We start from the raw sequence: 117,177 nt of genomic DNA, 5'->3' as shown, positions 1-117,177 counted from the left end.
AAAAGGTAGGTGATTCCACTGTATATCCCTATTATTTAGAGAGTTATCAACATCCGCAGCACAAAACACACACATGAGCCCAATTAACATGCACACTTTACACTGTCACCAGCTGGTCATTATCTGCCTCATTCAAGGTACTGCTGGTACACTAGATATCCTGCCTGGTCTGAGATCACTGGTGCATTGTTCATTGAGCTGAGCCTGCATATCGCTGATTAATTCTTTTGACCCAATTCTGACACCGTAGTAGATATATTAGTAGATATATTTTTGATCATCACTCGTAGTTGAATCAGGCTGCATAACAGCTACAAAGGCTGTTGCCCTGACAGAATTAAATGCAGAATTAAAGCTGAATAAATGTGATGATCAGATGCTCAACTTTGTGTATGTAAACTCTGACACAGAGTAGCCTGCTCCCGGCTTGATGCTACTTGTCCTGCCTCACGTTACAAGCCTTGTTTGACCACACGTTTATTTTTACATTAAATTATTATTACGTCTTTTAATATAGTCAGCATTTAGTGTTTCATGTAATTACTTAAACAACTGCTACAAGTTATGGCTCACATTTCAATAAATTCTATTTGCACATACACTGCTGACGGTATGTAATAATTAATCATGAATCATAATCACTGTCGCATGGGGCCACGTCTCCCTGAGTAGCAAAACATGGTGAAATGGACCAGTAAATATAGTAAGACCTGGGGAAAAAATGGATTATAAGATCAATACGGACTAGTATGGTTTTGGAAAAGTGGATTAGCCTTAGTTTCAGTTAAAGTTAGTTTTAGGTCATTTCAGTTATGATAAATGTAATTAAAAAGATGCTAACACAGATATTAATAAAGTGAATAAAGTGATCACGAATATTCCGTTTATTGTTTTATTGTTTTTTATTGTTCGAACTGAAATAGTTACTGTCGACCGTAACTATGCCAAAACAACAACATCGACAGACTTATCGGACAGCCCCACAGAACCTAATTTTAAAAGAAACTTAAGGTATGTTATGACTTCTACGGAAGCCCTAAAGGGTCATACATACATATTATTTCCTCCGTTTTCTCGTGATAACGAGATAATTCATTTTGCGTGCAGCGTGTCTGCTCCTGTCACTCAGGAGAAACTGGACACAAATAACCATCCAATAAGTCTCCCACGTTTAGCTTAATTACCGTTGTTGTAACCATGGAGACGCCGCTGAAAAATTCTCTGACCACGTGACTACTCTTGAAGTCGTTGCCTAGCAACCGATTGATGTCCTTTCCTTGTTGTGGGTGGAGCCTAAGTTGACCCAGTTGCTAAGCAACAACTTCAAAGGCAAATCCTGTCATCAATGCCTTTAAAGACCTCTAAATGCTCTCAAACACGACTCGTTTTTGAACAGGTATATTTCAAATTAGAGAAAGATTTGCAGCATAGACGAATAGACAGGACGGATCAACAGATCATCTGATTTATTTACATTTTATTAATTTCCATAGCATTTAATTCTATCAAGACAATGGATGGTTTAGAGACGAATGTGGCAACAGCTAGCCAAGTTCAGGAAACCATGGATGACACTGAAAGAAAAAGGCACATTGCTTTCAAAGTACTAGTTAAAAAGTTGGTTTCTGTGATGGTGGCTAAATGTAGTAGAAAGTTTACCAGAGCACAACTACAGGAACTAGAGGAAATAGTGGAGAAAAGAACCCAGAGAATGTGGGCTGAGGTAAAGGATATTGATTTTGAAATTTCAACAGGCATGTTTATTCATGTGGAAGGAGTTCTTTTGAAGGATCTGGCACGAAAAATTGGCACTTCAGACTTGGTACTGGCTCATTTCATACTTGACTCCCCTGCAGAGTACAAGGAAACGGTCAAGATTATCAGGACTTACCTGCTTCATCCAAAGCCCAGAACATTCATGGATAGTGTGAAGCAATGTGTATCAAATAAGTGGTTCTGGGTTACAGTAGGGTCAGTTTGTGCAATTTTGGGTTCAGCTTGTGTTGTCACTGGAAAGGCTTCATAAGCAGTCAAGGGTCACTTCACTGCATTAGAATGGTTTTTATTGCAGTGTGAATAGCAAATGGTGTAGTGGTTAGCACTGATGCCTCACATTGGCCAACCGGGGTCTTTCAGTGCGGAGTTTGCATGTTTCTCCTGTGTCTGTGTGGGTTTTCTCCGGGTACTCCGGTTTGCTCCCACCATCCAAAGACATGCTTGTTGGGTTAGCTTGTTAGGAAGTTTCAATTTGTTATTTCAAATGTCTCAAATAAATCCATGTGTTTCATAAGTAGGATTTCATGGAAGAGGGAATGGAGGTGGGTGATTCTTTTACGCTCCCAAGTGCTAAGATGAAGAGGACGTTATTTACCAAGTCAGGGTTGTGCCAGATTAGGGAGAGCCTACAGGGTTCCAGTTGGAAACCTGTAGGCTCTAGACTTTTCCACCAAGCAGAAAGGGTGGAGGCAATAATGGGGTTTTTAGATATTGTTAGATAGATAGAAGTAGATATGACGCTTGAGGATGATTGTAATGAAGGGCAGGTCCGAGATGCATATGTTGTGGCAGTCCGCCAAGTTCAAGCGACAAGTTGTAATCTGCCTCTGGGTTTCTCCATTTAGTGATGTATTGCAGCTGATTTGCCAGGATGTAATTCACAAAGTTAAGTGCATCCAGTCCTCCTTCTGATTTTTCTTTTTTTCTTTTTTTTCTTGAAGGATAGCAAAGCTAACTTGCTAAAGCTCTCCCTGTGTCTGTGTGGGTTTTCCCCGGGTACTCCGGTTTCCTCCCACTTCCAAAGACACGCTCTTTAAGCATATTGTAATTTTTGATGAAGTTATACCTTAAGTTACTTCTTAAGTTTTCAGTTCCAACAATAAATAACAATAAAACAATAAATGGAATATTTGTTATCGTCATCCTTTTAATGTCACAACATTGTATGACTAACGTTACTAAAGCTTTTAGTGTTCGCATCTTGAATTTAGCTATATTTATCATAACTGAAATGACCTTAAACTAACTGAAACTGAGGGTAATCCTCTTTTCCAAATCCGTACTAGTTCGTATGGATCATTGTCGAGTGCAATTGTCCTTAATTTGATTGGATAATCCACATCTTCCCCAGTCTCGCTGTATTTGCTCATACATTTCACCGTGTTTTTGTCACCTGGGCCGTTCTTTAGCATCAATTACCAGCATCAAGTGAAAATCTCGCTTGGCGAGATCTCTCTCAAGCTGTTAAACCTCCGATGATGTTCTCCCAAGTGGCTCCATGTGTCTGCATGCGTGAGTCGTGTTTTGATCCTGGATAACAGCAACCTAGCACAGATAAGAGAGAAAATAAAAAGGTAGGTGATTCCACTGTATATCCCTATTATTTAGAGAGTTATCAACATCCGCAGCACAAAACACACACATGAGCCCAATTAACATGCACACTTTACACTGTCACCAGCTGGTCATTATCTGCCTCATTCAAGGTACTGCTGGTACACTAGATATCCTGCCTGGTCTGAGATCACTGGTGCATTGTTCATTGAGCTGAGCCTGCATATCGCTGATTAATTCTTTTGACCCAATTCTGACACCGTAGTAGATATATTAGTAGATATATTTTTGATCATCACTCGTAGTTGAATCAGGCTGCATAACAGCTACAAAGGCTGTTGCCCTGACAGAATTAAATGCAGAATTAAAGCTGAATAAATGTGATGATCAGATGCTCAACTTTGTGTATGTAAACTCTGACACAGAGTAGCCTGCTCCCGGTTTGATGCTACTTGTCCTGCCTCACGTTACAAGCCTTGTTTGACCACACGTTTATTTTTACATTAAATTATTATTACGTCTTTTAATATAGTCAGCATTTAGTGTTTCATGTAATTACTTAAACAACTGCTACAAGTTATGGCTCACATTTCAATAAATTCTATTTGCACATACACTGCTGACGGTATGTAATAATTAATCATGAATCATAATCACTGTCGCATGGGGCCACGTCTCCCTGAGTAGCAAAACATGGTGAAATGGACCAGTAAATATGGTAAGACCTGGGGAAAAAAATGGATTATAAGATCAATACGGACTAGTATGGTTTTGGAAAAGTGGATTAGCCTTAGTTTCAGTTAAAGTTAGTTTTAGGTCATTTCAGTTATGATAAATGTAATTAAAAAGATGCTAACACGAATATTAATAAAGTGAATAAAGTGATCACGAATATTCCGTTTATTGTTTTATTGTTTTTTATTGTTCGAACTGAAATAGTTACTGTCGACCGTAACTATGCCAAAACAACAACATCGACAGACTTATCGGACAGCCCCACAGAACCTAATTTTAAAAGAAACTTAAGGTATGTTATGACTTCTACGGAAGCCCTAAAGGGTCATACATACATATTATTTCCTCCGTTTTCTCGTGATAACGAGATAATTCATTTTGCGTGCAGCGTGTCTGCTCCTGTCACTCAGGAGAAACTGGACACAAATAACCATCCAATAAGTCTCCCACGTTTAGCTTAATTACCGTTGTTGTAACCATGGAGACGCCGCTGAAAAATTCTCTGACCACGTGACTACTCTTGAAGTCGTTGCCTAGCAACCGATTGATGTCCTTTCCTTGTTGTGGGTGGAGCCTAAGTTGACCCAGTTGCTAAGCAACAACTTCAAAGGCAAATCCTGTCATCAATGCCTTTAAAGACCTCTAAATGCTCTCAAACACGACTCGTTTTTGAACAGGTATATTTCAAATTAGAGAAAGATTTGCAGCATAGACGAATAGACAGGACGGATCAACAGATCATCTGATTTATTTACATTTTATTAATTTCCATAGCATTTAATTCTATCAAGACAATGGATGGTTTAGAGACGAATGTGGCAACAGCTAGCCAAGTTCAGGAAACCATGGATGACACTGAAAGAAAAAGGCACATTGCTTTCAAAGTACTAGTTAAAAAGTTGGTTTCTGTGATGGTGGCTAAATGTAGTAGAAAGTTTACCAGAGCACAACTACAGGAACTAGAGGAAATAGTGGAGAAAAGAACCCAGAGAATGTGGGCTGAGGTAAAGGATATTGATTTTGAAATTTCAACAGGCATGTTTATTCATGTGGAAGGAGTTCTTTTGAAGGATCTGGCACGAAAAATTGGCACTTCGGACTTGGTACTGGCTCATTTCATACTTGACTCCCCTGCAGAGTACAAGGAAATGGTCAAGATTATCAGGACTTACCTGCTTCATCCAAAGCCCAGAACATTCATGGATAGTGTGAAGCAATGTGTATCAAATAAGTGGTTCTGGGTTACAGTAGGGTCAGTTTGTGCAATTTTGGGTTCAGCTTGTGTTGTCACTGGAAAGGCTTCATAAGCAGTCAAGGGTCACTTCACTGCATTAGAATGGTTTTTATTGCAGTGTGAATAGCAAATGGTGTAGTGGTTAGCACTGATGCCTCACATTGGCCAACCGGGGTCTTTCAGTGTGGAGTTTGCATGTTCTTCCTGTGTCTGTGTGGGTTTTCTCCGGGTACTCCGGTTTGCTCCCACCATCCAAAGACATGCTTGTTGGGTTAGCTTGTTAGGAAGTTTCAATTTGTTATTTCAAATGTCTCAAATAAATCCATGTGTTTCATAAGTAGGATTTCATGGAAGAGGGAATGGAGGTGGGTGATTCTTTTACGCTCCCAAGTGCTAAGATGAAGAGGACGTTATTTACCAAGTCAGGGTTGTGCCAGATTGGGGAGAGCCTACAGGCTTCCAGTTGGAAACCTGTAGGCTCTAGACTTTTCCACCAAGCAGAAAGGGTGGAGGCAATAATGGGGTTTTTAGATATTGTTAGATAGATAGAAGTAGATATGACGCTTGAGGATGATTGTAATGAAGGGCAGGTCCGAGATGCATATGTTGTGGCAGTCCGCCAAGTTCAAGCGACAAGTTGTAATCTGCCTCTGGGTTTCTCCATTTAGTGATGTATTGCAGCTGATTTGCCAGGATGTAATTCACAAAGTTAAGTGCATCCAGTCCTCCTTCTGATTTTTCTTTTTTTCTTTTTTTTCTTGAAGGATAGCAAAGCTAACTTGCTAAAGCTCTCCCTGTGTCTGTGTGGGTTTTCCCCGGGTACTCCGGTTTCCTCCCACTTCCAAAGACACGCTCTTTAGGCATATTGTAATTTTTGATGAAGTTATACCTTAAGTTACTTCTTAAGTTTTCAGTTCCAACAATAAATAACAATAAAACAATAAATGGAATATTTGTTATCGTCATCCTTTTAATGTCACAACATTGTATGACTAACGTTACTAAAGCTTTTAGTGTTCGCATCTTGAATTTAGCTATATTTATCATAACTGAAATGACCTTAAACTAACTGAAACTGAGGGTAATCCTCTTTTCCAAATCCGTACTAGTTCGTATGGATCATTGTCGAGTGCAATTGTCCTTAATTTGATTGGATAATCCACATCTTCCCCAGTCTCGCTGTATTTACTCATACATTTCACCGTGTATTTGTCACCTGGGCTGTTCTTTAGCATCAATTACCAGCATCAAGTGAAAATCTCGCTTGGCGAGATCTCTCTCAAGCTGTTAAACCTCCGATGATGTTCTCCCAAGTGGCTCCATGTGTCTGCATGCGTGAGTCGTGTTTTGATCCTGGATAACAGCAACCTAGCACAGATAAGAGAGAAAATAAAAAGGTAGGTGATTCCACGGTATATCCATATTATTTAGAGAGGCATCGACATCTTCTGCAGAAATACAGTGATCAAGCCGGTCTGCAAACCTCTTACCAGAGAGAAACAGATAAAATAGATAAAATAAGTCTGAAGTCACATTGGTAAGACTCATAAAGTGCATCACAAAGTTTCTATTTTCTTTTCTTTCTTTTTTTTTTTTTTTGGAAAAAAGGGCCTGAAAGAGTGCCTGCATGTCGCCAGTAGCTCCATGATGTTTACCCTTTTAGCTGGGCTACTTTCGTTTATTCATTCATAATGCTAATTCTGTAATTTGTTTTTGATTGCATTGTATTTTCCTAGATAATACTTTTATTTTACTTTAATCTCATTTTATCTTTCTTGTCGTTTTTAAGAGTGTTTACTTTTATGTCCAACAAAGCTATCGTGACAAAATAATTTCCCTCATGGATCATTAAAGTCTGTCTAAGTCTGAGTCTAAGTAACATATAACCATGACCTCTAGAGAGTCTAGGGCGCTGTTAGCAATCTACCACAGGGCTAATGCATGAAGACAAACTACTCACCTCCACAGCTACAGCCAATTTCAAATCGCCAATTAACCTGATGAGCCTGTCTTTTGGAAAGAGGGAGAAATCCACTCAGAGAGAAATGATTCACACAGACAGGCCCAACTGACAGGCACTTTCAAACCAGGAAACTTCTTGATATAAGGTCACACACATATTAGCCCAATGAACCTGGTCAGATTACCGGTGCATTACCCAGCACCATGTGTTTTATCTGCTTCACTGTGGCCTGCTATGGGATCTATAGCTCACTGGTCCCCGTTGTGTTTTTCTTTTCTATTCTATTTGCTCTTACATTGCTGACTGTGCATGTAATTAATCATGAATCATAATAATTTTAATAGAGTACATAAAAATATACTCATAATATATGCGTGATATAAACATACACCTTCACATATGTGCGGTACGTACACCCATACACATACAAAGAAACATATAATAAATAAATTAAAAATGTAACTTAGTTGAAGTAGTGCTTAGATTATTAGTAGTAGATCCCAGCCTGATTCCTTTAGATTTAACATTTTTAAACAAAAATTTTAGCTGAAAATATTAAAGATATGCAGAAGCATTCAGGCCAAAGTGCATTTTAATCTCTCCAAACGGTTTGTTATCACCATCCCTTACAATGTGCCCCAGGTGAGTAATATTGTGTGGTTGCCAGTTACTCTGAGTCAGTGTTCTGCCACCTGCTGTTAATAGTGGGTTATTTTAGATAGGGCAAGATTATATATATATATACATATATGTGAATTATTTATTTTGGGATGGTTCTTGTCACACCAGATAAAACTTGAGAATAATTTTCCATATCTGTGAAACCATTGCTGTGGAAACTTAAATGATATGGCTGATATACTGTAACAAAAGATAATCTATGTAAGATGCTAATTTTTAGAATTTCAGCTCTGCCCCGTGGTGATAAAGGCAAGACTGACGGTTAAGAGGGATGGCCTCTTAATTTTGTTCAACAGTAGTTCTAATGCTAAGATAAAAATGGATGGGGAGGCTGGACAGGCTTGCCAGGTGGATCTGAAAAGTTGGAAGGGATGAGATATTACACCATTTGTTTTAACTGGTTCATGATATAATGCGTTGATCCACTGTGTACACTTTGGTCCAAAACACAACTTAGACAGTGTATGAAATAAAAAGGGCCGCTACATTCTGTCAAAAGAGTCCAGGAGTAGATGCTCCTGCCATGACATGGAAGATTCTCCTGATGTTGTCAGAAGAAAGGCGACTCCGACTGAAGCCAACCTGGTCTAAATGCACTAATGATGATATTACCTATCTTGGCAAACAATTTATAATTGTTATTTAAAAGGCTTAACAGTCTGTAATTACTCATTTGCATATGGGATAGACATTGCCATTGATTATTTGGAAATAATATCATTGAAAATCATGGTGAGAAATGGGATTAATATGTCCTGGAAACTTTTATAATATAATAATATGATACATCTCAGTAACTCACATGTCGGCACTAAGAGTAGCCACAACATCAGCTGACCTCCGCCCCCACAAAGCTGTACCGGGAGATGCTACAGGATGGCAGTTCAGACAGCACTAACAACAGAGCATCACCTTCTGATGCACAAACTTGGACACATCACTGCTGTCGGCTCCTGGAGACACTGGGTCTTACAACCCCGTCGTCCAGACAACCCCACCGAGGTCTGGTCTGTGTCCATGATGTGACATGTGGAGTCTTATTGCGCCTCCACATGTCACTACTACGGACTGTCCGTAGTTTTACATCACAAAGCCCACATTCACAGAGTCACAGATCGAAGCTGATAGGATGTAGCAGTGGGTAAACAATCGCACACAAGCACGTACACACAGCTACAACATCCACTATGCAAAGTGAACGCAGCTTGCTGTCCTCTCGTTATGGTCTTTTGTGGCTTCACAAAGACAACCTCTGTGTGCTATCGGAGACTCAGCGAGTACCAGCGTGTCTAAGAGAGAGTATTTGTTCCCTGGTGTCTGCTTTAAGCATGAGTTTCTGCATATGTGTCGTGGTATATGAACCTTGTTTATGAGCTGCTCTCCCCAGTGTGCTGGATAATATCCCACCAGTCATTTCAATGAGGAGACATTTGGAAGCAAAGAGCCACATTTACTGATGTGAAAGATCTTGTGAGAATAAATATTTTAACTTCAGGTGATGGTAGTAGATACGGACGGGAAAAGATGTGAATAGGGGCAACGTGACAGACGGCCAGAACTGCAATGTAGTGTAAAAAATCAAGGACTGATAGGGCCACCAGACAAGAGAAGTGATGCTGAAATTGTGAATGATGTGATTTTGACAGCGTGGGAAAGTGAATGTGACAAAGACAATGTACAAAAACAACAAAGTTTACCTCTCAGACGACTCCAAGCTCAGTTCCTGGAAAGCTTACTTCATCCCTCGTTTCTTTATCAGAAAAATTAAGACAGCACAGAAAAATACCATAATATATCAAAGACAATTGGTTCTTGACAATTGGTTCTCCTCCATTTTCCTGCAACACGCTGTATTTATCACACCATGGGTGATGCCCACAAGGAACAATTTAATGAGCTTTTACAGTCATTTAACATTTCATCTGACTTTCAAATATTAATTCACAACAATTCAAAAATGACGCACAAGACGTAGGTCTCAATTGCCCTCCTTCCAGTAACACAAAATGATTTGTGAAGCGGTGCAGTATTTTTGACATATTTTGTCTGAGACAAGCAGTTTAATGACAGTTTAAGGAGGAGAAAGAGCTACTTTAATTGGAGTCACATTTCCCCATCAAGAGGTTGTTTTTCTTATTCTAATAGCAACCAAACACACACACACACACACACACACGCTGGGTCTAAATCTACACTCTGTAATTAATCAGTTCACATCTTAGTAGAGGGCTCTGTTATTAATCTGCAGAACCTCTGTGCACTAAGACCGACAACTCTATTTAAAATGATTATTATTTGTGTTTATTAGAAGTGGCTGTCCAAAAGGGAAACATGTGAGCTTTGTAGGCAGCCATGAAAATGTTCATGTTCGTCTCTTTGTGTCCTCCTTTAGTTTGCGTCCAGTGAAGCATGTCTTGCTGTAGTGCATAACCTCAGAACGACTCAGTTTTTTTTTTTTAAATGTTCAGTCTTTTTTTTTATTAGCAGTGCATGCAAGGTGGAAATCGAGCAATCAGCAGATTGAAAATCCTAACTATATATTTTCTCAAACCTTCTTGTAGGGTCACGGTCAATAACATCATACACAGGCTTAGTCTCCTCTGTGAAGTTTTTAAAACACGTTTAGCAAGTGGAGTAATATCCAGTAAGTTACAAGGTCCTTCATGTTAGGAACAGCTGTTGAAAACAGTCACAAAGATGTATCTTGTGCCGACCAAAGTTTCCTTACCGCCGTTCTTTGAGTTCAAGAGAAGACACGGTCAGGACATACTTGAATACAAGTCTTGATATTATAACAAAAATAAATACATTTTCTCATATATAACTCCATTCTGCTTCCTTTGATTTGAGTTCTCACACAGACTCAACGCCACATAAAGTCTTCAGTGACCTGACCAAAACAAAAAAAAGAAAAAGGTCTGCAGATTGTTAACCTAGTTTGCATATACAGACGAGAGACATATTTAGGACAATAAAGATAAAGTTATAAATTAAAGTTGGGAACCTTAGCAGCCAAAATTTGGGAGAGTGAATACTCATCAGGGACAGCAAACAGTTGCTATTGTCAGTTCACTGGGTACACCATTGAAAACCAATGTGTTCAGATGTGACACTGCACTACATCTCAGCTTCAAGACGTTTATGGTATTCAGCATTTGTTGGAAATAACAGAGAAAGGTGTTGATTCAACCGTGTTTTCTTTTTCGCCTGTCGTTTGCAGTGCTGTTGAAATGTATTGCGTTTGCAGCGCTACATGTTTCGCAGTTAAATAACGCAAACTTCATACCGCAAAATTATGATGCAGTTGAATTAGCCCCTCTTCCTTAAGCAGCTTCAACCTAAACTGAACATCATATCAGTCACGAAGCTAAGATTCAGTGCAGGACTGCTGAATTAAAATGTATTTTGTTTTCTATCCCTTAACCAGTAGAGGGCAGTAGAACAAACAGTATGAGGCAGGTACAGGAAGATATATATAGGTGTGCGTTAGTAAAAGCAGCTTTTTCACAGAATGAAAATCGGGTAACAATTATCTCATATCAGGTAAGATAAAACAAATCTATCTTACATTGAATGAAACATGTTGCAGTTTGGTTCCAGTTACCTAATGCATTACATGGGGCAGATTAATATCACACTATAATAATGGACATCTGTTCAGCTCCTCTCTTCTTCAAACTGCTCCGTAAGTGATTTTGTGAAGTTGCCTCTTTACATTCACACATGTTTTGTTTTTTGTAATGTTCCTGTATTGGCTGATCATACAAGTACACTTTAAGAGTAGAGTAGATATAACTAAACATGCTTAAAAATCTCTTTCCTTAATAATAAAAAATAAATAAAAACTGTTTAGGTAACACACAAAAAAACTTTAGAATGTGATTTTTAACACTGAATTAAACTACTGCAATTAGTGTTTGTTCAGTCTTCCTGTATTAGTTACGACTCTTTTTGACAGAAAAACAAGAAGCCTCTAACTTTAGCAAGATATTTTTAATGACGTTCCTATAGTGTCCCTGCACTGGTTTTCAAACTGACAGTTACCCTATTTGCCATCTAACCATTTAGAGTCACAAGTTTATATTTCTTCCATTGAACCGATTCACAACAGAGGAGACAGAGGCCACCGCAATAAACACGTTTCAGCTCGTATCCGTCAGTTATGGTGCAGCGGTTAGCAGCAGTCCAATCGTTTCTCTTCGAGAGATGACCCATTCCTGTGCTTACGTTCAGAGTCCACAGTCAAATAATATCTAAAATCCTCTTCAGAATACCTTTGATTGAGCCGTGCAAAGTGCCTGGTGATTAGAACGCACAGCGCAAGACCAATCAGTCTCAGGTTAAGCCAAGTATTCTTATGGATTTCATATAGTATTTGTCTCCAGTGAGTTATTAAGCCTCAGTTTTTACTGCTCTCTGTTGGAGCAGGCAGCGACTGTGTTTTTTCCTTCACCTCCTCCTTGCCCTCTTTCTTCTTCTTCTCGTCCTCGTCCTTGAAGAAGAGAAGAGGAAACATGCCGAGGATGCAGCCGATGCCCACGCCGATGGCTTTACCCTGCACGCAAGAGAATAAAAGAAAAAAGAAAAAGAAAATCATAATGTGATCAATATTCAATAAAAGTCCATAAAAGTCACAGGTCATTTTGGCCATGCAGCGCCGGCATTCAGAATAAATATTTTTAAATACCATCCATACGGTGTACAACACATATTTGACTTACAAGAGACTAATCATAGTGCTGTTACTTGCTGACCAGCTTGGTTTGAATTAATCAATTAATAATGGAATTTCATCATTCTTTTATTGGGGCTTAGTCTTTTCGTGCTCACTTTATGGCTCAGACGCAACAAACTGATGTCAAAGAACTAGTGACGACAAAGGTCGACTGTAGTATTGCCGCAAATCACCCCACAACAGCAGGTGTCCTCGAACGCACCTCAAAGACTGCAGCCAACGGCCAACTACTATAAACAGTAGGTATAAAAAATGTCAACACCGCTGTTAAATCAGCAGTTTTTGCGATGCACGTCGGGGGGTTTTACGCCACACATTCTGCAGTGAAAGAGGAACCTTAAAGGAAATAACTCTCCAGGCCAGCAGGTGTCAGCAGTTGGTCAGCTAGGACTGCACATGTAAAAATCAAGGATGGTCGTACGGGATGCAAATACTCTTATACTGGAATGTTAAAATGAAATGAGGAAAAACGACTGTCGAGTTGGTGTGTAATGAGTGAATAATACTGTATATTTCTGTTTGCAATACAATAAAATTAAATGCAAATGGTAAAAGTATTTCCAAATGTGCTGGAAGAAATGGCCTGACCTTTTAATAATGAGCTGGTGCCTTTTAGTGGCAGACTAATGACTGAAACTAATTACATTTCACACTTCAACAGTCAGCGCTTTATTAACAATCATTTGGGTTTAATTTTCTCTCACAATGAACGAGTTGACGGGAAGAAGACATCACAGAGACTTGTATTCGTGTTGTCAGCATACAAAGGCCTGACACAGTTTGATGTTTGCGTTTCAATTACACAGAGAATAGAAACCCACGAAGAATGCTCTCTGTAGTAGCTTCATTAATATCTGCTCTGAAATTCTGTTGTGTTGGAATTGCATCACGAACCCCTCGGACTAGAAGAGAGGCACAGACAGTACGAAGTTAGCAGCTGTGTCGGCTTTTTCGTACGAACCGTGTGAGAGCTGACTCTGGTCTGCCACATATCAGCCTGCTTCGGGCTCAGGTCAGGAATCTGCATCCCCAGCCGAGACGCCAAGGCCTCCACGTAACCTGCCAGCCTAAAGACAGGAGAGATGAGTACAGGAAGAGACAATAAAGATCAATAAGCATGTCACTCTTTCTTCTTTAATTGTAATATTTTCAGTTTGTGAGCTAATGTGTTCACATCCATTCATTCAAATGTCATTTGACAGGAAAAAAAAAGTTTCAATGACACTGTGCAAGATAAAACGCATCCCTCAGACACATGTGGCACACATGCTAAATGAGAACTGTTTATTTGTTAAGGCTTCAGGCTAGCTCTAGTTCACAAAACAGACTCCTGTCCGTGATCCATCAGCACACCCACAGAATAACGCTTTCCCACTCTCTGCAGAGCGAAGTCATTGATTATAATGGCAAAATAAATTGATCCCATTCTTCTCCTTATTGCTGCCATCTATCATGAACCCAGCATGCTGTCAAATCCTAGCTCTGAAATCATTTCTAGCCCTACTGGTGCTGCTTTATACAGATGACAGAGCAATGGCACCAAATAAACACTGAGACCCTATTTATTCTAGGCCCTACTCTGTTTTCATTATACATGCTACCACTTGGGTCAATTGTAGCCTGGGACAATTTATCTTTTTATTGTTACGCAGATGATCACTTTATTTGACTGCATTGCTGATACTAAGCAGTGGTTCGCCCCAAGTTCCATAAAATTTGATAAATTTAATAAATTGACAATGTTGCCAAGACTAGATTTTTTCAGCCATATCTTCTGGCCAAAGCCGAAACTTTTTTGAGCCGTCACGACCTCCAGAAACCTATCCACGCTCTAATTAGTTCAAAACTGGACTACTGCAGTGCTCTGCGTCTCCCGGTCTTCTCTTAGCTGCCTTCAGCTCGTGCAAAATGCAGCTGCTCGATTTTTAACCGGCATCAAGAGAAGAGAGCGCATCACTCCTGTCCATTATTCTCTCAATTGCCTTCCAGTCCATTTTGTTGTGGGAGTGATTGTGGCAGGGCTTTGAGGTATTCTAACCAACTCTTACGAGAAGTTCCAAGGTCAATATTTAAACTCTGCGACGGAGCCTTTTCAGTGGCTACACCCAGTCTCGAGGATAAGCTCTCCACGTGACATGCGTCACATCATTGACCTGAACCTCTTCAAACCTAAACTTAAAAATTACTTAATTAGAATGGCTTTTAATACCCAGTAGTGTGGTGACACTTTTTTTTCTTCTATCATACTTTTTTATCCTATTATTTATTGTCAATCTAACTGTTACTCACATACTTGTTTTATGGTGTTTTTAATCATTTTTTGATCTCTTTGGTTCACTTTGGTTGTGGGTTTACACCTATCATTAAATAAAGTCGCACAATGTTAAATGACCCCATGGCCCACTGGTGTATAACAATATTTATAGTTTTGTATCATTATTATTATTATGAACTGGGCACTGCTAATCTCTACTGACATAACACAACTGATATAATAGTCACGGGAAATACCATGCGTTTGTCAGTGAGCCTGGAAGTATTGCTATCATTCGTCAAAAATGCATAAATTGCATCCACAAAAATCAGTTTGAAATACTGCAGGGGAGGAATCGGACGAGAAGAAGCAGCATCTGCAGTGAGCTGTTTGATGGAGAGCTGCAGGCGACGGGCTGCACACCTCCAGCTTCTCACAGCTGACTCTCTCAACTGGTAACATTAAACTCCTGTTATCAGCGGGAAATACAGATATTTCTGACAAATCTGACAACGACACACGCGATGGAGCAGCTTAGCAAAGCTACTTTTGTGCAAAAGGCCCATGAGCCCTGCTTAGAGGTATCCAGATGGCACTTAAAGGGAAAAATAAGTTTTCTCTATTCTGGCTAGTGTGTAAGGACACTAAATTAATTGTGACAACAAACACAGTGACGCGATTACGAGTAAACGAACAGACAGCTGTCACATGGTATTATATGTGGGCACACTTCAAGCTGCCACAGCTTATAAATATAGTGCTGGTCAAACAGTTTGAACACGAGAGAAGACATGCAAGTGAATATTTTCGACCCAGGCCTGATTCAGCCACTAATGGATCTTCTGTTCACTGCGCACACAAATAAGCTGCAGCTGGAACCGGCAAATTAGGGGAGTGGTAAGTGGCAGCATGTACAGTGTATGAAGGGGATAGGCGATCAGAGCCTATCTTTATTACTGTATAGCAGGGTTAGAATTAGAAACTTTAGCAATGTTCTTACACATAATGATCTATTATGAAAATGAATCTAAACCAATCCAATATGACAGTCACGTATATTAGATTTTTACAACATCTGCTCCGATTTCACTGTGGCTAGTTTTATGATCACGGAAACGCAAAAGCATTCTCATAAAAATGATCATTAAATTTAAGTAACTGTGACCCATATGATGGAGCTCAGCATGAAACGTTGCTGCATTGTTTGGTTTTTCCTCCATTTCTATTAAATGCGCACCCATCACTAACCCCAAGTACTAACTCTAGTCTTCATCCAAATATTTTAGAGGTTCCTGAGCGGAGTGGAGTAGATGGGCTCAGCCTTGACAGACAGGGTGAGGGCCGAGGGACATCCGGAGCCAGTGGGGTTGGTTTGCGCATCTCGTAATGATGCTTTCTGGGCGCCTGGAGGAAATTCACCTGATCCTCATCCGTGAATAACTACAAAACACCACTCAGCATGTTGCCGCCATGACTTGGCTAAGTTCAAATAAGCAGAACGGAATGCACAGCTTTTAGATTTAACTTGTAAACAGACTGCGCACCGTGTCAAACTCAGTTCAAAAGATTTCACACATCTGCCAAAAAAAAACAACTTGAATAAATGTAATGCTGCAATTTACAGAAAGCACAGTGATCCTTGGTCCCGGTATCAACGCTCAACATGAGGGAGAGAGCTCACAGTGTGAGAAGCAGATAGCTGGATGAAACATGAACCGGCTGCATCACAGGCAATAAAAAGAAAAAAACAAAAAGAAAAAAAACTCCACTGAAACATTTTATCGTCTGGAAAATTACATTTGCAGACACTGAAACCGCACGCATTCATCTGGATTCATGGTTTTCTTTCTGGGAAAAAACCTCAGAATCTGTTTTCTTAGATGTGGACCCTAACAAAACTTGAGCGCGGGGCTGGTTCATGTAAAAATGTGCATCAATATTATGAAAACAATCAGTTGAGGAACAAAATGTGCTATGAAGAGACATGCCCACCTACAGTAAACTGGTAGATAGCAATATTACTAATCCAAATAAACCTTATCACAAAAAAGTCCTCCATTCATTCATCTATTGACATTGTTTTACTTGTTTTTATCAGGTGCTTCGTCTGACCCAGAAACTCACTGATGCATTGCGTCCACAAGACATGCAAACAAGAGGCTAAACTGGATCAACAGTAACAACCAGATGAGCGGCCAGAGTGACTCATCAACTAAAGTATGGGCTTCACAAACACTTCCACAACAGGAAAATTCCCCCCGCGCGATAAAATATGCACACACCGTCGCACGGGCAGATAAGGCTGCGCAGATCGCTCAACGCGGCGCAACAGCACACACCAGACCAGCAGTCACTGTCCCTTTAATGACTGTTCGGTAGGGTTTACAAACAATCGCTGACGTGTAATTACTGCATTATTGACCAGAAGACCCCCCCGAGGAACATGCTGCCGTGACAGGTGCATCTATCAGGGATGTTCGATTACAGGACTGAGGAGAAAAGTCGGGTTTACAGAAAGCCGATCACCAGCTTAGGATGTATACAGTAGCCTCCTTGTTGCTACCGTTCTCTCTTCCCTTTAAATCTGAAATTAAACTAAATGTTCTGTAGCAATTAGTAGCAATTGGCTTTAATTTATTACACCTTTAATTCGATGTCCAAAATGTTTAAAGTACAAATTACAATATTAGTGTGTCTGTTGAAATGCTGGTTTACATATACTGTAATAGATAGAATACAGGTAAAAAAAATACCTGTATTTTTGTAATCCAAGCATTACACAGATGAAGCACTTAAGCCTATTTGCATAACAACTCAATTTACACCAACAAATTCATGTGTACAGCACCCTGGTCTTTACTCCACTCCATTAAATGTGATGCTAAATGCTTGAATGGCTTTTTGACAGACAGAAAATTAATATCTTTAAGCTTTCAGGAAACACTAAGCCACGTTCACGCTGGGCTTATTAGTAGCCCACTTTAATCAAACATTAGAGCCTTTCATTTGTTCGATTTCTAGCAGGTGGAGACAACAACTGAGCATCATTACATCCCGCCTGAAGTAGGGAAACTTGATATTAATCCAAGTTAACCGCAGCCATCCATTAACCTGCGACGCCGCACATTTACTGGCAGGGAAAGATTACTAATGTGTTTATTGGCATAGGGTGCAGTCGCTTTGAGCAAGTTCCCCCCTCATGACAATCAAACGGAGAAATCAGACGCCAGATATCAAGTGCTAAAGGATTGGGCCAGATGAGAAATTCAGTTTGTGAAATATAAAGGGAGCTGTGAAGTGTTGAGAAAAATATGAAAATAAAGAATTAATAAACACATTAATAAACAGGGGGATGTCTGAGTGAAATCAGATCTGTCTTGACCGTGATCTGTATCTTATGGAAGAAGTTAACAGGAGCGAACCAAACTGTTAAACTGAAAGCACATTCACAGTAAAGAGTCATCTGGGATCTCCTCACCGTCTGAGTTTAACGACAACCTCAGCGAGGAGTCCACTGAGCCTCGCGCTCAGCTCTCAGCTGCCACTGAAGTGCCATTGACTTGCGGAGTAATTTAAAGTAAGTACACAGTTTATAAGAGTTTCCTGTTTGAAACAAACATAAGCTGCGATGTAAACGCTGCACTGAAGGACACTCCAGCGAGGCTCTGAGGCACACGAATAACCTTGATGCAGGATTAAATCTGTCAAGATGAAAAAAGAAAAAAAAAACTCCTGTCGTCTGGTTCCATCCAGTCTCACCTTGACAGAGTGGCCACACAGGCTCTATTTTCCTGAAGAATGAGAGGCGGTCGCAAACACAGACACACGTACACACAGAAGCAAAAACTGTCCACGGAGAGTGTTTACAGGGATCACGATGACCGGACCGATCCATCACAATGAAGCTCTGTAGAGGAAACAGCATGTTCCACTGTCTCTTCAATCTGTATGAGTTGTACGTCAAAGAGAAAGACTAATAATCTGTCGATGGCTATAGTTTAGAGGCCTCATCTATTAAAAGCGTCAAGCTAGGAAGTGGACGTTGGTCCTCTTGGCCACTAGGGGGCTCTGTAGTGGATAATGAAGCAGCTGACTGAGCCTTAGCCACATTATCCTTTGCTAGCCTTTGACTGATCACACATGTCTGTCACTGCTTAGAGTCACTTTCACTCACTTTATTTACCCTCTTTGAATTATGTAAAGAAAAGAAAGAGTGAAAGAAAATGCTTGCATGGTTTTGTGTCTGTTTGTGAACACTAATTTGAAATTAAGGAAGCGAAAGGAGGAACTCTACAATGAATCCAACATGTATTGGTTCCTTCCTTAGCTCCCTTCTCTGAGGGTCAGTCCCAGAGAACAGGACTGCAAACAAATAAACAATAATGTATAAAGTCTCTGGTACATCCCTGTTTAAATCTGACTGTCTGACTTAATCAAACCGCATTAATAAGGTTCAATTAGGCTTTTCGTATTCATGGCAATATCCATTTCTAATGGATTTTCTTTCCCTTGCTGCTCCTGCTTAGTCTCGTATGGGCTAATTCTTTAATTACCGTTTAACACAAGAGCAATTTAATGAGTTGACCATCACTAAGAGAGGAGTGGAAATGTGTTGGGAATGCTTTAACATCATAACGTCCCCTATAAGGATGTGTTACATTTGTTACATTAACAGCTGTGTGATGAAAACGCATGTACATTTTAAACCCGATTTATCCCTCCCATAAAAGAAGGTGCCGGTTGTAAATTCTTCCTGAATTACGGTCCTCCTACAACCTCTCGTGATTTGCGGACACTTTAATGATACTGGCCACTGTGTATGCCGTGTGCTTGTCTGCGCGTTTCAGAGCCTTACCCCAGTCCTGCCAGATCAGATACCAGGTTGCCGAGGGCAGCAGCTGCGGACAGATGGATGAGAAAGAGGCATGGTTACAAACTGAGTTGGGAAACAGAGGTTTGTGTTGATGGCAGCCAGAAGGCACAAGAATGTGAGCAGACTGCCGGCTGCGATGCACGTAGGGCGTAATTCCTGACAACAAAGATAAAAGCCCTAATTCTCCATGCCTGCGTCGTGACTGTACCGAAGAATAACTGGTGGAAAACACAAGATCTGAGAAGAAGTGTGGGTGAAGTGTAGTTACAGTGCATCAGTAACCCTAGGTGGTGATGGCGTGTGTCCTAATACCTCTCGTCTTCTGACTGCGGCAACACAACTTCATTAAAGAACCCATCTCTAACAGAGGGTTGGGTGGAAACCAGCATGTCCATTATCCTCACACATCTTCCTCTGTTTCCCTTTATTTCACCAGGACATGCGGTGCTAGAGAGGTTACTTGCAATAGATTAGGACAGAGTCTGCCTGGACCAGTAAGAATAATGTTTAGTCTTATAATCAACCATAAATCCAAAAAGTTGTGCATGTATATATATAAAAAAAACACACAGAGGAAATATAGGTCAGTACTTTTTCCATGGGATGTTATGGATTACCACAGTGCATAACCGCAGTGCATCCGGGACTCATTACAGAGGCAGATGTGGACTCCTGAGCATTAATAACTTCACATGAATAATCAGAGCAATAGAGCAGCGCTCAAGAGAAGAGGATAACAGCAGGCAGGCTGACACAACTAATGAAATAAGAGCGTGGAGTTGACATGTGCGCCATCATCGCTGTAGGTCTTCTGTACGTCTTTTTGCATGTTTTCACCGCCGCGGCATTAATGGAAACAGAAAAAGTCTGCGATTTGCTCGCGTTCTCTCATGGCTGTGGCCGCGGGGCGTTGCTGCAGCTTCCACAGCGGCGCACAACAACCTTCATCTAGCTCTGACAGAAATCTGATCTCTGAGCTAAATCACACAATATACCCACACAAGCTTCCAGTGTAGTCGTATATATATATGAACAACATTAATCGGCACCGACTTCAGAGCCGCAGGCTCATTAGAGAAGTCGGCGTGCGCATCACTCTGGGAGCGCGTTGTTTACTCTGCGTCTCGGCGGACCTGTGACCCCTGACCTCGCTGCCACCTGCCGGAGCAAAGCGTCGGTGTTAATAAGCTGCTGCTTTGCATCTACTTCAAAGGGAGCTTGTTAGCGCTGTCTGAAGCTCTTGTGACTACATTAAAACTTTGAAGAGGAAGGGTGGAAAAGCGGGGCGAACGCGCAAGTTTCCAACTCTTGGTACAAAAGCTGGTGAAAAACATCAGTCTCAGTGCGACTGTAAGACTCAAAACTGATACGTGAGTCATGTCTTACTGTTCATTATTTGACGATTTAAGAGCTACTAGGCATTTTTTAAAACAATGCAAATTTGTCTTGAAATCTTAGCAACTGATTTGTCTTGCAAATCCATGTTGACTGGAAAGGTAAATCTGTGGCTGCAGCAAACAACAAATGAGATATTTTAATTTTTTTTCCACAATTCTCTTCTCTTTCTCTCTGAAATATAAACAACGACACTGAGGAGGGATTTGTTATTGCCAGACTATCTGTGCTGGCAGCTCTTCAAAAAGAAGAACAAGCGGTCAGATCTCAGGCTAATTAAGCTATGGCCTGATTAAAGCGGGTCACGATGTAGAGCAGCGGCGGGCGCTTTTATTACGACATCACGCCTCTGTATACGGCCCTGAGGAGAGAGACCTAATGGAGAGCGCTGCAGGCTTCATTATTTGGCCAAGCTGCTCAAATGAAATTACAAGGCAAGGTCAGCCGTGCCGCTTTAACTCTCTGTCGCCGTGTGTCCTCCGCACCAGAGTCCGTGCTCTTCTACAGGTGGCTGAGATTTTTTGAGCAGTTCCACAGATGTCGACTACCATGTCATGTTTTCACAGCGTTTATTGAGCAGTAAAAGCTTTCAAAGTGACGCATTATATTTGAGGAAGGAGAGCGAGCCAAACAGAGGCTCCTGTCTGGAGTTCTCACCCTACATGGACTTTCACTTTAGGGCAAAACCTTCGCATTAAAATATTAAAGCATTCAGCTACAAAGCGGCTCTTACTGCAGCTTACATCATGATAGAATATGCCATTTTTCTCAGGAACTTCCTAAAACTTTCTAGACCTGGAGCAACACCAGAGACGCTGTCTGCATCATACGCTGACGGCTAATGTCGCACAAATGGGCCGTGAAACTACATGAAACAACAAATGGGACACAATGGGAGCTTTTTATTGCGGGACACTTAAAGGCTCCATACTGTAGGACATAATGTTATTGCGCAATAGATGTGCAATAAGTAAAAGATTCTTAATTTATGTCAATAATGTGTCAAATCGGGTCACAGATCAAACTGGTGAACCATAGATCGGGAGAAAGATGTGAGGAAAAGCAGCTCATTTATTCAGTCTAATGTGGCAAAGATATTACTAAGCATCTGAGTTGAGAATTTGCAGTTTGCAGGGAGACAGGAAGGGATTTTTACGACATGTCTCAGAAGAATAATAATTTTGTGGCTTAATCAACTTAGCTGAGATGTTTAATGGATTTAAATTCAATTAGTTTTTTCTCTAAATGAAGCAATTATGTCGAACCTGTGAACCACTTACGAGGCCGCTTCCATCTGTGTGAAGCTAGCCGAGGCACATTCGTAAAGACCCGACACTGTCCCGAATGTCCTCAATCTAGCAGGGACGAGTAAATGGATTCTGGGTAATGGAAGTTGGGTTAAGGCTGTGCTTGAGGAGAGATGGTTTCTCAGGTCTCTTGTGGCTAGGTGGGATACCTGGCAGCCGTACGTTATTCCACACCTCTAATTGAAAGAGCGTACCAGCAGATACAGCTCACTGTGAAACCTGGATGAGGAAATCTTGACATGGAAAGATACTGAGCTCTGCCCGTCAATCTGGCGGTAGCGTGTCTGAAGACGCAATTTACACTTTCAGCCTGAGTTTTACACCTGATAAGATGCTCCGTATAAAACCCTACCATGCTTGAAATTGATCCTTGGGCTTAATCAAAATCTCAATCATCCATTCATAGCAAAGTTCCCAAAGAAAATAAGCAAATGCATAGTGTAAATTTGAAAAAAACTGATATGTCATTGGAATCTACAGGAGACGATATGGCACATAAGGAGCTTCAAAGTGCAAATTCAAATGACCCTTCTCTACAGTACAGCCTAAATTTAATTTTCTCCTTGCTTTTGTCGGAAATGTTCAAGCCTTTTACACTTCGATATGGGAACATTGCAGCCCTTATACTCTTTATTTCTTCTCTGTTCCTGGACAAAAGCACTAAATGCTAACGTGGAACCAGGGATGATGGGGATTATGGCCACAGGATTGGAGAAAACAAATATGTTCTCGCTCCCGTTAAACACGTGAATAACGAACATTTTCACGCCTCACCTTACAGAGGCTAAGGTTAGCGAGCTCCATCATGAATTCACATTTAATCAAAGTGACACTATAAGTGTCTCTACCAGGCACGCTGAATATCAACAAGTGATTACATTAAAATGCTAATGTACCCCTTCGAGCTGGGGGGATATTATTACACCAATTCAGTCTGCTGGCGAACGTCATTATCATAATTATAAAATTTCCATTATCTAGGGCACTGCTCCTTCTCTACTGTGACCTCGCTTTCTTCGTCTTATTATTGTTTAAATTAGTGTCACAGCGCTCGGCATGTTGTGAGTTTATCATGAAATATTCCTCCTGAGGCCGTGCACGGTGTCAACAGTGTTAAAGAAGGTTTTCTATCTTGGGAGCAGGGAGGTCTCTGGGATTTTGACTCTCTGATTAGGATGTAGACAGGAAGCTACTGGGTCCACAAAAATGCACCTCTGAACTGAAACTTAGTCTGTGAGTTCATTTTTTACTTAACTTTGTATAACTTATAAATAACTAAATTGTACGCTTTTGAAAATAAGTCAAGTCTATGTAATACTTTCCACATTAATTTTCCACATAAATCACAATTAATGCACTAATAATTTACATACACAGCCTGAAAAACACATTTTCTCTAGTCGCAATTTTTTAATTTGATAGTTGAAGTAGACACAAGGACAAATGGAAAAAACACATGTTTATGTTGCAGCAAGCAACAGGGATGTGTCTGTTTCTTTTAATATTATTCAAAAATCCTTCACAGAGCTGATAAAATAATAAAATACCCTTAGTGAATATAAAAAGAACAATTTCAAAGTAGATTCTCTGACCTGCCATGGTTGAAATGCCGAGGATCACACCGATGGATAACTCAATCTGCGTGCCCTGAGAAAAACACAGATCACAAAAGTTAGTCTGACATTGTGTTTATTGAGAACCATCAGGGTTATAAAATAAATAAACTAAATAAAATTTATAGTTGGAACTTTGAAATCATATTCATTATATTAATCAAATTTATACAAATGCTAAAATATCAATATATGAACATAACTGTGTTATACAGTATATAACCTTAATACATATATAAATATATGCTTTATACTATTCTGATTTAACGGAAGCTTTGAGTGCATTACTCTACAGTGTAGACATCTCATCTCATATGACAGAAAGAGCAACCTGGAAAAGCCATTCAAAGCCATTCAACATATTTCAAAATAAACGGAACAGATTCTTCATGTACAGTAAAGCCCTATAACCATGGAGCTGCACGAGCATCGACACTTACGGCAACAATCATGATGCAGTTGTCCAGGAATCCGAATCCAACGAAAGGAAGAGCATTGTGCAGCAAAACTGTAAAGTGAACAAATACAAATAATGGCCATGAGACAAGAGAGACGATATATACGGATTGCAAAGGTTGTTGGAGAAAGAAATGTTAGTTAATAATTAACATTGGCCCAAATCATTCTTATCTTAGATATCCATATAAATCAGGTTGATAAGAAGAGCACAGTTGAAGTTAGTGGATATCAGTACATCTGTTTCAGGCGGTAAAATGTGAAGCATGCGTTAAATTTATACTAAAGGAGGTAAGGTGAGTAAGGTAGAATCGGGTTTGTCTTTAAAATACAAAAGTAAATAACAGCATAAATATCAAGCGGATCCATTTCCATTAGAGCAACGTGTTTGTCCCTCTTCATGCATGGGTGGGCATCGGTAATACAGACAGTTTGATTTACTGGTACTGCCCTGAAAGTGAATATTTTAAAATGTCAACCCACCGTCCCTGGAAAGTTTATTCTAGTTAAAGTTCAAGCGAAGTTCAGTTTGGTTGAAGTCAGTGATCTGCAGAAAAGTGCCTTCTTAAAGCACAATCACTTCAATGGCACTCTCACCCTGCTGCAGCACATATTAACAAGTTTCAGTTTAAGTGACTGAGCCCGAGCACCTAAAACACCCACTCACGCAACACTTGAACGCCGGAGGCGAAGCTGAAATAGAACAGCGGGAGCGCTCCATCTCTGGATACACAGACCGGCACGATCAATCCTGCTTCAGGTCGATTTAACAGCAGCAAGTGAGGATTTATCAACATTTATTAGACCTCTTATATCTCTGTAACATGTGGTGAAATACTGGAGAGCATCGCTGACAAGTCACTGCATTTAAAAATACAGCTGAGGTTCGTTCAAAGCTCAGAAACTGTGCATCCCTACATTTTAATTTCACAGGGTAAGTGCTTCTTATCTTCACTGCACTCGACTGTTGCAGGATTCATTTACTTGCTTAACTCACTCAGAAAGCATAGATCTTCAACAGGGGGTCCGCGACCCCTAGGGGATTCGCATAGATACTGCAGGGGGGTCGCAAAATATTTGGTTGATTACACATTTTTTATATATATCTATATATATATATCTATATATATATATATATATATATATATATATATATATTTTTTTTTTTTTTTTTTTTAATTTCCCCCCACATTTATTTCCCGGCACTGTCACTCTACTGTTACACATTTTTAAATAGAAAATGACTATTTGAACCTGTGTTTTATTTGAATAGCTTAATATTGAATGCAAAAATTTAATAATAAAAAAGTATATTTATAAATAGTTTAATATAGAACACATATAGCAGGTAGAGGGTCCCTACTTAATCCCTCTAATCAGTTTCAAGGTTCTTGGCCTAAAAAACGTTGCAGACTCCTGCACTAAAGGCTTTGAATGACCATCAGGTTAAACTCTTATTACAATAATTAAATGTTTCACGTTGTGAGAAAGAGACATTTTCCTTTTTTAAACATTTGCTGCACTTTTTTTTTTTTTTTTTTCCAAATAAATGGCTGCATTTCTTTGGTTAGATTACCCCTGCCCCATTAGAAGTTAAGGATCTTGAGATCTTGGTGGTACAGAGTTCTCATCTCAGGCGCCTTAAAACCGGCCATTAAAACAGCATCAGTCCAACCTCAAGCGGTGGAAATCGATGTAGAAATGTTGATGGAAATCTGACCTGTTGATCTAATCTTAATTACAGCATCCATCTCTATTATGTAATAACTGTGGCAGTTATAACTGTAACTATTGTTTTGAGGAACTGGACTGAACTGAACTGTTTTTTAATATTTAAAACCTGTTTTACCCGATATTCATGTCTGATCATGTCATAATTTTTAAAATAAGAGCATTAAATATGTACGGTATAGAAGATTTTATTTATCGGTAAGACAGCTATCATATTTATTTCATTATATTTAGATGATTGAGTGACGGTTTAAACGCTACATCTGTTCTTTTAACAGTGACAAGGAGCCAAACATTTTGGTTTTCTCCCAAAGAAGTCATCGGAAAACTCCCAAAGCAGCAGTCTGTGATCACAACTGCCTCGCTCTGTTTGTCACCGTTGCTTCGGTGACAGGCGGCTGAGTCAATGTTTCCCTCAAAGTTTCGCTCGGCCGTGTTTTCTTTACCGAGGAGCAGGAAAAACGGCATTTCAGCACAACGGGAGAAACACGGAACGCTAGATATTTCTCAGAGTTCAGCTTATTATAGCAAAGATCTCTGTTGAAATCAACACCGTAGGAAAGAATGATGGGAAAACACAGCAGGTTTTCTGTGCTCGCAGCAGTAAGAGAGGACGAGAGGAGGCTGAGGTCACATCACTGACTGAGGAAGCCTGACGAAGCTTTTAGCTGCAGGTGGATCACGTACAGTATGCGTGGGACCTTCCTTTTGCACAGAGAGAAACAGGCAGCTACATAAAGGAGCTTCGGACCGCCTTATTCAGTTTTATTTTGAACCTTCTGAACTTGAGTGCCTCTGGTACTGGGGACAGCTGGCCATAAACATGCTCACTAAATGTACCAACATAACCAAAACAGAGTGGCTGCTGAAACAGATCTCTTCTGAAACTTCTCCACTTCATTTAATTAGCATCTGTCTTCTTGGCTCAGGCGATGCTCACGTGTTCCATCTTCTTTTACTTGTATGTACTCAGAGACCAAGGGTTTAGGAGATTGAATTAACTTGTCTAGTGAAAAAACAAAGCTGTTTTTGGGTACGGGGGTGACGCCAACGACTTCTAGTAGTTTGAGCTGGGATTTTTAGTCCCAAACAGACTTAAGACTATAATGATTATCTGAATAAAGGCATATGGTATGATCTGTTCGTGCGCTTCTAATTCATATAACTCCATACATTTTTGCAGCACATTTCATTTCCTTGTCAGTGATTTGTACATTTTTCTCGACACATTTCAACTCAAAACCGATGGTCATATTACTTATGTCATCCTAGGTTCACATGTCCACTTTACGTATTATTTTTTAACTTTGGTGAAACCATGGAAACAACATATCAGCAATGAGCCGCGATACTGTGTTCATAAACTAAAGACCAGGGTTCTTTGAAGTGAAATGAGGGATGTCGATCCAGGGTATCTTGCTTCGAGATTAAAGTTTTCCCAACTGTACACTCACCCTTCGATATAAGAAATAAGGATGATGATAAAAGAAACAAAGAGCTCTTCTAAAAGGGAAAAAAGTAGACCTTTTTTACCGTATCTTAACTGTGCTGCAGTAGGCGGTGCGATTTCCAGTTGCCCTGAAAGAAAAGAAAAAGAAAAAAAAACAAGTGTTACAAGGATGGATCTGGATCAGCTCTGGCCTGCGTTGCGTCTCTGTGGATTAGAGGAGCCAGGGTAGATGTGAGACATATCTTAAACAGCACAGCTCTATCATTTAGGAGCGTCTGGGCGCGGAGAAAATGCTGGAAATGGAGAGAACTCGAGCAACGTGACAGAGGAGATGAGAGGGAGTCAGAGGCAGGGTTTTGTCAGAGGAGGAAACGACTTTTCCCTTGGCGTCATTTCCCTCTGAGGCGCAGACGAGGACGAGGGTGACGTCAGGAAACGATAAATCTGCAGCCAATCAGGCTCAATCAGAGGCCTCCCAGTCGGCTGATGATATATGGAGCGTTGAAAGGGTTGAAAAACAGGCACAGAGGGAAAGATGTAATCTGTTTTCCGCCTTCATACCAACATATTAAGAGTGATAACATCTGACGCAAACTGCAAGAAAAATAAATTATTTTACTGAGGACTAATTAAGTTTGTCCATGGCAGGACGCTAAAATTAGACATAGGCTGAAGGTAAAGAGCTGCGACCTCTATCTGAAGTGCAGAGCCTCGTTCACAGCCACTGAACTGTGAAGTAAAACAAGAGATAATGACTTTAGGTGCAACGCTGGAGACACGGGACAAGATCGTGTCCGTTGCAGGTTCCGTGAAATTGGATTTATCACCATGGGGTCGACAGGTGGAAACGTTAGCAGACGTAATGAAGTCTGTTGCGCCGGTTCCAGGTGTTATTATTATTATTATTGTGCCGCTGCACGGAAAAACAGGCCAGAGCAGGCTGCGCTTCTAAGGCGGCGAAGGCACTGAATTCCCAACAGAGTCTGTTTCAGCTACTTCTACACCCGAGACACAAGTACGCAATCACACACACACGCACACACAAACTGGCACTCCCCCGTGCATCATGTCCACTGGACTTGATAAGAGCTAAAACGAACAGAACAGAAAAAGAACAGAATCCGAAATTCAATTTGTTTCCTTTCCCTCTTAACGGGTGAATTCATCCAGAGGAAGTATTGGGTTTATCAAATTTAAAATCAGAAACATTTAAAAATGCGTCGAAAATGAACAGAAAAACTATAAACTCTCTGAATTCTTCCCCGTCTCAGTTTCCACATCCTTCATCTCTCTTCCTCTCCTCTGTGGAGTCGGTGTCAGATTACAAGCCTCTTTCTGCACACTCCAGCTCAATCCACATCTCCCGTCGCTAACAACACAAAGGGTAATTGTCGGCCGTGGTGAAAAAAAAATGCCGCTTGCACATTCAGTACAAATGCCGCGTTCATCATCAGCTCTCATACGCAGACACACACAGATCTGTCAATGCCTCCGGCACCAGCAGCTGCTGGCTCATAATGAAATGTTTTTGGGTTTTTTTTCGATTCCCTCATGAGAAACGCGGCTTTTTATCTAATTTCGCAGGTTTTGGAAAAATCTTCTCACCTACAGGGGTATAAACCATCCTGCTGCAAGACAGAGAGGAACTGCCAGTGAATAATTTCTTCCAATTTATCACTCATTGAAGGCTCGTTTGAGGTTTAATTAAAGGCCGCTGATGATCCTCCTGTGGTCATCAGGCAATATTTTCAGGATGACTGCTGCATCGACCGCAGAACTTCTCACCTAAGCCTTCCTACACAGTTAATGCTGAGTTATTACCTGCTGTCTCATACCTGCAACACTGGAAATGAAACGACTAAAGAAACATGGCAGACACAGGATCATTTGTCAAGACCACATTCACAACGTACATAATGAAGCACTTTTCGACTTTTGCACATTTGAAATGAATTCCACTTTGAAGTCTGTTATTTTTTTTTCCATATCATCATATGTTTTTATGAACATACGGGGAGGAAATCATAAACTCTCTTCCTCCTCCTGAATGTCAGCCAGTGTCAGATGGGTGAAGCCCACATAAATCAAACCGGCGAAGGTCGGCCGAGTTAGTCATGTGCTAAAGCGAGAGTAGTGGCGTCAAAGTATGTGCTGTGAAGAACTGCAGGGCTCCGCGTTCATGCCTCGTGTCTTCAAGGCTGCTCTGTCTGCAACCAAATAATTCAGCGTCGGCCCTGGTCTGTTTACAGAAGCTGTGATCTTCTTCATAATGACCATATTTAATCGTCTAACCAACTCATCCTGGATTATTTATTTTCCTACACATTGAAACACAAACGACAGGAGTAACTGGAATATTCTGGTGTCGCTTTCTGGTTGTGTTGAAAAATGGTCGACTCTTAGAACTGACACAACTTAGCTGATCACGCATTAGACCAGGGGTCTTTCTCAGGGGAATTTCTCAGGCCGAGGACCCCCAAACTGATGGAGAGATTAAGTAGGGAGTCCCTACTTAATCTAACAGTGTGTGGTATAGGCAGGTATAGGAATGTTTATCTTAATACTGAAAATTATAATAATGTATATTTATGAATAATATACATTATTATAATTTTCAGTATTAAGATAAACATACCTATACCTGCCTATACCACACACTGTTAGCTTTTCTTCTGCCAATACTGCAGCGTGCTTCTGGGATTTCACCTGGGGACTGAATAAGCTCTCCAATTGCGAGGAACCTGACAGAGTCAGCATGTAATATGCAGCCTTGTGATTATTTAAGCAGTGATAGGGGCGGGGCCTACTGTGTACAGGTGGCTTAGATTGACAGGTCACGGCTTGTGTGACCCCCTAGGAATCACGGACCCCATGTTGAAGACCTATGCACATATCTTAACCTCAGAATTAAAGGTTTACATTGGCTCACTCTGGTGTTCCTTTTTAAGACAGCCACTGGGGGTTTCCTTTTAAGAGTGTATTTATTAGCAAAATGCTTTATTGAAGCCTTTCTGAAACTGCCAGCCATAATCATTGTTTGGCTCCAACCAACTATTTAGGGGTTATTTAAAATTCCATATAGATTTCCATGGATGTGTTTTAGACTTGGATGGAAACTTTGGCTACTCAAATTTGGATTTTCGAATCCAGACTTTCTTTTTCAGTCTTTGTATTACTTGGAGAAAAAACAACTGCCTGTTGACAAATGGGAAAATCCATTTTCTGTACAGGCGAAGCTCGTAGGAAGCTACCAGAGCCGGATAAGTCACCAGCAAAGCCCCGCAGTTCCTGATGGTTTGTTCTTATCACTGCAGGCCATGCAGATACTGAGAGTTGGCGGTGTCTAAAAACATTAAGCTTAGCTGCAGCCTGGACAAAGAGAAAATCTTTTGACCCATTTATTTCATTATTATTTATCTAGCAAACTGCTTTTTCTAGACCTCCAATCATAAAGGAGTTTCTGTTTTTCTCTTTCTGACTAACCTAACTTTGTAGCAGACAGCAGTTATTGTGCTCATACACCATTAAATGATGCTAAAATTCACTAAACAGTCACTTACATGACTGTCAAACGTGGATGTGAAATGCAATACATCATTCCAACCCAAATTTGTGTTCCATCCCCGCTGCATTTCCCCATCACTTAAAACGAATGAGGCTAAATGAAAACGCAGCTGAGTCCCCACCTCACTGCTGTTTTTTCAAAAAAAAAAAAAAAAACAAGATACAGAGTCCCTGTACAGTTTTTTTTCCTTTCCAATGCCCCGAGCTTCATCCACCCACTTATTAGAACTGTGATTGCTGACATGGCCGTCTATTGCCTGCAAAACTCTTCTGGTGCAAGTATTGATTGCGTGGAGCTATTGTCTCAGGAGACTCCAATTTCAGCTGGCCGGAGTGGTGAATATATTTAATGGGCCGCGATGAGTCGCTAACAGTGAACAAAGCGAAACACCAAAGCAGCCACGTTTCATTCTTCTTCCAGCCTTCTCTTTTCTCAAGTCCTCCCACAGTGCAATCAGCATCTGGCATCTTGATAAAGGCCCGAGCTGACGTGTCACCAGTTCGGTCACAGATCTTCTGTGATTGCTAGATCAGATTGCTAGATCAGATACAACACTTATTATACAGCGCACCACCAACAAGGTTCTAATTATTACACACAAGCCACATTTAACATAGGCAGCACTTCCTTCTGACAAGCCATCCACAAGCCATCAGGCCACTCAACTCCTAAATTGCCTCACTTACACTCACACATGCACAGTTCTTACTGTATTTTACACACTGTATATGGGGCTCCAATGCACCAAGAATGTCACTACTGGTAATAATGCTGCATTGTTACATGATAGTAAATAATTTTGAACTACTTTACTTTGATCGTACCATTTAATAGTTCACTAAATGGTGTTGTGGTTAGCGCTAAAGGTCTGAATTGGCTGTAGGTATGAGTGTGAATGGGTGTCTGTTAGCTCTGCCATAGACTCACACATCTGAATGTGTTTGAATAGAAAGAAAAGTCGATATGTTGTTCTCTGGGGAGGAGCTCATTCGTGGGTCGTTGCCTTCAGGGATCCCCAAGGACAGTTTGATCTGAAAGTGCCTTTAACATTCAACTTCTGTTTTCCTGTGATTGTTTGAAGCTACGTTCTGCTGCCTTTGTTTTGCTTTAACAAATGCCTCCTTACAGACTCCTTTTTGAGTGAACACAGGTTTGGAAATGGAACCGAGTGCCTCTGCAAAACTCTGTTGCGATGATTAAATGTTTGTCGGTCCAATTCTGGGTTTTACTCACTTTCTGTAAAAATGACAAATCGAGCCTGTGAGATTTTCTGCTAATTCAGGTATTAGTGTTACCGGGGTAGAAACAAGAGTGTTAGCACGGGCATACAGCAGTACACTGCAGTGTGTATATGTGTGTGTGTGAGAGACTCTGTGGCCTCTGGGCTTTATCTAGCAAATGTAGACTAAACAACACCCTTGCTTGCCTTTGGGAATTTATTGATTTTTGAGTTAAAGGGATTCCTGTTGTTAGAGGGACGTGGTGTGTGAGTCTGTAAGCACGAAGCCACAGTATGTTATCTAACTTGAATTGGAGATTTACAAATGAAGGCGCACGCGTGCATCTGAGCGTGTGCGCGAGATATGAAGAGTTCAGCAGAGGAGGAGCCATACGAGGCCGGGGCCATTCATCAACTGCACAGCGCCTTGATATTCCCCTGTGATGTATGAGACAGAAAAAAAAAAAAGGGGAAATTACACAGCACGCAGACAGCAGGCCTGATGGGGGCAACACAGAACAGGAACCAATTTGTGGTGGAGGAACATTAGATTTCTAAAAAAAAAAAAAAAATGCATAAAATAGTTCTGAAGGAAATGAATTCTCAAGGACATTTCGGTCTTTAAATTTATCACATCTGACGTGTAGTTGAGAAAAAAAAAATCTATTTTGTGACATGCACGGAAAAAAGTTTGAAATAAAGACTAACAACACCTCACAGGACATATAAATGTCATATGACTTCATAGGAGAAAATAAAGAGCAGCTCCCCTATAGATGCAGAAGTACCCAATCATTATAGTAACAAAATACAAAAGCACAGAGAGTGACCACATAAACTGAAGCCCAACACTCCAGTTAATATCTCAGCATTTTCCCCATGAGTGCGTTGAACTACAGCAGCACAGCAGGTACCAAAATAAATACAGCAGTCACCAGGGCCAATCTAGGCAGCAGTGGTGAGTCTAAAGCCAGACACAGAAACACACAAACTCACACAACCATGTTCTTCAAAGGATCCCCTGACAAATAGCAAACCGCAAGAGATGGGAAGGAAAGACAGCCTGTAGGTCTTAGTAAGGACCAAGTCAACAGGAAGAAAAGATGAAGCAGAAAGGATAGTATAGAAAATGTTTTAGTTGAGCCTAAAATACATTAAAAGGGTTCGCTTTAAAGAAAGAAACTCCTTGAGAAATCTTACAAACATTTGCTGCAGTTCCTGGAAAACCATAATAATGACAACTATAAATATAATTATCTTACTCCACAGTGATTGTGTGGCTGATTCGCCTTCATTATATTATAGTAATATTGAGTCGTTAAATCTTATGATGATTTGATCCATTTTAATACAGACTTTTCCATCATTTACCACTTCCTGGTTTAGATACCCAGTCTTCTATTGTTGGCACTCGGTGTGGAAGAAGACCAACAGTATGAACCAAAGTACTGGCTGCCTCATCTTTTAATGTCAGATCAACAAGAACAAATGTAATACATGAACACTCATACATGAAATACATTATCTAGGCTATGGAAAATTAGGGCACATGATAAAAGTATGTACAAGTAGTTAGCCATAGACACGCACCAAAGACATGAGGCTTACCAGTACATTAACTCAGCCATTTTTGACTACAAAATTGATCGAAATGACGAAAAAAGTATGAAAAAACACACATCCCTGCTGCTCACACCAACATTAAGTAGGTGCTCATAACATTTTGTGGCGAGGAACCCAACATTCAATTAAGGACAAATCCATCCTCCATGTAAGTTAATACCTGGTGTTTCAATTATCACTTGATTACAGGACGAGTCTCTATGGGCACATTCAAACACACTTCCAGTGTTCACACTTCTTCGTATTTTGGCTAATGACAACAATGTTGATGGGGTCGGATTGTTTCAACCACAGGCGTAACTTTAGCAACATGAAAAATTAATGACGCTCAGGTGCCTTTGTTCCAGGGTCTGTGGCTCACCACCTCCCCGAGCCTTCATTAGAGAAATTCGTTTCACCTGCGCCTTCCCTTCCGTGCCAAGTCAAAATGTCCGAGCATATTAGGAACAACTTGCCACCTCTACGACTGGTTTCGCTCCATTTGGCAGTGCTTGCTGCATGTTCCCGAACATAACGGAACAGGCAGCCAGAGAGGAAGACTTGCATAGTGTGACTGTGGCACACATCATTCAAACTGTGAGCAGTGAGAGATGTTTGTTCATCTTTTGCTTCGACGTTCGCAGCTGCTCAGACACGTGGAGGATGTTTATTATTATCATTATCTCCATGACTGCACTTTGTTCAGATCATTCGGTTTTTCTGTATCTGAATATTGAAAAACACTCGCAATGGATTTGAGTCTTATCTCAAATCATGAACTTCCACGCTTGCTATTTTCACAGTGATATCACGGGAATATGCAGCGCACTACGAGGCTGCCTTAAAATGCAGCTCATGAACTTGTGGTTACGTCATGGAAAGCAGAGAACACAAACTACTCAGACCTAAAAAAGTGCCAAAGCTAACAGTGAGCATGCTAACAGTCAGGTAGCTTAATGTAGGAAATGCAAAGCCATAAGGAAAGATCAACTCTTGCCTCAGACACAAAAATACCCCTATCCACCTCCACCATTTTGAAAGCAAAATGGCGGCAGCAAACACGTCACAACTCGTGAACTCAAACCTGATTAAAAAAATAAATAAAAATTCCTTAAATTAAAAATGGAGTCATAAATACAACAAGAGGGGCCTGTTCACATGAATTTCTTTTCAACACTCTACACAACTCAATTTCAAAGCAGCTAATGTGCGTGGATGGTCAACTGATAATGCTTAGGAGTGTAACGCTAGGCTCTAATTATGTGGAAGGGCAGGGACCACTAACAAACTTTTAGATTTGTGTGTAAAACAGTGAACAGCATACACATCTCAAAAAGTGTTTATAATTCGTTGCACTGTTATCAAATAGTAGCCATTGGTAGATATATTGGGATAATTTAGCAGTCTAAGCTAATGGGCCAGCTAACGTTAGCTGGCCCATTAGCTACAGAGTCAGTGCACAACTTGCTGTGTTTGCGTTGAAAGAACACTACTTCAGCTAACGTCACAGACTAGGAAGACAGTACGTGGGGTACACAAAGGACTGATATAAGGGTAGTAAAGGAAATTCTGTGAACTTGTAGCCCACCTTGTGCTGTTTGACATGTTTTCTAAGTTGTTCCTAAACCGAAGTAACATCCACCATAAGTTTCCCAGCAGAACACTGAATTGTCACAAGATGGTCAATGTTATTTACTTTATCCTGTGAGAGGTCATAATGTTATGATTGGTGCTCAGGAGATGGTAGAAAGTAACTACAGAGCTAAAAGAGGAGCCAATCCAACATGAATACCAAGGTTTGTATTTTTAGTCAAGCCATTTTCCGTTAAGGTGCGCAGTTTGGTATTTTGCCAAGTTAAACACAGCGTATTTGCAAATCAGTAAATATGGGCCAGGAGGGAAATATCAACCTTAACATCTACTGTAACTGCTGACTTTAGTCTTATGGGGCTGCAGTGAAGTCAGCAGCAATGAGACTGTCTCACAAGGTCGGACACAGACGCCTCTGCAGGGACAGGTACAGACCAAGGAGAGATGAAGGTAGTGTGATCTGCAGCGTGTATATCTGCAGTGTCCATGTTATGCAAGTATGAAAAGAAATGACATGATGAGAAAAAGGAAAAACAAGTAAAAGGCAGAAAAGAAATAAAGAGAAAACAGTTTGGAGGGGACAAAAAGTAAAAGTGAGTTGTCGTTGGAGGTCTCAGCATCCTATAAATAAGTAAATAAATAAGAAGCGTCCCCGTCTATTACGCTCTGAAGCTCACGACCTCGTGACTGAATGGACAGATTCGCAAAAACAAACACCCCCTCTGAATATCAAACACATCCTGCTGCGCGTGATGATATTTTCCAGGCTTCTGTGGCACCTTTGTAATTTGATTCAAGCCTCGATCCATCTGCCTAGGCTTCACAAGAGAGAGCAACCATATGCAGCGATTTTCCTCGTCAGTATCATACCTTCAAAATTTAAAATTTTAATTGCTGCCAGATTGCTGAATGTCACACACGGGGCTCTAGTTTGAAGCTGTCATCCTTCATTCGGCCTTGATGTGCTCACTCTTTTTTTCTTTTTCTTTTTTACAAAAGTCTCAACACAACTAAAATCAACTTTACAACATCTTGCTGACAGTTTCCCTATTAGAGGAACAAAAATAAAACCACAAGATGCAAGAAACCAGAGCCAGTGCACAGAGAGAACAGAAGGCAGGACAGGCTGGTAGGGAGCAGGTGCAACTGCTTAAATACTGAGAGAACTAACGAGGAGACAAGCGTGAACAGGTATGTCAGTGGGTGGGGAAAGTCAGGTAAGGTGGTGGCTGGGTGGAGACTAGCAGCTTCCAGGCTGAATGGCCAAAATAATAGCACATCGATGTTGTAGCCATGACGGTTCTAGATGTTACATCTGTCCTCGGAACATTTAGGAAAGTTTGCATTCCTACTGAAGCTCAAAGCTCTTCATCCAAGATATTAGCAATGGGAAAAAAAAAAAAAAACTTAAAGCAAGATTTCATGCATGTAGTCATTTGACTGTGTTCTCCATCAACCCATGGAGCTAAACTGGCTTCATTATCTAAAGGGTTGGACAACCTTTTGCCTTTAGAACTGCCTTATTTCTTTGTGGCATACTTTCAACAAGGTGTTGGAAAAATTCTTCAGAGAATTTGGTCGTTATTGACATGACAGCATCACACAGTTGCTGCAGATTTGTCGGCTGCATATCATTGGAGTACAGTGAAGTCACTGTCATGTTCTAGAAACCAGTTTGAGATGATGGGTATACTGTGGTCATAGAGGGAAGGACACGGTCAGCAACAATACTCAGGGAGGCTGTGGAATTTAAACCATGCTTAGTTTGTACTAAGGGGCCCAAAGTGTGGCAAGAAAACATCCCCCACACCATTACACCACCATCACCAGCCTGAACTGTTGATACAAGGCAGGATGGATCCATGCTTTCATGTTGTTTACGCTAAATTCTGACCCTGACATCTGAATGTCACAGTTGAAATCGAGGCTCGTCAGACCAGGTAATGTTTTTTCCAATCTTCTATCCTGGTTGGATGTGTTGTGTGTTCAGAGATGGTATTCTGCATCCCTTGGTTGTAACCAGTGGTTATTTGAGTTACTGTTGCCTTTCTATCATCTCCAACCAGTCTGCCCATTCTCCTCTGACCTCTCACATCAAGGTATTTTCATTCACACAACTGAAACTCACTGGATATTTTCTCTTTTTCGCACCATTCTCTTTAAACCCTAGAGATGGTTGTGCGTGAAAATCCCAGAAAATCAGCAGTTTCTGAAATACTCAAACAAGCCTGCCTGGCACCAACAACCACACCACATTCAAAGTCACTTAAACCCCCAAACGATTGAACAGGTGTACCTAAAGTGGCAAGTGAGTGTGTATCTGTCAATAACTAATGGCTAAATCAACAGTTTTCACCGTCAGTCTAGAAACTGGAAGCTTACTGCAGTACATAGACTTTGTAAATCTAATCAAATAAAAATATTTTTGGTCACATTCCAGTAAGTTCCATGTCAATAATCACTTTCTCTCACTGGCAGGCTGAGACTGATAAGTTATTAAAGGCTGCAGGTCTGATGTTGGCAGCAAACTGTGCTCGATACACAGGGTGATGAATGACCAGTTTTTGGTACTGCGTTTACCAGCCAAAACTCACAGGGACAAACCCAACACAAGCGACTGTCTGGCACATTAATAATAAGTAACAAGTAATCATAATAACAAGTAATTCTGGAAGAGTGCTGTTTCTGACAAAGTCACGTACCAGCTTGTATCAGCTGCTGATGCCTCTTAACATTTTTTTTTTTTTTTTTTTTTTACAGACTGAGGGAAGTCACTTGGGTCTGCGGATGGGTCAAAGTGCGTGTAATGCCACCACAGAACACCTTTCTTCAGCAGTGTGCGCGAATTAGCATGACAATGACACAGTGTGAGCCGCGAAGAAATGAAAAGGCGCTAAGCCCTGTGTGGAAATGTGAAATGTGAAAGGAGGTGGGAGCACGTCGCGCCCCCATTCAGTACAAAAGGTGAAATAAAAATATCACCGTCGACTATGACTGCATCACATTGAGCATCAGAAAATATTACGCACTGGAACAGATGCTAGCTTCTGCTAAATCAGTCACGTTACAGGGGAAGATGAAGAAGAATGATTAGACTTGGCCAATGTTGGAAGAGACGTTAATGAGTTTGCTGATGGCACTAAGCTCGCGTACTGCAGCCTCAGTGAACATAAACAAAACAGAGACAAAAAATCTAGTTGGCTTTAGAGCAGAATGTAACGCTCTCTATTGAAGAACCAACAGAGAACAGCGTAATCATCAACGGCGTAGGACATCCACTGAAACGTATGATGAACTGTGGACCCGAGAGTCTGCTTCATTATGCAAAAATGTGCTGAAATAAGTTTCCTATTTCCAAAGGCGTGAATATCAGCGCACACTTCTAGTAGTACAGGTTCAATATCAACACATACGTTACAACACAGTCCCGTCTTCTGCAGAGTTCAGGGTCGCTACTTCACCTTGCAAATCCCTTTGCTCATATGTTAGGAATATAAATGCAAATCACTGAAAATAATGACAGCTGAACTGAATGACTGGTTCTTTATTGGTTCTCTTCACACAGCCATCACAACTTCTCTCTATTTTTATCTGTGTTGATATCATGAGCCTTGTTCTCCATTTCTGGTTCGATTCAGTGGATGAAATAATTGTCCTAGAATGATTAAATTCATATTCCTGTTGAATAAGTCAAAGTCACCTTGTAAAGGATTATTAAAGTCCATCTCCCCCCGTTGTTTGGTCTACAGCTTTTCTCTTCCTTTGTTTACTCCTCTCATTCACCTCTCATTTTTTTTGTGTGTTTCTCTCCTCTCCACTTAAACAACCCAGTCCAGTCTTTGAGAACATCTTGTCTGTTACTATATAGGACTAAAATATTAAGCAGACATATCCTTTTTAAAGCAGTGAAAAACAAAAAAGTTCAGTTTGATAATTTGATTTCCATCGCACCAACATTTAAAAAACAGTGTATCACGGTCTGATTTCATTTCATTTCAACATTTGTTGCAGTATGGGTTATATGTGCTAAATTGTTCACTATATACACTTCAAAAGGCGATTACATGTTAGTGTTTTTTCACGGCATAGGGGGTCCTTGGGGGTCCTGCAGGGGGGCTGCAAAATCTTTGGTTGATTAGACATTTTTCATATATTTTTTAATTTTCCACCCCAAAATTAAATTTGATTACATGCACATTAACATAAATCCAACATATTTTTGTAAAGGGATAAATGAAGGTTATCAGTCACCACTTCACTCATTCAGCGATATAGGATCTGTCCCAACAACCAGAGACCTGTCAATCTAAAGGCCTCCTGTACGCCGTAGGCCCCGCCCCCATCGCTGCTGAGCCAATCACGAGGCAATACATTACACGCTGACTCTGTCAGATTCCCCGCAATTGGCCGAGAGCCTATTCAGTCCCCAGTTGAAATCTCAGAGGCACGTTGTAGTATTAGCAGAAAAAAAGCCAACGGTGTAGCTCGCTCTCATCAGCCAACTAATGGGGCCAAAATGTTTTGGTGTATGTATGTTTGTGAAAGCAAAATGATAATAATAATGTATGTTTATGAACAGCACTAGGCAAAGTTTAATATAGAACACGTATAGTACTTAATCATGCATCAGTTTGGGGGTCCTTGCCCTGAAAAACGTTTTAGTGAGGTTTATGGCTTGAAGCTCTGCACCTTAGTGGACACACCATCAATGAATGCAGCTTTAAACATCCAGAAAGAATGATACTGCCACACTGTAAGAAGAGGTTTGACATGACTGTTGATTTATTACTCTATTGAACTTTGGTTTTTGGTAAGGTTTACTGTAAAACCAGAATTTCCCTTCGTAATAGCAAATGCAACAGTAGTCAAAGGGTGTACTTGTATATTCATAATATAGTATGTAACTTCAATTTAATAGCACAATCCAGAGCAGAGAGAGTGAGAGAGTGCATTCGGGAAATTTTGACACAACCGGTGCAGCTCTACTGACAGCACACTCCATTAACCCAGAGAACTGGCTTCAATCACATCCAGCAAAATATGGCTTCAGCCGAGATGTGGAACCATGATGGAAATTGATAAGCCTGTCAAACGCTCAACCTCTCTGCCATCAAAGCAGTCAGAGCGAGAGTCCAACAACCATGGATTCAGTTAGTCCAACAGCACGAATATACAGCAGGTAAGAGGACGCCTCTGGGTTTTTATAGCAGGAAGGTGAGGATGTCAGCCAGCTCCAGCCAGGCAGGCCCCAGAGGAAATAAGCTGTCCTCTGCGTATTGTCACCTCAGTACACTGTCTCATATTGAGATCCTGTTCCATTATTTATGGTGTCACTGTACTCAAAGCTATATACATTTTTAATGCATTCTTGCTCTGCGTGATATTCTACAGTCACATTATTCGTCAAAGTATCAAGCAAAACCTGCCTTTAAGAGGTGGTAAATGGTATAGTCGGGTCACGGATCAAGTCCTCCACTTCCAGTAAACGTGATCCTTTGCCTTTGGCGGACTGAACGTGTGATACAAATCACCACGCTGTGAGGCTCAGGAGGGATTTAACGCTGTTTGCTCATCGCTGATCTTCGTAGCACACGGAGGGGGTCTCGCAGCGTGTGTTCAGGATGCAATCAGCCACATTCGACAGGACAATAATGATGCGCTATTAGGATCAGCGAGCGCGGAAATGACTTGAAACGATGGACCGGCCAGTGTGTACAAGTCCCACCCGATAAACAGAGATCTGTTAAATATCGAGGACAAGAAAATTCAACACAGATGATAGGCAGCCCGGGTCTGTGTGTTTCTTTTTTTAATGAGCTTGTGCTCTGGGAAATGATTCACTACCGATAAGGACCATGCAGGAACTGAACAACGTCTTATCTTACTGAGCATGAACATCAAACAACAAGCAATAGTCTTGATCAATAAAAGAGCATAGTTATTCTGTACAGATGGATTACTGTGTCAATCTTTGCCTTCACTGTTACCATCTGTGTGGTAACTGCTTTCACGACCATCGCAGTCTGAACGACTACCATAACTCCAAACTTCCTATCAGCAGAAGCCTTTCCTGGCATATTTAAGTATAGTTGGAGAGAGGCGAACGGCTTCTCTGAGCCGATCGGTAATATAAAGAATCGAGGCCCCATGTGTGAACAGAAACACGCTTCCCTCTGCAGTTATTTTTATGGTTTTCCAGTATCTTCTAGATAACTGCACACACAAATCAAGGGACAATATATATATTTTTTTTAACATGCCAGAAATTATTCTGATAAGATATTCTTCAGCGGTTGTGCCGGCTGTGGAGCACTAGATCTGCCAGAAATGTAGCAGAATAATAATAAGACATTTCGTTTTTTAGTCTTATTTTATTTTATCTTTCTTTTTACTTGTGGTTCTTCTTTTTTGTGCAACTAAGCTACTGTGACCAAGTAATTTCCGTTGTGGATCATTAAAGTCTGAGTCTAAATAGGAAAAGATGGTCAAGTTGGACATTTGCTGCTGTTGCCTGTTTCTGTCTCTACCTGAAACTCATCACATCAAGATTTGTCATAAAACATATAAAAAGACCACAAAAAGTTAAGAGTTAAGCTACTATCCATTAACTATTAAACAGATTATCAAAAGGCCTGGACCTCCCCTCTCAATCCAACTGAAATCCAAAAATGTCACATGAGACATTCCTGCAATATTAGTGGATATACTGGTAACTATTTAATTTGATGGGAGAGTAATTAAACCACTGCACACCAAACAAGTGAAACTCCGTGAATTGTTTGCGTCGTCGCTACTTGTCATGCTGACTCTCACACGCTGCACGGTGAAATGAAGCAGTGCAGACTATTCATAGCACTGGATGCATGTACGCTCAACATTCAGCAGCCGGCTGCTATAAGTTTAAATGCTCTTGGTGTGTTGGTGAACAAACAGGAAAGTGCACTGGGTTTATTGAATGCATTCATCTCTAGGTAATATAAGGGATTGTTTTAAGTTTGATTACTAATCTGCAGGCCGTCCTCCAACACGGGAATCTTTTGTCTATCACGAGACTCTGCAGCAGACAAAAGCTCCACAGTGAACACTTACTTCCCTACAGCCCTGGAGGAATAAAGAGAAACCATTTCATTTTTATTCACTATGTCAGGCCTTAGCACCGTGCATCTGGTGATATAATATTTAAAAAGCAAAATGGGAGCAGCAAGTTTCCATTAGATATACTCGCTTTAAAACGGCTTCGGAGTTGTGTTGTTCAAGCAAAGCCAATATCAGGCAGCCTGGCGGAGACAAAACACAAAACCTTTAAATTAAATTATGAGCATCTCATTTTAAAGTTCAGACTCTGCGCTTCGCTCCTGGAGAGCAATATAAAGGCTGACAGCAGCTCAGTTGAGCGAGCGCCCGGTCGGCCTCTTTCGCTGCAGAGGTTCCTCGTCATCACTCATGTTTTGTCTCGCTCCCTTCCTCCATTCACCTCTCTATCGATCGACCCACATTGTCCTTCCTCTCTGCATGTGGGAGATCCTCTGCGATCCTCTGCGCTGCCTTAACAATCATAATTTAATTCTAATCTTTCATGAATTCTAAGTAAGGGCTCAGCGCCGTGGGCTAAAAAACCTACAGCCCCGTTTTCTCCTTAGCATGCTGTGGTGTTAGGAGGTGTCGTTAACGGTTACACAGGTCAGTCTACAACAAATCTTAATATACATGAATATCTGTATGTGCACAATCTTGAGGTAAGGAACAAGATCTTGGTGCTTGGTACAGGAAGCTGTCTGGGAACTAGGTGATTGGGGGTCGCACTAATTTCCCCGCAGGAATAAACAGCACTAGATAACATATAGTAGGTAAGGGGGTCCCTACTTAATCTCTCCATCTGTTTGGGGTCCTTGACCTGAAAAACATTGAAGACCTCTGCAGGAAATAATAGATGAGGTACGGAACAGAAAGTCTCAGTCCAGGTATTTGTTATTTGCACATCCACTGGCTAATCCAAAAACCTTGGCCATTTCCCTGGAGGCTACTTTATCATACTGTAGCTGGTGGGTTCGCAGTCTGGTGTCCAGCTATTATCGGGTAAAGCCAGAAGTCGGAGGGAAGAATATTTGAATTTCCATTCAACAAAAAAAAACAAAAAAAAACATTCTTCTATGAAACACTCATTAACTTTATTTATTTTCGGAGTGACAGGCGACTCGTAAATGGACCATGGTCCAGTGGATGCACAGGTTTATGAGCAAAATGCCGGTGTGGTGAAGGAGGCGAGTGTCCCCTGAAGTGGCCCCAAAGAAAGGCCCCCCGATCAGCCTTCCAGTGAACATGCAATTACAAATATGTGCCTGGAGGACACGCATTTACTTGTCAATGATTCCGAAATAACGTATTGGATTGAGGTGGAAATGAGAATACATAACTTAATGACAGAATACACGCACTGTATCGATCCGCGTTTATAGATTCTCTTCTCTATTGAAACAAAGAGGCCAAAGGTCAGAGAACGGGGCCAGCTGCGGAGGGGTCCTTCAGGATTAGCTGCTTTTCATGGTGCGTCACTGTGCGATCATTTTCGGAAGATGGGGTTTGTGGTGAAGCCCACCGACTAAAACGGAGTTGTCAAAATAACAGAAACGCGTACCGGTACAACACAGTTCAATGGTTCTGCAAAGCACAGCCTCCAATATGAAAACAAATCTGAATCTACAGCTCTTTGAGTTATTTGAAGCAAGTGTTGAATAATATAACCTTCAGTACTGTTGTACTTGAATGCATTTATGAGCCAGCCCCTTCATCTCAGTGCAGCCAGTCTGTCCCTGAATGCCACGCACAGCACATCTGGCATGTGTGAATGATAATTAAGATGACGAGGGAACATTTCTGACCCCGGAGTGGTTCGCTGTTTGTCATCACACATCACATCTAGTGAAGGAGTGATGAACGATAGATTATCATTATGATGCAAATTGAAAGTGGCTTTAAATAACAAAACTTTTTTTCTGGTTACCTCCTGCAGGCGTTTGGAAATAATTACATCCTGTATGGATTAAAACAAACAAATTGCGTGTCCGAACTGCACTTGCATTCAACGTACACTGATGCATATGTGCGCTGCCACATCACCTACCTTGAGCAATGGCTATGGACTCGAACCTGTGCAGCTCCCGCAGCAGGCAGGTGCGCTCGGAGGGGTGCAGGCTGTAAATAAACTCCTTGGCGCCGCGCGGAGAGTTGAGCGGCTCCACGGGCTCCTTCAGGGGGTGAGTGCCCAGGTGACACCGCTGCACCAGCGCGGTCAGCGGCGGCGGCTCCGCGGCGAAGCGCGGCGCGGACGCCCGGTGGTTAGCGCGGAGTCCGGCTCTGGCAAGCCCAGCCCCGGCTCTCAGGGAGTAGGCAGGCCGCAGGACTCTTCGCAGGCACGGCAGCATCTCTTCAGATAAGGGAGGTCAGAGCAAATGCGCCGGGAACCTGAAGGGGAACAGGGCCTAGTTACCGCCGCTCCGAGCCTGCACTCACACAAACCAAACCACATGACATGACGCTTTACATAATTGTTTTACGATGTGAATTCATCGCTGCAACGATGGATCGCGTGAAAGCACCCTCAATCTGGATTCAGCCGGGGTCATTTAAGAGCAAAACAAAACAGAGCATGAAAACACACACATCACTCACGCTGATTCTAGGTTGTTCTCAAACACAAAGCAGGATCGGGCGTCCAAATATCAAACTATAACTTGTTATCGGACGCACCTCAGTTGATGCTGCGCTGTCCCGTCCGACAACCTCCGCCAGAAACCTTGAAAATCCCCGAGCTGCTCCGGCGCATACGTCTCCTCCTCGACCCGCTGTTTACTCCGCAGACGGTGGCGAACAGACCTCGGACGTTCAACTTCCTGCCGTATTCGTACGAAATCACATTTTTGCGAGCGTAGCCTGGTCTGGTGTAACCTCTGGCAGGCAGGGCGATGATGATGATGGGAAGCGGATGGGAGGGAGGGAGGGAAGGAGGGAGGGAGGGCGGCCAAGCAGCAGCAGCCCCTGAAAATATTTTCCAATGGCAGCGCCGCTTTCCTCCGTGCGTAACCGTGACGGCAACAGACGTACGCACACCCGATGCATATGCACGGGAGCCTGGGTTGTACAGTATTTATACTATACTACGTCTAATCCAATGAAGAAAACACTCGTTTGTTCTTCCACATATAAAAGTATTAGAAGTTAATACTCACCGGATCCTCCCAGGAAAATGATCCCGTCTCATGCTTTTCATTTGCTGAAATTTCTAATGCATCACTGTAATGTAATGATCTATAACACCCCTAAATGTTTAGTGTGGAATGTGACTAGACTGATGATGGAAAAGAAAAAAATTCCACTTTTGCTGTTTAGGGGCATAAAGGCCAACAAACTAAAAGGTCTGCGAAAATGTGTCCCAGTGTAAAAGGAGTGTATTGTCAGCTGGGTGTGTACTCATAACCTCCCCTTGCTATTATGCATGTGGAGCATTTGAATTATTCAACCGGTCCACACCCAGGAAAACATGACACCATGCGGACGTTTTTGTTTGGTTTCTTTAAAGACGAGGACTGCACCTGAAAGAAAAGTGCGTGATTTATTGTTGGCGTCTCCTCTGACCGATTTAAGAGCCTTTTCTGTACGGATTTGACTATTTCACAGACTAGAGGAGTGTTCTCTGGCCTCTAGAGACTAGAGGGGTGAGGCAACGTCCAAGTGGATGACATTAATCAAGTTTGAGTGTTAAATGGAAGCTGGTGTGACACCGCCCCCTGGTGGCGAGAGCTATGCACGCCATTTGTTTATATTTTTCTCCATGGTAGTCTGTGCTTTGGGTTATTCCTCATGCCAACACTATGGCCAGTTCTCCGATTGGTTCAGGGTAGAAGCTTTGTCATGAGAAATAAAAAGGTCGACCCGCCTGCAGCAGTAACTGATCCTCACAGCGGACAGCTACGTCAAGATCCAGTTTGCAGAAACCATTCACCTGATGGTTAACCTTTCCAAGCTCAAGAATAAACTGCCAAGCTCAACCTTTAAGTCAGCATGAGTGAGTGATGCTCGAGAAGAAAAACAGCAGGAGTATCAGCGATGGCTGCGTCGGCCGAGTCTGTGGAAAAACCCAGAGCAGCAGCTAAACGAACCGGGAGGTGAGAATATATAAGAGAGAAAGACATCTCACCATCAGGAAGCTGGTCTGGTCGAACATTTGGTGATCCTCATGTGCTTGTGGCTTCATTTTTTACTTTTGTTTTGCTTTCCCAATTTTATTAACAGGTGAGAATTAATTCTTGGGGCAAACATGTAGAAATACTGCAGAGTTAGTGAAACAAACGGTGAGGTGAAGTGTTTAAGCATCAAATACTCTTCTGTTCTTGATTACTCTTAAATATCACTGTCTATGCAAAAGCATCAAAAGTCAAGGAGGCAAATCAAAATTAATATATTTTTTTATTGTATTGCTGAAGCAGTCATAACACAAACAACAACAAGCTTTAACCTGCTGAACGAACTGCGTCATAGCCTGAACTACACAGGGACAAAAAGAGAGGTCAACTCTCCTCAGGGTCAAAAATAAGCTAAAAACTAAACTAGAAAACTGTATTATTATTTTTTTTTTACTGTACTTTCAAATCTCACAAACTATAAACTTCTTATTCATAGGATATACTGACATTTGGCATTATATAATATATATTTATGCTAGCAATTTAAATATGGGAATTACAGGTCGATAATACAAGTTTTAGACAAGATGGACGTAAAAACGTGAGACATTTGAAATCTAATTATCCTCAGGGAGCGGTTCCAAATTTGCGTGTCAAACTAGAATATGCAGACAATCAGAAAGAACTTTGACTTTAAACAAAGATTTTGTCAAATCCATTCGGAAGATTTTTTTTTTTCTTTTGACCAAACTGAGGCTGAAGAGGGTGCAGCTCTGCGTGATCTCCAAATGTGGACTCATAATACTGAAGAAAACCAAAAGCCTGTTTAAAATGCTCATTTTAAAACCGTGTGCTTCTTTACGTGTCGCAGTTTATACAAATGAAATAAAGGACTTCAAAGCAGGAGAGTCATTAACATTTCACTACCTCAGATAGCCCATGCACTGACAGAGGAAATGACTCAGATATCTTATAGTACGTATAAAAATAGAGATAGGTCGAGGAAGGAGAGGAGGTTTAAACACTGGGAAAGAAAATAAATTAAAAAAAGAAATGAAGGAAACGTGTGAGTTCCTGGACTAACGTGTACAGCTGAATAATATTTACAGTTTCATACATTTTGTAGTAGCCATGGTCTCACAGTGCTTGAACTGAAATGCAAATCAAATAAACAATGACTATATTCCGACACAGTGGCACTAATCAGCATATTTAGCCAATAGTCCAATGCTGTTTCTATGAGGACGACTCCCACCCAAACAATTTAAAATAAAAAAATTAAATGTATCTAATAACACATTTCTTAAATTATACACTGGATTCTTTGCAATTAAAAAAAAAAGTGTTTGTAAATGAGCGTACACATGTTGACAAGAAAATAAAGAAATTCAACTTAACAGCAACTGGACAGAACAAAAACTATGTGGCGTCACCAAATTATAGCTTTACACTGAGAACGTTAAAACATCAAAAATAATTTGCTGCATTAGCTTCTTTAATAATATATATATATATATATATATATATATATAAATTTGAATTACTGTTGACATGGCACATCTGCACTTGTACATTTATTAACGCTGTGTGTAATCGATGCACAGCAGGGTGTAATACGTCTGTTGAACACTACATAAAAGGTATATTAAGACGAACCACTGGGAGGCCCTACAAAGCTCAGCATGTAGAGACTGTAGATTAAACGAAGCTCACTGGAAAGAGGAAGAAAAGGACACATCTCAAGGCAAATGATGATCGCTATATTCGATTTAAAGACGTTGTTTTGGCACCGTGGAGGAGCAGAGAAGCGAGAGAAGCGAGAGAAATTATTTACAAATGGGGAGGATACTAAAGCGAGTAAAGTAAAAGTGGACGTAGAATGTACCGTCTCTTAATGCCACAGCTTCTAGCGTGTGACACTCACACTGTCGTCTCACCCAACGCTCAGCAGTGGCTGTGTTAGAGTCTGTTCCTCTGCTTTTTAGGAGCAGTCCGTGTTGGTCGTACCTCCGCACATGGTGGCTTTGTGGACTGGACTTAAGTGTTTGAACTGTGGCTGGAGGAGAGCACCTTTCTACAGCAGTCTGTGCAGTTCAGGAGTTCCCAAACGGTGCGGTCAACAGCCAATCAGCTCTTCGTACCGCACCTGAACACTGATCTCTCGACGCAGTGTGGTACTTGAAGTGGTTATTGCATGTCTTTTGCCAAGTCACAAGGGACTCAGAGTTTTTCCCCACGTCTCCAAGACAATGAGTTTGTTCACATAATACACAGTGAGAGGAGGCATATCCATCGTCCAACTCACCAACCCACTGCCCGCTTGAAGAAATCCGCACGGCGTAATGCTACTCTTGCTTTTCATTAACAGAAACGCATCCGAATGTTTCTCCCCATCACCACACGTCTATAGGCCTGGACTGGCTCACCTATTATTAGTGCTTTGGCCAGTGTAAAATCTGAGATCTTCTCCTTATAGTCAGGATCGTACTATAACTCACAAAGGTCAACACAAGTGAGCCACTTTTGAATTAAGAACCCGGCTTTACATCATCGTTTGAGGTATCGTGAGCTAAATTTGAAAATGAACAACAGCCTATACACATATATATATATACATATATACACATATATATACTGTTGTTTTTTTTTTAAATCACTGAAAATCTGTAGTTAACATTTAGAAATGCCGTCCGTAGAGTAAGAACAAGTCACTTCTCCTAGTAGCATAAGAGGCCTTTTCATTTTGAACACTGCACTTCTATCAGCAACATTTTTTTTTTTTTTCTAAAGCTTTTGACCTAATTTACAAACACAACGACCGAGGAGCCCTGCTTCTATCACCGCGACCTTCAGCTAAACATCACGGGGACGTCGTCATGCGATGCGCGGCGCAGAGCGATCGTTGGTGAGGGTCCTCTTGAGTTTGACCCCCTTTCGGATGGCCGTCAGCATGTTTCCTCCTTCCATCTCCCCCGTCTGGTCCCCGCCTCCATGCGGTCCCATCTCGCTCTGCGGGAGCTGCTGCTGGGTCAGCTGGTGGGGTACGACGGGAGGGTTGGTCGTAGCCTGACCGCTCCAGGACACCACGGGCAGCGTACCTGCGTGCTCCCCCCCGGCATATGTTGGAGAATCTGGGCTTTCTCCTCCCCCCATCTCCTCTCCGCCCCTGCTCCCATTAACTGCTCCTGACATGTCGGGCACTGTGGGGATTTTAACCGGCACGACAGGAGTACGAATAGGAATGGGGCCTGTACCTCCGACGGAGCCCGTGCGGCGGGCGGATGGTTTTGAAGAAGGGGTGCGGCGGATTGTGGCAACGCCCGGTGTGACGATAACTGGACCGTGGCCTGTGGAAGAGGGAGCAGAGGTATTACAGGAGCTGGATCCACTATGAAACCCTTGTTCAGGCCCTGCAACGCACGGACACATATCAGAGTAGAGGCAGAGATTATGAGTATGTATGAAAAATTTGTGTTGAAGCCATTTTTTCCAGCCCACAAAATTTTAGTGGGGAAATTTTGGTTCTGGAGCTCATTATGCTAGTGGAGATATTCCAGGCAAATTAAGTAGTTTGGGTGATGGAAAGAAGAGTAACAGTGACAGTGAGTTGATTTTACAACAAAATGGCTGTAATTGGCTGTATTTGTTGAAGTCTTGCCCGTAATGAAATCCATATGCGGTGATATTGCACTCATACTTACACTCATACGTACAGCCTATAGAAAAACTGCTAAGCTATATGAGGCATACATAATGGCTGCGAAATTTCAGTCATGCCTATAATCTTTTATAATAATCCTTTCAACATCAGAGCTATGAGTGTGCGACTCCACTTTCTTTTGCTTTATACATAGTGACTGCAGCCAGCTGACACTGTGCACAACATGCATACAGGACGACGGATTGTGCTCGGCTAAAAACAACTTTAGTATGTGTTCTGGGGTTAAGGTTAGGGTTAGGGTTAGGGTTGTTCTTCTTCCCATGTTTTCTCAGAAGGTAATCTAGAGGCTAAATGGTCTCATTCCCACCTTGTGATGCTACGTGGTATTACAAAGCATGACAGGACGGTGCTAGCTGGCTAGCATGCTAACTTCTGTAGAGATCTCAGCAACACTCTGACATTTCCTTACAAATTATAATTAGATTTTATGATCAAGAAGGTAAAAATTAAGTGTGCGAATCCCTTTTGCGTATGTATCAGTGCTGCCTGTACCTGTAGGAGTAGGAGGATAAGGTCCAGTGGGAGCTGATGTATAAGCTCCTGTGTGGATGGGTGTGGAGGGGTAGGTCCCCATGTGGTAAGCCACCTGTCCAGGGTAAGGAGCCTGGGTGCTGGGCAGGCCGGCTGTGGAGGCCGGCCGTTTGGTCTGGAACATGCGCCTGTAGGACTGACTGATGTCACTGTTTCTGGGGATGGTGGAGGACTTATCAAAGTCAGTCGGCTGCTGCTCAGACTCTTGGTCTCCAGCCATCGAGAAGTAGTCGTAGTCTGAAACTAGATTGGAACAAACAGAGAGGTCAACATGGTGCAGACATAGCATGAGACTGTACGATAATGACAGTAAATTAGGTTAGAAGTCAAGGTTAAACTGTTCTTTCTTTATGGAGTGTGGCACCTTGTGACGGTATGGTGTCCTCAGAGCAGCAGGGTGTGTTGGTCTGTGTGCTGTAGCCACTGGAGCACTGGATGGAGTCTCTACTGGACCTCTGGGTGTCCAGCTCCAGGCCTCTGGATAAGGCCAGAGCCAGTTCATCATGAACCTCCATATCACCAGCCTAAAGGAAAACAGATGCAGGTGACGGAAAAACATTTAGTCAGAGAGCCTGGAAACAGCAAGGTGCAATTCATTAAAGTCATTAAAGTCATTAGGTACAACCCATTAAAGTCATTATATGGGAACGTTAGTGATGTGAGCCTTTATTACTCATCTAAGTGCCATGATTGTAATAACACTGACCTGCCAGAAGTTGAATGTGAGGTCACATGAAACTCGGAACACAACAGATGGCATTAAACGTAAAGTGACCTATGTAAATAAGCTTCGCTGATTACAGACGAAAAGTTTGTGAAACTGTAACCCTTGAACACTGGAATTTGCCTTTAGATTTAGCAAAGTGCTTCATTTTTAGAGTATGAAACTGGCAAGTGAGACGAATGTAAGTGGAGGAAAAAAGTTTGAAACTAAAAAGAGAACAGATATGAGAAAGATAAACAGAGAAAAGTATGAATGAGTTCAAAATGAGTGAATAAACGAGCAAACAATGAATGAATGTCTGCCTCAAAACATGATTGGCTCAACAAAGACAGACTTGGTCAATCAGTAATTATTAAGTTTATTCCATTTATAACAATCTGCTGAGACTGAGACTAAGACTGACCTTCAGAGGTGCAGGCACAACCCTGTTGTTTTCTTCCACTGACGCCGACTGGCTTGATGTTTGCAGCGCGGCTGGAGCAGGTGTAGAGATCGAGGCCTGGCCAGAGGGGGGGCTGCTATTATTGTTCATACTTCCATTAGTGCCCACCACCGCTGGAGTCTCTTTGTCTTTCTTCCTCCTCAGTGTGTTTACCATTGGCTGGTCATAAGGCCCCGGCTTTGCCCAGTCCTGAGGAGAAAGACAAGTCAGTCTTGTTGCTTTTCATGAGAATTATTTTTTTTTCTCCACTTCTGAATACGGAAGATGTCACTAATGTGTATAAGAAAACTGTCCGCGTCAACAAACTGTGGACAAGGAGAATGGAAATGTGTCGACTGTCGAACAAACCTTCCAGCTGGGGACTCGCGATGAAGGCACCATGGGGGAGCCCAACGTGCAGTAGTGAGTGTAGTCTGGCAGCAGGGCCGAGGCAGGACGTGACCATGAACGGGTGGGGCAGGAGGTGGAGGTGGAGGTGGAGGTGGTGGTGGTGGAGGAGGATGAAGAGGAAGTAGGGAAGAAGGGGAAGGCAGTGCCTGACCCTGAGCCTAAACTCCCCCCGTTGCTGGTGTGCGGGTAAGGGGAACTGGCTGGGCTGTAGTGGTCAAACCCATTGGACAACTGGTTGTGTGCATGTCGGTTGGATGAAGGAGGATAACGGAAAGAGACAAAATAAAGAATAAAACACATACAATGGGATAAATAATTGAAATGATAAACAGAGGAAAATAATAAAAACACATCACTGAGGATAAATGGAACACAATCAACAGAGGACGAGGGGAAATGGCCACAAATGCTGAACTGAATAAAAAGCGAGGAACCTGATGCACACACAAGGGAGTCGGACGGTTCCTTCAACACGTCTGTGATCGAGCTCACGTCGTGGTGCGTTTGTCTAACCCTGACATGCTTCATTGTGGATGAGTGTTTTTCACCTTGTCAGTAGCGTGCTGAGGCGCAGTAGCAGCAGCTAGAGAAGAGGGGGAGCTGCAGTCGCTGTGAAGTTGCCCAGACTCTGACATCTCAGAGGAGCTGGAACCAGGACAAGGCTGGGACAACGGCAAGCAGGCAGCGAGAGGACACCAGAGGGACAAGAGGAGGAGGACGAGGAGGAGGAGGACGAGGAGGAGAGACAGACGTGCAGGGGGAGAATTGCAAAGACAGACATGTCAGCAGGTAGACAGCACAGAGAAGCAGTTTGTTAGATGGCAGAGGCAACTTTCCACAGTTCTCAGCAGTTAGTGAGGAGAACAGCCAAGTGACAATAGAGGCTGCAGAGGAGGTGCTCAGGGAGTCATACCAGCATTGACATCAGCTGTGTTAGTGTTAAGTATTGAGCCTTGCCAAAGGGAAGCATAGTTGCAAAACTGTTCTGTGCTGACATGTAGGAAGTATCCTGACAAACTCGACTTGTGCGTTGCGTGATATTTAAGAGGATTAGCAACTAAAGACAGGATTATTTCGTTAACATTAATTACATGATACATGATGCCTACAGGCTAGCTGAGAGTACAGGTCAGCTACAAAACATCACAGAAAAGGGAACTGGAAGTGGATGAAGGGCCGTTCTCTTTCAAACACCAGCGACTGCAACTAAACCAGGAATGAGGCAATGAGAGGGCTGATTCCCAGGACCGTACTGTAAATGGGTCAGGGACTGACTTGCCAAACCACCTCCAGTGCATCATAAAAACTTGGAGCCTAACTATACCAATGTGTTCTGGACGGGGGATCTCTGGTTGCTGGCGTGCGAGGAAAATGTCAACCGCTGCAGCCCCCCTTTCATGGTTGATCTCAAACCACTAACCCCACGCAGACAATCCCCCTCGACTAAGGCACTGACAATTATCTCAAACCTTGTGCTGAACGGTTAGACGAAACTGACAGAGTGAGACCTGCTGATGGAGACGTGCTCTTTAATGCCTGTAAAACATGCTGCTGACACAGTGGCGCGTCAGTTTACTGTGATCCATTTAATGAAAATAGGACACAAAGTATACCTCCTAGTTTAGCCAACCCGCAGTCTGTCACAGTGGTGGACTTTTTAATGGCAGGATGGGCCTGACCTGTTTTGCCCTAGGCTAGAATGGAGGCAGACTAATTTCCTGCACATTTCTGCTATAATAATAGCAGCGAGATGACTTCACCATCACATAGACTTTCTGCTGCCAGCTAACGGCCTCTCGAAGTGGAAAAGGAGACGGATTTAAAACAATGGTTAAGTCTGGGTAGTAATAAGTGTTGTTATTTCTTACCTTTGTTTCCGCCGTCATTGGCGAGGACGATTTGGACATCGTGTACTGGTCTTGCGATGAAGAAATGAAGCCCGAGTCGTGGGAGGAGATGCTGGAGAGCCGAGCCGGGGCCTGCTGGGGTAGCGTGGAGCTGCGGTATCGATGGCGGGGGTGATGGTGGTGGAAGAGGTGGTGTGAGGAAGAAGAGGAAGAAGAGGAGGAAGGAGAATGAGAGTGAGAGCCACTGGATCCCCTGGAGTCACTACTGTTAACGCTGTTCAGACTACTGTGAAAGGGGAAGGAGCGAGGGATGAGGGGAGGTCCAGAGGAAGCAGAGGTTTGCCGGTGACGGGCGGGGTACAGAGAATCAAGTGCACCCACAGACGGGGGTTGAAGGAGGAAAGTTGGGTAAAGAGGAGGTAAAACAAATAATAGGGAAGGGAATGAAAGCAAAGGATCGGGGGAAATGTGGAGGAGACAAAGTGGGGAAACAATTAACACGGCACACCAAGATGCAGCAGGTAGCAACTGAGGCCAGTCCCATCAAAACAACACAACAAACCAACACGAGAGGCGTGAAATCATAAAGACAATAATTACAGTCGGGGAATTATAGGATTTTATGCCCTACCGAGAGTTTTTCGAAATGGTCCATCAAAAATTTAAAAACGGCGTAAACATTGGTTCTGATTACTGAGCGTGAGCACATGAAGCAAAGTATTTATTGGAAAAAAATATATCAACCAAATCATGTCAAAATTTATAAAATGCATAAGAGGCAGAACTGCAGCTTGCTTAAGCTGCACGTGTTATACTAGCATGCACAAAAAGAAAAAAATACAAATGTGTGTGAATTAATCTCAAAAAATCCACTGATTGCAAAGCATCAAAATTACAACAGAGTTAATGGATTTCTGAAATGATTCTTTTTGGAAAACATAAGAAGCATAAGCTTTGGACTGTGAGGTGAAAATGCTGCATCGTAAAAACAAAATCAAATTAAAGAATGAAGAAAAAAAAAAGCAGTCTTATTTGGATGTGAAAGACTTGCGTTGTTATGCTACAGGTCGTCCTGAACACATCATCACCCACAGCCCCAAAATAGGTACCACAAGATGTTTACATTCCAGACACCCTAAGCTCTAAATTTCCTCTTTAAACCAGACATGCAGAGCATGGAGGACAGAGTGAAGAACACAACGTCTGAACAGCTAAAGTTTTGTTTTTAAATTCATCCATTTTATACACCTCTCTCCACCTCACATTTGACCACCAGGTGGCAGACACAGTAAGGTCAAGATCCATTTTTTTTCTCTCCAATTACTTGTTTAACAAGAAAAACATAGTCATAACATGAGTGTTTTGGTAGCTCCTGCATGGATACATGCCGTTATGTTACCGTATAAGCTCTGAACAGACAGTTCAATCTCTTCTTCCTCTCAGTTGGAAACTGGTGACCAATATAAGTGGAGTAATGCTATTTTCACTTTAACATCATTTTGAAACAAACAAGGTTGTAAAAGTTGTATGGGTCCTGTAGAGACATGTGCATTGGAAAGACACAGTAACTCTCTTTCTATAATGTGAGTCTTGTGATTGGTTATATGAACCTACCTGCACATGCTCGACTTCCTGGACATGGTGGTGCTGGGAGATGAAGGTGGAGTCTGATATGACCAACCATAGTCTGAGCTCTTAAGGTCCATGATCACCTGATAAGAAGGACAATATTAGTCATATTTGTTAGTTTTATATGTTACGAAAGGCACCAAACACAGTCACATTTAAGTAAAGAAAGCAGGAGAATGTGTTTTAATTGTCATCGACTTTATCTCGGACGTTTGTGCTCACCTGTTCACTGGCAGGGGGAAGCTTGTGTGGGTCAGATGTCAGGGCCTTGAGGTCATCAGAGATGGCCTGGAGATGTGTAACTTCTCCCAACATAGAAATCTCCTCATCCTAAAGATTAAAGGACACAGAGGACAAAGGGATTTACAGATAATTACTATTTGAGCAGTAGAACGTTCTTGATTCACGAGTTTGCGAAACAGTTATTATTTTGTGTGTGTGTTTTAATCTCTTTCCACCGTACTCACCACTACAGGCCGAAGCATGGCTACAAACCAGCAGAACCTCTGTCTTTCCTCTATAAGAGCCTTTCTCAGGGCCTGTTTCTCCGTCTCTTCCAACAGAATGTATTTATCACTGACATCCTGCATTGCACTGTCCAACTGGGGCTGGATATCTCCACGGCCTTGGAAACAAAACAGACACAAGAACAAAAGAAGTGCACACGTTACTATATGTTTCAAGAATAAAAGGTACTCAGATACATTTAAATTAACTAGATCAAAGGGACAACATTCTACCTATATACCAATATTCTCATGAGACAGAGTTAAGCTACATAACGCGCATGATTTATCACAACAATATGCGACTGTGTAGCAGGGGGTGAACGTTTAACTGCATGTGCCGTTCTTGGTTTCCACCACTTCTATCTGGTGACCTGTTACAACTTCTTTTCATGTTATCTTTTCATTGTGGACACTGCTATCACAAACGCTACCATTTGAATGTTTCCCCTGTATCGCCTCAGCATGAAGGGCCACTCTTGTCCGTGAAGTGTTTCTTGTCTCTTGCTCAGAGGCGGCAAAAAGGTTATCTACTTCAGGCTAATCTGTTGATAGCCTACATGTATTATGACAAGACGGCGTTCCTAGACAGGGTTAAGAGAGACACCGTGTGTGTTTGCTTTCATAATGACAAGGGTGCAAGGTATCTTCAGGACCATCTGGTCCTTGTGCAGTTTGTACGTGTGTTTTAATAAGCATATGTAAATCTGGGATTGTTTGGGGGTAATTAAAATCCCAAGGTTATCCTGTTACTCAGCGCCGTGCGCTTTTGTTCTGTCTGCGTGCAGAAATGCGGCTGTGTGTGCATTTGTGTGTTTTTAGGAGCCCGAAGCCAAATCGAGCCCTCTTGAGTTCTCTAAGGAGGCAGGAAGGTTGGCGACTGCCCAAGAGGACATACAGTAGGCCTCAAAGGCATTATCTAACCACTCAAACGCAAACACAAACACGGTCTCAACTTTGATACATCAAGGTTAAGCCCACAGTGAACAGCTCTGTGGTCTCCCTGTCTGCTGTCGTCTGGACAAAGATAAACTGGCCTCTTTCTTTGTTGACGTTTCATTTGAGGCCCTGTATCATGCAAATCAGTAGTAAAGAAATACAGGGGAAGTTGCACAAGCAAATCTTCCTGACCTCAAATGTGAAACACAAGGATATGCGTTCTACATTGAGAACAAAGCACCACTTCAATGCACTATGCAAGACACAGCATGAAGAAGCGCTGTACAACTGATACTACTGGTTTATATATCAGTTTACTAAACCACAAACCAAATGACAGTTAAAAATGGATTGCATCACACGTACAAATACCAGTGTGCAAACAACACACATTAAAATAATGGAGCAATTTTGAGTCCCATGTAATGGATGTTGACAAAATAAGACAAACTGATTTTCCATATGTATGAAATCAATTTACGGAGCTTGGTGGGGTGAATTTAACGCCTGACTCTGGAATGTGAGTTATGTGTGCGTCTATTACGGCAGATCCTACTATATCACATCATGTTCAGAGAGCATGATGAAGTAAATCGACTGTAGAAGCCAGACTGGAAAGTTTAAACTGCAGTATATATTTTCAGTCTCATATAGATCCAAAGGCAACTCCTGGAGCAGACCAGTGTGCAATTATATTGTATGAGGGTTTGTGGGGAGCTGAACCTGAAAGACAGGCCTCACTCATTAGTCTGGTTTCCACTGCAGGACCAAACTCATTATTATTCATGTCCCTGCAGGCAAAGTCTTTTTCCATCTAGTTGCCACGGAAATTATTTGTAGATTGGGCTGACGTTTCGAATGATCACTTGACATAAAGAGCTGGTCAATCATTATTGAACATCACAACATCATGCATCTATGATGTCTCTTATTCACTGTAAAATTCGTCTCTACGTGCCATGACAACAAAAGATGCTTTGAGCGTGTGCGATCCACGCTGTGGTCGTCAAGGATGCGGCGTAGGGTACGTCACAATACCGAGGAACGTTCCCGTCACAACGAATGAACGTCGTGTTTTTGAGAGTTTTCATCTCTAAGTGTCCCTTTAGCCCCGATGAGAAAAGAAGCTTTTCGAGCCCCAAAGCCACGGATGCTGTGGTGTCTCTTTGGCATGCATAGCCTACAGACTTCTGGTTTTCTCCCACCAGTTCAAATACTGGCAGACAGTTTTCTCAACATAACCAAAGTGGTTTTGGAAAGACACTACTGTAAGTTGAGGTACTTTGTCTGAGACAGATGGAAAGCCAAATATTTTCTTTGTTGCTGTTTTTGTAGTGTCCATCACAAGCTCGAGTTGTGCTCCTGCTTCTGTTAAAGGCCGCCCTGTTAAGAAGAGGCACCTCACAAAAAAGACAACTGATTTCATTAGGGCCTACCGAGTGATTTTTAAATTTAGCCCCTTTAAATTGAAGCATGAGGTCCTCATTTCCAAACGCACATACGTTCATGATACCCATCGTGCTCATGTGAAAACCAGCTATTATTAACTACTTTCAGCTGACCAGACAAAGCCTGAAAATATATTTAGTGTTTTACAAGCAGTCATAATCATAACTTCATCGGCTTGGGACGGATTTTAGAGTTGATGTGACACGCATAATTACAGGGATGGAGAGGGTTGCAAACACACAAAGGGATACAAGTGTGCAGAAACAAAGCAGGCACATCCTGGCATGAAGCTTCCACTCGTGGTGAGCAAAGGGGTTGTTAAGTGCTGAAGTAAAGCTTCGGATATGTTACAGCCTTGTCTCTTGTTCTTCGGTTTGTCCGCATTCCCAGTCTCTGTGCTATAACTTGTGCATCTGTGCAACTATGTGAATGACAAGGTCTTGATTGCTGCTTTTTCCTTCTCCTCGACCACAGACAAACACTGAGGTTCATTGAAGATCTGTGGTCACTGACCATCCTGTAAACAAATCCACACCACAACATATTTCAATTAGAGACACACTAGTCTCTTAAATACGGCTGCACCATCGCACCAAACAATATCCTCCACAAGTAAAGTCAATGTGTCTCCCTGATTTTTATTAGATGCGATGAGTAGTTTAGCCAACTGATTCATCCACACTTCAAACGTCACAGCCGGAGCATCAAGAAAAGTTGTTTAATGTGAAGGACTTTGAACGTTATTTGCACTGCATCTATACTATAAAGAAAGAAAGATAAAACGCGAGATCAACCAAAAGATTCAAGAATCGTGTTTTGATTTGTGTGACGGAGAGTTTGGAAAAGCCCCACAGTCTGAGCACATGTAGATACATGAGAACGCATAAATGAGATTAACTGCTCCAGCTTTCACATGGCCGGTGATTGCATTAGGCTGCAGTCACAGGTTGTTTCTTAGCACGGCCGGGGTCTCAGGTCAGAAAAACACCCTCACAAGACACGTATCAAACATCCGACATGGACTCACCCGCAGGAGCAGACAGATGGTGTTTTATTTGTGAGAACAAATGGAGCGCACGTTTGTCCAGCTGTAGGATATAGTTGTCTATTTTGAGATTTGATTTGAATGTTTGTGTGCGGAGCTACGAGCCACGTGCAGTTATGTAAAGTTTAGTGAAGTAGTCACACTACCGAGGGCATCTGCAGAACGGCTGAAGGAAAAACACAAACACTTGAATTGAATTTTATATGAAAGAAGCGTCAAAGAAGTTAGATAGTTTGTGATTCTGCAGTTACAGAAGGAAAACTATGGCAAAAAGCACCACTAATGTTGAAAATGTTCAAGTTCTATTTCGGCTAAACCTTTTCTTGGTGCTGTAAGGACGGGGCTTGCTGAAGATGAGACAGATACGTGCCGAGCAACAGAAGCTACGAGCATGAAACTAATCAAGGTCGACACCACAGAGCTGATAAACAAAATGACTTTGTGGAAATTGATCTAAAACTACAGAACTGGACCAGTGAAGCACAACACACTGAACCTATTAAGACTTATATGAGCACACATCTACTGAGGTCGCCACATCTCTGGGCAGTCTCTCTCATGTCTCTCATTTTCTCTTATAAGCATCATACTCCTTTTCTTCTTCTAGCCACTGCATTGCTATGACTGTGATACTGACTCCCTAAAATATTCCCTTTTCTGATGGAACCCTTGAGTTAGTCCGAGGTTGACGTCACTTACAGAGCTGCACCTCTTGCTACTTTATATATATCGTTACTGTTCAACCTCTATGAAGGAACTTCTTTACCTCATGTGTTTACCAGCATAGGACCCAGAACTACAGACAGCGAATGAGATGGTTCATAAAAAAAAAACTAAAAAACTATGAAGACAAATAAGACAGATGACAAAAAAAAGAACGAATGCTTAATTTCTGCAATCACAAGTTAAACTCTAGGGCCTATAGATTCACAAACTTATCTGGATCAGCCAATATGCCATGGCAACAATTGATTGTAACAGTTGCCATATGCGTTCAAGAACATTCATCATGCATATATTTAGCAGCATTTACACATACTTATTACCTTTCATAATGCAACCAAGATTGGTTTGGTTGGGCATTATAGCATATAAGCAACAATCTAGACAGTGTCTATTCTACAAACTGACTTACCTAGGTTATCAGCTGCAGTGCAGCATAAGGTGAAGGATGGTATCAGAACAACATGGGGACAAGGAGAGGAAAAGATCCAAGTCAACTGAAAGACTGCCAGCACTAAACACTAATCCATCACATACATAAGCAACTTTGTGTGTCTGCATGAAAAAAAAAAAAAAAAATGCAAAAATGTATTTATGACTACTGCATCCTTTCCACCTGCGGTTTTCAGTGAACTTTAAGATCATCAAGACGAAATTTATATGCATCTAAAGTATGTTGATGCAAGGCATGTATAACGTTTAAATCTAGCGCACAGTGAGAAGAGTCACCTACTTTCTGCTTGCTTACTTTTGCTTCAAACCATCTGTTAACTTTGAGAGTTTAAGTCAGCCACAGATTTAAAAGTGAATCTGGAGGCATAATGAACTAATTCCTTTTTTGTGTATGGTATTTTTCTCTAGGTAGGTGAACGCGCACTGTATGTAGAAAGCGAGCCAAGAGAACTGCAGAGGAAAAAAAGGCCCTGCCCTCTCCAAGAGCAGTTACCAAGTAAGGTAATGTTTAGCCTTACTAGATCTGCACAACTTAATCAGAGAGGACAAACATCACTGCTGTCTGAACAAAACCCATATATGTAATCTGGTCTTTTTCCCATTTTCCATTTTAAAATAATAAAAAAAAAGCAAAGCCCCCTACGTGAAAGCAATTTTATATATATATATATATATATGCGTGTATACAGTATCAGTGAAAAGTTTGAACAGACCTTCTTGTGGAACTGAATGAGAAAGTGTGTCCAAACTTTTGACTGGTAGTGTATCTTTGAGTTTTGCTTTCATCCTGGATGTATTTTTCTTTTCATCAGATATGCATTTAACAGAAATCAAACTAGAAATCTTCCAGGCACATCGCACCGTTCAACTAAAACAAACTGGAGTAAAACAAACTGGAGTAATTCACCAGTACACGAGTAGCAGTTTTTCTCTCTATTCTCTTGAGCAGGATTATTATTATAGGATTTCATGAGTAGGATTTTATCGTATTATTGTTAGAACAAGATTTGACTCCAGCATTAATGGATTAACTATATTTAGCAGTGTTAGTTAAATCTCCTTCAGGTTTAAAAACAATTCTTTCTTTAAAATAAATTACCTTTCTTCGCTTTCTTCTGAAGCTTCAGTGTGTCCGAGGACTTCTTCTTGATTTCCTGCCGAGCTCTTTTATACTCTGGTTCAGATGGACAACGTAAAAAGGTAAAACGTCAATACATCAATATTACTTTTGTGGTATGACTATCTACATAACACTCTATGGTTGAAGTTGTAATAAAAACTAATATTTTACATTCCTTGAAAGCTCTTGCATCATTGCATTGGTTATCCTACCTTTTGCATGGTCCTTGTCCAAAGTGTTGACTCCTCTTTTCCAGTCTTCCATCTGTTCTTGCAGAGGGTTGATCAGACCCTCCAGGAAGCCCCTGTGAAAACAGCAGGTTTGTTACTTCTGATCAGAGGTCAGCTGGATCAATTGAACCATTTATAGTAAGTTTCTGAACAGGTACACATTTTTGTCTGTGCTGTTAAAGTGAGGAAACTTTTGTCCTCCATGCTGGCAGTGGAAGTATGTAAACCTATCGTCCACAGTCCTTCTGCCTCTCCGTTGCCATGGTTGCTCCCCTCTCTTCAGCTCTGGCAGACCTGTCATTACTGGTTGATGTAAAACATCAAGCTGAGTTTAACCGAGTTTAAAGCTGAGTTTAAAACACTGTTACACTGCAACATACAATGGCTTTACTAGCGCCTGATGTGGTAAATTGGCACCGCGTGAAAAAGTTTGCCAACGTTAATGTATATGTGCAAGTCCTGCACTATAGTTTGAAAGTGCCAAGCCATAGCTTTAATCTTAGCATGTTTACATTTCTGCAAAAAGAACCGTGTGGGAGATACCGCCAGTTTAACGCATAGTGGAAGGGTATATCTGTCATCCAATTAAAGAAGCAGACAGACCGTCAGACTTTGGTTTGCCTTTCTGTTTGCATAGCATATAATCTTGTGTCAATCATTAACAGGCAAAGAAAAACACAGACTGTGAGAAAAAACTCTGCACATGCGTCACAGGGACGCTTGTGCAGTTACGTTTGTCAATCATTACACGACTGCGTCCGTCTTCCAAGATGCATTCGTGAGCGTGAGAGGTTGGACAGCTGCAGCCTTACTGCACGGAACTAAATTTAGACTTGCAGACATTACTACAAAGTGCGCGTGTGTCAGTGGGTGGGTGGGGATCACGGCCCCCCCTGTGCACGGCCCCTGCTATGGAGATCCGAGTGGAATCCGCACTGAAATGCCAACTGAAATTAGAGAGGCCCTTGTCTGTGCAGTGTGTGTCTGTACAAGAGAGGGATGTGGAGCGTGCGTCTTTACTGAGACATTTTTGACGCACGTGCTGCCAGACAAATCGTCTCTTTCCCAGCATTCCGAGAGAAGGGGGCAGTCTCACACACACACACACACACACAAACAAAATGTCACAACATGGAGGAAATGGTGAAGTAACAACTCAGCTCAATGGCTTCAGTGTACCAGAGCTTAAGTGGGACTGGCAAATGACAACAGCACGGTTGAGATTAAATGAATAAAAAAAAACAATACGCTGTGTTTAATGCTTACATGGAGAACTGTTTGAGTTTAGCCTCTATGCTGCGATGTCTCATACACATCCTGGTCAACGCCGAGCCGATGTCTCTCGTCCCACCTGAAGGATAAAAAAAGAAAGACAATGAGAAACTTCATGGGACTTTATTTGATCACTTCAGAAACCATTCAACCATATAACCAAAACACAGGTATTAATCAGTAACACAATAACTAAGAAGAGGACATGACATAATACAGAAGCTGTTGTCAAACCGCTCCCATAAAAATAGTTTCGATGCTGTAACATCACACAAACAACAGAATCCAAAAAGAAAGAGTGAACAGAACATTTTACGCTGCGATTTAAACTGTTTTCCAAATTGAGCATTGGGAACAATAATTCAACAAGAATTCAAAGTCTGATTAACTCTCAACTGTCATCAAACATCACCTGATATTTGCAGGACCTTTAATTATTTTAGCAGAGTGCAAAACTGCACATAAGTGCCTTTGACGTAAATGTTACAATTAGAATTTTACATTTATGAACTTTTCATGTGATAAGACGCAACTTAAGACCGTAAGTCGTTTTCCTTCCGGCTGGCGGCTGCAAAAACTAAACGAAAGGTTAATTTGAGTAGAGTACAGTGTTCAGCAGGCGGCTCATGCTGCTGAGGAATTAACGTCATACTTAAGTGGAAGAGACTTCGCTCCAAAAAAAACTACTGCAGGTCTTTCTAAAAGAAACATCATTAACATGCACTCACTGAACCCCCTCTCTGCACTGCCTCAGAAAACTGTCAAACAGTGGGAAACACTGAGTTATGAATTGCACATGTACTGAGGACAAGAGATGCGATGGGAAGTTAGAGCTGGAGTTTAATGAATGTGATTCAGGGTTGCGTCAGTTTCCTTTACACGGACTAACTAGCTGTCCGCTGGAAGGCCTCAGGCCGGACAGCTAAGCAGGGACCTGACATTGATTGACAGAACTATTGTATGGCTGCTCAGTGTGACTAGCCAGTTTCTCTGTGGGACTACTTTGTGCATGCCCGCGTCTGTGTGTGTTGGCGTGCGCATTATAGCGAAACGCTGGGGGCAGAAGGATCTTGTACGAAACGGTGCAGAGTTATGGTGACATTCTGTTTTGTGTATTAGAAACAGAGAGATACTCTCTGTTTATGTGCGTATCTGCGCGTTCGGCGGTGATAATCTGAAGTGAAGTGTGAATCCCCTCCTACAGAGCGAGCCATTCTGCTGTCAAGCACAGTCCTCAGTGCACGCGGAGACTCACACAGAGCCGTCAGTCACTCACACATTTACAGACAATTGTCTTCGACTCTTTCAGCGGTTGGACAAAACAGAACAGTGTATCAGGCTCCTCGGTGCCTTATAATGTGAGGGTTTGTAACAGCTACTGTCTGCGGACCGAGCTGGAGCGGGGAAATTTTGGGGGTTATATTCAATTTGTGGAGTGGTAGATTGAATTATTTGTGAAGAAAAGCCTCTGATTCCTCCAAAGACTTGCCCCAGAGTGACAAAATACCTCCCCTTGTTTCCATCAAGAACTAGAGTAGCATTCAAAAAAAAATTCTTTTTCGTCACAGTTGCTGTGGGATTTAGAGCCAAGTTTGTCAAAGAACTGATTTTTAAACAATCTGCATCTGTCCTGCTCTTCTGAAAGACCAGTGTTAGCTCTGTCTGTCTGTGTGTGGCTGCCTCTGCCTTTCAGCCAACTTTAACAGAGAGATACTGGGCGACAGTGTACGAAACTACACTAGATGACAAATTACATCTTTGTTTTGCCTTTCAACCCCATATAATTTACTGTCAGACCCAATGATATTTCCCCTTTTTCGCCCTCTGTTCATTCATTAATCCACTCCTCTTGTCCGTGCGCACGTTATTGCAGTGGGCGTGGCTATTACACGCCATAAAGGACCTCTCTGTTATACAACACCATAATGCTCATTCATTCCCGTGTTTACTTGTTTAGTCACGATATCCTTCCATCCGTTTGACCACCTTTCCCCGTCTATGGCCGCGTGTTATTCTTGAGGGTGTGGCTCGACAGATGCCACTGTGCCACAGAGAGGCCGCGCGGCCAAAAAATGTAGTGTTCCAGGCCGCGCTGTCAAGGGAAGAGTTTGGTTTCAGCTGATTGTTCATCGGCCACAACCACACCCACGTACTTGGTGTTCGATAGGAGAGAACCAAAATATTGTCTCTCTTGGCTTTGTGCACGGAAAGACTGTGGCACAGGTTTTGGGAAATGGTGTAAATGTTGTTTCTTTTAAGGGGTCGTATGAGGCTACTTCTAAGATACATTTGTCTTAGCACATTAGAATTGAAATGTGATGTGTATCTGGTAAATCATGAGAAATATCAGGAAAAACTCCAGATACAGAAACTAAGACTATAAAAACCAGTGCAACATGATTCTCATGATAAACATATTCAGAACTCCCCCTTCTCTCTTCTTCTTTTTTTTTTTTTAACCACCGTTTCTCCCTGTCACAGCAGGTAGCTGGTCATTGGGGCCTATGCATTGTCTGGCAGTTGCTGTGGCAACCACATATAGCATGTATGTATTATTTGTGTCTGAAGACGTTGGGCTGGGGAAGGATTTCTGTTTCTATGTAACGTACCGATGCGGTCCATAGTACAGGAGTGTGTGGCTGGGAGGGGATAACGCAGTATTTTGGCTTCTTTTGCCTATATTGTTAAAAAATATTCATATTCATTGTGCTGATATTGGTTTCGACCACAATGACCAACACAAGCTCACACTTTGTGAGGTGTTAGGGGTTAGGAGGCGGGCCAAGAGCAAGTCAAGCCAATGTCCTCCGTTTGAGGAACATTTTGTTGCTCTCAGGATGAAGTGGCTGCCAACACACAACACATCGTCTTCTCTGTCGAGTACTGAGTGACCCCTGAATAGAAATAGCTGCACTGGCAGCTCCAGTTGTCTGCAACTCACACACACATACATACACACACACCAAGAGCAAGCTTCAACTGCCTCACTACTGGGCCAGACCACTTCAGTGTCTGTGTAGTGGCATAGCTGGCTGTCAGTAGAAATAGCTGCTGTGTAGCATGGTTATCTCAGAGGCTTGTAATTATCCCTGCACCACCAGCTTAACCAGTTGAAAACGAACACAGACAGTCGCAGAAACTGTGAGCTTCCAACTGTGGTGCATCCGTGTACCGTCACTGTTCGACTGAAGCTTTTTTTTTTAATGAACCTAGAGAGCAAGAAGACAACTCTGGGCACAATTTTAGCCACATATATTTTTTTTTCCCCACACAAAGCCTTAGCTACAAAGCAGAAGGTAAAGTCGAGGGACTGTTGTGTAACTGAATACACTTAATAGACCTACTTTAGTGTTAATTCATTTACACTATTTCAATCGATCTACGTCCCTTTACGAGTGTGAACCTGAGGTTTTCAGCTATTCTTAACAAAGCTTTGTCTATGATTTCTGCTGCTTCAGCTTTCTGCATGAGGTAGTGTCTCAAGGGTCTTTGGGGACATTTGTGACAGAGGTGATAGTTTTCGCTCAGAGTGTGCGTGTGTGTGCGTGTCTGTGTGCGTGAGCGTGAGAGAGAGAGATACTACGGCAATTTGATGTTGAGGTGCCAAGTCTGTGTCTGTCCTCAACCCCCGTCCAGACTGTTCCTTGGAATGTCACACTGTGCTGACGCAGAGTGTGTCTGGTGTGTGCTTTTGCACTTTGTCACAAAGGATTAGAAAAGAGAGGTCTTCAGAAGGCCAGCGCATTAAAGATGAATGTGTAAATCTGATGGAAAAATACTGTAAGAATACGCCCACTAATTGAAAGTGTTATTATTGGCTCTCGTTATAACGTGTAGCCTCTACAGTTGTGTTGTACCAAAATATCCTGTGTTGGCAACGGCTGTTTATTTTTCTTATAACTTCACGTCTTAGTTAAACACAATTACCCAAAAGGCAGCAGGCTGTGTAACTCATCCTTTTCACAGGACTGAATAAAGTTCACATTTTTGTGTTTAAACGACTGGATCAACTTCCAGGATTTGACTCCAAATGAAACCATAAATAATAACGGCACAATTACGGCAGGAAGCAAAATGATGCGATACAATCTTCTACAAGAATGTAGTTAAAATTACAATATAAAATGCCAGTGATTTATTTGCACAGTGATGGCCCAGGGCTAGATGTAAGATAAAAACCTCCTCCAGTATAGACAGATTCAGCCGTCAGTAGTGAATTGCATTTAACCTCTAAACCAAAGCATGAGGGAAAACACGATTGTGATAAATATTGGGATAATCATAAAAAGTACACAATTTACTATTAATCTAGAGGACCCGATCTTTTTTTACAAAAATAAATAAACCCTCTGTTTTAGTGCATTTTTAACAGCTTCCCATTAGAGAATGATGTGAAGAGAGAATCGTGGCAGATTTAAATGTTATGTGCAGTAGCATAATTAACGAAAGATTAAAATATACTGTACAATTATGTGAAAAAGACTTGATGGCAGAGATCAGAGAGGGAGAGAAGGGGAAAGAGAAGGGAAAATAAAGAAAGGGAGAGCAGAGTAGTGCGGTAGTTTTGACATGTAGATCAGAGAGACTGGCAAACTTAAACCAACTCCGTGCACTGGCACCAGATGGATGCTGTTAACTACGGGCCAGTGGTTACGCTGATAAGAGGCTGGAGACTCTGCAGCTGGATACACACATACACACACACACACACTCGACCAGCTGGACAGAAGTAATGCGATCTGTTCACCAGCTAATTAGAGAGAGCTGGGGGAAAACACTGAGGCTCCATTCAATCTAGGCCGACTAAAATTAAAAACACACCTTTTCTTCTTCATGTTGGTCTTTGTTAAACACAAGCTGGTGTTTTTCAAACCAAAGAAATAAATGAAGGCACGTTTCCAGAAAGATAACATACATCTGTGCAGTTGCCAGCTATGTAACATGTAACAACAACGATACAAAACTACTGTACTACTAGTACTAATAACTATTTATATTTACACTTTCCAAGACTATTCTGTCCATATTTAGGGCAACACAAACCTAAATACTATGTTATTTCTATACAAGACAATACTTTAAAATGCATCACTGCGTAAGACTGTCACACACACATACACAGACACAGACACACACACAGTCCTAGCTGAACAGTTGGCATTCCCAGATGGAGCCACCCACACAGTACAGATACAGGCTTGCATTTCATTCAGGGATTTATATGTCTACTCTGTCAGTCTGGTAGCCTACTGTTAGTGTCCAATTACATTTTTCTATAACTGATAAATTAAGTGGCTTGTTGTGAGGGGTTTAGGTATTGAGGGGGCTAAAAAAAAAAAGTATGAATGAACTGATCAAAGAATGATTTCATACACACAGACATGGTATGGTTCATACTGGTAGAGGGGTTAAGTGAGGCGAGGACTATGGTCATCAGGCCACATACACTCAAAGTTCAAGGGCTTTATAATACTTTGCTCGATTATTTGGCCTGGCCCTCTGGGGAGCCAAGCCTACCTCTTCATTGATCAATAGCTGCTGACAGAAAGCCAGCCTGTCACTCTTAACGTTGCTTACCCCCACACACAAACACAAACGCACACACACACACACAACAGTCAGCAAGTCTATCCTCAGCGGGCAATGGCACATACAACGTGTGGGCGAGCAAACACACACACACACGCACCTGCTGTAGTGTGATCAGTGCTGACACTGAAAGACTCTGGACTGTCTGACTACATCTCCCAACAGCTGCCATGCAAAAACAGGAGAGGGGGAAACGGATGAAAGAGAGATGAACGGGAGAATATAAGGAGAAATGAGAATGATGGATTACAGATACTGTACAAATAATTTACGTGTATTATGAACATGCAGACTAATGAACAAACGGGGTAGTTGGTAGTCATGTAAAAGCAAAGCTATCTTTTGTGTCCTGGCAGTAGCATTTAGTCTTTATGAGGATAACTGTGTTGTAATCAGTTGAGCATCCAAAAGGTAAAATATTTACAGGACTCTTCCCTCATTCTGTGTCCTCTGCAGGGTGCAGACTCCGTCGTCCGGCTCCTCAATTCAGTCTCTTAATTCTGAACACAGAAAGCTAAATGCACTTCAATACAAGCACTTTTAAAGTTGTAAATTACTGTTATGTGTTTTCTTTTTTTTAATCTAAATTTGTAATCGTGTGGCCTGTTCTGTTTTTTATGTCATTTAAGCTGCTGTCATGCCCTTTTAAATTGCCCTGTGGGGACAAATAAAGTGAATTGAATTGAACTGAATTGAATTGAAAGAGACGACACTAAATTTCAATCAGCAGCAGCAGCAGCACATGTATAACAGATTTTCCCCTCTCAGATATGAAGCTACCACTTCCACTATAAGCTTCGACTGATAGACGAGATGTTTGTCTTACGATAAAGCGACATATTAACTGAAAACTGACACGAGAGATACGGGAAAACGAGAGGAAGGTCATCGATTACTGATCATTAGCCAGGTAAAATCCATGATGTTGCGTGTCAGTGCATCAATGAAACGAGGCACCAAAGACACAGGCTGACCTCTGAGTGTCTTTGGAGAATGAGAGCTGGATATGTTGGAGAATATTCATCTGCAATAACGTACAGTATACCGCCCTTAAAGGAAACCTAAAGAGACAAAGAGAAAACTGCAGCTGTGAGATGTGTGTCCGTGAGCCGCTGCAATGCAGTGAAATGCATTCTGAATAGTAATGCATGAGACTTGCCATTACCCCTCTCCCTCCTCTACGTTACACTCCTTTCCTGAGTGTTGCGTGTCGTCCAAGCTTCTCCCATCTACTCTCCTTGTGTCGTTCTAGCTTTCTCTCCCTTCCTCCTCTGATCCTTCACTCCCCATTAATTTGTCCTCTTTCATTACCTTCATTCACTCTACTCTGTCATCTGCAGCGTGGAAATAGAAAAAGAGCACCAGAATGATGCAAAGGCTGATGTGCACAAAGCCGACCGGAGTGAAAGTGTGTCAGTGTGCCACTGTAGCGCTGCAACCTGAATACTAATGAACGCGGTATAAAATTTAGAAATGAGTCCTCTCACAGCGGCCGAGAATAGGAGATGGGACTTTTGTCAGTTTAGTGTGGCACACTTGGATGTGAATGGGTGGGGAGAACAAAAAAAAAATACCCACGTGAGCGTAGATGACCAAGTAATTTGAATGTGCGAGTATGCCACCTCTGTGTGGTTCCGCAGGGTGAATGCTAACGAGTACTCGAAAGCAGCAGATAAACAAGAAAAGATAGCTGGCAAAGGCACCCATTGCTTCATATCATCTTATTTGAATGCAACTGAGCTACTGTATCTCCACTTCCCTCCAGTTTTATTCTCATTCATTAGCTGCTTCCGTTTAGGATAGTAAATCAATGAATAGGGAGCTGTGTGGCTCATACTCATCCCTCGAATTCACCACACATCCATTCTCCATTCACAGAGAGATAAATTCTACATGTAGAAAAGTGGATTTAAAATATAAAATTGTGGCTTACAGTATGGATGATGTTCATTAGACCAACCGGGTAGTCATCATCTAAGCTTAAAGATTTAACATATAAAAAAAAAGTCTGGTTGTTTTGGGACAACGACATCCAACTGCAACAGCTTAATGGCCAAGCAGTGACTGAACAAGTCCGTCGCCTGACCTCGGTTTGACTGAGCAGGTGGGCCACTTGTTTGAGACCACACTGAAACAAGCTGCACAAACAAGAGAATTAATGAGAGCAGCTCCGGCGCAGGCCCAGCAGAGCATCGCCACAGAAGACACCACAAGTCCACAACACGCATCGCAGTCAACCGTCGAGAGGACGACCGTACAGGTCGGACGGCGGGAATCCTCTGCTACAAAACAGTTTCCAGACTTGACGTGCAAGTTTAATCCACCGGGTTTACAGTATCCTTGTAGTGACATGTCACAACTGCACATGATCGCAATCTAAATGTAGGCCATTTGCTCCACTGTATTGCTTCGATTTAATCTTTTAAGCCGTTATATCTCTGATCTCGTTCTCTATAGTGCTTTCTATGTTCTGTTTAGTTTTCTCCCTCCATTTTTTCCCCCTCAGCTCCCGTCTCCTGTCTCTGATGTCTCTGTGAAAGTAGTACCATAATGTTAACACATTGCCTGACTTAATCCCGTCAGTAAGCAGTTGGCTAGTTCAATGAGCGGTCAAAGTCAAGACCAAAATAAACGGGGAGAATATCCCATGGGAAAGTACATTATGAGAATACGGCATTTAGGTCCTCTCCACCCGCTTGACAGTGAGAAATGATTCACAAATGCAACCTTAATGACCAAAAACCTGCGTAGTCCGACGGCGATATGGATTCTTGACGTCAAAACCCCGATCTGGATCTAGAGTGGACCCACAGACAGTGTGCTATTGTTATAGGTTGCAATAAAACTGGCAGTAAAGGGCTTCCTTCCCTGATAGTTATGTTCTCTAGGCAACATGTAATAACATCCATCAGCAGCAGCAGCTATATATCTGCTGCCCACAATCTGACCAATTAAAGCCTCCAACGAGGGGATTTAATCATGTCATGGGACGGCCAGAGAGGGGGGGGGGGAGAGAGAGGCATGCAGGGTGAATGGGGGTGAGAATAGATTACCCTCGAGTCCACTTTTGCTCTTTTCTGAGCTTTGCTGGCCCACTTTTTCTCTAATCATCCTTTGGTCTGACACACATTTCAAAGACAAACATAAAGGATTTAGTAGGACCTCTAGCAAAAATCCATTGCTGCTTTGGTTGAGGCTTGGTACCTTTATTTGGGGTATGTGCGGCTGAAAAGAAGCGGCATTGATAACTACAACCAAAAAAAAAGATATATTAAATAACAAAACTGAGCACACTTCTTACGTACGTATTAGATAAAGGAGACACAATCTCGTGTCAGCATATGGCCTCTGAATGGCGAACGTGCAAAAAGTCTGTCGCCACAGTTAATCATTTACAATGAGGAGCACAGAGGTTCATATATTCACTGCAAAGTCTGAATGAATTGATGAGTCACAGGGCGCGAGTCCCAACCGTCTCGTACACGAGACTTAGGTTTAGATCGCAACTTTGTCGTTTATAATGTGACGAAAGGCGTGCGCGGACAAGATGTTCGAATCAAGTTTTAGGTGCAGCTACCATAAAAACTGAACACAACAGTAGAATGAAATAAATATAACTGTTAACGGATTAGCAATGGATTAGTCTGTTAAAACATGCATGTGTAAACCATACAGAGGAAAACAGGTAATTCAAGTAAGGAGGGTGGACAACATATACTTACAATGGTTACTTAAGACCTTGTAGACACTTGCTTTTATAAAACGGCTCAAAGAAGATTTTTACTGCTTAATGCCACCAATATTCCTATTAAGGGCCATGCGAGGAAGAAGAAAAAACTATTCTTGAGGTATTTTCTGAGATCAGCAGATTTGCTAAGGTATCCCCAAGGAACAGTGTGTTATTCTCACATCTGTGATGGAACACCTGACATCTTTCTCCGGTATTAAATCACATTTACTGGCATCAGCAGACATGTGTCTTCAAATCAACCTGAAAATGTTTGAGAAACAAGTGATAACATCAACTGACAATGAAAACCTAACTTAAAACTTACTTGAAACCGAACAGGACTTATAAAAATATATAGCTTCTACAATCTTTGGCTTTTTGCCTTCTGTGCTCAGTATGTGAACGTGCCTGCGACCTTTCCTCTCCCTGAAGGGAGGCAGACGGAGAGGCCTCCAGTCTGTGGGACACTGGTGATAATTTGAACCAGAGACACACCAGAAAGACTGAACTATTTGTCAGTGCAACACAACACGGCCTTGTTTGCAATAATGGCCGCCAGATTACATCTACCGCGTGTGTCTGAGCTTTCTCGTGCATATGTGTGCATGTGTGAAACACCCCCCCTCACTCCCCGCCGTACAGTCAAAGAGTTAGTGGGGGCATTTTCTCCACCCCCCTATGTCACCCCACATCCATCCTCCCGCCTAACACACACACTTCACACAAACACATCATTCATTCAGTGTTTTATGAAGTATCTATGGGACGATGGGGAACAATTAGGACACTGAGAGCTCATTGACTCAACTTGGTGGCTGACAAACCTCTATGGACTCAACTTAACTACTATTTGTTCATCTATTAACCAACATAAATGCCATATTATCCAGCGCAATCAATGACAAACGAATTCTTTGTTTAGAAAAAAAATGCTCTATGGCACACTCGTTCAGATTGGTTTACAATGCAGTCAGTGAGATTATTATTTTCCTCAACAAATAATGAAAGACGGAAGACTGAATGAGTCCTAGTTGTCCTAGTTCACCTTTAATGTTAATGCCATAACAGATGGCCCACCTGCCCACTTACACAGCGACAAGCTGATGATGGAATCCCACTGTGTACGTGAGTCACTTATTTGTGCGTTCATGCAAATGCGGAGCCGCTGCACTCCATTCTCAACCACGGTGCATGTGAGCACACAGACAATATTTAATTCGGTCACGACCAAACACAACTCAGCTCTTTCCGTCCTCTGCGCCTGACTCTCCCCTCCATCTTTCTCAATGTCCTTGAGGAGAGTTTCACTCGCTGAGGAAGTCCCTACTGACGAACGGAGAGTGGCTTGGTGTCGCTGTCGCAGACCGGCTGTGTGTACACCTGGCCTCGACAGCCTGGGCACAGAGAGGAGGTGAGGTTGTAAATAGACGAGAGGGAAAATCAAGGAAAAGGTGAAAAATAAAGAGAAGGAGGACTCAAGAGGTACAAACACAGTACATCTTAGTACTACTATTAAATTATTAAAAAGGAACTCAATGGAAAATATAAAAACGTCTGATAAATCTACCTCTGTTCAACATTTTTGCGAACCAACCTTAAAGGGCGATGCTCTGAGGGCCAACCTGTACATGAAACACAGTTTGAGCCTATTTGTGCGGCATATGGACACAAAGACACACCGTGTTGTCTCACGGTGTGGTTGCTGGGATGTGGTCTTATGTTAATGTGTTTAATGCTTTCTATGTATTAAAAAGACAAATCCAAAATTATCATACACAATCATGATTAATACATTCGACAAGTTAAAGCACACACGTACACCAGGCTCTAAAAGTAAACAAATCAGCACACACACTGCAGACGGATGCAAATGACTCACACACGTACACACACACACACACACACACACTGGTGTACACTAGAAGGAAACTAAGGTGCAGAGAGAGAGCAGATGAGCTTGGTTGCCTTCAGTTTACCAGGAACACAAACATACGAAGACAGAAGAGACGTCATCGACCGAGTGTTTTCCTACTGTGGAATATTAAGTGGGAAAATTTGGGGACGTGTCAGCTGCTGAGAATAAGTCATCACAAATACAAATACTGGCCTTAATAGTTGTGCAATTACAGCATAAACCTAGTTCTTCACTGCTATAATATTTTGCGAACACATTAAGGGCAGGTTGGCCAGTAAAAGCCAAAGATGGTGTTTCAGGGTCTTTTGGGGCAAGTTAAAGTAGGTTATCTGGAGCCTGGTCTATCATCATTTAACTCATGTCCCTGGTTTACCTCTAGTCATGTGAAGATTAAAATGAGGTGTATTAATCAATTTAACAAAGACCAGAAAAAGACAAAAGCACTAAGATGTTCTCTGGGGTTATAACTGGCCTGAGAAAAGTTTGCTCCTTTTGTTATCCACTCCAATTTACACTAATGATATTTCATTTCCAAGCATGGCTTTGTTCTTTGCTATGACTTCGGCTGCAAATTATAAGATTATTTGTAAGAAAATACAAAAATCTAATATTAAGATTAATCCATTTTACCAATCGGTAAAGAGTATGAATTTCAGCAGCCTGCTTAAGAAATGCCTCTCATCAAACCACCTCAGCAGGACTAAAGTCTGACGTTCATTTGCCTAAGAAATGTGCTTTGAATTTTCTTTGCATGCATGTCAGATGTTCCAGATCCAAAGCTCACTGGTCAAACCGGGTTTATGTTTAAACAAAAACAGAGAGCAAACAGCGCTAACACACACAAACACTCGCGTGGACACACACTTCATGCACACACAAGTGTAGAGGTGATTCTCTCTTGTGATTCTGAACCACGCACACACAGGCTCTGTGTTTTAACCTTTTGTTCCACACATATGCGTGAAAGCAGAGACATTCCTACCAAAGTAGATGGTTGTAGCGAAATGTTTCAAAGGAAGTTCCTTGCGTGTTTCTGTGTCAACACATTTCTATTGTGAATTAAGAGTTTGACTCACAATAATATAAGATATTACATGAACCTGAGAGATGTCGAGTTTGACATATGTGCCCATGTGCACATACCAGCAAGCTTGAAATTATGTTGTGAGTCTATGAGTGAGTGTGTTTGACCCTTTAACTGATCTATTTGCTGGTTGCACTGATCTGCAAGATTCCCAGGGTAGAGTCGGTGTGACCGGGAGAGAACAGAGGACGGTTTGAGGGGCATAGAGCTTGTTCAGTGGATGGGGTGTAGGTCTGGGCTGGATAGAAGACAGGAAATGTAGGCTGCACAGCCACAGCTAGTCTTGTGCTGAAACCCGAAAAGAGGACAGAGCCCTTTCAGAGAGAGGGCACTGAGACAGTGGGTTAGTTCAGGGTCTCGGGTGCTCTGTAACAGAGAGCAAGGCATGAACTGAAATAGGCAGACAGGAAAGGGCCTGTTTTTTTCAGTAGAGCTGTATGGGGGTCCGTCCATGGCAGAGACACAGAGAGCACTTAGAGAAATAGAAGAAAATACAGTTAGGCTGATATTCATGTACGTTCTATTAAAGTCTCGGGTTCAGCGGATTCCAAGCTGGGTTTAGAAACCAAATGTGTCACTTCAGACAAAAATGCTCTTTTTGCCTTGGAGCCCGTCAAATGAAAGTACTCAGCGTATCTAGAGTTAACCGAGTCAACTGGATCACTTTTTTGCTTTAATTAAGATATGTTGGCCTGCTAGTTCACAGTAATTGTACGGTCTATTGTCACTCAGTAAAAGGGGATGAGAGCAGGAACAGAAGCCTCATTGAGAAACAACCAGGACATGAATATGCACGAACCCACATATACACACTGGAGGGTAAAGATGTGTAGCATGTGCTTGCCTGGATGTGCACGTATATACAAAGCACTTGATTATTTTACTCTCGATCACACACACTGATGTGAACACTTGGACATGCCAGCGCTCTGGGTGGCTTATAGCCATATTAATGAGCAGTGTTTGGGATTCCCAGACGCACTCACATTCAAAGACTAAAGAGACCTGCAGCTCGCGGACGTGTACAATAATGACCAACCTTACCTCGAGCTCTCATTTTGACTTTAAGCACCAACCTGTTAAGTGTCTGCATCACGTGCATGTAAATTAACGTCTAACAAACAAACTAAAAAGTAAAAAGCATGAGGATATGGAAAAATTGTTATATATGCCTACAGTATTGACAGGCATAGATAACGGATAACAGATGTGACACCCTCTGCCCTGAATTAGCAGAGGCACCAAGTGCATTACCAGATGACTGGAAACAGTAGAGGGTAAATCTTTGGGGACATCTGGGGTTTACAACCCCACTCGCCTGGGATAGCTGCTAAACACAGAAACCCAGTATAAGCAATCATTTCTACAATAACTGCTGTTTTTGGAGGATGCCTGTTGTCTTTTGTTCGGTTTCACAGTGATGCAGTAGTAAAAGAAGAACAGTCTGTAGAATGGAAGTTATTTTTGGGTAGTGGACTCATTGTAGGCACATATGGACCTCAGAGGAGCTAAGCTATTCCATAAGGAGGGGCAGCAATGCTGTACATGGGAGAGGTTATACAATGGGTTGAAGCTAGGTAATGTATAAAGGTCATAAATATGTAGCACAGACACTTTGTAACAGCTAGAACGAGTTGGCAAATACAGAGCGGGAGGAGAACTTGATGAACTCTATGAGAAAAGTACATCTCGACCGGTGAACCAGTATGGTACTCACAGGAGACACTATTCTATACTTACCTTAGATTTCTATTTGAGATTCAGCACTGCAGCCAATATTCAGTGCAACATAAGCTTTTTTTAAATTCCATAATATTCCGACTCTCCTCTAAGGAAAGACCAGCATTCATTAAAGTTTCATAAAGGCAGCAGCTTACTCAGACGTACTGAGCTGCTTCCAGTCAACATACAGGTGTTTGTGTTTGGTCTGGGTTCTCTTTGTTTCCACTGGCTCTTGCGGAAAACCAGGTTCGCAGTGTATTTCTGTAAATAACAAACTACAATGAGGTAAAATCCACTAAGAGGGATTGACGTGGTGAGGATACGGCAATCATCCAAACAGGATGCGTGTAAGAGCTGATGATTTCTTCCTTCTTTCAAGGAATAGCAATCATCTGGTGGTCATACAAGATGCGAGGGTTTCGAATAATTAAAAACACATTTGCTGGAAACAGATTAAACAAGCTTCTACATGCTAGCTTTCTGGCAGGTGTCTATTTCATCTCTACAGAGTCAGACATGTCCTTACAGACTTACAAACACTGGAGCTGCTGAAAGCGCCACTGGGATTAATATACACACTCAGTCCCACGCTTCCATATGCTGTATAGGTGTACACACACACACACACACACACACACAGACACACACATACTACATGTTGAGACATTGTCCTAACAGCTGCCATCCCCACATGTGACAGCCCTGGTTATTTTTATACCGTTATTATTAAGCTTTTAGGCTTTGGTTGTTGTGAGAAATTTTGTGTTGAGTGTACATGTTTTTTCGTGCAGCGAGTAAGAAAGGAGGGGGATGAGTTCTGGCAATTTACCAGTAATTTTTCTGCACCCATATGTTCTATGGATCCCATGGGTTGAGTAGAGGGATCTCTGTGGATCAGGCTTCTTCCACAGATATTTGATCAGTTTAGGATCTAGTAAATTTGGAGGCCAGGTCAACACCTTGTGCTGTTCTTCATGTTTTTTGAGTTGTTCGTTAACTGCTTTGGTGCGTCTGTGTCAGGCTGCATCCTGCTGGTGATGGCTGCTGCCATCAAGGAGTGTGACTGCTATGGGGTGGGGGTGTCTGGTCTGGTCTAGGTGGGTGGTACATGACTAAGTAACATCCACACGAATGCCCAAGGTCCAAACGTTTCCCAGCAGAACACTGAATTATCACAAGATGGTCAATGTTATTTACTTCGCCTGTTAAAGGTCCAGGGATCATGGTATTAATTATGTACTACACAATGCATGACTATTCAGACTGCAAGCTCTTTCAGACACACCTCAACTCCTAGATGTTTTATGCTCAATTTGCACAATTGTATTTCAAGGTTTAAGCATGGGTCAATGGAAGACACAAACCAGCCCTCCAATTATATAAAACTGGAAAAGCTGGCTCTCTGTAAACCCATGTGATCTGTAAGAAATCCTCCACAAGTGTATGACTTTATAGCAAAGCAACGTAAGTCCTGTTTGACTTTAACCTTTGTATGAGTTGATAGCAAATACCACAACAATACGTAACTGTAACCATTTTTGTATTGGTTTTTATTTTTTGTCCTCTGTGTTGACTGTTGCACGCAGTGAGAACATCGCTCCGTAGTCTGGTAGCCGTCAGCTGTTCCACTGTGGCTGACTCGAAAGAAATCTCACTACTCACCCACTCTGTCACTAGCGCACTCACTTAGTGAATGGAATACCCCCAAGAGGTAGCACAGATGTACACGATGAACTCAGACATGCATAGACAGTCAAGCCCAAAAGACCACAGGCACACAAAAACCAGACACATGCACAAGCCCCATTATGCAAAGAAGGAAACTATGACGACAGCATAATTTGACACAAAGTGGTGGGAAATAAGGGATCTACAGAAAATGAACTGATGCTTTCTATAACAAGAGAGGCGCTGTTCTTTCGCCTCCTCTGTTCTTGTGCCTCTGTTATCGCTCTCTTCACGATTTCAATAAGGCTTTGTCTTGTACGCTCTCCGCTTCATAGTTTCACGTTTTTGGAGGGAATGGATATGGCTCGGACTGCCCGGTATTGCCTCTGCCAGCAGAGCTGCTTGTAGGCTGTATTTTTTTGGAGTGGTTAAATTATAAAAGGAGAAATGGTAAACTTCTAAGGACACCGTGATAAACTTTAGGTAAAAAGGAAAGTATAAGAACGTGCAAAGAAAGCAGGCTAATGTAAGACTGGCGGTCAAGTGTTTTATATAAGGCTGTACCATGTTTGACCTGTCCTTCTATTAACTAAACTGTTTTGTTTCCTCTAAGTTACATCATGTCTGAGCACTGTTACAAAACGACCACATACTTTAGTGTACTGCAGTGAAGTTACCTTTTGGAGGAAGTGACAATGATACAAGCAGGTTATTGCTAATGGGGGTTATCAATGTGAGTCATCCTACAAATTTAACATAAGCTTAGCCAAGAGTAATGAACCTCCAACAAACAGGCCCTGTTAGAACATGTCTTTGCTTTTTCGATTCGTGAAAGTTCGTAAGAAGAAAAGAATTCTGCTCAACTGCAGCAATCAAATCACAGTCACTCAAATTGGGATCTAATTTAAAAACTAAAGATTCCCAGCAATGTTGTCCAGGGTGTCACATTTTTAATTGGGCAAAATCACACACAGGTCTTAGCAACAGCTTGTTTCTCAGTCTCCTGGACACTAAAGGGCATTGTTCTATGTTTAACCATTAACGTTTTCACATGAGTTTAAATTAAATAGAATCATTAGCCCTATTACAGCAAACACCGTCACGTAGGTGTGCAGCATGTGTTTGTGCCACAAACCCATGAAAAAGCTGTGGATGAAAACGCATCCCGCACAGCGCAACGCAACAGTGGCATCACCTCAGGAAGCACAAAAAAGCTTGAAAAAAGTTTGGTAAATGTTATTTACTTCTCCTGACAGTGCTTTTAACTTCCTGAGACCCTTCGTCCACATACGAGGACATTTCAGCTGATTCATCCTACAGCCAATCACGGGATAAAAGCAGACAAGGGACAAAACCTCAAATGTTTATTTATGCTTATCAACTTCCGTAGTTTGACGCTAAATTTAACAAATTCCGTCAGCTACAGCTAATAAGCTCATTAGTTAGCTAAAGTACTCTTGTGAGGAGTTTGGAAATTAATTGTTTGCAATTCTGCTTTTGCTAACGGTATTAAAATATACAGTTTTCTATTTTCTTACACATTGCTGACTTTATTATAGTATACCATGAAATAATTCATGTTTTTTTTCCTATTCAAAGATGACGCTTAGTTTTACTTTGGTCCTACTAATCTATAAATGCATAGTTTTTAGTCAGGAGGTTAATGTTGTGGCTGAGCGGTGAATAAAACAACATAAAACAAACAATGTAAATCAATAAAAGCTTATGTAAAAGTATATTGGATGAAAAATCTGAAAAACTGGTTTAAACAGAATAATCCTTTTGATCAATCAATCAATCAAAGGAGACACAGTGGATTGACTGATTGAAGATTGTAAGAGTGTTTTTAATGTCAGGACCAGAACTGCTACAGGCAAGACAACTCAGAACATGTTAAAGCCACTTTTTGTGACATAGAACACTAAGCTCTAACCAGATGTTTTGGTTTGTTTCACAGTGCAGATGTTGGCCTCTCAACTTGACTGCACTTAAGTATTTGGTGTTTGAGCTAAATCACTGTAACCAAAAAAAAAAAAAAAGTGTTCTCAGGTTACTTCTTCAGCAACCTGCTGCTGACAGACAAAGCCAGCCAACCAGTTTACACCACGTTGAAAAAATGTCTCATCCATTTTGAAAGCATGTGCGGTAGTCAAAACAGATACAGTTAAATAAACAGAGACATAAAAATATGAATGAAATGTATACACAGGAATAAGACCAAGAAGATAAGAAAACTACCTACCCAACAATAACTTTAAAAATCTATACAGGCTTTCTGTATTAAATATTAAAAGAAAGTGAAACAGCAGTGGATTTGTGTGAAAATAAAGTTCAATGTGTTTTTTTGAGGGAGGCAATATCAAAGTGAACTCTGTGTGGGTGGAGGAAGTTCATACCCAATCACACTAGAGCAGTGAAACAGGTGGCTTCAGCTAACCGTGCATGTCAATGAGTGTGAGACAGACAGAGACAAAGAACCCTGCTGGCATTGACTGGCCAACTATGTTGTATGTGTTTACAGACACATTATCTGTCATAATCATGTGTGTACAACAAGCAAGTCTGCGACTGTATCCTCAACTATGTCTAGCTATGTTCTATTTTTTTGTCCTCCTGGCATTCCAGCAATTTGGTTTCATTCAACCATAAAACCTGAAACCTTTACAATCCCTGACAATGAAAAAGCTCATGCAGCTCTCACTGTGTGTTTATTCTGGTTACACGCACTCATTCTTGCATCGCAATCCGCATTTCTCCCCTAACTGTACTCCGACTGTGTGCCTCGTCCAAGTGATGCAAAAACTGGCGCAGTGCTCGGGGCTTAAACGGGAGTTTTCTCCTCTGTTCATCTTCTTCAGTTCATTCATCTGGTTCTCATGAATCTTTACAAATACTATAAATCACTTAAATGCAAAAACAAAAACAGCAAACAACAGCTGGTATTTATATAAAGCTACAGTCTTTTGCAAAACTATTTCCAAAACTTTGTTGATGTTTTTTTTTTGTTGTTTTTTTCCACGCCACAATGATTAGCTCATGCAGTGAGCATTTACTAGTGTTAACACTGTTGGGCTGTTTCACAACATCAGTGTGTTTTGAATTAATTACAACTATACTGCTGCACAAGAACAGATTATGTTAAAACTATGGTGTGTTCCCTTGATTGTTCTCAATTAATAGCTGACATGCCCTTAAGTATAACTTTAATATAACAAGCATAAAACAGTGTGTGACAGTAATTTATATGAACAGCAAACCTCTATTCTGACGTTCCACACTGATAACGACACTGACTGATTGACGTGCTGAGGTGCAACTAATTTCTCACCCACAATATAGCTGGTATGAGCAAAGCTGTGAAAACGCCACAGTTGGTGCAATAGGTGTTTTACATTTTATCGCCTAACCTTAAATTAAAATCACTGTGGTATTTTAGGAAGAAAGATTTTCTTTGACGAGGTTACAGCCACATTTCACATAAAATGTTTGCCATTCACATTTAACATATTAATATTTTTACAGTGATGTCTGAGCCAACACAATATTGCTGTCCAAAGTCCAATCTGCATCTCTTGTTTTTCTTTTCTCCGATCCTGCTTCATTGAGCTATTAAGTCTGATAAAAGACGCCCAGGGTCACTTTCATCTGAACACGTGTATGCATACCACCTGCCACGTATCAAAGTATGCCGTGTCTACAAATCAGCCCTTGAAGTTTTATGAGTTATCACCACTGTCTATATCTAAAAAGCTGTGCAACACAACAGCCGTTTATAAAGGCAGCCGAAAGCCTTGTTCTCGTGACTATTGCACTGAATTACCTGTAATATGTGCACTGCAATCTGTTCCTACAAGGCCTCTAGTCTCCTGATTGATTTGTTCGTTGAAATGCTCTTGCCCGACCAAAGTCTCATTACTCAGACACTTCAGCGGGCTTCCAAGAATAATCCCTTTCTTTCAGTGGAGGACAGGCATCTTCAACACCTAATGGTGACTGTAAGGGCTAACTTAAATAACGCTTACTAGACTTTAACTCAGATATGGGTCCAAAATAACTGACACAATGTTGGAGCTGTTGGAGTAACTGCATTGTCTTAAATGGGTGACCATAGATAAAAGCCCTAACCTCAACCATCATGGCATAAATAGGCTAAATAGGCTAAGCTAACTTGTCTGTGTTATACTCTGAGGATATATAGGTGTTACTTTGGCTATTTATAATTTAAAGAGACTAATATTGCCACCAGGTAAAGTCGACTGTGACCCATTAATCTAGAGATAGAGTGCAGATTTGTTCCCCATGACCAATCGGTTGGTTCAAGACTAGGTATGACCGTAACTTTCTTTGGCTGGGTACTTGGTTGCTGTAGAGGAACAGATGTCCCTGTCAAGTTTGGGCCCTGAACACATACACACATTTGATTTCCATGCCATTACAATGTTAATGGGTGTGGGAAACAGGTTACAACTGGAAGGACGAGACATAAGGAGAAATAAAACGAATAAACAAACTACTGCTACTCTACGTATGAGTACGTGGCCTCTAGCTAATTATAATCAATATAAAATTGCGTGTTTACATTTTAACAGATGCAACGCGCCATGCAGATGTATGACTCTATGGACACTATGGAAAGAATACACACATACACACAAGCTGTGACGTTTTAGAAAACATATTTACACTTGTGCACTGGGTGAACACTACAGTAAGTTGATCTCCTCACTGAGCAGAAACATGACTACACCCGTCATGCCCAGAGGAACATTTCATACACATAACCACTTTGAGGAAATGGTAGTTTCCAACAGAGCTGCTGGATTTGGTTAAATATAACTGTAAAGATTGTAAAAGATTTTCTTCCCAAACAGTTATTACTGTTGTGGAGGTTGATCATACAGTAGATAGATCAAAGTTCATATAATTTCTTTTTGCCTCTGAGCTCCTAGAAACTTCAAAAAAAAACTTATTGCTATAAGAGTAAAGAAAATTAAGTTAAAATGAAAGAAAAAGTTTATTCTAGACTCGCTCGTCTACCTCCCACCAACTTTCAGTGTACTTTATAATGTGCCCAGAGGCCAGTGAACTGCATTCATAAATCATAAACGTCAAAACAATGGAGCAAACTAAATAAAATAAAATAAAATAAAACAATATGAGTGTTTCTCCCCAACACATGTTGGACGATGCAGCAGCTATCAGAGGTGGGTATCAGAGCTCGCTTGAGCACAGCCAATTCACAAAGTCTTTAATCACTGTGGAAAAATCTAACAACTCTATCTGCAGGAAGCCAGCCATTAGGTTAAGTGTGCATGTGTGTGCCCATATGTGTGTGACGGTGTTTGAATTAGACGTACAGTAGCCACAGTAGCCAAAACTGCCATTTTCTCCAGCGATTTGATAAATGAAGCAAAGGATGAACGAAGCTGAAGGATGTTATATTGTGTTGTGAAAGCATTTACACCCTGTACAAACTTTAACAACCACAACAAAACACTTAAAAGTATAATGGGTTCAAACCACACATAAAATGACTGTAGGGGCTATTTAAAGGGTTTAAAGGGTTGTCTTACTGCAACAACAACTAATGGCAATCGTGACTCATCATAATAGCCTGCTACTATCATGTGGACGCGCCATCTACCTGTGATAAAGATGTGTCAGGCAGCAGACTATTATGACTCATTATCCACACTTGCCTCTGTGCTGGAGAGCTCGGTCGGAGAGCGAAGCCAGAGCAACAGAGCAGAAAACGATGAGTGTTACGTGACACCGCTACCCTAAAATACAATATGTGGAGAGAAAGTGATGAAAGAGCGGATGAAAAATGACGCAACGCTCTTCGGCTAACTGAACCCGACTCCTTCACAGCAAACAGATACCCCGTGCGAGTTGTAGAGAGAGAGAGAGAGGGAGAGAACGATGACTCCCTGACTGTACACCCCCATCTCTCCCCTTAGCTCCATTCCCTCCTCCCTCTTTTCCTCTTTCTCTCTGCCGTGAGCGAGGTGATGAATGTGTGTGTCTGTCTCGGTTGCTATTAATAGCATGGTGCAGCGCTGGAGGTGTCAAAGCTGGGGGTGTGGGGGGGGGGGCGAGATCTCTCACTCTCTCGCGTTCCCTACGCAGAATTAAACAAGACTAGCAGCGAGTCCAGATGTAGCAGCGGCGGTGGGTTCTTGGAGGCGGCTGGGGGCTCGAGGGAGCGGAGAAAGGGGGGCAAAGGTCGAAAGACAAAGCCAGCAGCGGAGCTTCAAACTGCATACTGATGGATTTACTGCCCGTACGATAAAGCGAACAACCTCGCAGAACTTCTCGGCGAAGAGAGGTGAACGACTGCTCCTGCACAGCGGAGCTATAGAGACGAACAATGTGACACACGGGCGCCCGGGCACGTCCAATGATTTAACTGCCCCGTCAGTGTGGCGCTACATCTGGGGTCCATTCAGACTCGTTTAATTAATGGAGAATTTGTTAGATGGGGACGACCACTCAATTGTGTGTGCATCTGTTTGACAGATCCTACCTCTTGAGTTGGTGGCGAGGTCGGCCACTTTCTGAAACGCATCCAGGAAGGCGGCCACGGCAACCACAGTCGCCCTAAGAGAGAAAAAAAAAAAAAAAAAAAAAGAGGAAGACAGAGGTTTATCACTTAATAAAAAACACACTTAGCAAGAAAAACAGTAGCAGTATGGTAATTATATACAGGCACTGGCGTGGGTAATCACATGTGTGCGCAAATTGTCCTACACTTCAAATTCTAACATCTACCCTGATAGCTTCACAATTAAAGCAAATGTGTTAAGAGTACGTACTAAACGTGTGTTTAGGTTAAAACGTGATCGTGCCCTGCTGCTGTGCGAGGAATGTCTCTGTAATTACTTGGAGACCACTGGAATCTGTCAGGCACAGCACAGCAGCCCCTGAGTTTGCCACACCTACAGGTCAATGAAAGGATCAATGTGGGATCTAGCCTGTTCAGCTCAGCAATGACGGGGGGAAAAAAAAAAGAAAGGACGCGAGTTCACAGCTAACAGCTGCCTCTCCATCATCTTGTACAATTTAGTGACGCATTTACAAAGTGCAATAGAAAGCACTGCGCAAATAATAGTCGTAAAGAAAGTCCAAAATCCAATCTGTCATAACAAGTGCTTTCTGTTTTGCTCTTTACAGATGTCATCTTGTTGGTATCCTGATAGATAACGACAACTGACACTGCAATTACGTTTCTGGAGGGCCGGGAGGACTGGTTGACTTGCAGTCATACTTCAGAAACAACACACTGCTCATGATTAAGATCACAGGTATGAAGATAAAAGACTCGCACGTGCGCACGCGTGTGTCTATGTGTATACGATAGATCCCCAACTGACAATGGACTACCTATCGGTCATGCATGCTACGCAAAGAAAGCAACTGATGAGACATTTTCCAAAGCATCTCCGGTCACAAAAGCTTGTTTGTTCTAGCCCAGAGTATGTTGATTTGTAAACACTTCTTTCTTTTTTTTCCATGGGCCAACAGAGAACCATCTTAACACAACCTGGGAATTTCCTTTAACACTCCAGTTGGGTACCTTTCATCATTGTGCAATGGAAGAGCTGAGTAGAGTATAGTGGTGAGTTTTACATTTGTGTTTGACGTGTAAGATGGAACTAAAGTGTTTCTATGGTCAGATGGTTGGTTTAATCGGTCAGTTTTTACTCTCCATATCATAAGACACACACATCTAGGTGCCAGGATTTGACAAGAAAGAAGAACGTGTGGATAAATGTTCTAGTTTCAAAACACTTTTTTAATGTTTATTGTCTTTGCTGAGATCCACAATATTTAGAAATACAATCAAGTTACCTCCTATAAGCTTTACAAAAAGTGAAAACAGATCCACTGATAAACAACTTTTGATTACAGACTCAAATATTTTTCCCATAATTAAATGGCCCTTAAGAATCGCATCCCATCAAGGACAGGACTTTTTTTTTTCTCTCTTTACAACTCTAAAACTTAATGCACACAAATGTTGTGTTGTTTTGGAGGTGACCACAAGACCCAGGGTGTTTCCTGGAAATGGAAAAAAGAAACATGCGAGTAGGCACACACAGATTCCTTTCTATTTTAAGCCCAGCGAGAGCACCAGAACAACCTCAAAACTGATATCCGCCTCCGCTAATTCATAACATGTACACGTTTGTCCGCGGATCAGATTTTACATGAAGTCACAGCTAAGTCACGTTCAGTCATTAATTCAAAGCAGTTTTCAAAGCAATTGCTTCCAGAGCAGCTAAGTACAATTAAGTACAGTTATTTGATCTGGTCGTCTGCTTTTAACAGCTTTTATAAGAAAAATACTGAACCTGTTCATCCATTCACTATACTCTCACCATTTTGTGTTTGTTAAATGGGCAGAATAAACTTGTCCAACCAGTGACCTGACTGCATCCACTGGTCTTAACATCTGCACATTATCTGTTTTTGGGTAAAGATAAGAGACTTTAACATATCTATTCCACAAGCCCTGGTTCAAGCCCCTATGGAGAAAGTCGTAGTAGAGCATAGTGCTCCGTGTGACAATGATGCATTCAGTACTTCTGCCCTTATCTATTCTTAGTTCAACAGAAACTGGAATCCAACTCTAGTAACTCTGAATCATAGAAGGAGATTGTGCTTACGAACCTGAGCACTGAGTGTGCTGGGTTTTATCTGTTGATACATCCATTTATCACTGCATCAGTCTACTTCTCCACCTACTATCTGCATATTTCTCTACTCCTTCCTGTGGCCTGGCTGAATACATTTTACAACCATCCAGTAATAGTTCAAATACACCGTAACTATATTTTGAAGTTTTCAGGCGGTTGGCAAAATTTACTCGGAAAGCCGAATGTTGGAGGCCTGCGCAAAAGCCTGGCTCTGACACAGCTGCGTCAACTATGGGCCACCGAACAGACCAAACACTGACAAGTTGAAAGAGGACTGTGATTAGAAATCAGTTCGCCTGTATTCCACCCTGCCCTCTTTCTTCAAAGCTCTCTTCAGTATGTACGAACGCGCATGTGTGTGTGTGTGTGTGTGTGTGATGGCCCCTTAAAACCAGAAAGAGCATAAAAAGAACACCATTTCTTAACCAAAGGGGGGAAAAAAATGACAGAACTACCCCAGCACTGTAATTGGTTGATTTCCTAGTTGCTTTGTGAGAGGGGGAGCAGAGGGGCTAAATTACAGAGTAGTATGCCTTAGGACGTCATTACACGCAGACATATGCCGCGACCACTGCTGGCTACTCACTTATCCAGGCTACGGAGGGGAAGGTGGGTGTGTTTGTGTTTAACTGCATGTGTGCCTGTGTGTATGTGTCTGTATGTAGTCCAGTCCCCAAACAGATTACAGATCTGTGAGTGGGGGGTTGTGCTATGTAAAAAAAAAAAAAAAAAACTATATTGGCATTTGTAGGGGCTGGAAACAGACTTTAAAGGAGACAGAAAAAGTGTTATTTGTAGGTCACGGATAGAGCAAACCCAGATAGCACACACTTATCAGCGCTGCAGAAGCAAGGGCATCGTTACAGGCATCACTACACCACAACCACTGCAGGGCGTAGGCCAAACTTAATTGGGCGGGTCTAAAATATCTAAAACGTGGTCCTCTTTTTATGAATGACGCTCATTGATCTTTTCATGGAGAACAGATGTTGATAGAGCAGGAAAACCGAGTGTGGGACGATGGCCAGCGAACTGGGAAGGAGAGACATCTTTATTTTTACTGTCACTAACCTACTAGGACTAAATAAAAAAAGATCACGTAAGGTCAACCTACTGTCATTAGCACCAAGGTCACAAATACTCCCCTGAGATTTTAGCATGGTGGGGTCACATATTTAACCCCAGACTAAAATATCGCCATTCATCAGCGAAGAACAGGACGGAGAGCGGCCCTATTGTTAAGTCAGCGAGCCTTTATACGACTGTCAGTATTTGTTCATCCGAGGACACGTGGACACTTAAATGGCCGGGGACCTGCCGTGTTTTATTCACCCAAAAATAATTTCGACCACGGGGCATCTGTATTTGCAGTACTTGCCGGACAATGAGCTTTTATTTCGCTGTCACAGGTTGTTTGTCCTCTGACACGTGGCCACTTAAAACCAACTAGGAAAGGTGACTGGGATAGGCATCTATTGTTAGCAGAAGACTTGGAATACTTTTGGCAGGAGCTGGGTAAATTTACAGGACTGGAAAGACAAATTAAATGAGGCTTTAGGAGGAGCGTATGGGCGAACAGGACACGCAGTGACCTACGGACAGCATTGTTAAGAAGTGAGGCTTTTATGTAAACGTCGGTGCTCGTTAGTCTAAAGACGTGTCCATTTAAAACTCCATGGGAAGGGAATTAAGACCGACAGCTAATGTCAAGGCTGAACAATAAGTACAAAATCAGAGGCTCAAATGCAATTATTAGTGCACGAGGGTGTCTGCATATGGTACTAGAGATGTTATGCAATAGTGCCTGTCACATGTCTGGGAACTGTTCCCTTGTGTGTTGTTTATTCAAATGATAATAAGAATTAATAATAATACGCCGTCTTATTAAACCGGTTCATTGAGATATAATAGGTAGACTCCAGTCTAGTACCATTGTGATGGTGCAACAAGGTGGCGTATTTAAAAGAAAACAAACACCAGTCATTAATGTTGACACAAGTCTGATTACTTCATATGCAACAAGAGTCCAATGTTTTGTCTGTCTAGTGAGGTGGAAGTGTCAGCTAATGATTAAGATACGTGCGGTTGTGTAAATTATGACTCATTCACTAAAGCTTTCTATTTCATTTTTTAAGTATTTTTGTTTTCTCAAATTTTACGGTGCAAACTGAAAATTAACAAAAAACAGGTGTACATTTCCTGAAGAAACTAAATGTTCTTTTTTTTTGTATTATGTTACACAGCTGTTTCCTTTATCAGTACAACTGACAGATGTACACAGACGTGTCGTACGTGAACATCAACATGCTCTCACCTGAGCTGCGACTGCAGTTTGCCAGCCTTGGTGATAAAGTCCTCCCAAATAGGGTAGCTGCTCTGTGAGAGTAAAAAGAAAGAAAAAAAAGAAGAGAGAAACACACAATCATGACTAACGCAATCTCAACATCGGAACAGATTTCAATACTCCCACAGTTACATAACAGTTCAACCAATACGAGGGGAAACTGATGCCTCACCTTACCTGCGGGGCTCAACAGAACAAAGCACAGATGATGTTTTCACACATTTACCCCAAGTACGATAAATCAAAAAACATGTTATTTCACTTTGTGTGCCAGTAGTGAATAAACGTCTTACATGCAAATCAAAGGCATGTGATTGCACCAGAACACAGAGTGAGCTGTAACAGCAAACAGCTTCATACATTTCCTAAAAGTGCAGTTAATATTTTCTCTTATCGCAAAGAAGGTTGAGGAATGGACATTATTTCCTGCACGGGTTAGTTAGCAAAATGGGTCACGGGCCCTTTTTTTAGAAAGATCCCACGACAACAAGAGCACTAACACTATGTTATAATGAGCCGGGTTCCCAGAGGGACTCTTACATTTTCTTTCCGAATTCAGGTCCCGGGCTGAAAATAGTTCAAGAGGCTTTTATTGAAACCATAGCAGAGAACAAGTGGTTCAATGCACCGAAAAGAGGAGGCTGACATGGAAGCGACGGCTATAGGATGAGCACATGTTTGTCACTGATGTGCTACTACCATCATGGACCTGAGGAATGTCATGTTATTCTGCCAAACATTGCACCCAACGACCAACTCAACTTTTTCTAGTGTACACGTTTCTGTCACTCAAAGACTTTTCTTTTCTATCTCCCTCTTTGTGCATGTTTCTCACAGTTGTCACCAGCTGCATTTCAGTTTTTTGCAACATAAAAGCGTATCTGAATATATCTGAAATTTCGATTCGTGCCTGTGTTTCCGCTGAAAGGTGTTTGGCGAAAGAGCCGTAAATCTCGTAAAGTATCGTTTCGCGATATCCCACGAGTCTCTAAAATTCTCATCACACGAGAATTCACTTTGAGGCAGATTGGAATTTAAATGAACTGACCACGTGACCCCCTGCATTACCTCTGGTGACGCTGGTGATGGGAAATTGCCTCAAAACCACCTCATGAGAGCGAAAAACATGTTTTTGAGCTTTTTGAGAGTTTTTTTTTGAAACGTAGGTGTTTCCATTACCAGTGTTTTATTGCGATATTTTGGTTTAACGCATTTCTGGGGGTAATGGAAACGCAGCAAATGATCACTCAAATCTACGTTTCTCTCTGCAAACAGCTCCATGACTAATGCAATCTGCATTCCTCTCATCATTTTTTTTTTTTAACTCCTCTTGTTGACAGACTGGGCCTGGACAGAAAGTCAAAGCCACTTTTAGTGTTTAATGAAATGACAAACACTGAGCATTTGTATGTGTCCGTTGCTACAGTAAAAGGCAGAGGGAATGTGGACCGAAGTGATGCATGGGAGCTTGGGAAGTGCTGAATGCCGGAGAAGTATTCATAACAAACCCTCTGACACCAGTAGACCCGATGGCTGGCCATTTGACCTGCATATGTCAGAGCCTTCAGACCCCGTGGGTCATTTTCCACCCTGACAGCTACAGTGCCTATGTTCTCCACATTCCTCCAGGCAAGTACAACAGCTGGGGAATCTCCTAATTGTCTCATCAGCCCGAGCTCTGTCAAAAATAACATCCAAATAAGCTGCCCCAGTTTTTGACACTGATGGTTGCCCTAGAAACCCTTTAACGTGAGATGCTCCATCCTGTTCAAACTGGAACTAATAAAAAAAATACATATATTTAAATGGGGGGAAAAATACAGAGTCGTGGGTTAATGCAAAACACAAAGTACAGACTAGATAAGGAAAATGCAGAGGCTATAATAAGGTTTAGTTGAGTTCAGACAACTGAACCTAATGTTGAGAAAGTTAACTTCGTTAAATGACTTTAATGTTCCTGCGGTGTGATGTTTAGGAAGTCGACTACAGCTACTTAGGATATGCGGTTTTTGGACGTCGAAATAAACTTGCGTATTCAAACTTCATTGCACTTACTTTCATGTCTCCGATAACAGTTTGGAAGAGTCCCCCGAGCGCGCTGCATTCCTTCTCGATAACAGCCTCCATTTTCAGGACCAACTCCGGTGGTCAGTCCCGACGCGGTGAGCCGCCTTCACTCCGCAGCCACCTCCTCCGCTCCGGAAAACCGAAAAACACAAGAAAAAAAAAAAAAAAAAAAACTCCCAAAACTACGTGGAAATAAACGAGCGAGCACGCATGCACTAATGTTTGCTCCTCTGGAATCGACGAACTTTTTTTTGTTTTGTTTTTATCTCGGTTGCAAAGAAACGCAGCCCGGTTCTGCTCTGGTGCACCGTAACTACTTGCAATCAAAAGAAGCTGTTCGGACCGAGGGAGAAATTTAAATCCCCCTCTCCCCTCCACGCCGCACCGCTCATATCCATGACTGCACCGGGGAGGTGATCTTCTGCAGACGGCGTTACTCGGAGGAATAATCCACAATGTTCAACCGGGAACGTTTTTCTGTGTGTTGACAGGTAGGTAAGCACCGACTACAGTGGTTTCTCTCACTGCCTTCCCAACAACACTGAGAGGGAGAAGACGACGAGAGCCGAGAATCCACCGTGAAGCTTTCCTCAACAACAATAACACGTGTTTCCGGTCGTCTGTTAAAATAAAATACATTAAAAAACTGCTTTATAATTAATTATTAAATATTCAACGTTATAAAGCTGCGGACCACTTTAATCCCTTCTCATAATTTTGTTGACTCAGAACCATAAATATATTTTTGTGTTTGAAAGTTAGATAAAGCTAGTTTTACTTTTGTAAGATTTTTAAAAAGGGGCGAGGTATGCAATCAACACATTGCTCATGTCAGAGTACAACATTTATACATAAAGTAAGCACGAAATACTTCCATATTCCCATCACAAAGCTCAAGGTAAAACCTCAATGGTTATCTTATTTTATTTTTATTTTTTTGTGAAGGGGTATTTCTATACTTCCGGTGCCAGAGCCGCAGAGGTGAGCTGAGCGGAGGGTGGACGCGCGCAGGGGCAATGATGCGCGTTCGTGAGTGTCGTGAGTGGGCTTTTACGCTTTTGATTTGACAACATTTTCGGCACAAAACAGTTGAATACTACTTATTAACTTAAAGTGTTTTATAACATACGCATTGCTCCCTATGCATTTTATGTCACTAAAATGCTGAAGTTGCAATAAGAAAATAATAAAAATCACAAGGCGCCGAAACATTTTCTTTTTTTATAATTTTTTACTCAGATAAACGTTTTTCTATATATCTGTTAATACTTAATAAATATGGAAAACTCATCTCAATTCAATTGTGCAGTTATAGGTAACGGATGACACCTAGTGGCCGAAATTTAGACGACAACACAAAATCACTGCAAGGAGTTGAAATGGAAGAACGTTTTATATGAACGTTTAGAATTTCATTCCAAACCACAATGGAGTTTTATTGTGGGGGTATATATACACATCCAATCCACAAGGAAAATATTGCATAGCTTTTTTCAAAACAAAACGAAACTGATTGCACTCATTATTATGCAATATATGAAATAATAGCTTCTAAATGAGCACTTGAGGGAACGTGTCATGTATCTGAACAGCTGACACATTACAACACATTAAATTCTCTCTGTAAATGGTGCAGATTCACTGTAAAGAATAGAGAACATTTAGAAAACAGTATGGATACAAAAGAGGAGGACAGCCTGTTGAGAACAAGAGCATTCATCAAGATGAGCACTTGAACAATCCCACAGCGCTAAAACGTACAGAGGGTCAAAGTCAGCCGATGGAGCTCAACATGATAAATTAGCAAAAGAAGAGGAATTCTCTGCGAGATTATATAACACATTTCCTGCTCCTCAGCTGCTGCAACATGTAGAATTTAAAATGTTTCACTTCTGGTAACCCTAACAAAGAACATGAACATAATCCACAAACACACTTTCGTATTTTATTTTGTTTTTTCAAAACTTTTATTTCTAAAATGCACTAAAATAACAGCAGATGTCAAATTACAATCAAAAATTTAATTTGAAACTATTTTAAAGTAATGATCTACTTTAATAGCCTGATGCAAACCAAAGGCTACAGCATATGCAACTATGAAATCATGTGACAGGTAAGATTTTAGCATTTTTATACTGCATCAATACAGTTAAATAAACATCAAAAACATACATACAGTATTTAAATGATCCACAAGTACATTAATTAGTTGTTGTTGACCAGGTTTAAATGATTACTTTATCAGAATGACTGATTCACCGAAACAAGACCTCATGATAAATTTTATTTACCATGAGGTCACTAAAGTTAGCTAAACAGAACGACACGCACAAAGGTTAAACATTAACAGGTATTATTACACTAGGATTATTGAACGTTTTCACTGGTTACAACGTTGTAAATTTACTGAGAGAATCAATAAGAGAAAGAAGTCCAAATGTGAACACATAAACATTTTAAATCTAAAGAATCTACAGCTTTTTAGCACCAACATAACTGAAAGACAGCCGTGCAGTCTGTTATAGTCTTCAAAACGAGCTGCGTCGTCAAATCAGTTGGACATGACGTGTTAGCAGCATACAGTACATAGGCACATTCTGACGGTGCTCAAAATAAGAAATATTTGTTCCAGTGAGACTCAGTAAATGGGACAAATTCCTGTGTGATTCATGAGACCAAAACCAGAACTCTAAAGCATATTTTTTCTTGCAAAATAACCACGTCTCAGTGCTGTATGGCATCGCATACTACTAGCGTCCACTATCAGTTTGCCGGGTCAAGTGGCTTTGATGACGGCAGAGGTTGAGGAAGGAAACCAATTTTTGATTTGTGTTATTCTGCAGAAATCTTGGCAGATGTTTTGCCTGAGGCGGAGGTTTAACCACCCATACTTTCTCACCATATCTTTGATGCAGCGTTTGCTTTGCGACGAGAGCTTCCCATCAGAAGCGTATAAAGTGGGCACTTAACTGCATCTCTGTGGAGCAGTGGACGACGTGGCTGAAGTTGCAATGTGTTCTGTAGTTACGAAGCAGTTATAAAATTAGTTCGCTTCCCTGTTACATCCTCCACCTTTTGAAGGCCATCACCATACTGCAGCCGTAGCACAGAGTCACCACGAACGCAAATATCTGAAACAGAGAGTCAAACACAGAAAACTTAAGTGGAGCAATTTCACCCATGTCTCCATCCAGATTATTTTACTAACAGTTTCAGACAGTGCAGCCCACCTACCGACTTGTGCAAGGAAATAACTAAATGGCCAATCACAAACAGAAACTCACATGCTTTGCTAGGTTTATCCAAAGTCAAGAGTATCTACTGAAGTTTAAAACAAGCATTAAAATGAGGACGCAATGCGGTTCAAGCGTCTTTAAATGTGGCTTGATTGTTGTTGCCAGGCGGGCTGGTTTCAGCATCTACTGCGATTGCCACACACCACCGTTCCCTGGGTTTACAGAGAATGACTTGAAAAAGAATAAAGGAAGGAACTCTTTTGGGAACATGGAAGAGTTACTACAAGTTGGGAAGATTTACAAACTTTTCCTGAATGATGCTGATTAGTTGTTCTACATTCATTCATTCCAGATGATCCCGAAATTATTTGTCCATTTGAAAAATCAGATTTGACACAGATGTGAAATGAGGAAGGCTTTCTTTGTGCTCTTTGAACTGGTTGTTTTGTTTCCTTTTGTTCCATTTGTCTTTCTTCTCCGAGTTGAACAGGTCATACACTGTATATCAAAGATGGACAACGGGGCACTTTGCTGACTGCAGCAAAGGTCATGAGCTCCACTTCCTTTTTGTTAGTTGATGGGACTTGGGCTGAAATAAAACATGATGATTTCTGTCATTTTAGGTAGTTAATATGATGCTGCTGCATGTTCCACTGTTCATTTCCTGAAAGAAGTTTCATTTTAGTTATTTGAGTGATTTGATGCTATGGAAATAGGACGTGAGACCATGATGACTGACCAGTTGCCATGCCAATCGCTCTATGAAGCGATCCTGTAGAGACTGTGAGAGTAGGAAATAAATAAATAAATAAATAAATAAATAAATACACTGTATAATCCAACGTGCCTTTTTAACTGCTGGAGGTAGAACACGGTGTAGTATTAATAAAATGAAAAAGTAAGTGAGTCTGACTTGAACTCCTGCATTGTCATCATAAAGGTGCAGCAACTATGTGATGCTATCATGCCAGTGTAGACCACATCTCTGAGGAATGTTTCCAACAACTCGGATGTTTCTGCCCGAAAACCAGGTACACCTAACAAAGTGGCTGGTCACTGTATAAAGAAATCCTAGTGTAGCAACAAGGTTGTTATAGAATTCACAATTCCACAGTAAATTAGATACAAATGATACTGAGATACACATTTCTAATATACAGATATTACTGAATTTCTATCCCCATACAATATAGATTCATTGTCAGTAATAGTATAACAACTTTCCAAATGCTGAAATGCTTTCAGGCTACGTGTTTTTGGCTAAAAGGGAACATTATGGTCATAAAAGCTGGCCATTCACAGTGTAATATTAATATTTGACCATAGCTTGCACAATAGTAGCTGATAGCAGGAACGTGGACACTCTTCATATTATCTAAATGTGTGGGGGAAAACTTGAAACAGGAACTGAAATTTAGGCAGGCAAAGTGAAAATGTGTCAGTGGATTTGCTTCAGTACTTATTGAAGCCACTGCAAACGCTGGCGTAGGGATTTTTTTGAGGAAGCCAAGTGAGGCCAAGTGAGACAAAAATTCAACAATAATAATAATAATTTAATTTCTCTATGCTTTTTATGGTTTGGGGGGCAGAAAAGAGTATGTTGCAGCTTGCATGCCTGCATATTTCATGTAATTTCAGCAGCCACTGGCCAGCAAAATAACCGCTGAAGTTTAGAGCTACCAGCCAGTCACTCACTGTGCACAATATTCTCCAAATTCCTCCTCTCTGTACGACGTTCTAGTTTAGGCATTGTCCTGCCATCAGATTTTACCTTAAGGTAGTTTTGTAACATATCTTTTAACTAAATCCTCCATATCTCTACCTTCCATCATTGCACTTGCTAATTTTGCTAACAAAACTTGGGAATCGCGACGGAGCGTTCTACACAGACTCCTTAAAGTGCTACACACACGGTGTTACCCGCTTCTGAAAGACCGGCCGCGCGAACTTTGGATTTGAAAGCGAACAGCCAACAGCCCTGCACGGACTAGTGCAAAGAGGCCAAGGTTGGGAAACGATTCAATTTCGTAATGTCAGTGACGAAATGATGTCACATATTCGTGTTACACTATCGTTCACTACAGTGATAAAATCTGTTTTTATTGCGCTTAGTCACGGCTTGGTCTTGTTATGTTTGTGAATAAGCAAAACTATTGAAGTCAGTAAACATGGTGACATGCTTGGGAAATGGGTGAAAACAACCAACAGCATGTAGCCTACTTATTTAATGAAAAACTTGAATAGCCTTCTGAGAGTTGATGCTACAATCCTCTCCATTTTCTTTTTAGTAGGCTACCATCATGAAACAGAGCAAGAAGGACATTAAGTCCCTTTTTCTTTCTTGAGTTGAGTGTGATTTAGATAAAGATAGTGTGATTGTACATTTAAGTCTCATGCTGTGAAAGAGAACTCTGCGTGTAGCTAAATGCTTAGATTAAAAAAGTGTCATTGTGCAGGTCAAAGTTTTATTTTATGCAAAAACAGAAATCTTATTTCACAAGAAAGACAAACATGGTTTCAAGGTTTATTGAGCACATTTTATTTTCTGTTTCTGACAAAGACTGTTTGTCATATTGTACTAATACTTAATGTTTTTGGTTTTAAATAAACTAAACTAAACATATTTAACACTTAAATATTGCCCTGTTTTGTCCTTATATGTGCCCCCCTGAAAAAACACTGGCCCCACCTTGGGCCCCCCTGGTAATTTTGATCTAGAAGCGCCACTGGGCAGCAGTATTTGATATCCGTCGTACTTCACTACTCTTTCACTACAGCTACAGAGACGATAAAAGAGAGGAAGCATGGCTTCCCTTGGCCTCCAGGAGAAAACACTATTGTTCTACTGTAAATTTGAGAATTTCAACATGGAGTTCTATGAGGATTGACTTGCCTTTGGACACTGCCTCAAGTGGCCATGTCAGTAATTGCATTTTTAGCACTTCAAGCCTCCAAAAGTTCCTATTCAAGCCTTTGAAAAAAAGCCTTTAAGAAGCCCACAAACTCCAGAAGCTGTATGGTAAATACAGAAAGTTCACTCACCGTGGCTGCAACATTAATACTGTATTGCCTTTCGGTCAGGAATGTGAATACATTGCCTCGAGGGTGGGTGATTTGGACAGTGCCGTTTCCTAGCAGCTTCACGTTAGCCCCTCCATTTGCTGCCGTGGTCGCTGCCTCCAACACGAAAGCAGCAAAGTAGAAAAGCAAGGCTATGAAATGGTAAAACAGGTCCTGAAGAAAAGAAGAAAAGCCATATTAGGATTAAAGATGAGAAAAAGTTCAAGCTTTCAAATGTCAACAACTTCAGGTCAGCTCAAATGTGCCACATTTAGTCCTCGCTGTTGTATCTGCAGCAGCTGTCTGCACTTTGGCATTCACATAACAAATCTGTCAAACAATGGATGGAAAATAAAATAAGGTGAGGGCATTAAAAAGTGATTCAGGGTGAAACTGCGACACAAAGAGTGAAATGAAAGGCCCAAATAAAGAAAGGGATTTAAGGAACATAAAGAGAAGGACAGAGGCGTGCCTGAGACTAAGGTTAATGAGAGTTTGTGTTGCCGACTCTGTGAGCCTGGTGGCACTACAGTCAGGCCTTTGTTGCGTTCTAGTGTGAGCTCATCATCCATGTCACTCATTGTTCGGCCGAAAACAAACAAGCCCACACGCCTGGCTACTCCTGGGAGGAGGGCCTGGAGCCTGAGGAAAGACTAGCTCTGTCTGAGAGACTAGACTCGAACCCACTACTGTGACATAACACGTGAACAGTGCACAGTTTCTCACCTTTTTCTGTCAATATTCAATATTTTATCACAGTTTTCAACATTTCATGGGTTTGACTCCACTTAATAACACAAACTGACCACGCCTATGTATACTGCTACATTTGCTACATATCCCCCTAGGCTACGTCACTAAAGAGTTAATTTCAGCACAATAATTTGGTCTTGGGAGCATCTTCACTCACATCTCTTCAAAGTATACTGCTTTTATTTCAGTTGTAAAAGTGACTGAGTCATTTTAAGGTGAGGAAGTTATTGCAGAGTAAAAGGGTGTGTGATCCAAGAAGAGAGGTATTAAACAAATTGCCTGCCTGCCTTTGCACATGAATGACGAAATCATGAGTTTACATCAAAGAAATCGTAAAGTCCTCTTAAGGGAGCGTTCAATTGCACAAGTTCAATTAAAATTAGAGGAAAACGCCACACTCTCTGTCAGACAAAAAAAAAAGTATTACTCTCTGTTCAATGAAGTGGATAAATGACAGTGTGATACAAAGCCATGCAATGACTGTATTACATTAATGTGCATTGGTACAAAAGGGCTAGCCGACTTCCAGTTTTCCTAGGGCATTCATTGTTTGATATGTAGACAGTTCAGTGTCGGATGAGTTGAAATACTAAGACTGACGGACATGTTGGCCGCTGAACCAGGACTCGTGACTTTGAGGCAACAATCAACCGCCTTGACATTATCAAACACTGACATTCATGTTAATCATGGGTAAGACTGCCCTCTTAACTGTCAGACGGTACTTTCTATTTCAAACTATTGTTTGATTTATGAGCTGCAAGACTGACCAAAATATGTATTCTCAAAATTATCAGTGAAGCTAATTTACCAAGAAAAACATAAAAGTCTCCTATCCTGAAGATGTCAAGGATGAACAGGTTAAGGTGTGTGTGTACACACATATATAATTTGTGTATACAGATATGTAGACAGACATACAGACAAGAATTGGAACAAACTGACAGACTACTCAGCTCGCACGTCTACTGCTCACCAAGAAGTTCCAGTTAGTGTAGATGCGCTCGGCCAAACCAGTGATGAGGAGAGCGAGGTAGGCCGAGGAGAGGAAGAAGGCGGTGACGGAGACGAACATCACCCAGCCCTGCAGCAGAGGAACGGGCACGTTGGAGGACGCCACCAGGATCCATACTAGACCACCGAATAGCTGAGGTAACACAAACACGGGGAGAGCCGTAACGTTACAAAATAAGTCGGCCATGAATGAACGCAACCGAGAGCACATCGTCAGAGCTGGCAACCAGGATGCAAATGCTGTTTTCCAAATAGATTAATACACAGTTTACCACTGTTTTATAGGTTTACATGTAACATGTATAACATTACATAGCTAACCCTAGCCCACAGACACCTCTTTGTGTCGCCCAATAGTCAGATCAACAGCTCAGTGCTCAAACAGCTCCAGTGCACCCGTGCGATGCCTTTTTTGCAGCAGCATATTCTTAGAATCTAGATTTGCAATACGTGACCAATGTTAAACAAGTAGGTATGAGGTCATAGCTGCAGGTTAGCTGACTGTTAATAAGGCTCTTGGTCTTGTGGCTCAGATAAACTTCAACATTAAAACAGTGCATTACTCTACTTCCGCCTGGAAAGCATTCAGGTGCACCTCAATCAACTGTCAAGACGTGGCTACCCACTGGAACAACACTGTAACGTCATGATGCTGCAGAAGTGGGTTCTGGGATTATTCATTATTCTGAATATTAGCTCCCCCAACAATATCTCTGCTCACCAGTGGACACTACAGGTTGAAGACTGATGCTTTGGCCTCAGATGTCTGATCAAAGAAGGAGCTACACTATGGCATTAAAACAATGGAGAAAACCTACATACTTTCACTTACATGAATATATGTAAGTTTCTCTGTTGTTTAATTTACTTTAATGAGTCATTTGAATAAAATACACCAGTAGTCAATCAAGCAATTTCACATTTACGTTTACCATTTACCTTTTCTGTTGCTGGATAACTTATTATTATATCTCTTTTAGACTTTATTCAAACATTAACATATTTTAAGATCCTTTTGAGAGAGTAACATAGAACTCCAGAGTAGTTATATATTAGCGCTATGAGGTGCCATCCAAGTATAAATTCTCATATGTGCTTGTGCTTGGTCACGCTAAAAGTGGTAAAGGTGCATTTCTTTATCTGCAAGCAGCCCTATTACTGAGTCATCTTGATAATCACAAGCCATAATTTGCATATGTTGCAACATGCAGGTCCATGTATGAAAGCCTCCAAGTGCAACCAGGCCCAGATAAATAACAAAATAACCTGTAAAACGAGATTAGAGGCAGCATGTAAAAACTGCGTAGAGGTCACCTTGTAAGGCTAACGATGGCACTGGCACCACACAGAAACACACCACAGTGGACTGATCTATGCACTGTTGAAACATTTTAATTCTTCGATCATAGAAGGGTTTGTCTTTTTAAAGTAAGCCTTGAGACATAACAGGTGTGTGGATCTTCGCAACATCTCTTGGAGCGACATTTGACTTCGCTTTGACTGTCAAGCAGCAACTAACCCAACCCTAAAACAATCTCAGGTACAATCAGGGAGTTGACAGTGATCACATCTAAAGAAGAAAAAAAAAAGACGGTGTTTCAGGCCTGAATCTAAAAGTCGAACTGCACTTGAACGAATTAATCAATCATTAATAAAGATCATTAATGACCGTGCAGGCACCGAGGCCACTGTAATCTACAGGTGAAGCTTTTATAAAACGACACTTACTATTTCTAAACAGATCAGGGCTCCGGAGTAAGTCCTCAACACGTCCAGTCCCAAAGGTAAAGAAATAGTTGGCCCTGGGAAGGAGGTGGCGGCGGCATTGGCGGCGGGATTGGCGGCTGGTTCCGACATCTCTTCTCCGTGTCTCCTCCTCTCCTCTGGCTCACACGCTCTTGTCTCCCACTAAAGTACACCCCGCTAGACAATGGACGGTGGCAGCGTTAGAAATTCCTCCGGAGTCATGTGTCCCCCAAACAGGTCGGACAGGTGCGGGGGCCACTCCCTGCAAATCTGCTGCGTTCAAGGACGTCGCGGAAGCTCCTACATCCAAATATCCATTTTATTATTATGCGAGAGAAATACCTGAACGTTTTACTGACACGCGGATTTTTACTACTCCACCATTTAGCCTTCGTAATGTATCAAATAACATGTTAATTTAAATCATAAATCATTTAAATTTATGGAGGCATTCATGTACAATATTATAAAAATGTGAATATGATACAAATAGGTTGGTTAGCGGCTCTGATATGATAATAAGTTTCCTTTCCCAGGAACAGCATATACCTTTTGTCGCTTCTTGCTGTTTGCATATTCCATGAGTGATGCAGGAGTTTATCGGGTATGTCATAAAACTCTTTATGGGTGTGACGATACAGGTACGTCCTGCCCAGGTTTAAGCTGTTTTCATGGGTTTGATGCAATCACACCCTCTGATATAAAATTGTAGTCACTAACGGTGCAGAGGGTTGTGGTCCCTAGTCCAACACCAAGTGAAGGCATCACTTTCAGACACACTGAACCACTCTGATGGAGCACTTGACACCACAGCTCAGGAACATTATGTGAGAGGGAAAATCAAATAGTCGGAGGCCTGACTAGACCGCATTGATTCCTGAAAAGAAGAAAAGAAACGAGGGCTGAGAAACAATGGCATGTCGTTAACCTTCACATAGCAAGAGCAAAGAAGTTTAAAAAGTAAATATTAGTTTAAGGGTTGGAGCCGAGGAAGAGAAGAGGATTGATTTTCAAACTAACTTTTCACACTGAGGCAGAACTCTATATTCATGAGTTAGCTGGGGATTTATGTTTATTTTTTCCAGGGACACCGTCTTTAAACCAAAAAGAAAAACTACTATGTTGCTAAATCGGTCAGATAGAGTGAGTCTCTCTTGGAGAGCAGGGTTAATGATTAGCTAGGATTTGTATTATGTGAGCCAGTGTTGATATAACCTCTGGGAGGGCACTGTTCGCTTTAGTGTGGTGCGAGCAGTTACAATCAACATGACCCGTATAAGATCCCGAGTCCTTTCACCCAGCCCATTATTTTGCTTGGTGGATATTTTTCAAGGTTCATGCCAGTGTGAAAATAGGAAGTTCTGGGAGGCACATGTTTGGCCCAGTACTTCCATCTACAGAACAGCAGCTTGGCAGAAACAGATTATTTATTCAGGGCAAATCTGCAACTTCTAAATAAAAAATAAAAATGACTCAACTCAGCATGGTTTTTATTTTTTTAATTGTTATGGAGGCAGCGGGATGCAAAATTGTGTATGTATTTCCAGTTGCTTATTTCTAATGGTCAATACCATGAAATCTAATGTTTTATAGATATGACTTTACATTAATATCTTTTAGCTGTGGAATACAAACACAACCAAAAGAACAATTCCCAAAAGTAATGACAACCGGACAAAAAGAGTCAATACAATAAGATGCTAAGTGAATAAAACCACATATGTTCAGCTCAAAAACAAACCCATCCAACCCTAAGTCTCACAAATCCACGGTTGTTTCCCACCGCAATTCAAATCATTCCATTCCCCTTCTGAATTGCTGATGTGCACACAGTCCTCGTCTCCGGCCGCATTTGGCTCCCCCTTTTGCCAGAACCCCTCACCCTCCAGGTTAGACCCATCCACCCACTTCCATGTACCCTCTTGCCGTCTGTCAGACAAACCGATCCAGGCCGAGGAGTGCATTTTGGTGACAAAATCTAACTCTTCTCTTGAGTTTATGATCACCAGGTCGGCTCTTCTCTGCAGACAGTCCGTCCTGCTCTCATCCCAGGTTTTGGTCTGTTCTCTTGCTGAGGCGTAGTAGCACTTGTCGTTGAACATTACCCATCCGGGTTGGCACGTCTTAGCTAAGCAGAGGACAAGCATGTCATTCTGTGATCCTCCTCAGTTTTGGAGAGCACAGGAACCACAAGCTTATGTCTACAAATGACAAAGTTAGCCCTAGTATAGTTTCTTATGTTATCTTTTATTCTTGTATAATGGAATAAAGTACTGGCTCTGAATGGAGCAGTGATCATAAATAGCACATTCCTAACTAAGTCTTATAATTATTGCTTACTTATTGTGTAAAATACTAGAAGTTATGAAGCCTCATTTCAAAATATAATACCCTATCTGAGTTCATGTTTCCTTGGTCATTATCAATAATATTATTGTCCTGGTCTTTTAATGGTTTCATTGTGTACCTTTACGTTCTATATGTTCTTCCATTTCCTTTCTACGATATTAAAGATGGTTCAGTCTCTTGCCTAATCTGAAAGTCTCACCTGTTACGCTGTGATTGAGCCTTCTGAACTCCTGTAGTAAATCATGTTGGCTCACAGCCACAGCGCCATATTGGCCCTTCAGAGCCTGCATCTCTTCAGTCAGCCTGCTGATGTTAAGCTTCAGTTCGTGTTGCTCATCTCTCAATGCGATGTTGTCCTTCGTCAGATTCGAAAGCCGTTCTTCAGATCTCATCAGCCCAACTTTAAGTGAGTTCAGGTGACTGATGGCGTCGGTATCTGCAACAAATTCACTGGGAGTCAATGATGGAAACTGTCACAGTTCACATTTCGCTTCTTGGTATTTTCTGCAACTGTGTGATATGTCATGACAGTGGTGTCCTTACTGTGGGCCACAAAGCCAAAGATCGCAATGAGTAGAAGAAGTCCCAGACCCACTGCAGTAACTCTAGCCCACCACACTGGATTGCCATAAGGAAACAAAAACCACAATGAAGCGGAGTAATTGGTCTAAATGGCAGTAAAGTAGCAGTAGTCACTCACTGCCTCTATTTCATCATGTCATAGTCATAGTCCCTATATAATTATTGCACCTACTACTTCAGGTTTGCTCAGTTGTGTGCTTGCTGGAATGTGGTTCGGTGTGTGGTCTTACCTGGACTTTTCCTTCCATATTTTGTCTTATTGCCAGCAGGCATCGTGTTCAAGGCTTCCCACTCAATCTCCCCTGACTTGCTGCTCATCTCCACTGACATCTTTCAGATTCGTATCTTGTGTGCAGAGTTTCCAAACAGCTTTTCAATGTGCAATTCCGCTGATTCAGCAGATATTATCAAGGGGGTGTGATTTCTGGGAAAACCAGTATTTTGACATGGAGTGTTATTTAAAGCTTCTTCGCTTCTCTAGTCACAAAGTGCACTGCAGTAGCACAATTGAACATCCATTTCAAAAAGCCTTTATTTGCAAGGGAATTGCAGATAACAGAGATGTCAGGCTTACTGGATGAAAATGCTCTCCTGAAAGGAAAGACATGAGCTTAGGTTTTTGACTTTTTGACTCATAACTGCTAAATCAAAAAAGTGCAAGACGCTTGAAAATGTTGCTCCCCAGTTTTTCTGCAGAATGTCTGCAAGACGTTGTTTGTACACTTAAAGCAAATTAACACAGACGTTAGCAGACATGGGACCAAGTCACATATGTGCAAGTCTCAACTTTCAAGTCTCAAGTAAGTCCCAAGTCATTTTTTCTTGGGCAAGACAAGCCAAGTCAAGTCATAGGTTATGTCAAGTCAAGTCCAAGTCAAGTCACCTTATTTTACCCGCACAATCTGATCCTAATAAAGTGAAAAGACAAGATATTAGTAACTTTCACTTAACTTCACTGGCCAATTTATCCAACTTGATTTACATTGTAATTACTGATATTTAGTCAAATGCATGGGCCTTCATTTGAAATATTTTAGTTGCCTTGCAATTCACAACAAAGAGCAAAAATCTTAATTACTTAGGTGACTCAGTTTTGACCAAATTTTGGCTTGAAAGCCTGTGAGTCTCACAGTCAATGCAGTGTTTGCCTGATATTGTAAGTACAATCAGACTGGAGTAGTCAGTATTATTGGCGCCTAACTGGGCAGTTAAGCGCCACGAGGGTGACGGACATTTGCAGTGAGATCAACCTGCTGCAGCCTGAGTCTGAGGAGCTGAACGTGGCTACTGTACAACATGGCTGTACAACGATCGTTTATTGTTCTACAAACATGTATCTTTATATATATAATTAATTCATTAAAAACGTAATGATTCTGAGTTGGCTGGCATGTCATTTAGCCCATTTACCCCGCTGTTGCTAGTTCATAAAACATGATGAACGGGTCGGAACGTTAGCTAAACATTAGCAACGTCCACCACCATATCATATCAAGCTGATGTTAGCTACTACTGACCAACATGATAATATTTGCTAGTTTACAAGTACATACTGTGCAGAGTGACTCTTCAGGTGACGGACAAAGTTTGACGATGTCGTCTGGCTATGTGATATCTTTGTGCCGCATGTCTTGCACTCCGCTGTCCGTCGTTTCGCTTTGTGGTGGTAATTAAGAAAACCATATTGGACGACCTTTGGTAACCCTCCGGCAGACATGGTGATACCGATCTGATAACAGAGGGCGTGTTACACACATAAGGTAGGCAAAGGGGGCATGACTGACTGACAGGGTATTGATCCAATCATGACCCCGCCATTATTATTATTATTATTTATATCAAAACTGAAAACACGAAATCAACAACAGTCAAGTCATTCAAGTCACCGTGTCCAAGTCGAGTCTCAAGTCTTTCATTTTTTTGTCAATTCAAGTCACAAGTCATCAAAACAGCGACTCGAGTCCAAGTCACAATGACTCGAGTCCCCATCTCTGGAAGTTAGTACAGAACTTTAAGCTTTAAGCAAGTTATTGTGGCCACAATGTCCCCCACTGTCATCAGATTCATCAGTCGTGTATTCAGTCATGTATTAATTGGCAGGTCAACCCTCCAAAAAGAACATGCACGACTCAGACAGATGAAACATGCATCTGTAGTTTAGTCAACTGAGACTATCTCACAGAAATGATAATAGCATTCCTACACTCTAAGACTGCATTCTTAATACCATCTTGTGTAATACATGTCACAAATCATAATTCTGCCATTAGTTTGGCTGCAAACCCTCCTGCGAGTGTGTCTCCCTCTAGAGGCTGAAAGGTGCACTCAACATGAAAGCGAATTCAGTTCAGAAAGTTAAATATGTGGCAGCGACCCCTGCGACCCTAGAAAGGATAAGCGGTAGTAGAAGATGAGGTGAGATGAAGTGAAATATCTTAGTCTCCTAAAATTGTTCATGATAAGCTAAAAGTTGTCCCCAAGCCACTGACTGTGCTAAGCCTGAAAACGCAAACCGAAAACGCAAAACAGGAAGGATTTTTATAAGCAGTTCAAAAAACATGTTGTTGCAAGAGCACAAAATACTTAAAAATGAAATTAAAGAGAAATTACTTCCTACAAGAAGTGCGTACGCTGCATTAGTGATAACAAAATCACAAATGACACAGTCAGACTTTATTATTGAGACAGGAAACCTCACAACGAACCTCCTAAAGCTGAAACTGATGACTAACATGCAACATATGATTAAAAAGGTAACTACGAATAAAACGGAGAAACAGCCACAATGATGTAAATCTTAAGTCACCGACAAAAGTGACATTTTCAGTATTTTCAGTCTCATCCGATCAACCTAAACATCTGGACCACATCTTAAATATTTACTATATAGGTTGTACACAATGAATAAATCTGTAGAAATACATTCAAGGTGACTGATAAAAAGTACAATAGTACTCAGTAAGTACTCAGTAATTTCTTATTATCTATATTTTGGCTTCACCTCATACTAATCACTGAAACAGGATTATCATCAGCTCTTGTTCATGACAAGGCTGGCGTCGCTCTTCCTCCTCCTCCTCCTCCTCCTCCTCCTCCTCCTCTTCTCCTGCTCTTTTGGAACTCACACATGAAAAACATAGTGGCCTCGCACTCCACACGACCCCAAGTTCCACTGCCGAGCAGCTCCACGCAGCTGGAGTTTGTGCCGGAACGTAAATCCTCCTCTTGGCTCCAACCTGTGAAACCCTGCAGAGGGCTGGAGTCTGCATACACATAAACGCTGCTTCCATCCTGACGATGTGAACACAGGAGAGAAATCATGTTTGGGTTATTATCAGGTTACTTTGCTAAATGAAACTTCACGACTGATCAAGCTGCTAAAGGCTTGTTATGTTCATACTTGGTTGTGGGTTTTGAACCCTCTTCCTGTTTACGATGGTTGACACTTACAGCGTCCTTGCTTTGAGCCTGCACTCCTACATAAACGCTTGTCAGCCCTGCCTGACTGACGTAGTCCGCCATGAGACGGTTGGTGTTGCTGGTTTTTGGCATGGCCAGGCCGCCTCCTCTCAGCTTGCAGTTCATCGAAGCCTCTCTGAACCTCTTCAGCTCCTTCACCAGGAGGTAGTACCTCTCCTCGGTCTCCCTCAAGCCCAAGACGACTGCACAGGGCAGAGTTTAAGGTTAAAGGTCAGGTTTCCAATTTAATTCAGAGTATAATAACATAAAGGCAAAGGCAAATAAAAACTAAGGTGTGGAGAAACTTAATAATAAAAAAAAAACGTTTGCACTTGGATTTCACTCACCATTCTTCACAAACTTGACAGCGTTGCTAAGCTTGCCCACGTTGACGTCCAGCTGTCCCACCACCTTCCTGTACCTGCCACAGTCACATGTCGTGCCTGGTGGATTGAACAGTGGTTAATGGTTGTTTGTTTGACTTAACGTCCAACACGGCCGTCCTGAGGTGTGAAGGTGTGGAAATTTAGATTTAGATTAGCTATTTATAAAAATGGACTTCTAGACACAACTTAGCTCGCCCCATGTCAGCGCCTGCCTGTCGTAGTAGAGTCTCTCACCTGGTTTGCCTTTTAAGCCAGCAGCCCCCCCCAAACCTGTGTCACCCTTGTCACCTACGGAGAAATAAAAAAAAAAGGCAGAATCTTTTATTTTATTATTATTATGCTTAATATGAAAACACTAAAATACTGTAAAAACATGAAATTAGGCAACAAACAGACATTTTGCTCAAATACATCTCAGGGTTGATGTGTTTGAAGCTGGAAAAAGACAGATTTCCCCAAAGTTGAAAGTGGTCCACAGGAAAAAAAAAAAACAAAAAAAAAAACTGTAAACTGTTGAAAGGGTCATAGGTAGCTGAGGCTCAAATCTCAATCTACTGTAACTAAAATTTCTAAAATAAATAAATAAAATAAGGGACAAAAGCACACTGGAACTGGATCACAGAGTAATGGGAGAAAGTGGCCTTGTCCGATGAATCTCGTTTTCTTTTACATCAAGTAGTCGAACAGGTGTGTTTCACTTAGTGTGGCTCGTCTGCAACAATGTTCAGGTGGTGGTGGATATCAGAGTTACATCCACATACATGTAATCCCAATGACTGCAACTGGCCATCAACAATTCTTCATATCACAATGTAGTTACAGAATGACGCCACTAGGTGGCTGCATAGTACATCAAAGGAATAGGCGAGGCTGCGCAAGTTGTAGGTTTACTCAGATTGAAGTCTCCCCCCGTTACCCACCAGATTTAATTGTTCAAACTCCAACACGTCTGCACTAACGTACAATTGTGGTCTGTTTTATGATTTTTGAGGGAATGTTATCTGGGACACACTGCAAAAACATCAATACATTCATGTACACAGATCAGCCACAACATTAAAACCACTGACGGGAGAAGTAAACAACATCTTGCTCTGCTGGGAAATTCTTGGACCTGGCATTCATGTGGATATTACTTGGAAATGTACCACACACACACACATCCCATAACACTGACACTCCTTGATAGCAGCAACCATCTCCAGCAGGATGCAGCCTGACACAGACACACACACAATTTAACAACAACTCAAAGAAGACGTGGAAAACATCACAAGGTGTTGACCTGGCCTCCAGATTCACTAGATCCCAAACTGATCAATTATCTGTGGGATGCACTGGAGCAAACCTGAGCCCCAGAGGCCCCTCCCCTCAACCCACGGGACCCGAACGCCCCCCACTAACCACAACCTGTTGCCAGACCCCACAGGACACCCCCAGAAGACCCATGTCCATCCTCTGATGGGTCACAAGTGTTTGGGAGACACAAGGGAGACCTGTACAATATTAGGAGGGTGGTCATGTTGTGCCTGGTCGGTGTATACTTCAGTGTGGAAATTTACCCAACTGGCAGTTGCAAATTTTGGGGAAGTGGGCTGAGTACAAACAGCACATGAGGAACAGCCAGTACAGTGTACAGTCTGTCCAGCCTTTGTTTGTTATACACATGGAACAAACATTAAAAAAAGAAGAAAAAAAAAGTAAGAGTTGAAAGCTCGCTGAGTTAATCTAATAAAATGCAACAGGGTGCACCATCCAGTGAACACAATCCAACAGAAAAAGCACTGATGCAATGAGTTGGTTGCTTTTCTGTATGTTTGCCGGTATGTGTATGTTCCAAACTAAATGACGCTTGCATATAATATGCAAATATACGGTTAGCATGAACCGATGGCCGTCAGAATGGACACCGATTAGCTCATGCAGATGTGGAAATTAAACCAACTTTATGAGACTGAATTAGATTCCGTTAGAGCTGGCACTGCCCTGAAAACAAGTCTTTTTCCCCCCAGGTGTTTTATGAGCTGCAGCCTTTCAGGATCAAGGGAAAATCCTAAACTGTGACCTCACTCCTTCGCCCGAGATGGCTGATGCACCGGCACTTTCCTGTAAGCGTATTAAATGTAATGGACGCCGAGAAAAAGTGAATGTCTGAGCGAGGCGGCGGAACATGACCACTCATAAAAAATAAAAAATAAAAGATAGAAATAGTTTATCCACCCTGGGCAGAGAAACTGCGTATGACATCATGTTGCAGGATTATGTTTTCTTCTGACTTTGGATGTGATAAGTTAAAACATAAAAAGAAATATGGACTTTTTTTGTTTTTTTTTTAAGGGAAACTGTCAAGTTAATGAGCAGCTTTAAGGCAGTTTATCCTTAATAGTATCCGTCTAGGGATTAATTAAGCGCTCCCATTTCTGCAGAGATGCCCATTACTTTGGCTCGAGTCTGCGGAGCAGCCGTCCAAGATCAGAAGGCGTTCGGGAGAGCTCTCCTTCAGGCTATTTTAAAGTCATTAAGGCTCTGCAGAAACCTCAAGACCTACTGCACTAAAGCAGAATCCGTTTATACACTTGATGATTACGAATTTGTTATGAAAACATCCATCCAGGCCTACAGCGTGTTTACAGTTCACAGAAGTACAGAAGAGCAGAAACATGAATTTGAGATGAAAACTTTAGATATTAAACCTCTGTCTCCGACAGGTCCCATCTTCCCTGTGTGGCCCACTTCTCCTGGAAGGCCCACTTCTCCTGAGACTCCTGTGGAAGAAGAGGTGGAAACTGTTTTGCACAGGGTATGTCAGTGGGTCATTCAGGTTCTTGCAGTGACTGAACTTCAACAGTTTCCCTTCCTTCTTTGGTGATTTTGCAAATTGAGCCAGTATCTCATCTTTGAGAGATCGTACTGTGATTTTCGGAAAAAAAGTCAGTGCAGATGTAAATGATTGTGTGATGGCTCACTGTCTCTCACTGTAGGGTGGATTCCTACCATCTATCCGTCTTCTCAGCCTGGCATCAGAAGATACAGAAGAGTCATGTGTGTGTGTGTGTGTGTGTGTGAGAGAGAGAGAGAGAGAGAGAGAGAGAGAGTGCGTGTGTGTACCTTGTGCGTGCGTGTGTGTGTGTGTGGGAAAACGACCAAGCAGACTGAGGCTCCCCGCCAGCCCCAGAGTGTTTCCTCAGGAAACTATTCGGCCCGAAATTGATGGCGTTCGGAATACTAAGTGACGCAGTGGAGAAGCCTATTGCTATTACAGGGATTTGCCACACACACATACTGCACAGCCAGCTATTCACCACTCTTTCTTTCACATTTCCCACTTTCTCATGTTGATATTCTGCTTGATGACTTGTGAGAAGTGTTGGCACGGCGTCTGAGGCCTTACGGATTGTGCGTAATCTGCACTTAATTTGAAAGGAATTCTCTGCAAGTAATGTAAATATTTTGACAATGCTGACCTGAGAACTGATTGTGAGAAGCGATTATAGGTGTTTGGGTTTTTTTTTTTTTTTTTTTTTTTTTTTTTTTTCTCTGCAAAGACATTCAATCTGTTGCCCTCTTGTTATTCCTTCTGCGCCTGTAACAGTTGATTAATGTTGTTTTGGCAGTGCTTACGCTTGCCAGTTGAACCGTCTATCTTAACGTCCAGATAACAGTCTCTGCTATCACTGTAGACGCTCTTTATAAAGGCCAACCCCTCCAACTGGTGTAACGTCTGGATTCTCCAGCTGCTGGAGGATAAAGGAGGTGAAGGCCACGTTTGCCCTCGGAATTATGGCGCCTTAGATGTGTGTTACACAAGCCTTAAGCAACGTCAAAACCTCCCGTGCATAACAAAGATTTTAAAGCAGATGTCAGATCGGATCCTTAATTTCGTATATAATTGGTCACAAGGGACCTTCATTAGACACAGTGATTATAATGCAGAAATTTCCACCTCCGTAGTAGTTAATCGAGAAATGCAGCGCAGCGGTTTATTGTCGTTCATAAGCTTGGAGCAATAAATAGTTGTTGTTGCCCTCCAGAGCTTCGATAGTCACATATTCCCTTTTAACATTCCAAAATTAAGCAACTGTTTCCTGTAAATGTGCCTAAATTAAAACGAGGGAATATATGCGTCATCTGTCGAGCTGCTGACATACTACAGTTACAAAATCATCACAGGAACCTGCGCTCGGGCCCTGCAGTAAGCATACACACACAGAAACCATAATGACCGGGTTTGGAATTCTGTAGAATATTATCTGCACAACACATAACATTCGTACGTCCAGTCCTGACAAAAGTGTGTTGTTGTGTGTACAGTCTGTTCATGTGTTGCGAGTCTGTGAGTTGACTTCTGTGTGAACATGCTGAATAAAACAAACATCTAAAGAAAGAAAAAGACGGCAGCCAGGAACCAGCGGTTGTTTTACATGTGCGTATACATCCATGTATTTTTGTCTATGTATGTATGTATGTATATGTGTGCAGACATCTGTGCGTATTATGTGACTGGGTGGTTGGCCAGCTTGTCTACAGCCCATATGGTGAAAGCGGGTCGCCGTGAACTTTTCTTCCGCAGCAATTAACAAGTCTGCTTCCTCCACAGAAACACATAATTGGCGGTCTGTTAGTCTTTCTGTGAGTCTGTCTGTCACAGAGTGCCGCAGGTCACGGCAAAGGGCAACATGCCGTCTAAATCAGCCAAAAGGAAAAGCTGCTGCTTGGCCAAACTCATACTAGTTATCTCTGTTTCGGACTTCATCTTTCTTTGCCAAATTCTCTTTTCACATGCTTTTTTTTCCACCATTAATTTGTCTTAAAGGATCACCGTGTGGGATCTAGCAGCATCTAGAGGTGAGGTTGTAGGTTGCAACCTGCTGAACGTGCCGACCTACAACGTCAGGTTGCTTTGTGTTGCAGGTGAATTACCAAGTAAGTCACATGTTTCCCTTTAGTACTGTGTGCACGTCGGAAACTTATGCTAATGAAGAAGTGAGGGATTTTCTCAGTTATACGTGCCACAATGGCTGCATTTACCTGTATTCAAAATGAAATGCTTTTTAAATTTTGAGGTTTGCGTGTTAGTAGTATGAAGGGAAATCAGGCTAAACTTCTCTTTATTTCTCTTTTTCAGTTTTCGCTTTGTTACCATGGGGAGGTCACAGCAAGTGGCTCCCAAGTGGACAAAAACTATTTTAGCATGAGAATGCAACATAACAAAATGTGATAAAATAACCATCAACCAATTCTAGTATATAATAAACACAATGATGCTTTATACCTGGAAATCCTGGCGGTCCATTTTTCCCCAGTTTCCCTTCATCTCCCTCCTCTCCGACCTCACCTTGGTCTCCTGGTTTGAAAAGACCACACAAATGAGATTTGTCCAAATCCAAAGTGACATGTTTGCCATCAGGATGATGATACATTATCAACACTACCGGCAGGGGCCAAGGAAAACTACAGCACAGCGCTGTGGTGAATGATCTATGAGATTCACGCCCATTCTTGGGTTTGGGTGCAAATTAGTCTACTGTATAAAACTGAATCATCTGTGGATGTTTATACTCATACGATTCTCTCTTCTTATTTTAAGAGATGTTCAGTCAAGGCAGTGTAATGAAAAGCAGCAGCTCTGACAACATTTCATTCAGAATGGAAAGCATAAATGGAGTGTAAATAGTGGGTTCATTGATCCAGGAGCTCTAAAGAGGTTGTAATCTAAAGAGATTTCTATTAGAGCAGTAATTTTACCCGACTTGATGCAGATGGCAGTTTATATCTTGTTAAGTACCAGGCTCCTGTAATAAACTCCTTACACTGGCCTTGCAGAGTGCTTTGGAAAACCGATCGTTCAGTTTTGCAGCCTGCGTAGATGTCCATGTTTCAGTGTTTCTGCCTGCATGAAATCCTTTCATTCTGCGGACTGCTGCACTCAAAACAAGCACAGCAGAATTACTTATGTGCCCCATTTGTGCAATTAAAGTGTCAAATCATGTTGAGAACAATGATGTCAAATGTATTCTGGCCAAGATTTTACATCTTGAGAGAAATAAAATGCCCGTAAAATGAAAAAACAAAAAGGATTTTGTCAGTCCACCAGTACATGCAATAACACTCTGTTTGGTGAAATAGTTTAAAATAAATAAATGCATTTTTTTGAGGTGTGTGAAACATAGAAAAATGCACGTCCGACACCCACTCAGATACGCGGATGTGAGTCTACGCACACACAGTGACTACGCGGTCGGCGTAGCCTCTGGATGAGTCTTGTGCAAATAATCAGTTCACTTCAGTGGCAGCTGACAAAACACACTGTCACAATTGGACATAGAAAAAACAAAAACTGTGGAAAGCTGTTAACGAGAAAAGAATAGTTGGTGTGGCAGTCACCTCTTCTGCTACCAATTGACTTCTTCTTGACATATCAGGAACGTATTTTGTAAAACAGAACTGATGACACTTTGTTGCTTTTTGCTTGACACTGCTCCAGTCTCGGTGTCTGCATGGCAGCAGCCCTTTCAACAAACGTTAGAGCCAGAAAGTAGCTGGAAAACATAGCTTAACTTTGTGTTTTATTAGGTCTCTTTGTCTGAATCAGCAGGGGAACGAGCTACTGGATGTTGTAAAATGGAAAACACGCTCAGGGAGGCTTTCCCTCCCCAAAAAAAAAGACTGTGGGGTAGCAGACAGCTAGCTAGTAAACTACAGGACACTTAATGCTTGGAAGCTTTATCATCAGCTCTGTAAAACCAGAAAATGTATGGAGGGTATTTCCTCAAAACACACTCGCACATTTAACACTTTTATACGTTTATACCGAGACTTAGAAACGTAGAAACTTAAAGTGCCTTATCTACAACAGCATCAACAAACAATAGTCAGGATTGGAAGAGGGCCAAGAAGTCAAAGCACATGAGTTTACTGAAACTAAATTAATTAAAAACACATATTTACAATTTTTTACATGCTCATGCAAAGCAGCACATAGAGGGGTACGTGTTACCTTTAGCTCCAGGCAGGAGGGAATTGGTGCAGATTTCCGTAGAAGCAGAAGTGCAGCTGAACAGAGCCACAAATAAACCGAGCGTCAACAGCCCCTCCATCTCCCAACCATCACAGTCCGCTGTAGAGGATCCTGATTATTTTAGTCTGTCTCAGAAGACGCTTCCATATACGCATCAAGACAGGAGCAGAGATCGGTGAAGCGCTAATGAACGGCTACACTGCAGAGAAGCACAGAAAAAAACCCGGATAATGTTTATAGAGCACACACACACACACACATACTTGTTTACATAATCTTATCATTTACTTGTCAAAATGTCAAACAACACTCACCAGAATGCTGCATTCCTCTGCATGTCTTGTCTTCCACTACATGTGAAAATCACAACATAAGTAAGATACAAAACTTCCAAATAAATGAGAGAAAAATGTAGAATATATACTTTTAATTGGTTTAATTTTATTTAATTATGCGCAGAATCATACATTATTAGTACCTCCTTTGCCATCATAACCCCTAAAGTTCAGAAAGTGACTACAAGTTATTGTCTTGCCTGAACAACACAACTGACCATACGTAGGTTCGTATGCTTGTATAACATATTTCAGCTACACTCGGTTCATAAAATGTGACTGCAAAAGTAACTGATGACCATTTAAAGAATCATTGACAACAAAAAAAAATCAAATTTGAATTCCAAACCTTTCTTTCAGGCTTGACAAACTTCAGCTAGGTTTAACAAATTTTAATAAATTAATAAATAATTTGTAAAGATTCGTACTTATTGAGATATTTGTGTCGTTTTAATCTTATTAACTACAAAAATACAAGCACTCAATC

The 117,177-nt window shown here is 41.6% G+C and overlaps 5 protein-coding genes across 14 annotated transcripts; all 5 read right to left on the bottom strand.

The window, feature by feature from the left end:
• Positions 1-9,812: 9,812 nt before the first annotated feature.
• Positions 9,813-45,733, bottom strand: LOC125016297 (transmembrane protein 65-like). 2 transcript variants are annotated; one of them, XM_047598725.1, is made up of 8 exons: positions 45,481-45,733; positions 44,855-45,233; positions 27,841-27,885; positions 24,561-24,628; positions 24,100-24,154; positions 19,788-19,830; positions 13,640-13,745; positions 9,813-12,498 (listed from the first exon to the last, which is right to left on the bottom strand). In XM_047598725.1, exons 2-8 carry the CDS (start codon positions 45,153-45,155, stop codon positions 12,343-12,345), a joined length of 774 nt encoding a protein of 257 aa, XP_047454681.1. In that variant the 5' UTR covers positions 45,156-45,233; positions 45,481-45,733; the 3' UTR covers positions 9,813-12,342. The 2 variants fall into 2 exon arrangements, with proteins under 2 accessions (XP_047454681.1, XP_047454680.1); XM_047598724.1 differs by having other exon boundaries at positions 44,855-45,195; positions 45,481-45,731.
• A 1,444-nt stretch (positions 45,734-47,177) lies between these two features.
• On the bottom strand, positions 47,178-93,326 carry LOC125016185 (protein MTSS 1-like). Of its 8 annotated transcripts, none has more exons than XM_047598454.1 (17): positions 92,741-93,326; positions 90,656-90,717; positions 86,169-86,242; positions 63,929-64,013; positions 62,645-62,736; positions 62,412-62,486; positions 61,272-61,283; positions 56,665-56,822; positions 56,420-56,527; positions 56,183-56,280; positions 54,590-54,851; positions 53,270-53,383; positions 52,680-52,952; positions 52,293-52,520; positions 51,530-51,689; positions 51,127-51,408; positions 47,178-50,260 (listed from the first exon to the last, which is right to left on the bottom strand). In XM_047598454.1, exons 1-17 carry the CDS (start codon positions 92,810-92,812, stop codon positions 49,788-49,790), a joined length of 2,628 nt encoding a protein of 875 aa, XP_047454410.1. In that variant the 5' UTR covers positions 92,813-93,326; the 3' UTR covers positions 47,178-49,787. The 8 variants fall into 8 exon arrangements, with proteins under 8 accessions (XP_047454410.1, XP_047454409.1, XP_047454414.1 ...); XM_047598453.1 differs by having other exon boundaries at positions 54,590-54,854; positions 92,741-93,325; XM_047598458.1 differs by having other exon boundaries at positions 54,590-54,719; positions 92,741-93,325.
• Positions 93,327-94,693: 1,367 nt separating this feature from the next.
• mal2 (mal, T cell differentiation protein 2) lies at positions 94,694-103,204 on the bottom strand. Its single transcript, XM_047599712.1, has 5 exons — positions 103,111-103,204; positions 102,544-102,861; positions 100,778-100,948; positions 99,031-99,222; positions 94,694-95,883 (listed from the first exon to the last, which is right to left on the bottom strand). Exons 2-5 carry the CDS (start codon positions 102,670-102,672, stop codon positions 95,812-95,814), a joined length of 564 nt encoding a protein of 187 aa, XP_047455668.1. The 5' UTR covers positions 102,673-102,861; positions 103,111-103,204; the 3' UTR covers positions 94,694-95,811.
• An 830-nt stretch (positions 103,205-104,034) lies between these two features.
• On the bottom strand, positions 104,035-107,187 carry LOC125015825 (CD209 antigen-like protein E). The gene is made up of 5 exons (XM_047597816.1): positions 107,046-107,187; positions 105,723-105,916; positions 105,454-105,528; positions 105,110-105,346; positions 104,035-104,689 (listed from the first exon to the last, which is right to left on the bottom strand). The coding sequence occupies exons 2-5, from the start codon at positions 105,820-105,822 to the stop codon at positions 104,313-104,315; spliced, it is 789 nt and encodes a 262-aa protein (XP_047453772.1). The 5' UTR covers positions 105,823-105,916; positions 107,046-107,187; the 3' UTR covers positions 104,035-104,312.
• Positions 107,188-108,146: 959 nt separating this feature from the next.
• On the bottom strand, positions 108,147-116,547 carry colec10 (collectin sub-family member 10 (C-type lectin)). 2 transcript variants are annotated; one of them, XM_047597814.1, is made up of 7 exons: positions 116,335-116,547; positions 114,610-114,681; positions 112,031-112,102; positions 109,572-109,625; positions 109,299-109,394; positions 108,943-109,154; positions 108,147-108,783 (listed from the first exon to the last, which is right to left on the bottom strand). In XM_047597814.1, exons 1-7 carry the CDS (start codon positions 116,432-116,434, stop codon positions 108,535-108,537), a joined length of 855 nt encoding a protein of 284 aa, XP_047453770.1. In that variant the 5' UTR covers positions 116,435-116,547; the 3' UTR covers positions 108,147-108,534. The 2 variants fall into 2 exon arrangements, with proteins under 2 accessions (XP_047453770.1, XP_047453771.1); XM_047597815.1 differs by lacking the exon at positions 112,031-112,102.
• Positions 116,548-117,177: the final 630 nt, after the last annotated feature.

The sequence above is a fragment of the Mugil cephalus genome, chromosome 11, assembly GCF_022458985.1.
Source record: "Mugil cephalus isolate CIBA_MC_2020 chromosome 11, CIBA_Mcephalus_1.1, whole genome shotgun sequence".
NCBI lineage: Eukaryota > Metazoa > Chordata > Actinopteri > Mugiliformes > Mugilidae > Mugil > Mugil cephalus.
The sequence above is the reverse complement of the archived record's forward strand: the minus strand, read 5'-3'. Positions and strand labels throughout refer to the sequence as shown.

Bases quoted from the DNA above. Each gene is read 5' to 3' on its own strand.
- mal2 (XM_047599712.1), bottom strand. From the start codon at position 102,672: ATGTCGGAACCAGCCGCCAATCCCGCCGCCAATGCCGCCGCCACCTCC. The intron at 100,949-102,543 runs GTAAGTGTCGTT...GTGTTACCTCAG, and splicing joins CCCTGATCTGTTTAGAAATA to CTATTCGGTGGTCTAGTATG. The intron at 95,884-99,030 runs GTGAGTGAACTT...TCTCTGTTTCAG, and splicing joins GTATTAATGTTGCAGCCACG to ATATTTGCGTTCGTGGTGAC.
- colec10 (XM_047597814.1), bottom strand. From the start codon at position 116,434: ATGGAGGGGCTGTTGACGCTCGGTTTATTTGTGGCTCTGTTCAGCTGC. The intron at 109,395-109,571 runs GTGAGAGACTCT...TCAATCCACCAG, and splicing joins TGGCTTAAAAGGCAAACCAG to GCACGACATGTGACTGTGGC. The intron at 108,784-108,942 runs GTAAGTGTCAAC...TCACATCGTCAG, and splicing joins AGGCTCAAAGCAAGGACGCT to GATGGAAGCAGCGTTTATGT.
- LOC125016185 (XM_047598453.1), bottom strand. From the start codon at position 92,812: ATGGAGGCTGTTATCGAGAAGGAATGCAGCGCGCTCGGGGGACTCTTC. The intron at 90,718-92,740 runs GTAAGTGCAATG...TTACTCTCACAG, and splicing joins CTGTTATCGGAGACATGAAA to AGCAGCTACCCTATTTGGGA. The intron at 86,243-90,655 runs GTGAGAGCATGT...TTTCTCTCTTAG, and splicing joins AAACTGCAGTCGCAGCTCAG to GGCGACTGTGGTTGCCGTGG.
- LOC125016297 (XM_047598725.1), bottom strand. From the start codon at position 45,155: ATGCTGCCGTGCCTGCGAAGAGTCCTGCGGCCTGCCTACTCCCTGAGA. The intron at 24,629-27,840 runs GTAAAAAAGGTC...TTCACTTTACAG, and splicing joins TGCAGCACAGTTAAGATACG to TTTTGCTGCACAATGCTCTT. The intron at 12,499-13,639 runs GTTCGTACGAAA...TCTTGCGTGCAG, and splicing joins CCAGAGTCAGCTCTCACACG to GGTAAAGCCATCGGCGTGGG.
- LOC125015825 (XM_047597816.1), bottom strand. From the start codon at position 105,822: ATGTCAGTGGAGATGAGCAGCAAGTCAGGGGAGATTGAGTGGGAAGCC. The intron at 105,347-105,453 runs GTAAGGACACCA...AATTTGTTGCAG, and splicing joins CTTTGGCTTTGTGGCCCACA to ATACCGACGCCATCAGTCAC. The intron at 104,690-105,109 runs GTGAGACTTTCA...TCCTCTGCTTAG, and splicing joins GCTCAATCACAGCGTAACAG to CTAAGACGTGCCAACCCGGA.